This window comes from Hippocampus comes, unplaced genomic scaffold (genome assembly GCF_001891065.2).
Source record: "Hippocampus comes isolate QL1 unplaced genomic scaffold, H_comes_QL1_v1.1 scaffold159, whole genome shotgun sequence".
NCBI classification, from domain to species: Eukaryota; Metazoa; Chordata; class Actinopteri; order Syngnathiformes; family Syngnathidae; genus Hippocampus; species Hippocampus comes.
In genome coordinates, this window is record NW_017805742.1 from 853,064 (window position 1) to 989,681 (window position 136,618).

Genomic DNA, 136,618 nt, shown 5'->3' on the forward strand with positions numbered 1-136,618 from the left:
ATTTTAACCCAAAAAAAACGACCATGTATAGTAAGGCGTTTTTAGCGGAAAAAAACGACCATGTATAGTAAGGCGTTTTTAGCCGAAAAAAACGATCTTGTATAGTAAGGCGTTTTAACTAAAAAAAAAACGACCACGTATTGTAAGGCGTTTTTAGCCGAAAAAAACGACCATGTATAGAAAGGCATTTTAACCTGAAAAAAACGACCATGTATAGTAAGGCAAAAACGACCATGTATAGTAAGGCGTTTTTATACGAAAAAAAACGACCATGTATAGTAAGGCAAAAACGACCATGTATAGTAAGGCGTTTTTATACGAAAAAAAACGACCATGTATAGTAAGGCAAAAACGACCATGTATAGTAAGGCGTTTTTATACGAAAAAAAACGACCATGTATAGTAAGGCAAAAACGACCATGTATAGTAAGGCGTTTTTATACGAAAAAAAACGACCATGTATAGTAAGGCAAAAACGACCATGTATAGTAAGGCGTTTTTAGCGCACTTGAATGCACCATTTGACTCCTCTCGCCTTCCTTACACGAGGAAGTGATGCTTTCTCGGGTAGACGAGGAAGTGATGCTTCCTCGTGTTGCTTTCCATTGTGAGCAGACGTGTTCACTAAACATTTTTATTTTAAAAAGAGTATGGTTTCGGTTCTTGAGCAATTCGGCTTTCGAACAGCCTTCTGGAACGGATTATGGATGAAAACCGAGGTTTGACTGTATATGCATTGCAACTGATCCCACTGACTGTACAAAGGCACAAAACCTTTAGTAATTGGTCTTGAAAAATATAGTAATGCACTTTTAAGATGAAACGAGATTCATAAAGAAAGGAATTTTTAAACCATTTACACGAGCATATAAAATCTAAATGTAATCCCTGCCTACACCTTACAAACTAAGGAGAGTGCTATAATATGTGTAAAGAATAAAGTAGTATTCACATGCCCTTGATAGCGTCTGCTGTGTTGGGTCTGTCTCAGTGACAGACTGAGGGTGCCGTTGTCTTCTTCTCTGATCAAAACAATGTTGTCTTTTCCTCTGATCAAAACAGTATGTCCCCCTAGCGTATAATCCATGAATTGCACTTTATTAAAAATATTCATTCCGCGTCTTTTATGCATGTTTTCACTTTTAAATGATCCTGCGGGCCTGATCAAACCTCCTTGCGGGCCGCGGGCCGTATGTTTGACACCCCTGTTCTTGGCGATCGGGAATAAAGTGCAAATAAAACACCCATTACGCACACTACCAAAACGTGCAAGCCAACTTTATTCATTGTTTCAAGATGCTTTGTTGATCAGGGCAACTCCGCTGGAATAGTTGAGACGTAAGTCTCGTCTGGATGCTTGCGGGGTGCTCTCTGCTGGTCCCAACGGGGCCGGGGGCTGAAGAACCTGCAAAACCCAAAGGATCACGGTGGAATCAAACAAGTCAATTCCTTGGTCTGTCTGTGTCAGACACGTGAAAAAGAGAGAGCGGCATAGAGAGGGAGGGAGGGATATATATATATATATATATATATATATAGCTACAGCTACGATTGGTTCAGATGGAGAAAAAAAAATGCATTTGCATACCAGGCCAGTAAAGAGAGAGAGAGAGAGAGAGAGAGAGGAAAATGACAGAGCCGGCTCTCATCGTTCACTTCAAAGAAACGGCTCTTTGTACCGGCTCGTTCGCGACCGACACATCACTCGTGCGTACTTGTTTACGAGCACGCTCTGGGTTAGTGCACATTCTTTGTCATGAGACGTTCTTTGAGAGTGACAGTCACCGCGTGAGGACACGCATGCGAATGTTCGCTTCGTTGCCAGTTAGGGAAGTGGATCGTGTTTGTGTGCCTGTATTTGTGAGTGCCTGTGCGTGCGTGTGTGTTCTTGTCTTTCTGTCTTAGTGTTGTATAACCTCGAACGCTAACATTTCCCCCATTTGATATACAGCGTTGCCTCTATATACGAGTGCCATGATGTCATTTGTTTTTCGAGATAGAAGCTGTCACTTGCCCAATTTTTTTTTATGGGGATGCGAAGAAAATTCAATGCACTTCAAACCTCCGCCACTAGGCGGCTAAAGCACACTTCACAACATCCAGGCACCAAACATTCACATTGGTTTCTTTGCAATGGGAGGCCAGTTGGTCGTCAAGGAGAGACTATGGCGATACGAATGACACTCGTATGTCAAGGCACTGATGTAAATGCATTTTGTTTTTATGTGTGTGTGGGCGCGGCGGTCAAGCACACGCAATGTGTGTGTGACAGCGTGTACAAAGTTGAGTGCACATTCACACATTCTTGACGACATGAGCTGTCGCGGAGCTGAATTTGTGTTTTTCTTCCGAGTGTGGCACATACGATATATTGCCTGTGTTTTTTGGCCTGTATTTCTCTCATAGGGTGGGGCCAATGGGGTGGTGGCCCAGGACATACACCTGAACGAGGGGGTCAGTCACTTCCCCCACCCCCATCCGATAAATTTGCTGGAAACAAAACAGACCACAATTATTTGCAAATATTTTCAATCTATATGAATACACTACAAAACGGATATTATTTCATGTTCAACCTGGAAGTGTCACAAAAAGCCATTCCCTTGATCGGCATTCATTTTATTATTATTTTTTAAACGCACGTTTCAATCAAACTTAATTGGTTTTGCGCGCCCTGTGCGTGTCTGTGAACTGTGATGTTCCTTTTGTTCCCACTTTGGCCTCTTAGAGGCAGTGTGGTGCACATATGCATATAACACACCGATAGTACATTGGTTAAATGACTGAAAGACACAGACGGAGAAGAAGAAATCAGCCAGTTTGGTGCAAGAAAGCACGAAGATTATGTTTAGGTCGAAGGCGTCTCTGAAAGTAATCATAAAATAAAATGAAGATGGAAACAGAGACAAAGAGGAGTGCTTCATTGAAGGGGAGGAGTGACTGTAAACAATGAAAAAAACAATGAACTACTCTCTGCTAATACTGTAATTACTCTTTGGTTCAGTGATGACAAAGCATTCATGAATCTCTTACTGCCTTCTTAAGAAAAAGTCAAGTTTCATCTAAAGTGCTCCGGCATTTGTGCTAAAAATGCGGCCGACCATCCTGGCAGTCAGTTTTGCCTTTTCTTCGCAAACGCCAATATGCTCATAAACGTAAATATTGTTGATTAGTTTTGATCAGATCAGGACAATAGTCCTACATTAGTAGTCATCAGAAGTCAGATTTGCAGGGCTACGACGTCGGAGTGAAATTAACGTGATTGTCATCTAATGTAAATTCACGACTGTCTGTTCGGGCAGGGCACTTTACAATGAAACCTGGAACTCGTGCGATTAATCGCGATTAATTTTTTAAATCGTCGGACACCCCAAGTTCAAACGGATGAACGTTGTAGATGTTTTTGTGTATGTCTTGCAAATCATTGTATTCTGTTTTTATTGACGCTTTAACAACGCCCCAACTTCACTGTCTGTTGTGTCAATTGTGGTGTGGCAAAATTTATGCCAGAGAGCGGTAAATCAATTGTGCAATTGAACACCCATTCTTTTCATCATCGGTCTGTGTAACTGAGTTTGTTGGTGTGTGTTCTGGTCTTTTTGTTTTTGTGTGGCTCGACAGTACAGTACCTGTGTGTGTGTGTGTGTGTGTGTGTGTGTGTGTGTGTGTGTGTGTGTGTGTGTGTGTGTGTGTGTGTGTGTGTGTGTGTGTGTGATAGAAATACATTGAGAGCATTGGTGCACACAAATTCTTGTCCCGCATGAGTTTGTTTGAGACCCTGAGGTTTTGTGCGAGTGCTCTTATCCTCTTCTCTTTGTGTGACTTCTTGCCTTTTACCATGCGGGCAAAAAAAAATGCAGACATGCTAGGATAAGCTTCTTTTCACCTTATTAGAATGTATGCATATGTTTTTGCATGGGTGTGTGTGAGTATGTGTGTATATGTGTGTGTCTGTTAGGCATGCACACACACACGGTTTCCATTACTGGGACCGGCGTGGTTCCCTCGGCCCGACCACAAGCCTCCTGTCTCCACTGAGGCTCCACCCAGCTCCGCCACAGACTTCCCAGAAAAGAACAGCGTCTAATTAAAAAAAAAAAAAAAATACACACACACATACACAACTTTAATTACATTCATCCCTCTCTCATACATGTATACATGCGCATGTACAGTAAATCTATATCAAAAAGTGTAGACAAACAATTCCGTGTGCACCAAAGCCTGCACTTTTCACCTTGCTGAGCGGCGCATCGTCTCCTGTGATCGTCCACCGCATCCCTCAAATATTCTGTTTGACCAAAGCAGATTCGAAATGGTGCAAGAAGCAAACATGAGCATGCGCGTGTAATCAAGTGATTTGCATTGTGGCGAATGGTATCATAGAGTGATGGGCAGCAAAGATGGAGAAAGTAGACTCTTGAGGAATGGAACCGACACACAAGTTGCGTGTTAAGCTTTATCGATGAAAAAAAATGTTTCACAAAACAATTCGCAAATGATTCAAAATATAATATTTAAAACATCAAATGTGATTTTTTTTTTTGTTCCCCAATTAAAAAACAAATTCGAACAAAAAGATACATAACATAAATGAACAAATACACACAAAAAAAAAACCAAAATGAAAATAAATTGCAGCCAGCCATCTTTTTCCACTCCCAGGAAATGCGCAATCGCATCAAAAGTAAACAAGCTCAGCTCAAATTCCAATTTGCTTCAAGTGAGAGGGATTTATAAAATAAACCCAAGTATTTGTATACACATGCAATCTCCTTTTTGGTTTTGTCCTCACATTCATCGCTCACCTCCTCGTCAATGTGCAGGAGGGGCTCCAGGCACAGTGCGCGCCGTTGTCCTCCCTCCCAGGTGTTCTCACTCTCAGCCACGAAGGAGGTCTGCCGGTCTCGTTGCGCTTAATGAAATTCCCCCCGGATGACGCTGCCGTGACCCCGTGTGACCTTTTGAAAGGAGAAAAAAATCCGATGACAAAGACGATAAACAAATTGAAAAGTGTTGAGCCCGTTTTGTGCCACTCTTCAAATTGTGCCTCGCTTCAGTGGGGCAAATTGGCAATTGGGAAATGTTGTATGCGCTCGCACTCGTCTAAACACAGCATTCAGATTAAGATTGCGTTTGTGGAATCTAAAACTGATAAATCCACCTGTTTATTTTTATTTTATTTTTATTATTTTTGAATCCATCTAGGGGGCGGCTATTTCGCCTCGTACGGCCAAATTGCTGTCGACTGGAAATGACATCACAGTGCGGAAGGGTTCACTTTGAGAATGTCACATGACCAAGCCCGACAGACAGGTGAGTCGTGATTGGTTGTTAGCTGAGCCTTAAGTTCTGTGATGTCATTTTTAGTCAATGTGAAAACATTGTGATGCAACTCCCAAGAAAAGTGGCCAAGAAAGTGCCCTCCCCACATGCCCACACCCCACACCACCACATACACACACAGACACACTTTATATTTTTTAATTTATATTTGGATATGTCATTATCTACATTTTTACATTTCTGTCTAATATTTGTACCCAATTTTTTTTTAATGTCGGAAAATATTTTGTTTGTGTATTCAGCAATATATTTGTAATATTTTTGACTAGTACTTTTTTTATTGTAATATGTTTGTATTGTTTGGATTTGTGTATTTTGTTTAAAAAAATAAAAATAAAAAGAGCAGTAAAGCCACAGAAATCTTTCTTTTTCTTTTTCTTTTTTTTTTATGTTTGACTCTGCAACATGTGAACCGCTTTTCTATTCTTATTTTTTGTTTTTCCACTAGGAAAGTTTTGTATCTTGTCAACATTGCTGGCCACAAATTAATGTGAGTCGTATGTGTGTGTTTGTAGCTCCGATTCTAAGCTAAGAAAGTACAGACAAACACAGCCAGAGAGGATTTAACCTTTACTGCATGTGTCTCATTCAATCACATCACAAAGAGTTGGAAGGCGGCCGCACGAGTGAACAAAGGATGACAAATGACAAAAAGACCCCAATGTGCGTGCGTGTGTGTCTGTCACACCGCCTTTGAGTGACCCCAAAAAAATGGCGGGTGAGGTCACGCAGTTCATTAGCGTCTCAACAAATGAGCTTGGGCCCGTGGAGGCTTTGAGAGGATGAGACAAGTGTCTGACGACGACTTGGACGCGCTCCTTCCGCCAGATGAAGGGCAAGGCCGCGCCAGGACGCGCAGCCACGGGAATGTTTGGAAAGCCGATGAGGTGTCGGGGTACGCGGTCACATTTGATACCCGACCCATCTTAACTTTCACGCTCATCTCAACATGTCACCAGAAAAACATCATCCATGGATGTTCTGGTCGCAGATTGAAGTAGCACTTTGTAATATTTGGAAACAGATGGAAAATTTCCATCACTGATAGTTTACTTGCCTGATATTGTAATTGGTATATTGGAATGAAACCACAATAGGGTCATGGCATAGATTTGTGGGAGGGGCTAAAAAAAAAAAAAAAAAACTTGTGAATTTAGCGAATTTCCTCAAGGCTTTTTGTTTCCTCTGTGTTTTTCATCTTTGAATTTTTATTTCCTGTCCAGTGAGCCAGCACACTCACGGACACGTGACATGAACATTTTGCATGCATGTGTGTCGCACACTTTGGTCATCTTTTTTTTTTTTTCCCCCCCATCACAAACAAAAGCTGCAGCACATTAACGCTTGAACGTCCACCAATCCGATTAGCTTCCCGCTAATACTTTTCTTCTGTTTTGTTCTTCTTCTGGTCCCCATCTTGTTTGAACCGCTTCAAGAGGCGGATATTCTGCAGAGATCATTCGCATTCCTACATGTGCCACTGAAGGATATATGATGACAGCAAAAACACTAAAGAATGAATGTCTGTGTGTGCGTGTACGTACGCAGAAGCTGTATCGTGATCGATTTCTCTGGGGGGGGGAAATCCCTAAATAAAAATAAATTCACCGTTTCATGATGCTGTCGGCATTGTTGGGAAACATGATATTGCTTTGTTACTTTATTCCAATACTAGATATCGATTATCATCTAATCGCGGTATCATAATTGTCACAAAATGTGCTGATATTCTTTGATGGATTTCTTCTAGAATATTGATTGATGACAATGGCTGTATCATGATACTATCTCGATTGTTATCCAGTCAGTTGTCTTATATTTTGGGGGAAATGTCGCTATAATATCATATATTTTTCTTCCCTTTGTATTTAGTCTCGTACAATTCCGTATCATGATACCAGTGGCCCCCCCACCTGGTCTGGAGGAAACGTTCTTGCTTTCCTCCCCCTTTTGTGTGTGTGTGTATGTGTGTGCTCTGATGTAGTCCAATAAAAAGTATGTTGGTGTAAGTGGATCCAAAGTGCTGCTTTAAGACTTTTCCAGACTCGGCCACAGCGTCGTGCCAGCGGTCCATTTGATGTGGACCACTGCTGCCAATTGAAGGATTCCTCTTTTTGCCTTTCCGTCCTCAGGATCAAAGCTAATCTATTTGACTGGGGCCTGCTGTCGCCACGACAACCAAGATCACAGACAGGAAGCTTCACGGATGCTTGTCATCAACAATGACACCACTCTGCAGCCGCGGACCCTCCGAGAACAAGCGCCCACCCCCCTCACACACACACACACCCGCCACCATGTTAGTGTGCATGTGGGCGGTGGGGGTAGTGGGGGGGGGGGTTAATTCCACAAAGTACACCTTCTTCCGGTCTTTGCATGTGTGTGCGTGTGTGTGTTCTGCTTGACAAGGCATGTGTGTGTATGTGGTCCATCTGGATGTCGCCAAGTTTTTTTTTTTTAATATGTTCAGTCAAACACAAGGGAAAAAGTTGTTTTAGTCAAACCTGAATCATCACTATTCTTCAACTTTTTTCAAAATGTAGTCAAAGTCTCCTGTAATTAGTGTCTCCTCAAAGCGAAGCATTTTTATTGCTGTAGTAACTTGCCGATGCTGGCGTGGTAGAGCGATATTTGGGAGGGAAAAAAAAATCACAATACAATTTTTTGGGGGACAAATTAGATGTAAAGTGGTTGTCGAAAGAAAACCGTGATGCACTATCACAATATGCTTCTTGTTTATCTCAGTCGTAACAGGACACAGCAATTACAGGCTAGTTGATATAGAAGAAAAGCTTGTTATACAGTAATTTCTATTCAGGGTGATTGTATCACGATACAGTTCTAATCGATGGATCTAAAAATCAAAAGTGTCCTAATGCAGCATGTAAATTGCTGTAGTGTAAGTAAACCCCAATACAGTATTATCACAATGTGGTTCAAGTGATACCACTGGTATCATGATACTGCAATCATTGGTGTATTGAAAGAAAATCACAACACATTTGTTGTTGTTTTATACAATGGAAAACAGTATAAAAGAAAGCTCTTACCTTGTCATCTTGATTTGTGCTGTAATCGACCTGTTATAATCACAATAATTTTCCAATGTTAATCATAGTACCAGCATAAAATAATAACCAATTAAAAGAAAATAACAATATGAAAATACATTTCGAATGATACCGATAGTATCATGATACGACGATAACTGATAAAGAAAAAAATTAATCCGGTATTGTTGCATATTTTTCAGACGATAGATAGAATATCATTCGACAGCGATTGATTGATGTATTGAGAGGAAGCAATGGTCGCGGCATTGCAATGTGTTCCCAGCGATATCAATAGTATTGCAAGAATTGAAGTTTGCTATTTTTCCATTGATACAGGAATTTCTTGATTTATTGTTATACATTGCTATCGACAATAGAATCACGATACAGGTGCATCAGTTCAACGATGACATGTTTCAAGGCTGACAGATAAAATGTATGGTGTCCCAGAAGGGTCATGAATAATGGTTGGGCATCGTTTAAAAGAGAACCTGAACTTTACTTCTGGGTCCCTTTGATTCTCGATGCCCACATATGAGGTTGGGAATGTTGGTGGTCAGACAAAGCAGCATTGTGCCCATGTGCTATCTCAGTAAGTATGTGTGGCGTTAGTGTACGGGCGGTCAACCAGGATGGGGAGAAAAAAAACAAAACAAAACTTCCAAGTCGCCATTTGTTATTTTTATTTGTTATAAGTGTCCAAATGCAGACAACGACAAAAAAAACACATGAAAGGAAGAAGTTTTAAATAGTTGTTGTTGACTGTAATGACTTTTCCATTGTTGCCCCCATTGTGCGTAATGTGTGTAATTAGCAGCGCGGCAATAAAACATTGCTGTCGCTGTGAGCAGAACTAAAATAACACAAAATCTTTTTATATATATATAAATATAAAAACCATTTCGACAGCCTGCGGTGGCTAAGTGGAGGGGGTGGGGGGGCCACAGCTTGAAGAAATGAGGCCAGACAAGTGCTGCTGTCGCAAAACCTGCTGGGAAATGTAGTTCAAGGCATGTGAGTACCTGACTCGCATGTATGTGTTTTCATAAAAATCAAAGACAATTCCGTCTTCAGTGAACTAAATGTTTCTAAAGGCAGTTACTCCTTCGGTGAACACGACGTACATAAGCTAGCATACGTTTTGGTCAACAAGGACTGTCTCTCAGGTGAAACTTTCGGACGTGTTTTCATAGTTCAGTACTTGTTTTTGTCAACATCATTGAGAAATTGCTCTTCGGTGTTTTCAGAGATATCGAAGACAACAAATCTAAGAAACCCAAGAAACTATTCAGTATTCATTGAGCGAATTGGAATCTACTATAAGTTTCTATTACATTTAAGCTAATGAATACGTTTTAGCGTACATCAAAGACATCCTAGATTTCAAGGAACCTTACATACTTTTTCATAAACTTTTAGAAGAATTTTACATTTGAACCGAGCAAATGTGCTGTACCAGTTTTTTTATTTAAAACAAACAAAAAAAAAATTTGCATCTTCAGTCGTTTCAAGAAGTCGTTCTCTAGCGTGATTTGGGGGACGTATGTCAAACTCTGGGGAACTCTCAAGAAAAAAAAAAGTTTCCAATGTGTACACGAGGGCTGTAAAGATACACTCCGTCGGAATGGGGGGAATTGTGTGACTTCATGCATTTTTCCATTTCCAAGTGTCGATGCGAAGAAGAACATCAAGGAGACATCAGCGACACATCTGTTTCTTGTTTTCTCAAGTTGGATTTCCCTCCGCCAAACCTTCCATCTTCCTTGATGACTTGATTGTTTACCTGCTCCTAAAACACGTTTGTCCCCTAATCCTTTCTCCTCTTTTCTCTCTTTTTTTTTTCCTTTTCTTTTTTGGGTGGACTTTTTCCTGACTTTTCCACGAGGCACAAAGCAGCCTGTAGATCATCTGGTTCCTTTTGCGCCTGCGGTTGCAACAGTGAGAAGGCCACATCAAAGCTGGCTGTCAGAGAGCCCGCAGAAGACGACGACGATGACGAAGAAATCGAAGAGGGGGAGGGAAAAATCTGGGACAAATTCTGGTGCCTCACACACACACACACACACACACACACACACACACACACACACACTCGTAATGTGTCTGCATTGGTGGAAACTCTGGAAGAAAGGATGGCTCCCATGTTTGGGCTTGGCATCGACAGATTTGGGGTGACAGTTTGAATGTCGTCGAAGACAAAAAAAAAAAGAAACATTCAAGATTCTGAATTGTCTTTCACATTCTAAAAATATAGATAAAATATTAAAAAAATGTCCCCGAGATGTGAGCTGAGCCATAGGGGTGGCCAGAGAGTGACCATGGGTGGCCAGGGTCCAACCTGGCCACCATGTAGCTCAGCCCCTGGGTTTAGGCATGTAAAAATAATGCATTTCCTTTTTTTTTTTTTTTTGCCTGTTATTGAAACATTCATACGCTTAGCATTTCGCTACGATAGCTTTTTCATCGACCAGAATCCTGTGTGAGTGGTTAGCTCCAGCAGCAGCAGCCAATATCGATCCAGATTTCAAAACACAACATTGTCTTTGATTTTTTTTTAAATAAAAACAAAATAATAATGATTACATTTTTGTTTAAGATTAAAAATCTTTTCTGCACCATCAAAAATATACTTTTCGTTGTTTGATTTGAATCATGTGATATATAATTTGAAATTAGAATTGTATCATTTTATATGGAGCAGGTTTATGTGTAAATAAATAAAACCAATGATAGCTATTATATCTATTGTAATAAATTAAAATGAACGAAAATTTAAAATTGAGCAAAATAAAATACATCTCAAAAACTCACATGAACACGTGTTTAAATAAAAAATATATAAAAAATAAAATAAAATTGTAAAAATGTAGAGCGGTATAAAATTTTATTATTTTTTATAAAACATTTTTAAAAAGTTAAAAGTTACAGATAAAAAATATATATACTTAATTATATGCAATTAACTGCAAAATGTTAAGATTAAAATGCATATATATATATATATATATATATATATATATATATATATATATATAATTTTTTTTTTTTTTCTTGCATCATAGATGCTACTGTATGTGACTATACGGTATTGAGAGAGGAAAATGAAAGCCTCAGCGGAGGTAATGACAGAGTTGCGGGGGTGCATGAAAAGGACGCACACGCAAACATCAAGAGAGGCATGAAGATCAAATGTTTTCGGGGGCGTGCTGGTATGTTTTGACCTTCGAGCAATTTAGCTGTTTGTCAAGTTCAAAAAAAAAAAAAAAAGACAAGTAGAAGAAGAAGCGTGAGCGTACCTGCCGCTCAGCGCTGCTCTTTATGTTGTGCCGGGACACGTTGGGAGCCGTGTTAAAAGCCCGCCTGTTATATGAAGAACAGATGAAAGCGATGCGGGCCCCAGCGAGATGTTTCGTCACTTCCAAAAGCTGCCAAGAATTGTTTCTCCTCATGATAGAATAAACATATGCAAGATGTGCTGTTATTTTATTGTTTTTTAACACGCCTCGTTTCCTGATGAAAAAGAGGCAACTGCGACTCAAACTTGTCCTTGAAGTTTCAAAACGTGTGTTTACAAAAAAGTGTCTTTGATGTCAAAGAAAACATGAACCCTCAATTGTCTTTTGTCAATTTTGTCAATGTTTACCAGAAAGTGTGAAGTTCATTGAAGACACTTGAATCGTCTTCAAAATGGACGGAAGAAACGTGTGTCAGGCTCACCGAAGTTTAAATTGTCGGATGATTACACAATATGAACTTCATCAAGGACTTTGAAAATATTTTTGATGTTTGCGATCAAGAATGTTGCTCTCAAACTCTCAATTAGCTTTGTTGTAAACATTAAATCTGTGGTGAAAATGTGAGGGCCATTGAAGACTAAATCGTCTTCAAAATTTATGGAAAAGGGCACATTGGGTCTTTGATGTTTACAAAATGTTCGGGTCATAAAATATTTGGAAAATTATTTTTGATTTTGATTTAAGAATACATTGTCTTCGTTACGTGAAAGCTAAATTTAGCTTATTGAAGGCTCAACGGTCTTTAGTCTTTAGGAATGCATGTTAGGGATCAATGAAAACTTTTAATTTGTTTCGATGTTTAAAAGGAAACATATGCAACAAAGGTTTATGAAAACGATGCTAGTTTGAAGAAATAGTCTCAGGTTTTGATGAAAACGTATGCTAGGTTTGTTATATGCTACGTTGTACATTGAAGACTGATGTTTACATAGAAAGGATATGGTGGCTTCACGCAAGTTTACGAAAAGCCTCACCAAATGCTTTTCATGAAAAAGTATGCTAGCTTAGTTGTATGTTAGCCCAGCTGACTTCGCACAGTTTTCGGGGTACATCCTGAACTGGTTGCCAGCCCATCGCATCTTCGGTTCCTTTCATTGTCTTCTCAATCGTCTTTGATGTTGATGTAGTGCCACCAAAGACTCTAAATCATAAATTTGCTGTGTTTGTTCTCAATTGAAAACAGCGTCAACGCTCGCTAAGATGGCGGTTGTCTTTCCCACTCCCGCGCGCGTTGCAATCTGCCGAGCAGGTTTCGCAGACTCGGATTTGCTCCGATTGCTCCCACGTGTTTTCCGGCGGGTTCTCGCAGGATGGCATAGCGTCAGCTAGCGTGTTGGCCGCGTTGCAGCGGCCCGACACGGAAGGAGCCGAGGCCACCAAAGCCACAAGAATCCCGACTGTGTCGCCGCAGTCCGGTCCAGGCTTCTTTTAGATACCTCAAAGAGTTGCGCTGTGTCATGGATTTCTATGAATGCGAAGGACTTGACATCCTCTACTGTGTGTCCTTGACCGCTTGGAACGTTTAAGCTGCACCTAACATGTTTGGAGTGTGGGGACGGGGGGGGAGGCTGCTCGCAACTTTGATCACATTGTCGCCTGCAGCTTATTTCACTCACAGTTACCGCAAAATGATTCCATCTTAGCTTTATGGCTGGATCAAATTTGTCTTTGATGAAGCTAACATATATTTTGTTTACGTTAAAGTCTGAGCTGTATTGATGTTGGTGGGAACAAAAAACATGTGCTTATTTGCTTTTTCAAAGGCGAGATTTTGGGGGATTTTTGTAAAAAAGAAAAAAAAAATCTTTCAAAATTGTCTTTGATGTTCACAAAAAATTGTCCTGAAAGACACAATTGCATTTAACCTTTTCATGCACTGATAATGATAATCTGTAACCTGATACATAACATGATAAGCCATCCACTGTAGTGACCGTTGTCCCTGAAAGAGTTAATGTTCACCTAAACAAAAAAAAACATATATATATATATATATATATATATATATATATATTGAAAACTCAAAGGTTTGTCTCAGCTATGAAAAAAAAAAACATTGGACTTTGGCATTTTTTAAAATTTCATGAATCATTTAATCACCAAACTTTGTTACTGGTCTATTGTTTTTTTGGGGGGGTGGGCGGGGGGGTTCCAAACTATGTTCACTTGTTTTTTTGTTTGCTGGCTGATTTGTTTTTGCTTGCTTTTAATATGCTCCAACGTGTCTTTGATGTCTACCAAAACATTGATTCAATTTAATTCACTGAGCCGAATTCTCTGCCCAAAGCGACGTCGTTCCACCATCCCGTGTTGATGTGATTAATACAAAACAGCAACATGGAAAAAAGGCTGATAAACTGTTTCCCCCAGAGAAGATGGCACCCCCCACCCCTCCCAGAAAAAAAAATGCCCTGAGTGTCATCTTCATGCATTTTCTTCTAGCGCACTTACCGCCCCCTCCCAGCTTCCATTCTCCCATCATTCCCGCCCACTTGTGCACTTTTGTCAGGGCCAATTCATCACGGGATGACACGCTGGCTGTTTTATTCCGCAAACGAGAGGAGTCCTCATTGCACATGGGACACATGTTTACCCCATGAAAAGTTTTGGCTTAGGCCACGCCATCCGTCTCTCTCTCTCTCTCTCTCTCTCTCTCTCTCTCTCTCTCTCTCTCTCTCTCTCTCTCTCTCTCGCTCTCTCTCTCTCTCTCATCCTATCTGGATCTCATTTAGCCTCGGCAGATGGGGGCCATGTTGAACTCGGAAAGATGGCCGTGCCTTTTCACTGTCACACTTTGGCTAAAGAGTTTCTTTTCCCTTTGCAGGAAGAAGGAACAAACGTGGATGGCGTGTTGGACAGAATGAGGGTCAAGTGGTGTACCAAACCACCGTCATCAGTCAGTGTGTGGGTTATTTTTTTGGTTTTGTTTTGGTTTTCTACCGTTTTCTTTCATGTTTAGGAAAACGTGGATGTTTGTACGACTCAAGACTCTAAAAGGTCTTTTAAAAGTATTTACCGTATTTTCCGCACTATAAGGCGCACCGAAAAGCATTCAGTTTTCTCAAATGCCGACAGTGCGCCTCATAATTCAATGCGCCTTATATATGGTTCGACATTCTGTTTTCTTAGACGAAGAATTGGAAATGTCCTGTAAAGCGCTTTGTTACAGCTGCCGTGGTTATGAAAGTGCGATATGAATAAAGCTGTATTGTATTATATTGTTATTCCTTTAATGTAACTCCATCTAGTGGATGCATAATGCAACTGCAGCCGCTATTTTAGCTTCTATTCTTTATATGATGTGCCCTATATCTGAAAACAGTTTTAAAATAGGCCATTCGTTGAAGCTGCGCCTTATACTCCGAAGCACCTCGTAGTGCGGAAAATACGGGAAGCTTTATGTAAGTCTAGTGGAAAAACGAAATTGTTTTGGATGTATACAAAACCTGTTCAATTTTAAATTGTTCAGATGTTTATGGATTCAGATGGTTCATTGAAAACGCAAAATTGTCTTTGATGTTTCGGGAACCACAAATGTTTGGTTCAAATTTTTTGGTAATGTGTACAGAAAAACAGGTCTAATGTAGAAGCTAAAGTGTCTTCTGTTTCCAAAAAGGTGTACCTTAAGTTCAATGAAGTCTCCTGCATCTAAACAATTATTACTTTAATTCATTGTTTATTACTTTAATTCAAGGCGCTACATTTTCTTTGATGTTAACAAAAGCTTGCATGTTTAAATCACTGAAGCCTAGAAATTGTTTTGGTGTTTTGATTTCATATTTGGAAACAATTTGTTCATTTAAGACGCTAAAAGGTCTTTGATGTTTGCCAAATGCGTATGTGAGGTTCACTGTAAAACTTCAATCGTCTTTGACCTTTATTAAAGCAAGAAAGTTATGTTATTGATTTTTACAAAAGAACGTATGGTTTGGCCGCGGAGCTTGTCTGGTGGGAAAGGAACAAATGTGCAGACTCGGGCTCAAGTGGTGTTCACAACTGTGAAAATCACTTTAGTGTTGTTGTGGGTTGTCTTTTTCTGACAGTTGCGTAATGTCAAAATGTAGCCAAAGCACAGCCTTTGTTTGCGCAAACACATTTTGAGGTCAGATAGCGAAGTGGCATGCAAAACAAAGGATTGCTTTGCGTGGTGCGCCTCAAGGCTTTGTCCTGGGGCCCAGGGGGTCTTAACCCATGACAGCAATTTAAAAGCTGGAATAAATCAACTTGAGTTTCGTCTTGAGAAACGAATAAATCATTTTTATGGATTTTTTTTTTTTTGCGAGCAAAAGTTCAGTCTTGTCATGAAAAAAACAAAAGTTGTAATTTTGGAAAGAAAATTTGTGGTTTTTTCCAGCTTAAATTTGTGATTTTTAAAAAAAATTTTTTAGCAGAGTCAAGTAAAAAGCTGTAATTTCATGAGACTACGTTGGTATTATTTAGGAGAAAATATTTTATGAGTATAAAAATCTAATCTTGTAACAGTAAAAGTTGTTTGTTTTCGGAAAAACACTTGAAATTTTAAGACAGGTTAAAATTTTACAACTGGTGTCGGTTTGAAAAAAAGTGTCATCGAGTACCATTAGACAGTACATTGCATGTCGGTTTGACAGTGGTGACAGTTTAACCCAGGGACAGATCATTTTTTGAAGTTGAGTGAAATGATCTGTTTGTCATTTCTGGCCTGGTGGGCCTTTCGCAATAAACACTTGAAAGAATGCATTTAGCCATCCTGACCTTTTTTTTTTTTTTTTTGCTGTGCGCGCTTGGTCACTCCCTCCTCATTTGGGCCATTCTTTTGCCGATGACACAAACGTCCTCGGGGAGCCATCACCAGACGCAAACACAAAACAGACAGCTCATACACGGACGGACGCTATTTACCGCCATTGGTTTTCTGAAGTGTTTGTGAGCCCATATGGGGATGATATCTTTTACACATTGATGTCAGTTTTTGATGCACTGAGGGATCGAAGGTCTCAGCCATTCGGTGTTGGTCTTCCCCTCCATCAACAGAGGGGTACCAACACTTTTGTCCACATGGGTTCACTGAAGATGAGTGTCAAGTGTCAGCTGACGCCATAGCCCCACCTTGCCGGCGATCTTTTTTGAACAAGGTGATGGAAGCGACAATTTTACAGGGGATGGAAGAATAAAGTATTTCGTGACCTTCCCGAGTTATCGTGGTGACCTGATAGTAAAATTAAGCTTTTTTTTTTTCCTTTCCGCCGCACAAAGAGGGTGCAGTGATGCTGTGACTGTGCAGGGGTCAACACACAAGAACAAGGCTCCCACTCTGGTCACGTCATGAATGCCCCTTCCGGCCTCCTTGCAAATCCCATCAGGGTGTTTGTCCGCATCCCGTTTTTTTCCGGGGGATCTGAAAGAGGAGGAAGAAGGGGTGGTGGAGGATTGAGTCACTGTGCCGGAGAAAGAGCACAGAGCGTGGAGCGGAGCGTCTTAAGCCTCCAAAGAGTGCAGACTCATTATTAGGGAAGATTATTTGATCAGCTTGAGGGAACTTTTTATTTGTATTTGCTTGAAATCCTTATTTCAAAGTAGGCTTAGGGTTTGAAAGTAGGGTTAAGATTTCAAAGTAGGGGTATGGTTTCAAATTAGGGTTAGCATTTCAAAGGAGGGTATCCAAGGATGGGTTCAAAGTCGGGTTAGGGTTTCAAGTAGTGTGAGGATTTAAAAGTAGGGTTGGGGTTTTTGTCCTGTCTGTCTTGATTGTGTTCCTACGGAGCCCCTAAGGGGACATGGAAGAAAACAAAATACTGCGTTCCCTCGCAAAGATTGCATTCCCTCGCAAAGAATGTGAGATATAGCAATCATTTTACTTTTTGTAAGGAGGCGCTTTTGTTTAAATGCACGATTTTGTACTTCCGGGTCAGCTTGGCTCATGTCCGCTTCACTCTCATGCACGGCTGATTGAGAGACGACCGTACTTCGGAAAGGAGAGAATCATGGAGGTGAATCGAGAACAGATTTAATGTCTTTGTATTTCAAACCAATTATCGAAGTAAAATTCAATGAAAGTCGCCAACGGGTGAAAACACGGCATGTTTGTTGTTTTCAGTTACCCGGAAGTACACTAAAGCCATGAAGAAAAGTTTGCGATATCTTGCAATCTTTGCGATGGATGCAAAATTTTTCCCTCGCAAATATTGCGAGATCTCGCAATCTGTTTTTTTTTTTAATGGCTTTGATGTACTTCCGGGTCATCGTTAAGGTAACTGAAAACAACAAACATGGCTTGTTTTCACCCGTTGGCGAGTTTTATTGACTTTTACTTTGATAACCGGCTTGAAATACAAAGTTTTCCAAGTAGAGGCCCAAAGTCATGTTACAGTTACGTTTTTGATGTTGTCAGGCTTTCATAGCAGGGTTCTGGTTTCAAAGTACGGTCAGACTTTAGAACGGTTGTGTTCGTTCATTCTCTCTGCAGTGCGATCTGCCTTCCTGTATTTTCCTTATGTTAAAAAACAAAAATATATATATATATATATATATATATATATATATATATATTTTTTTTTTAATACTAGGGGGAGGAGATAAAATGATTTCCAACTCATGAGTTGTTCGTAGCAATTTGCATCCAATTGACATTTTCACGTGGAGGACACACCCACGACCTCAAGCCTTTCCACGCCCACCCACGAGAAATGCTGCCAGGCTGCAGCTCAACATGCTCTCTCTTCCAGTCCAACAGTGAAGAGTTTGCTCAACTCAGCAGTTCCCTCTCGCCGTACGACACGCGGGATTTTATTTGATTTATTTCATGTCAAAAAGTAGCATCCATGTTGTCATCCAGCGCCACCATCTTGTTCGTTCTCGAAACCATCATGTGATGATAATTTTTCCCTTACTTTTTTTTTTTTGTTTTTGGTTTTTTTAACTTCACCTGAAAAAGCAGCAAACTCGGACGGGGCTTGTTGAAAAAAAAAAAACAGAAAGCAGTTCAAGTGTTTGACAAAGTTGCAGCTTTTGGAGCCGCAATGGACCCGGTTTTCCTACTCATCATTTCCTCCTGTTTCGGTAAGCAACTCGACGTACGTTGGCGTGTGCGCGCGCGTTTTGATCAGGAATTTGGGGTCACAAGATAAAATAAAGCACGTCCTCATCTTCATAACATACGAAGTGACATACAGCTACAAATAGCTAGAGAGAGAGAGAGAGAGAGAGAGAGAGAGAGAGAGAGAGAGAGAGAGAGAGAGCGAGAGAGAGAGATTAGATGTATTATTTACTAATATACTTTGTTTTACATGCAAATTTAGCTACAAATGGATCTCCACCAAAGCCTAATTTGGAACATTTTCTTCTCTATTTTTTTTTTATTTTAAAGAAAATCTTGTAAGAATGCATGGATCAATATTCTTCAAGAAAAGAAAACCCATGGGTTTATGAGAATAAAGTTGGATTAAAAAAAGGGAGGCAGGGGGCAGCTATATTTCAAGGAAATGTCAAGTAAAGTTATCTTATTTATTTTAATTAAGAAAATAATTGCAATCCTATCACAACAAACCTGTCGTCTGGGCTCAGCAACCTGGTGCTCGCTAGCACAAGGGTCACCCCAAGGGCCACATGAGCAGCCTGCAGACCCGTTAAAATCGCGTACAAGTGATGGGACATTGTGAATGCCTAGGAATGGTGTACAAGTTATCATTTGAAAATGTAATCACTCACAGAGATTTAGAGGAATGGGACTCTTGTGTTCTTGACAGAGTGCTGACTTGACATAAAGTGTAATTATTTGTTTGATACTTTTTTGAATCATTTTTGATGTGTCTTCTACAAACATAAGCTGGCTAATGGAGGTCATAATGACTTGATTTGTTGTCAAGCAGATATGAGATTTTGTATCTGTTTTGAAAGAACTGAGCACCTGTTGGTATGCCAGCCTCAAACAAGTTCATTTATTTGTGTGTGAGGAGGGGGCTGGGGGGGTTGCTAGTGATGTGGGTTGTTTGAAGTAAAAAAAAAAAAAAAAGGGGCCGGGGGGGGGGGGCAGTCTGAACGTGAGCAGCAGAGCATTGTGGGACTTTTCCATTTCAAGATAAAAGACGACTTTGTTGTGGGGGAAGAAACTTGAAGAAGTCAAGTGTCTTCTGCTCGCACTTGCCTTGATGACGGACGAGCGGCCGATGAGACAAGTCGATAATGTGAGGAAGTTCATGTGAAATTGTAGCTTTTCACTTCCCTGAGTCGCCATCAATCACTGTTATTAACACACTTTGATGGGGCAAAGCAGGCCAATTCTGTTTGCTTTGATGCTCAGTGCTGTGATGCCTTCAAGGGCATCGCTTCATGGAAATTGTGTACAAAACAAACTCTGATTAACTTGCTCCACTGATTTAAAAATAGGATTTCTTTTTAAATTAGTGTATAAATGGATTCTGAATGGTCTGGCTCATCGTTCTGGTGTGCTAATTTGATGGCATAGCTGTTATTTTATGGGGTAACAGTCATACTTTTCCAAGAACGGTCGTATTTTCAAAGGGGGGGTTGAAGTTAAGAGAATAAAGTGTTAATTTTACAACACAAAAGTGAGATTTTGAGAGCAGAATTTGATTTTTAAATAAAATTGTCAATTCATTTTCAACAAATCATCATCATTTTCATCGGCTAAAATGTCTTAAAAAAAAGAAAAAGTAAATTGTATCATAAAAAAGCTTTCTGGAGACTGAATGTTAATTTAAGATTGTTAATTTATTTTCAAAAATAGATTTGGGGGGGCTGCACTGTAATTTTAAGAGAATATAGCTGTAAATTTTGAAAAATAAACTACGTTTCAAAAAAAGTATTGTAAGACACTATTTGTATTTTTGTTCTAGTCATAAGGAAATAGTAAACATTTTAAGTCAGAATTTTCAACAAAAACTAGGTTTTGGTGTATTTTACCGGAATAATCAAATTTTCTAAGAGTGAATAATATTCCTTCCAGAAAAAAAAAAAAACTGTTTATGGGACTTTAAAGCAACCATTGCTGCATAAAAAGTGCTGAATAAGAATCAATTTAACAAACACAGTGAAAATGATCAATTAATAACAACAAATTCATAAAAACATTTTCTATCAATTGATAATCAACCAATTTATCAATCAAATAATTTGAGTGTCCAAAAAAAAAAAAAAATCAGACCTCCTTTTTTCCCTAAATCAGTCGACAATGGTTAGCATTAGCTCTGCTAGCACTGTTGTAAACAGACTTTTTTTTTTTTGGATTCCATTATAGTATTTTTACACATGAAACCAATCATATATTTGAATGTTTTGAAGTATACAAGAGGGAATTGTTCAGCCTTTGTCTGGGTTGCAGTGTCTGTGCTTGTCAGGGTCCGCGCTGACGTTACCTCACCAGTGGGCGGTTTGGAGCCAGCTGGCAATGTTGCGTGTGCTTTCTGAGCTGTGGGAGTCTTGTGGGCGCTTTGATTTTTACATTTAGAGAGCTCAGAGCCGCGTTTTACTATTGTCGTTGTTGCTGGGACTCCAGTGACTCCTGTGACCTCTGAAGAATTAAAGCCACCCTCTTTTGATTATTTCCTCTTATTTAATTAAGATTTTTTTATACCGTGAGAACAGCTGATGCCATGTTAAACTTTGATACTCCTTATTCATTGTTATTGCAAACTTGGCGACCGAGTATCGCGATCCAAGGGTAAGTGTGGGAAACGGGGTGTTACCAGAAGATGTAAAAAAAAAAAAAAAAGCCTACGTGGTCTTATTTAGCAATGGCTAGCATGAGTTTTGGAGGTGCCATTAAGTTGACATAAAACCCTTCCAGGACCCTAAAACCAGGCATGACTCATGCTAGCACCTCGCGTCACAACACAAGAACTAACAAAACTTTTCAAGGTGTCATGCTCTCGCCATTAAAATGGAAACATGAATCCATCGAGCATCACATTGGAAGGGTAAACGGGTTGTAATCAGAAAGTGTACTAAAAGTCTAGCTAACATGATATTTTAGTTTCTTAATGCTAACATGTAGCAACCCAGCATAAGGTTATGGCTGGAAACATACGGCGCAACAAGGTTGTCTTCCTAAAGATTCGATTCTCCACTTTATAAAGGGTAAACATGACTTTTGGAGTCAGATAGCTTCTCAAAAGGTTGCCTGGCAAGCCTCAAATCACTTTTAGTTTGGTTACACTCGAAAAAAAAAGGGGAAAAAAAAGCATACAGACCCTTTGATTCCAGTTCACTAGAGTGGCGCAGAGCTCATTCATCATCTTTACTTCTTTTCATTTGTCCCATTTGAGAGCTGCTTCATAGACGCTTGCTTGGAGAGAATGTCAACGTCATGGAGGAACTTGTAAGATTTCTCAATCATGATTCAAAATGTCCTCCATTCCTTGCTGCTGATGGAAATGTTGTTATTCTCATTTTGGAACCTGTAATACTCAAATGACCCCCAAAACCTACAACGAGACCATCACTTCCAACCCTAAAAGAAATCTGAACACTACCCCCTGACCTCTAAACCCAACTGTAACACCACCTTTACCCCCTAAACCAGGGTGTGTCAAACTAATTTTTGTCGCGGGCCACTTCAGAGTTACGTCTTCCCTCAGAGGGCAGTGAAACCGCAAAGATGTTTAATAGATTTTAGCAAGCATCATACAAGTTGACACACATGATTTTCTTTGGAGGGGGCCACATAAAATGACGTGGGTGGTGAGCCGGATCTGGCCCCTGGGCTTTGAGTTTGACACCCGTGCCCTAAACTATAACTCTAAACCTAACCTTAATCTTGAAACCCTAACCCTTAAATTAAACCGAACCTAACATAAAATCCGAACCACAATCGTACCTAGCTCACTAAGACTGCCTTAACCCCAACCCAAAAACGACCGTAATCCCCTAATGTTTAACCAGTAAAGCTAAAAGAAGAACTCAGCCCCCACAATCCTACAACTAATGCCTAACATTCAAATTACGTCAAAGCTAACAGTTAACCCTAACACTTGACTGTAACCTAATATCGAAGCCGTCAAAAACCCGAACCCTATGATCAACCTTAACGCCCAACACCAAAACCTCAAGTGGCCGTAATATGTTCCACTGGGTCGTCTTGGGGCTTCCCACGAGACGAGAGGCCCTAGCCATCAGCTAGCTAGCAAGCTTCCGGGGATCTTCTCGGTCGGCAGATGGGTGGTGTGGTCATACACTTCCTCATTTGGAAATTTAAATAAGGAGACCGAGCTGCCCTGTAAATGGTGGCATCCAGAGAACGTGCAGTTTCCGGGTTTAGAATTAGCTAGTTACCTCCACACTGTAAAAATTGACCTCGACATAAAAATTAAGTAACTCACAATTGTGCTTGGTAACTTCGACACTGATGCGAATAAAGGTTTAAGTTGTTATGTTGTCGGGCAGGGACCACTCATGATGGACACCCCCCCCCCCCACTAAATAAATAAATCAGGAAAACTAAAATGGCGGAAACCAGTTTAGTGTTATGTCGCCACAATTTTACATGACATACCTTTCAGTGTTAGCGCCTGTTTTCAGCAATCATCTTCAAACATGTAAAATGTATTGAGAAAGGAACGCCTGATTTCACTTGACAGGGTCTTTAAATGCTAATCCAATCCCTTAACCTAAAACTCACCTTCACTGCTAACATGCTACCCTTTAAGTAACCCTAACATATTCCTAGCCCTCCCTAACTGTAAAATTACCCTAACTCCCAAATCTGTAACCTAAAATGTATAACTGGCTCTTGACTATCCCCTAAGTCCCCCAAACTCTAATCCTTAACCCTCACCTTGGAACTAAACTGAACCTGAATTAGTTGAAACCCTAACCATAGGTTCCAATTCTTGCTCTAAACTCAACCGGTGGTCCTGGACCGGTTCTAATATTGAAATCCAACCCTCTGTGCCAAAAAGTTGGGTAGGTAAACATAAGCCTGACCCCGGTGCTCCAAGCCCCTGGTAAGGCCCGGGATTTGTACCTGGGAAAGATGCTTCATGCCCCTACACCCCCATCCTCCATGACTTGGAATTTGGAGTTTGGAGTTCCCATTTTCTCTTCTAAATAGCTGAAAAGCGGTACAGTGGAATTTGCATTCATTTCCTATGGAAATGACCCTACCCCTAAAACTAACCAGTCCAAAAAAGAATCTCTAACCCCGTTGTTATTTTTGTTGGTCGTGCAGGTTTGTCAGCATGTTTCTCCGCGGAAGAGCGGTCGCGTCACCTCTCCTTGGAGAAAATCTACGGCCGCTCTGTGAAGGACTCCCACATGTGCCACCACATGTTGAAGCACCTTCACGACGGGGCCCGCATCACAGTGCAGATGCCCCCAAACGTGGAGGGTCACTGGGTGTCCACTAGGTCAGTCTCCCTCTGATCTTCCGCGGGTCTCCCGGTTCTTCCGCCAGTGAACGTTTGTTCCCTTTCAGCTGCGAGGTGAGACCCGGTCCGGAGTTCCTGACACGCTCCTACCGCTTCTACGCCAACAACACCTTCCAGGCACACCAGTTCTACTATGAGGACAACCACTGCACCAAGCCCACCTACACGCTGCTGGTACGGGGACGCCTGCGCCTGCGCCAGGCCTCCTGGATCATCCGGGGTGGCACCGAGGCCGAGTACCACCTCCACCGGGTCCAGATCATGTCCCACGGTGTGGCAGTGGCCGAGGAGCTGAGCCAGAGGCTGAACCGGAGTTGCAGGGGAGCCGTGAGGGGACCCTGGGAGCCCGATGTTCCCTACGAGTTGTGGAGCGAGGAGGGCGGCTACAACTGCTCCAGGGAGCTCAACTTCGCCATGCACGAACTGCAGCTGCTGCGGGTGGAGAAGCAGTACATGCACCACAACCCGGACCACCTGGTGGAGGAGCTCTTCCTCGGGGACATCCACACGGAACCCACGCAGAGGCTCTACTACAAGCCCTCCAGCTACCAGACGCCCCTGCAAAACGCCAAGGTCAGTTCTGTTCGCGTCATTTTCGTGTTGCTTTTTTCGCAACTTTTTGGCAATTGTTTTCTTCTTTGCGCTGTCTTGATTCGTTCATATTTTGGGCGGTTTTGCTCTTCATGTTTCCAGACTGTGTTTGAGGTTTTGTGACTGTTTTTGAAGTTATTTCCTGAATTTTCTTCCCATGCTGTTTTTGATGTTACAACCCCCCAAAAAGAAGGGCAACATCAAAATTTAAGTGGCTGAAAATGGAAGGACCGAAGATCAAAAATGAAATCCTTCTCCCCAACGAAGCAAAACTATAAAATTTTAAGCCATGACTAGAAAATTTTGTCACATTGTTTTTGTATTTCCTGTTTCCTACTGTTTTACTTAAGTTTCTTTCCATTTTTTGTCATTTTTTACTCGCCATTACCTTCTTTTTTTTTTGTGATTTCATTTTGAATGTTGCCTTTATTATTCGCCTTACCTGAATACACAGGCGATTTTGTTTTGATGTTTCCTTCATTTGACTGAATATTTTTGTGTTCCCTTTATTTTTGAGATTTGTTCATCATGTTTCCTTGATTTATTTATTCTGATGTTCCCAAGATTTTTTTTCAAACTTTCATAGACCCCTATTTGCGTTTTGAGAAATTTTTTTTTCATGCCAATACCTTAATTTTGGGGACTTTTGTTTTAGATTTTGCTTTAATTTTTATGAGACTTAATTTTTTTTATGCTAACTTCATGTGACACTTTTTTTTAATTGTTTTCTTATTTCTTTGATATACTTTGCATTTAGCTTTTTTTTTTTTTTTTTTTTTAATGTTGCTTGAACGCTTCTTAGCTTGCAACGTCTGCATAGCTAAACACGATTTTCAGGCTTCGCAAAGGTTTATTTATCGAGAAGCGCACTCAACAACATTGTCTCCCCTTCAAATATGGCGGGAATCCCCCCGCCCCCCCAAGAGGCAGAGCCCTGCCAAGATCCACTGTGGTCTTGCGACCATTTTATTTGAGACGTTGAAACATTAAATAAAAAAAATAATTAAAAAAAACATGACCACAAAGCGATGCTGAAATGGTTGCTTTGTTCTCTTGGACAAATATGAAATACATGGTGGTTGTTTGCATTGCAACAATATTTGTGAACATTCCTCCTTGTTTTCAAGAACAACAAAAATTGCTTTCGGCCTCCTTAGGGAAACATCCATTTTTTTTCCCATCCCTCAATACAAACAAAACGCGCATTCCGAGTGGAACGATTTATCTTGTCTTGGAAAAATATGCCGCAGTCAGGCAAAATGTTGGCGTTCAAGTCAACACGTTGCCAAATAACTTGAGTGGTCCTTTGAGATACGACTTGAATTTGTTCTGTGACCATGCTCGTAACTCCTAACGATTGCATAGCAAATGATCTCTCCCCATTGAAATGAAGGAAATCCAATGATCTGTTCCAGCCTCCCTGAAAAATCAACAAAAATTTAAAAATGTATATTCTAAAAGGGAAGATAATACTATTGTACTTTATTCAAACATTCAGTATTTACAAAGTATTTTAAGAATCCAACTGTTTGATCATCAGAACCATTATGGCTCCTTTTGGTGTTCCGGAGGGTTGTATACTAGTGATGTAGACGTAAACGAGTAAAACTTAACTACTGGAAGTGACTGCAGAGGATAAAAAATATATTGTCAACCCCCATGCATCTTGCGTCCTGGGTTTGCGAGTCACAATTTTTCGACTTTTTTTTTTTCACGCCACATTTTCAGAAATCATTTTTGTTCTGCCGGCAGTTTATTTTGGTTGTATTTACACTGCCGGCCACGAGAGGGTGGCACACTCTTGTTTTACACTATAAATCGGAGCGGAAACAGGAAGTAGGCCTATTTCAAGATCAGCCTACTTTTTCCTGAAGTTTCAATCTCTCTTCAATCCTGCTTTTTACGCTTACAGAAAGTGACAGCTGCAGTTTGACTGTATAATGTACACCTTTGGGCATGATTATTGTATTGATTTATATTGGGAGATGATAAGTTTGTTAGTTTGGGGGATCGTGTACTGTACGATATTTTTGTTTTATTTATTACTATTGCTCTCTCAATATAAGCATTTACATGTGTTTGTACTGTTTTAAAGGGGACAAATGGTTTGTTTACAGAGTGATCGTGTACTGTACAATATTTTTGTTTTATTTATTACTATTGCTCTCGCAATATAAGCATTTACATGTGTTTGTACTGTTTTAAAAGTGTGGTGAAATAGTTTTTGGGAGGGTGGGGGGAATGGGGTCGTAAATGTTATAAAAACATGCCAAGGGTAGTTTTTATAGCATTTATATCTCCCTCTCGCACAAGCTCTCTATTCCCGGTATTAAACCTCAAACAAAGATGATTGACTTATTATTGCCCTGTAAGTGTGAAAAGCATTATTAGTGCATTTAAGATGGAATTCCAAGGTTTGATGTATTGTCATTGCAGAACCACGCGCACGGCTGCATCGCCTGTCGCATCATCTACCGCTCGGACGAGTTTCACCCGCCCATTCTGCCGCCGCGCGCCGACCTGGCGGTGGGCCTGTACGGCCAGTGGGTGAGCCAGCGGTGCGAAGTGCGCCCGGAGGTGCTCTTCCTCACCCGCCACTTCCTGTTCCATGATAACAACCACACGTGGGAGGGCTACTACTACCACTTCTCCGACCCCGTGTGCAAGCATCCCACCTTCACCATCTACGCCCGCGGACGCTACTCACGCGGCCTGCACTCCACGCGCGTCATGGGCGGCACCGACTTTGTCTTCAAAGGTGACATATTCTACCTTGTGCACGATTAAAAACAATTTGGTCCCCCAAACAAATCCAATTTGGGTCAATAAGGGACCAACATGGGTCAGTTTGGAAGATGGTAGCCCTGAGGTTATCTCGCCGTATCCTCTCTCCCGCAGTGAACCACATGAGAGTGACGCCGATGGACTTCGCCACCACCTCGCTGCTCAACGTGTTCAGCGGCAACGACTGCGGCGCCGAGCGGTCATGGCAGCTGGGCGTGGAGCAGGACGTGACGGCCACCAACGGATGCGTGGCCCTGGGGATCCGCCTGCCGCACACAGAGTACGAGCTGTTCCGCATGGAGCGCGACGCCAATGGCCGCTATCTGCTCTTCAATGGCCAGCGGCCGAGCGACGGATCCAGCCCAGACCACCCGGACAAGCGAGCTACGTCCTACCAGCTGCCCCTGGTGCGCTGCTCAACCAGCAGCCAGGTGGCGGGACGCGACCCCGGAGGGGACGATACATCCCTGCGGCTCAGTAATGGCGGCGGGGACCGCCACCGAGCCGGTGTTGCGGCGGTGCTCTTAGCGATCATTGTCAAAGGATTGTCGCTTTAAGCCCCCGATAAAGACTTGGGAAAAGCAACAAAAGTCGCCTTTGGGGGATCATTTTTGGAACCCAAAGAAGTACAATAGTGTCGATTGTGCCGAAAGGGCCACAAAATGGCCCCCGAGTGGGTGTGCATTGCTGACTGAAGGAGAGAAAAAGAGCCAGGAGCGAGACTTATCCCAACAAAAAAAACTGCACTTTAGGCGGAAAGACCCAAAGACGGACTGTACATATCCATATTTGTACAGATATGGGGCAGGGGGCCATTTTCCTATCAGGGGCCATGTACTCTTTTCACGTGTGTTTACATACATTCCTCATTGGAAATATACCCGATGCATACTGTATATGCTCCACTACAAAACAAAAGTAATTGTCCACAGCCCCGCGAGACCTAATCGATCTGTGCGGCCCGGTGGTGAAGTGCCACTGCTGTCGTGGGCTCATGTGTCGGATGTTGCCCACCCTGGGCTTCACTCTCCATAAAGATCCGACATTTATTTTGTACTGTCAAGAAACACAAATGTCACATTTTATGTTCAGTCATACATAAAAACATGACCACAATTGCACTTACTGTAGCTTGTATGTTATCGAGACAGCAGGGTAATGAAATTACTGTAATGAGATGGTGTGTTTTTTAATCAATGGACCCATGCAACAGTTATCCATTAAATTAGATTTTCATTTCATTTTTCTGTTATTTTTCAACCAATCATGTTTTCCGGGTTTGGTAATGTGACCGAGCCCCTATAGGCATTGTGATGTCGTTTTTAGTCGACAGCAAGCGGCAAAACAGGCGCACCCTGAGATGGATATCAAACACACCTCAGACTTGAGGATAATCAGGATATGGGAAAGTCTGGCATGTGATATTCTTGTTTGGGAAGATGCAAAAATTGCAACAAATATCTTGATTGTCTGTGTTGTCCTGACCTTAGATTTAAAAAGGGGGAGAAGTTGTACCCACTGCTTCAAGTAATATAATTAATGACATCTAAACTGCCTGCGCTTAAAATTTAGTCCAGCAGATGGCAGCAACCATGGAAGACGGATACCACAGAAGTCTTAGGAGTCCAAACCATGAGTAAATTATGTGACTGTTTTTATTTACAGGATGAGGTCTGTTTTACATTTTCTTTGGCATTTTTGGTGATAAGTGCCAATGTTGGCAGGGAGGAACGTGTGACGGTTAACCCCAAACGATGAATTGGATGTTATGACATGGGTGTCTCTTATTACGCACACAAATTGATTCTAATTATGCCAAGGCTAACAATACGCTCCGTTAACGCACAGCAATACGCTTCCGCACTGATGCTTCAGGATTATAGTTCAAGGAGGAATCGACTCATATGGAAAGCACCACTTTTTTTTTCTCCATTTTATTTTCAATGTTTAATATCATAGAACATCATTTAAGAATGGAGACCCATTTCAGTCAATGTTTGCCTCAGATGGGAATAGAAGATTTGTATGATAATATAAAGTCTGCATTGATGGGTAAAGAATAGACAAAATGTACAAGGAGGAAGGAGGCACCTTGAGCCCCAACTGGACGTGAACATTCCAAGAAGTAGAAGCAAGAAAGAAGTGATCCAGTGAAGGTGATGTAAGTTCTTCCGTCTTTCTTTTAAAAAGAATTTCATTAAAACAAGTGAGCCCACACCGATTAAAAGCAACAAAAGAGAGAGGGGTGGTTATGATTCACTTCCATGTGGACTGACAGAACTGTCACAAGACTTGAAGCCTTCCAAAAAAAAAAAAAAATCAGTCTTCACCTTTGCTTTCTGGATGCGTGCGCGCTTAACCGTGTGGGGGGAGAAGGAGGGGGTGAAAAGGGAAAAAGGCAACCCCTTTATTGTACACGCGTGTTGGCCCGGATGCCCACGCTATCGGTGATATGGCAGACGTCAACACAAACACTTGGTTCGAGGGAAGGAGGGGCGCGGAGACGCCGCCGCCAACTCGTGAGTCTACAAGATGAACTTCCCTAGGAAGAAGCCGATGAAGATGGCCGCAATGACCACCAGGAGGGAGGGCAGCGAAGCTGCTGAGGGGGCGCTCACGTGATCTGAGCGCGCCATCTTCCTCATGCGAGCGCCGTCGTCCTGGCGGAGACAAGCAAAGTGGCTTGGACTGGAAGGCAATGACCAGATTTATTTTTGCGCAAAAATGTGACTTCAATTTCAAATCGCTTAACTGACAAATGACGAGATTACACTGGAACACAAGCCATTCACAGCTTGTTACAAATATTTGTGTTTTTGGTGGATAGTAAAATCCCTTTTTTTTTTTAAAGAACAGCTGCATATTTTTGGCATCTTTCTATCATGTCCTAAGATACCCTAAAATCAGCCAAGCCCTGGTTGGCACCACACCAGCGAGAACGCACTTTAATCGTCACTGCGAGGGGACGGTGGGGGTGTCTCACCTTTAAATGCCGGTTCTCCTCGGCCATTTTGCTCATCTCAGACTGCAACCGCTTGCACTTCTCCAGCAACTTCTTCATCTCGTTGTCATCCAATGATGAGGCAGAAGCGCTGGCCAAGACGGCGGGGGTTGGTGCTGCTGCTGCGGCGGCGGCGGTGGCGGCAGCTGAGGGCAGGTCGGCCTTGGCGGAGTTCATCACCGGAGCAGATTTGCTCGAGTCCGAGTCATTCTGAAAACAGGGAAGGAAACAATGAGTAGGGTCAAGTTTGGGGCGGCGTTTACAGTCAGCAGGTACAAACAGCCATATTCAAGCAATTCAAATGCCTTGGAAGAGTTCATTCCTTTAAAATAAATAAATACATTCAGAGGGTGAATTATATATTTTGGGAGTTTTTGTTAATCAAATAGAAATATTGCACCGTGCCTCGTGAACTACGAGCACACAGACTCCCTTTAGTGTTCCGCCAAAGAATCACCGCTTATGTACAGTTCAGTTGTATTTCACTTTTTAATACAATGTTTCCACATGTACACCTTGAAAAGCACCAGCACCGAATAATTGGAGATGCCTATTACACGTTCCCCACCAGAAGCCGTCCTCTTATCTTGAAAATCATGGGGAAAGGAATAGCCTCTTTCTCACCATCTTATCATTTTCAGAAGGCAACTCGAAGATGCATCTTAACTTGGAATCCATGAGGTCATCGGGTTTTGCGTCTTTCCACTGGCAGCGGCGGGAGAGAAAGAAAGCAGAGTGGGCAACGTTATCCATCGTCACATTTCCTGCCTATCCTGCGATGTGAACGCACACTTCTGAAAAAATCTAAAAGATTTTGGCACATTTACACAAACATGTCACATGGAATGCATTCACAGAAACACGACAAACAAGCTGATCTCATACAACATCATCAGAAGAGTCCGGTGTGGTAACACATAACTGGGATATTGCTTCCCTCTGGTGGCAGAGAGGGCACACTTGAACCGTCACACGTCATGCATGTTCCTCACCATAGAGTCCATGTCAGAGACGTTGGGTGGAGCGTAGATTGTCTGCACCATGAATTTGTGTTTGCTCTTCTCATTGGGGTCGTAGTCAAAGGGCTGTAGCATAACTGAGGAAGGGACGGCAAAGCAGGGTCAACACAGTTAGGGTGAACCCGTCCGTCTATTGGGCCGGAGATCATATTAAAACTCATTCAGTACCAGCCAATTCTAGACCAAGTCTGAAAAGACGTTTAAAAACGTCTTTGGGAGTGAATTAGTTAATAGTGGATATCTTATGGAAAAGTGTTTTTTTTGTTGTTGTTTCCCCCCCCCTAATGGGCTCGTGTTTGTTTTCTGTGGATAAAGCGCAGATACCCGAGCTGACCTACGCCAAACAAACCGTAGCACTCGGCAGAAAACGCGCAAGCTTCACTCACCAGAGATGTTGACGGCGGCTCCCGCTTCGATGACGCCGCTGTTGGGCCGTACGCAATACCGGCGCGGCGCCGTCGTCTTGACTTTGAAGCACACTCTTCTATCGGAGGGGTTCTTCAGCTTGAGGTTGGTAGTGACAACATCTGTGAACGGACCTGGCGGAGGACATGATGACAAACCGTGGAGTTACAACCACAGAGCGTTTTGACTGATTTGTATAGTTTCAACTAAGGCTAGCGGTTCAAAAAAAAAAAAAAAAAAGTCTACCACAGAATTTCGTCAAAGCAATAATAATTTGTCAAACATATTGTTATACGACATATATTGAATGTTTTATGAAATGACTACAAAGTGGAGCAAAAAAAATATCCAGCACCTCGTGGACTTAAATCCGAGCCCGCACATACTAGGACAAGGTCAAGGTCACCGTGTATTTGATAGAAAAAGAGATATGTTCGAAGATATGTTAGTGACAGCCATCGTTTCAATACTAAATCACAGAGTGGAAATTCTGTATTTCTAAATATGCTCCTTATACTTCAAGGGGAGAGGGGGAAAAAAAAAAAGGTTGGCAAAGAGTTCAAAAAGAACTTCAAGAGATCGTTTGAACAGTAGTAGCGCAACTCGATTAAGCCGATGTGATTACAAGGAATAATTGAATCGAGGCTTTGCTGGATGGAGCTCGTGTGAACGTCCTGCCATCAGACAAGACGGAAATTAAAGCGTCCGACTGACTTCAATGGACTAAGCGGGATTAAAGGCGCCCCTCGATTGGGACCACCTACATGACTCGAGACGGTTCGAGAGTCCTTTCGCGGTGACACACGTTCCGATAATAAGAGTTGACGTTGATGGATTTACAAATCGACCGACTAAGTCGCCGCACGTTAGTCAGCCAAGTTATTGGACATAATAATCAGCCACGGTACCAGGCAATGTAAATCTGCTTTGCCGCAGGACATTTGAATCGGCGACGCTAACAGGCATGAGAATCAGCATGCGACCGCCCGTCACAAATCAGCTGTGCTGTCAGATATGAGAAATTACGCTTATGGTGAGTTCACACAGGACGGGAATCGGAACTATCGCTGTGACGTAATTACATTTAAGTCAAGGCAAATACGTGGCGGGTGACACCGGCGTTTGTGGGTCTCTGAACCTTTTCATAACTCCCGCAAACAATAGCGAGCGGAGACGTTTGAGTGTCTGTTGAATATATTTATGTTATTTGCTTACAGCCATGGCGGCTCGGCGGGCCAGTGGTTCGCACGTCCGCCTCACAGTGCAGAAGTATAGGGTTCAATTCCGGCTCCAACTGCCTTCCTGTGTGGAGTTTGTATGTACTCCCAGTGCATGGGTGGGTTTTCTCCGGGTGCTCCAGTTTCCTCCCACATTGCAAAATCATGCATGGCAGGCTGATTGAACACACCTGTGATTGGCTGGCCACCGGTTCAGGATGTCCCCCGCCTACTGCCCAAAGACAGCTGGGATAGGCTCTAGTACCCCCCCACTACCCTTGTGAGGACCAACCGGATCAGAAAACGGATGGATGGATGGATGGATGCTCACAGCCATCAGTTGTACATGACTGTGAACCAAAGCCAAAGTTTCATCATAACCATCGCTCACACCGATGATACCAACACACTGCTTTTCTGCCAGAGGAGCATGTGGTGCAAATCGAAATTTCTCCAAATGAGTGAGTGGGTACTTGTGGTCTGATAAAAAGATCCAGGGGTACATGATTTTCAGATTCCAAGACTCCTGGATTACATTAACAAATCAGCTCAAAAAAACAACTTGTGATGCTCGAGTGCCGTACTTTGTATCGGCCAGTATCATAACGCGTGCCGGATTTGAGAGTAGATTACATTTAAAGTTGGAAAGCAAAAGCGAGCATCATGAGACGGCCTTTTCTCCGCGGCGAGCTTGCGCTGATTGAGCTGTTTTTCACCATGTCATGCCTCATTAAGGCTAAATACAGCTGACAGAGTTAGGACCCTAATGGGAGGCAAGCTCGGTCACAAGATGACCCAGACCAAATACTGATCCTCGCGTGGATACGTAACCGCATCCGACCACAGACTTTCACGAATGAGCCTTTTATTTCCGCACTTGGACCACAAGGAAAGCCAATTGGAACAGCCAGTAGCAAAACTGTTTCCACCATGCAAAAGCATAGCGGACGCTAATGTCCGATAGCCTAGCTGATGCTAATGTCTTGTAGCATCGTCGATACTACTGACGGTAAGCATACTGGATTCTAAAGTCCCATAGCATCCACATTTGTTCTTCCTTTTTTTGTGTGTCATTTGATGCGCTTGAGTTTGTCGATTCATATTTTTTGACAGAGAGGAACACGACGCGCGTGTTGGCTTTTCTCACTCGGGGGGGGAAAAAAAAAACGTGAATTCGGTGTTTGTGCATGTCAGGTTGTAAGGTATTAAAGGCTGTGCATTAAGCTTGGCGAATGTTGACAAAAGGCTACATTCACACTGGCTGCTCAGAAAGATAAGACGACAGGCATGACCCGCTTGCAGAACACAAGCATGGCAGTGTTGTGGCACATGCATGCGCGCGCGAGCACAGGTGCGTCACCAGGACATTCCTGCAAACCGGTACGACCTCGTCAATCACGCTGTCTGTTGAGGACAACGGGAGCTCTGAAATAAACCCAGAAATTTGTGGCCATTGGCAATGATATGAATCACCCGACCCTAATCAAGCAGACACGATAGATAACTCCTAGTTTCAAAAACTAAAATATCTAACCTGATTAGTACAAAAAAAAAAAAAAAATCATCAATACGTTTTTTTAGAATAATTAAAGCATGTCGAGACGTTACATCGTTGTTCCATTTAAAAAAATTTCAAGCGCATGATGCTTTTTGATGTCTTGTGCTTGCCTGTTAGCCCAAACGCACGCATTGAGAGCCCGTTCAACGTTCCCTTGGACGTTTCCTGTAAAACAGACCATGTCCCAGAGGAGACTGGACAGCAAGCAATTGGGTTGCTGCAGCCATGTGGAGACTGTGGAGTACAAAACTGGGACAAAGCAGAGGTCACCCAAAAAAAAAAAAAAGAAAAAGCCAATGAAGCCCTTTACACACTGCTCTCGCTCAGTGTAAAAGTCGCGCGGCAACATGACGACAACGATAACGGCGACCCAGTTGCCAGCGTGTCCTTATTTGGAAGTGCTGATGTAGCAGTCCACCGAGAAGTAAAAACAGAGATTTTGCCATTAGGTAGGCTGTAGCTCGACAAGAAGCATCTTTCATCGCAGCATGAGAGAGCCCTGACTGTTCTCGTTTTGGGAAGGAGGAGGAGAAGATGAGCAGCAATTGAAAAAGTCGTGGCTTGGCGGGAACTTGGATAGTTGAATTGTGCTGTGATAATCGATGGGGTTCTAAATTAAACCTTTTTGGGAGGCGGCGGCCCCACTAGAACTGATCCTGGTTCTGTATTCCCCATCATACAATACGATATGTTTCAAATTTAAGATTTTTAATATTGTATTATTTAGACTTATTGAGAAAGAAAATAGTACTTCTGTGTGGGTGACTTTTTTCATTTTTTTTCTGTTCAATATAAAATCTAATTTAATATTTAACATTTGATAGTTCCTGGGTTTTATATCGCGTTCAAGCCTTTCCTTATGGAACAAATAAAAAATGTGCGTAGCACCGTCATGTCAAGTCAAATGTATTTATATAGAAAAGCCTGAAAGGGTTTTACATGCCCACAGCTGAAAAATATTGATGACTGCAAATATAGAATTTTTTTTTTTTTTTTTTTTACAGAAACATATCATTGATTGTATTGTATTGTATTTATTTATTTATGAAATTTGTACTGGCCTGGTCAGGCCAGCGCCGGTGAACTTCGGGTAGCCCGACACGGTCGCATAGCGGAAGCGGGCCACCGTAGTAGAACCCTGATTGACGGTCCTACTGCGGAGTATTACACCGGGCAACACTGCAGCAAAGTGGAAAAGAGTTAACGGCAAGAAGTGCCCACTGGAAAAGGACTAGTATAGAAAGTCCATTCCAAAAAAAAAAAAATACACAGTGAGCACAACTCAAGGCAGCATGGAAATGACTCCAACATAAATACGCACATGGAACACCCACACAGCCTCTCGTCTTTTACCTAACCCCGAGCTGACACCTTGGCTCATCTTGTTGCATGCCAGCCAAGTTTGGGTCCCCCGGGCCTGGTTGTGGTCTAAAAATAGCAGGGAGAAAAAAAAAACAACAGGGCTGCCCTCTTCTATCTAACTAGAAGAATCTCAGATGGCTGAGGACATGTGATAAGAAAGTTCGTTATTCGTTGGTCTGTTGAAAAGTATGAGCATTATTCAAGAGTGAAAAAAATAGTCTGTGTTTTGCTTCATTAATTCAATCAGATGGGTTCGATCACATAATCTGACGTTTGGATGAATTACGTCAATTGGGCTTATTTATTAAATCTGACCGGAGAACATTGACGCCGTATGGCAGACTGCTAATCATTAAGTACTAATTGTAGGCTCAATTCAAGGACACGAAATATTTTTGGGAGGATCAACCTGAGTCACATTTAAGTCTGTGTCCAAAACAAAGTGACCAATAGCTTGCAGCCATTCTGACATTTGACTCTTAAATCATGTTTTGGACTCAAACATGCTACATTTTGACTTCAGTGGGAAACACGGTGTTGGATTTACAGTTGTCGAAACCAGTGCAACTTTTATCGCGATCAAGGTAGGAACAATTTTCGGAGGATTTGCAATTAAGGTGTTACAGAAAGAACACAAAATCACAGTGTCACCTCGAGCTTGCTTGAGTTATTTTGAAATCCAAACTGTCATTTGAGTTCTTTTTTTTTTTGCCAGGACTTGAGAGGAAAAATTTGAGACAAGAACTTCATGGTCGCAGTAAGCTTCACAGCAAGCAGTATTTTGGCAGAACATGAGCAATTCTTCCAAAAAAAAAAAAAGACTTCAAAGCTGTTTATTGCCCCGCCCAATTGAAGTTTACTGTTGAACTAAACGTAAAAACAAAGAATTACATGTGTATTTAAAATGACTACATTTTTTTTTCCATAGGAAAGTCCACTACCTTAATGCTAACCCTTGATGCAAACCGCCATCAACGGGCTAATAAAACTAGCCTCAATTTTGTGGAAATGATTCACCTTTAAACAACTTGTATTTGAACAGAAGCAGGAGCATAACATGCTGTCGGAGCAGACAACAGTTTGCATCTATTCTTTATCCTCTGCAACAATCAAGTAATATTGCAGCTTATTGGGCAGTTGTGCAGATCTTTGTGCATCTCATGTATATCCGCATTACACTGTGCCCCGGTGGCGACGCACACGTCAACGCACAATTCATGTATGAAACAATGATTTAAAGCCAATTTAAATCTTTATATCCTATTTAATTGTGGTGTTAGGTATGTTCTCAAACATAGCACCCACGATAACTTGAAATGTCAATAATGTTTTTTATAACACACGCTGTTACCACAGAACCAACAAAGACAACAATCACCACTGTTTAGGCTTTGCTCACATTTATATATATAGTATTTTTTTTATAAATCAATGATAAACATATATTTCACTTTTGTCCGAAGTCACAGCCAAAAAGATTCTTATTCTTATTATTTTACTTTTTTTTTTTTTTAAAGCAAGTTTGTCTTAAAACATTCACGCCGTCAATACATTAACTTGCTAGTTATTGGGGATACACAGAGTTTTATTACTAAGAATAAGGTAATAGTATTAGGTCATTTAATCTACTGCCCACACCACTCTTCTCATAAATAATGTTCAATGTGCGCTATTTAAGTTGTGACACCTAAGTGACACCCGACTTTCTATCGACGATATCAACTCAACTTTACACAAAAACGTTCCCCTCCAAATGGCTACTTTTTCCGACACAAAAATCGGCACTTCTCCAAAACCCGTCAAAATTCTTCGTGCGCTGTACTAAGGTTGAAAAAGGCCATTGTAACCAGACTGTGCATTTTGACAGACTGTTATTTTAGGGTCATCTCGTCACATTGCCGAAAATATTGATATTCAATCCAATGGAGAACAATTATTTACAATACGAGTGTTTTCAGTCATGAGCATGGTCGCAGAACAAATTAACCTTGTAAGACACCACTTAACACAATTTGGCTCGAATCGATGTGGTTTTTTTCACCTAATAGTTTGTCATGTTGTTAAGAAACATTTGCAAATAAAAGGGGGTTTACAAATGTGAAGAACTAAACATAGCTTTCATATTTTGGTGGGGACATTTTCCTGAACCCATGCGCAGGCTCTATACCAAATTCAGCCCATCCTGTAGACTTGGGCCCCCTGTCTCCTTATCTTAAGTCAACAGTCTCAAACTTGGGTCTTAAACTGGACAGTGATTTTAAACTTGACCGGCAAATTGGTGCCGTTGTTCAATCCAGCTTCTTTCATCTGAAGCAGCTGGCCCAAGTAAAACCTCTACTTTCTCATGAGCACTTTGAGACAGTAATTCATGCCTTCGTCACATCCCGGCTGGATTACTGTAATGCACTTCACTTTGGAGTCAGACAATCCTCCATTAAGCATCTCCAGCTGGTCCAGAATGCTGCTGCTCGCCTCTTGACTGGTACTCGTAAGAGGGAGCACATAACTCCTACTCTGGCATCCCTTCACTGGCTCCAGATACATTTTAGAGTTCTTTTTAAGATCCTATTATTTGTTTTCAAATCGTTACCTCTCTGAGCTCATCCGCCCCTACACACCTGCCCGGCACCCCAGGTCTGCGGACCAGACATTGTTAGAAGTACCAAGAACTAAGCGGAGGCTCAGAGGGGATCGAGCCTTTTCCGTTGCTGGTCCCTCTCTTTGGAATGAGCTCCCACTGAACATTCGGCAAGTCCCCTCGATGCCAATCTTTAAAACTCGTCTCAAAACTCATTTGTATTCTATGGCATTTGACACGGCATGACTCAGACTTGATCTTAGTCTTACTGTTTGGTGCTTTCTACTGTCTTTATAGTGCTCGATAAATACAGTTGAGTTGAGTAAACGACAGATTATATTAATTGTATAGGTTGACAACGTTCCCTGCAAGCTCATTACTAGTACACATTCATCAGCATAACAAGCAACAGTTGTAACCAACAAATGTTACAAGTGGGGGTTGGGAGACGGGGTTTGTTTGGAGGGAAGTTGAAAAAGGGGTCGTTTTAGACAAGCTAACACTTGGGCTGGCCTGCCTAGCCAACGATTAAATGACACATCACTGAAAGCTAGCCAGGTGCAGCTACACAGCACTGCCTGGCACCCGAATGTTTTTCCACACTATCCTAAAGCTGGGTGGTTTTACACAATTTCACAAAAGTGAGTTGCATAATGATAATTCGCCAAGTTAGATTTTTTTCTACAACTGTCAGTCTCTGAAATTGCTTGCTGTGACAAAGTGTACAATTCCCATTGCACACATTCAGTCATTCCCTAACCATTCAAACTTGAATGAGAGCGCTTGTGGCCATGCTAACATTGCTAACACGTTCACTTCCAGCGACGTCAGCCTGCCCCGGCATCACACCGCCACCTTTGGCCGCCAGCGTGGCCTCGAGGCCCGGCTCGCCCGCGTCACCGGAGCGCGAGGAGGAAGTGGCGGCCCGTCCAGTCCGCGGCTAACTTAAAATGGCGCTGAACGTTCGCTAGCACGCAGCCTACGACGAGCCGCTGGAGTGAGTGTAAAAAATTACATTTGGAGCCCCAACAACACGTCGTCACGAACCACCGGGACGTTTGTCACGCAACAGGCACATTGCGGCGCACCTTACCTTTAAATTTGAGGTCGGAAGGAGGCTCGAGAACGAGTACCTGGTCCAACTTTGACATTTTAGCTAAAGAGGAGGGGGCGCGTGAGTGGGAACGGGTCACTACGACTATTGCAAAGCTCTGCTACTCTCTCTCTCTCTCTCTCTCTCCCCCACTCTCTCTCTCTCTCTCTCTGTCTCTCTCCCTCTCTCTGTCAGTCCACTGAGCACAACGCCGACGTGCGCGAGCTTGTGGCTACTAATACTAGAGCGCGCGCGCACGACAACCGCTACTGGTGCGTACGTACGTGCGTGCTTACGTACCTATGCGGCCCCAGCAGATGTGGTTAAGGGCGCAGTAATTGTGTTAAACCCGAGGAGGAATAAAATGAGAATGAGTTCAAATTGTCAACACAACCAGAGCCCTCTTTAATTCAGCTTACATGACTTTTGACTGACTATAACCCTAACAAATTTGCTTCAATTTGACCTAATTATTGTCTACATTTTAGACTATAATTACACTTGCGTGAGCTGCTTTATTTTAGACTAGACGTAAAATAAAGTGGATCATAAAAGTCTCCCTTAAAACTAAAAACTATGGAGTGGACACCCCCCCCCCGCCCCCATTCTCACGGTTTGGCACCCACTGTTTTCTCATAAAATTTACTTTTTTCTCATAAAATAACTTTAGTTTCATAAATTGACAATTATATTCTCAAACAATTAGGTATTTCTCTTAAAATTATTACCTTTTATCTTAGATTATTTTTTTTTGTCTTTCAAAAACAATCATGCCTATTACGTGATGATAATCATAGACGAGGAAATGAAAGTAAAACACCTTCCAGGTCACTCACAGTAACATATCTGTCGTGCATCTTCTAAATTTTATAGTTTTTGAAAAATGTTTCACTTGCCAAGACTTTTTACATAAAAAAGACGACAACAATTTTGCATAGGCCTCATCTGTGCAGGTTTTCAAGATAGCTGAACAAAAATGTCCTCCCTTGGCCCTAACTTCATGGTAATGGGTTAAGTCAATTGAACATAATCCTGTTTGCAAAGGACCAAACTGTGATAAAATAAAATGCAAGAGTATAACATTGTATAATTACCATTTTATTACAGTACACTGATTAGATGCTGAAACAAGTTAGAGGAATACAAGAAATCTCTACGTCCTTTGAGAAATCAGATGATTCATGCAGAAAAGGCACTTTTGGGAACATCAACAAATTTGACATCCAGTATGTTTCACATGATCGCTTCATGGCATATTAACAATGAGTCCAGCATGGATGAGATAAAGTGTTGATGCGGAGGAAAACTTGCTTAAAAAACACGCTGTAACCCTTGTGCTGCAATTTCTACGATGTTTGTAACACATGGGTTACCCCATATGTTACAATTTCTACAATTTTTGTAGATTTTTGCGTATTGTCATCTTTAAATCAAAGACACAGCATAAAAAGTGTGTGATATGAAATATTCCAATTCATGTTTTATTTATATAGATTTACATTTATGTTTTGGTCATAGCACAATACCGCTTTTATTGTCCATAGAGGGCAAAAATACAAAGAAAAAAATATGAACTATATGTGTATGTATAGCACTGATGCCACTGAACATGTCGAGTGGTTGAAAGTGAAATAAATATTCAGGAATAATATATTTAGATAAATATTTAGATCGACTGCAGCACATGGGTTAAAGAGTGGAGTCATGTAAAAAAATCTTGACCATAATGTGTTCAATGTGCACTCATCGAAAAGCAGAATTCTGATTAATATTGCGTTTGTGGAATATGTTTTCAGCATAGAAATCCATCTCAAGGGTGGCCATTTTGCCACTTGCTGTCGACTGAAAATGACATCACAGTGCCTCAGGCTTGGGCACTGTGATGTCATTTTCAGTCGACAGCAAGTATCGCAGTACAAGGCAAAATGGCCAGCCCTTGGTGGATTTTAATGCTTAATTCATATTCCACAAACACAATATTAATAAGAATACCTATTCTGGATTTGTGATGACACAATAAAACACATGGCACTAGTTACTTCACTTCCCCTTCAAAAATATATTTTGTGTTTGTTAGTCCATTGTATGTAAACACTTTCTTACATGCTTAAGAGTTTTTTAAAAAAAGTAAAAAGAAACCCTTTTTGGGTAAAAATAAAAAATAATACATGGAAAACACATGTTGTATTCCCTGTAGTGAAACCACAGAACATAAAATAGCAGAACCTCCAAAGTGGGACCACACTTCAGCTCAGAGAACATTCAAAGGATGAGCTTAGCTAATGAGCGCTTGCTTTTACTTCTTTTTCATTTTATTAAACAGCTATTAACTTCCTTTTACACTTGTATGACAGATAAGACGCGAAAAGCTGATTACTGCTTGTGCAGGTGAGGCGAGTTTCTTCACACAAAAACGAAACGCCAATATAATACTGAGCAACGATGACATCGAATTAAGTTCCATTTTCTGTTCTATGGTTATCATGGGCATGATATAAAGAAACACAGCCGACAGCAAACAGCACCCTGAAAATTGTGATTTTAATTGTCGTAAAATTACACCCTCGTTGTTGTGAGGTTAATTTTTTTTCCTTGAGAAAGTCAACAAGAATTCTCCTAACAAGGCAACTTTTTTTTTAGAATATGACAAATTATTCAGAGTAAAATTGTTACTTTTTTTCTTGTAAAATTCAGATATAATTCTTGCCAATTTCTAACTTTATTCACACAAAATTTTCTTCTTACATGTAAAGTAAAAAAAAAAAATCATAACATTCTGAATTAATTCTCATAGAATTCAATATTTTTGTGCCATAAAAATAAAATATAAAAATACATTAGATTTAGGAAAGATTAGGAAATTATCGGATTAACATGACGTCTTTTTTTCTTGTAGTTTCAGATTATATTCACACGAAATTATGACATTTCCACATAAAATTAGGGCTTTCTTCATACCAAATTGACACTTTTTGGTCATAAAATTACAACTTTTTTCATCATAAAATTACTTCATGACCAAATGATTTGCAACTTTTTCTTCACAAAACTAGCATGTGTGAAAATTATAACCATAGAACCAAAAGGGAACCTAATGCGTTGGGAGAAAAAAAAAAGGAATCCGCAACTGGCAACTTCAAAATACCTTCCTGTTCCCTCTTTGCGAAAAGGTGAATGTTTTTACTCTTGATATGATGTTTCCACAATGGAGGTTCCGCTGTAGTTCATTCAGCATGTAAACAATTGCAATAAAGGGGAGAGTACTGTAAGCATTACAGTTGCCTCTTACACAAGTGCATACGTGTGTGTCTGCTACACAACTGCAGGTGCATTAAAATTGTATGTTTGATGTGCCACTGAAGAGCCCGTAGTGCATTGAAGGTAATGGCAGCAGACGGGCGAGCAATGCTCTGCAATGCAGCACCAGAGGGCGACATCTGGTTTGCTTTTTTTTTTTGGGGGGGGGGTCTTTTCTGTGATCATTTGAGGTTACGCCACATGTTTGAATATTAAGGCCACACTGAAAAGGAGAAAGAATTGCAAAAATGACCACAAGTTGTAATTCTGTACAATCTTTTGATGCTTGTTAAACTTTAACCTGACAAGACAACCTGCAACTTGGCAAACAGCCAACTGGCAAACAGTCTCAGGTGGATAAGCACTATTTAAAAAAATAAAAATAAAAACACCCGAATGAATGCAATAATCGTTGCAATAATATGACTTTTAACATTCTAGTAATATTGCAAGGTTTTTTTGTTGTTGATTTTTTTTCCCAACATGATGCTTTTTGGTAATTACTTTTCACCTTTTCCTCGGATATTCCAGCTGTTGTCCGGTAAACTGCAATTATTTTTCTCCCATATTAAGACTTTTTCTTGTAAAAATCATAAATTTGACTATTATATTTTCGTACTACAACTTTTAAAATTGTAATGTTTACAACTTTAGTTGTCTTACCAATTAATTCTAGTAAGGTTACAACATACATCTTGTAAAATTGTATTTTTGCTCCGCTATATACAGGATTTTCTTGCATTGCAGTATTAGAATGTAATGTAATGTTTTTTTCACGTAAAAATCTCATCTCGAAGAACAATGTTGGGTTTTTTTCCTCATAATGTTAGAACTTTATTCTTGTAGAACAATACCTTTCTCATAATATGACAACTTCTTCCCTGTAAAATAAAAATTATAAAATAACTTTTTCTTTTAATATTATGACTAGTCAATTTTTAGGGAACTTTTTTTTTTACTTTATTATCGCAATATTATAAAATGTATCGGGAATATAAAAACTTTTTTTTCCTTTTCATAGTGGCCCTAATACTTTTTAAGACATGAGGCACTAAGCACAATGACGTTCTGCATTGCGGCTTGTGACCTTGACAGTTTGTTGCTGTACTAGCAGCACCTCCTGGTGGACGCAGCAGGCTGTCGGGTCAGTTTGAACGACTCCGTACTTTCCACGTCGGGGTTGTCCAGCGGTGGGATCTGTTTGCCTGAAATAAAAAGATGTGAAAACGGTGCCACGTTGTATTTGGAAGCACAGAAAGTGCTCGTGTTTTCACTTGCGATATGGTTTATGTTAAACCTGTAATACAACACGTACTGATGGGCACACAACAGGGGTGTGCATCCCTCCGATAAAAGATAATTCGTTAAATATCTCGACACATGGGGTACGATACGATTCGAGAGCGGGACATTTTCATGTGGAACGATTCGATTTGCTACAGCGGGATTACGATTTGATTTGCTATAGTACGGCTGTAGCTTTTGTCATTTTTAATAATATGTAAAAACATGTAAAAGCTCTTCAATTAAGTCCAAAGTATTCATCCATGCACCAAATCCAAACGGTTTATCCACACATGGGTCGGTCAGGGACGTGCTGGAGCCTATCGAAGCAGTTGTTTCATTTGAACCGTTTTTCCGATAAATATCAGTCTTCGAATGAAATGGCATGAAACCTACTGATCTTCTGGAAGAGTTCCTCCACATTGACGGCATTCCTGGCGCTGGTCTCGATGAAGATGGCGGCGATGGATTCGGCGAACTCCTTGGCCTCCTTCATGGGGACTTCCCTACAATGTCACGTATGAGATCGATCGATGAGGGTCTTTTTTATGGACATGCAATAGTACTCTAACTTCTGAGTTTAAATTGTTCTGAGATTATGCTCAAAACTGAAAACACTCATAAATCATATCATCTTTCGGCATTGAAATGAATGCACAGGATAAATAATATATGTCTGTGAGTATCATTTGCTCTGTCTGCACATGTTGATACCATTTGTGTTGAAGTGTTATTCAAAGATTTCAAACGACTGTGGCATTTGTGACATTTTGCATGGCACGTTAGCATTAAGTTAGCGGACTTTTGTGAGACAGTTAATGCGATTTGGTGAATTAAAAGTGTCATTCACTTTTGTTTTTTTTACAGTAAAATTTCAAATAGCCTTGAAGTAAGGCCTTGTCTGTCCTGTGTTTTTCAAGAATTGTTCACTGCCAAACTTTTTATGTTTGCTACATTATGGTACCAGTTTAGTAGTCCAACAGCAATGACTAACCCACCTGATGTCTCCTAGGTCATTCTTGTTCCCTGCAATGGCGACAACGATGTCCTCGGGCCCGTGTTCTTTTAGCTCTTTCACCCACTTCTTCAATGTCTGGAAAGAGTCCTGCACACACAGTTGGCTGAAAATTACCAGGTCAGCTTAATTCCCTCCATTCTGTGGTAATGCAGTTGCACAGAGCTGTGATAGGGGAAAAAAGGGCGGAAAATAGTTGTCGGATGCCCTTGTGGTTTGCAAGTCTGCCACAGAGTTCTGACGTTTGGTGTCTGACCTCGGCTTTGACCTTGAGACCGTGTGAGTTTTTCTGTTTTCTTTGTTGTTATCATTATTATTGCTGTGCTCAATGAGAGGCTTACCAGTTTAGTGATGTCATAGACGATGACAGCAGCAGCCGATCCTCTGTAGTACATTGGAGCTAATGAGTGGAACTACAAAGGGGGAAGAAAAAAGGCTTCCATTAACTTGACTGAAATTTTATGAGAATGCGTCGTAACTAGACTCAAGTGGGCTTTCCTGCCATGACCCGACAGACAGCTCGTGACGACTAGAAACCATGACGCTTCTTGTGATGAAACGAACTTCGGTGAAGACCGTTTCAAAGCCTCGGCAATGCACTTTATTAAGAAAAGCTGTCAACAGAGAAATGCTTGCAAATTACACTGGTCTCAAAAACATGACTCACGTGCATTCAGCAAGACCTTCTGTGCTGACCTGAACACTACCTGAAGCACTGCCCTACATGTACAACTTCATAGCTAGTACTTGTTCCATGAAATTGTACTCATTTACTTGTATTTGTTATTTTGAAGATTTCGCAGCAATTCTGATGGCTGCACTGCCTCCAGTATGTACAGCTTCACCTCGTCACAGATTTTTAGGGTGAACCTATCTCCCGCCCAAAAAACACACTTATTAGCTGTTTTTGTGCTCATCTTATGGCATCTCGGTACCAAATAAACATTATTATACACTTATAGTACATAATACGACTGTACACGAATTGGCGGTGATTTGATTTGGGATTTCAGTGGCCGTGGAAAAGCAATCGGTGAATGTGAGGCTTTGTAAAGTGCTTTGGGCGCCATTTGGTGTATACGATTTTGATCAAACTGGATTTTTCTTTTGATGGACGACGACCTCTTTTTTTTTCTTTTTTCAGAAAAGTACAAAAAGAACCCATTCGATTCCATTTGGATGTCATTCATGACTGTGAAGTGGGATTTTGGGGGCAAAAGACAAAAGTAGTCCTTTGGCGAAATCTTGCCGCATCTTTCAGCAATTCTAATTCTGCGCTTTGTCATTAACCTCCACAATTAGCGAGGGTTCACTGTGTTCAATATTTTCCCTGTGGTCGAATGTGAATGTGACTCCAGGCTCGCGGTGTCCTTGTGATCTTCAACATGAAGGCAGATCATGGCGTTTCACGGCAGACACCGCATCGGTCACAAGAGAACAAGATACATGATGGGGGCATGTGAACAACAACTAAAAAAGGACATCAAGAGTAGTAGTAGGTCACCCGCTCCTGTCCCGCCGTGTCCCAGATCAGAAATTTGTGCAGCTCACTCCCGGACGGCACGGTCTTGGTCAGGAATGAGGCTCTAGGGAGAAACATGAAGCATTAGCCACAGCATAAAACTTCACTGAGCAGTAAACTTTATTTAGCATTCATGACAGTGTGAAACTTCACGCAGCATTAGCGTCAGTCTGAAACTTCCCATAGCATTAAGGACGGTCGAAAGATTCCTTTAATATTAGCCACAGTGGAGCATGTCACTTGGGATTAGCGACAGTCTATAACATCCTTTAGCATTAGCAACACTAAAACATTCACTTTGCATGAGCAACAATATGAAACTGTACGTGGCATTAAACGTCCCTGGGCATTAGTGATGGTCGAAAACGTTAATGAGCATTTGCGACGGAGCAAAACGTTTCTAGTATTACTAATGGTCAAAAACATCACTTAGCAATAGCATGGTTAAAATTTTGACTCAGTTTTATATTTCTCACAGCCTCACTTAGCATTTAGCAACAGGCTAAACATTCACTCTGTATTAACTTCACTCAGGATTGGACTTCAGTTAGAATTAGCAAAACCAGATTCTCTATTGGTAATATCACACAAAAACGTTCCCACAAGTGAAAAAAAACGTTCAATTTCTCTAGCTATTCCAACAAGACTGAGCATTTTGGCAGACTGTCATATCGGGGACATCTTTTCACATTGGTTTACATTAAATTTAGCTTACAATTAGACTTAACTTAGCATTAGCCGCAGTCAAAACCTCCGCATCAATTTCTTTTTACACTTGTGTGATGGTTAACAATATTAAACTTTAACCTGTGCAGTTAAAAATGATTAATGGTGTGAACATATTGAATTTGGAATACATTATTTCAGCTATTTCCATAATTCCAAATGTATTTTACAAGCTGCCCTGCTATTGCTGTTTTCTTGACTGTGGTCTCACCCTATCGTGGGGCTGATGTTGTGGTCAAAGTGATCCTGGACGAAACGACATACAATGCTGGATTTGCCCACACCAGTGTCCTGCACACACATACGTACACATATGCACATTGGCAGTCAGCAAGGGCAATGATTCATTCAGAAAAATCTTTTCGATCCCAATCATGCAAGACAATGAGAAATGCAAAATCATAGAGCACCATTATGCATCCCAATATTTTACAATAATGTATTTACACGGATGACTCCACCTGCTAAACTTTACCAGCATGAAACTTCACTTAGCAGCATGTAAATTTACTTATTTGAAAATATTAACATTTATGTTGAGAATGCTAAATAATTTTACAATAAATATGAAAATAGTGAAATGTATTTCAAGAAAATTATTTAAGTTTAATTCTTACATTTAAACGTATTGTATTAATTTAAAGGGTTTTACTCAGTCAAATTTAAATTCCATTTTTTAGTATAACTTTTTTTAATATTAAAAAGCATTAGGTGAAAAAATTATTTGGAATGCACATTAGGACCATTTTCAATATTTAATAATTTAATCTTAATATACAGTATTATTTTGTGACTCGCTGTGGTGACCGTTGAAGGGACAAGCCGAAAGTCACAAAAAGTAATTCAAAACATTTTATTTAATTAACTTAAAATGCAGAGTAAATGTTGTACTTTTCGTGTGTTTCGAAACAAAAGGCGAACAATTGCCCAATACTGTACTGTAAATGTACGGAGTTCAGAAAAATATACATATCATATTCTGAGAACGGTCAGCTCTCTCATGAAGTGACAGTTAAATGTCGAGTCGGTGCGATTACGTCATAGAACGTCAGAACGTAACCAAAATGTTCCCGAATTGTCAGCTGCTCCTGATGAGGTTTGTTTTTTGGGTCAACAGTTTGCCATCAAAGGGGTACAACGGGTTTCACTATTTTCATGAAAAAAAAAAGTCAACAGTTCAGATCGCTAGTTAGTACGGGGTCTCGTGAAGTCCAACACATAAAGTTAGATTAAACAAATAACAAACAAAAGTATTTACAGCGAAAGAATTTCCCCAAAATGGAGGGAGATAAAATAGGTGTCACTTACCCCTAAAAGACAAACTTTGAGCTCCCTTATCGCCATGGTGGGTCGCCAAAATGACTTAAATCATTGTACAGTATATCAGTGTTCCATTACTGTCTTTGTCTCGTCATACTTGAAAATTGTTCTTTTTTTTCAGCGGCAGTCCCCGACTCTACGTAGGAGAGAAAAACCCAGCCCCGGACTGTCTGACTTGCTGACCATCAGCAAGAACATCCCGCACCAAAATGTGATGCACATCCTGTGACGGATTCCAAAATAAAGAACTAAATGGCGAAAGAAGCGTACATAATGACACAAGTTTAAACCGAAGAGATCCTGTTTTTAACTGCGAAGAGCATATGAATTCATTTTGTTTGTCAGCTCGCAAATTGCTATAAAAACGTTACTAGTATATACGCGCACACATTATTTTCAATATGAATAATTTCATTTTGCTAACTTCCTGTATGGGGTTTTTGTGACTACACGTCACTTTGCATAACTGCATGTCTGAAACGGGCAGAGGACAAAAAAAAATGTAATTTTTGGGGGGTGGGCTCAGTAATAGTTAATATCATCCCTCGTTTGTCTTATTTTGTATTTCTTTTTCCCTTACCATAAATAACTACTGTTCTTTCGAGATGAATAAAACTGGTCAAAAGATTTTTACCAATGTTTTAAATCTGAGATGCAAGTAAATTTTCAAGATTTTTTTTGTTGTTGCAGATTCTGAATCTGCCCTAATTTTTTCTCGAGCAAATCAGGTTTTCATAGTAATAATATTATAGTACTATACTATAGTAGTAATATATTTAGTAATATTTAATTCTGAATGGAAACAAAAGAAAAAATGTTTTGGCCGTGTTGTGCGTAAAGCAAACAAGTCACTAAAAATGCATGCTTTTCCTTATTCCTCACAGCATATAAATGTTTCAGTCACAGCGTTATTTAATAACACAGATCATGAGACAAGAAGCAAGCATACAAGTCAATTAATGCATGTATAAAATAATTTACACGGAGAGGGGGAAAAAAATGAAAATATGAAATGTCACACCCGAGCCTCCAACAAATTGCCAGAACATAACAGGAGAGTGTTATAAAATACAGAGCAAAATATATGAGAAATCATCATGACAATTCCCATGGAGATGATTGCACGGTAACATTTCTTCCAGCCATTTGTTACCTACAATATATTTCTACAAACATTTCAATCCACGTATATCTTCAATGTAAATATTTAGAGCTATCATATGTATTCAAAGAGCTTTTGTTTTGTTTAATCAGTCTTCATTTTGGCACAGTGTATTGTTGACATATGAATTTATGAAAATATATGACAGACTAACATGTTTATTATTATTATATGTGAGGAGTATTTGTGGACTTCTTGGTTTCGTTAATTTTCAAGAGTTGCCCATAGGACTACATCCAACGAGTGTTTCTAAATCTTTAAGAATTTAGTCAATGTATTGTAAGATGAACAAATGACCCCCCCCACCAAAAAAAAAAATCTGTATCAAAAACAAGTTTCACCAGCTGACGTCATATTCAAGGAATTTACGAGGGCTTTCGAGATGTGTAATTATTTAGTCAATATGTTGACCCAAAATGAAGCAATGATCAAAATACTACCAACCAGGTCAAGCAACAAACATCATTAACTCAAATCAATTTTCTGCAAACTTCATCAACTCATGCATAATTAAAAGCCATGACAAGAACCTCCCATACCTGTAGTTATTTAGTCAATAAGTAAGATGAAGCACTGACAAACAATCTTTTTTTTATACTTGTAATTTGCGACTAAGCAGGTCCAAAATAAATTGACAACAAACCTCATCAACTCACACGTCATTTAAAAGGCTTATTCAAGGACTCAGATTTGTAGTTTGTCAATATGCTGCCTCATGATGAAATAATGACGTAAAAGAAGACTTTTTTTTTTTAAATGTCAACATTTACCGCTACCTCAATCAGTTCGGGACAAACCTCATTGACTCACACATCGTACAAAAGGCCACAGCAAGGACTTTCCAGATTTGTAATTATTTGGTCAATATGTCACTGTAAGATGAAGCAATGATGTACAAACTATGGTATTTGTATTTTTTTTTTTTTTAGGTAAGGGAACACTCTTCTTCCAACTTTGCCTCACATGTTGCCATCCCGCCGATCTTTGCTGGGTGACGGCTTGGGAGGGTCCTTCACTGTCTTTCCGGGGGGTGCCACAACGCAGGCAGCAGCGGTGGTACCGGTGCTGCTGTCGGCAACCTTGGCTTGCTCCTCGCCACCGCCTCGGGCTTCCGGGCTGGGTTGCGTGGGTGCGGCTTGCTCAGCTACTGTTGGTGTCGGCAGCGGCGGCGGCGGCGCAGCAAGCTCATGCTGCAGCTTGTGGCTCTGTAGGAGGCGCAGCTGGACGCGCAGCTCCAAGATGGCCTCCTGCTCCTCGTGGATGGCCTGGTTCAGGTGGGTGTTCTTGTTCTGTGACGCAAAAGTCGGTCGGTAACCGTGGCAACAACGGTCATCTCATGAGATTCCAACCCAGTGAGCATCTAAGTTCCTTGCATTATTTTAAGCGCTTGTCTTCTTTCAGGACGCGAATGAGATACAATACAAAACAATACATCCTGAGATGGAGCCCATGTGTTTTTAAATAAGGACAACAACATTCCACTATACTGTACATAATAAAATCATCTAGTAATACCATAATTAAGTACAATGTAAACAATTAAACACTTTTGTGCATCATAATTAAATAACTGGGTTTGTCTGGTGTGCACAACTTGGTCACCAGGGAGCAGAATACTACAGTTATGCAGACCTACAAAAAAAATTTAAAAAAAGTTTCACAACTACTGTAACTGAAGCTACAGTAAAAGTCGTTATTTTTCAGAGGATAAAGAATATATACCTTTGAAAATATTTTTAATCACTTTTTTTCATGTCACTATTAACAAAAATAAATGAAACAATTATTTGATGAGATAAATTGATTTAAAAAAAGGCGTTAACCCTTTACGCGCACACTTGACTGAAGCATCATAACATTTGATGACATTTCACACAACAACGGCTTGAACTCGCTTGCTGTTGACTTTTGAGGCAATTACTCTTTACCTCCAGCTCCTCGTTTTGCTTCTGAAGGTCCTCCAGGATCATCTGTAGCTCCTCCTCGTCCTCACTTTCGCTCTCACTCTCCGAAGAATACTCCTCGGTCTCGCTGCGGCCCTGCTGGCGACTGGGGAGGAAGATTAGGGCTTTAGTTAGTACTAAAGCGTAAATTACGGCCACTGTCTTACCTCTGGATATCTGCGATCTCCGCCCGTAGCCTCTCGATCTCCTCCTTCTCTGCGGCAATCTGTCGGCGCAATACTTGCTCCAGAGAGATTAACTCCTCTTGTTCTGTCAGGATCTCATTTTCCTAACCAGACATAAGGAAGCAAATGTCATAAATAAATGTGATGAAATCAACATGTCCTTGCTTTTTTAATATACAGTATCATGTACAACGTTTACAGTTCTCTCATATTTTGATTTACTTTATTATGTTTTATTTATTATTAAAGTTATCTTTGATTTTGTTTCGAATACCTTTGATGTGCTGTGTTGTCCCTTTTCAGTTCACCTCAAAAACGTGCTTGTTCAATCATTAACAATGTATCGTCAAAGAAAGCAAGCCCTTTTCATCACCGAAGATCGGTGACCTATTTTTTTTTTAAATAACACGTACACAGGGGTCGATTAAAAGTATAGATTTTTGCAAAAATATTAAATTGACCAAATTATGACAAATAAAGTATCAGGCTAACACTTGCGATATATACAACCAGTGCTGGTTTATGAACTGTATGTAAGGTGGCGAGGCACTCACCTGTGCCAGTAAAAGGTTAACCACTTCCTCCTCATTCTCCGTCATCTCTTCTTTGGAAACGTCTTCCTTGGACAGGCTGGCGATTTCCTGGGCGATCTTAGTTTCGCACTCCTAAATCATCACAACAACAACAACAACAACAAAAAAAGAGTCACCATCATAACGCCAACCTCGTTCAACGAAGGAGGGCGTGGCATTTGAAAATGAACGCCTCTTACTTGTCGCTTGGCCTCCCTCAGCTTACGCTTGAGAGCTGTGAGGATTCTCTGGACCTCCCAAAGACGCTCCTCTTTGGACAAGTCCTTTACGCCAGCCTGCAGGTCCCTGTGCAGGCAGTTGAGCAGGAACTCCTACACAAATACATCAGTCGGGACAAGATGCTAAAAAAAAAAAAAAACCAACAACAATAGAGGAGGGTCTCAAATGTTTGTTTGGGTTTTTTTTATGGCAAGGAGACTATTTTATCCAAGACGAGATTGTGTGTAGCATGAAAATGGACTACAGAGGCAAAGTGGAGACAGTAGAGTAGTGCATTTTTTTTTCTTTTCTAGTAACAAGTCTTCAAAATTTAACAGAGGCTAATTTTGGTTTGAAGTCTCTTTTTCAGATTTATTTTAGTTTTTTAAATCAAGAGAAAATTATATTACCTTGCTGACAGTTTCGCCTGTCACTTCAGCTTCACCACTTCTTAGTGTGACATGACATTACGAAGTGGTGACAGCTCTGACGACGGCTGGAGTGACAGACGAAACTGTCAGCGAGGGAAGATAATTTTCTCTTTACAGGGGGAAAAAAACCCGACTTATTGCATTCAAGAGTTTCTCGCCATAGACGCCCAAAAGACAAAGGAGACTAATTTTCCTCAAAAGGAAATGGAGGTCAGCAAGAAAATGGGCCTGTGCAGCAAAATGGAAACCGTAGAGTGCAGCGTATATTTTTGTCACATCCAGCCTTGTGTCCCCTCTAACCTTAAAAGGGGAATTTTCATTCAAGAGGAGACTAACGGCAGCAACACAACAGACGACAAACATTTATCTTCTCACCTGTCGCCTAATCTCCTCTTTGATGCTATCCTGAGTCTCAGGCAGCGCCGGCATGGTGGCCATGTTGGACCAGCGGAGCGGGCGCACCACCTGCCTCAGGGCTACATCACCGAACAGCTCCTTCACGTGCGTGAAAAACATGTAGAGGACCCGGTTTCCGATCTGAAATAATGGTGAGAAGGTCAAAGTTTATTGACTAAACACAAGGTGGGAGAAGCCCTCTATTATGGGGGCGTTTTGGATTACGCACCCAAAAATTAGTTCACACCTATTAGAAATAACTCAACAAATATTTTGTTCCCCAATTGAACTTAATTCATCACGTCTCAACAATCAACTACCATTAGCAGGGGCCCATGAAGACTACTTAGAGGAGTAACTTTGCTGTCCACACATGCACTTTTGTGATCTATAATATTAAACAGGGTTTATTTTATTTTGTAGTTTCGTGTAAAATATGATTAAAGAAATTAAAAATGTGTCAAAATTGCAAACTTTGTAAATTGGGAAAAAGTGGAGCAGCCCAATAGATATCCCACATCAGAATAAATGCTCTAAAGTAGGCCGGAGCTTCAAAGATAAACAGACCTAATTTATGGCAACGGAAAAAGGGACCTGTATGGTGGGGTTGAGGACGATGGAGATGTTTTGGATGTTCATCTTGGTGTCGGCCTCCTTGGCGATGACATGATCCATGTGCGTGACCAGCCAGCCCAGCAGGAGGCGGCTCTCGGGCGGCGCCTCGGCCAGCAGCCGCTGGAACTCGCTCACCTTGTCGGCCTCCGCCTGCCGACCGCACGCGTCCTCGAAGCGCTGTCCCAGGTCCCGGCCCAGCAGGTTGTCGGGCAGCTCGCGCAAGTACTGCTTGAGCAGGCTGGCCACCGTGTGAGGGTCGTACTCCTCCAGGCACGGGCACTCCTCCCGGTCATATGCCGCTTTCAGCTCGTCCACTTTGGACTTCATACCTGACAGAGACACGAAAGATCATTCATTCTAGTTTTTTTGTTATTGTTTTTTTTGGGGGGGTCTCTTCTCTCTGTGCTCCCTTTTTTTTCTCTCTTGCCATCCTTCTCCAAAACAATAAAAATTTGGCTTCTTACACTCATTTGCTATTGCTGTTTGTTTCTTCTTCTCTCTGTCTGTCTCAATAGAAACTAAATACCAGTATATGTACTTAATAGTGTTGTGTTGTTGTTGCTTTTTGTTCCGTCTTTTAACGCTATCTATCCCCCTCGAAAAACCACAAATTAACAGTGACTTGTGGTTGTCCCCTGCCCGTGCTTTTATTTGACTTTCCTCTCTCTATCTGTCCCCGATCATTCACATTGGCACATGTTAATGTTGCTTCCTGTAGTCTTCCTCTCCGCCTGTCACCTCTAAAACTAAGAAAGTGTTGTTATGGCTATTTTTTTTTTCCTCCATCGGTCCCGTTTGAAAACCCAGATTAGGAAGTGTTGCTTTTGTTTATTCTCTCACTTCTCCCTGGCTGTCCTCTCTTACAAGGGTATATACCGTACAGTACAGTCAAGCATCTTTATAACCATTTTCATGGTGTGAAGCATACCTGAGACGCGATAGATGCCTTCGCACTTCATGCCGTAGTTCTCGATGTAGTCCACACACTCCCTGAAGATTGCGGGCAGCTGGATGCCATCATATAACGCAGTCCGCTTCACCGCCTCCGCTAGGGGGGCACCGAAGATGGGCCTGAAGGCGGGCATCTCTGCTGGCAATGTCTCCACGTCAACGGCAGGGGCGGTACCAGTGGCAGGCTTCTTCTTTTTCTTCTTCTCTTTCCACTGTTTCACCACATCGGCAGCTGTCAGGTCCTTGGACTTCTTGTCTTTTGCCTCTTTGGGGCCCTTCTCCTTCACCTTGAAGTCCTTCTCCTTCTTCTTGGAGAAGCTGGGCTTCTTGAACACGTGGATGCCTTTTGAGCGCTTCATCTTGGACGGGCTCTCCGCCTCGTCTGCCGAGCTGTCCTCCTGGAAGGCGGCATATCCTTCCGCTGGGTCGAGAGAGGGAGAGCAAAAGGGAGGGAGAGTTCTGGTTAGTTGTTCTACATGAGAAACAGGAAGGGAGGCGGGAGAAACAGGGGGTGCTTGGAAAAAAAAGAGGTCAGCCACGAATGTGGCACAACTCCCTTGTGCTTCAACCGCCCTAATTTTAAATCATTTAAAGTCTTAAAAAAAGGCAGTTAGTGCTCACTTATGCCACCAGGTATTGAAAACAAAAGGTTGGTGAGTAAAAAAGTCCTTTAATATAATGCAATATTATAATAAATCATATAATATGTCAAATATATTCTTGAGGCGACCGCACCCCACGCGCTTCCCACCCCCCACCAGCTTTTTCTTTGGCTTCTTTTATGAAGCCAAAGAAAAAGGGAACCGGAAATGGAAATAAGGAAAAGTGGGATGAAAATTTAAAAACAGGCAATAGAAACAGCATCCATCCATCCATTTAGTTCATCCATATTAAGTACCACTTACTGCGCTTCTCCTTCTTCTTAAACTTGTTCTTCTTCTTGCTGTGCTCTTTGTCCTCATCTGACACGTACGCATCTGGCGCCTCATGGTGGAGGCCATCGTGCGGTGGCGATGGGTCACCGGTGCGGTACAACCCTGGAAACTTGGTGGGGCTTATCTCCTCGGAGCTAGGGGTGCGCGCCACGCCACCCGGATGCTCAGCCCGACGCTGCTCGGCGGGGCTGCTGCTGGGTGGCAGGAAGCACTCGGTCATGATAGCTGGGTCGCGCCGATCACGCCCTTGCCGCCATCACAACTGTGAAAAAGTTATCCATGAGTCATAAACTCTAATCTGCTTTTAGGACAACGGCGGGCGCCTCGGGCGGGAGGTATCGGAACATTTTAGAATTGATTATTCTCCCGATTATCACATTACATAACAGAGTAATCAGATGAAAAATTATTTCACATTCTGAAAAACAATAACGGGTGGTCAACTGTTTAGCACAGTCCAGAGGTCCAGGGTTCATTTTGAGTCTTAGACATTGGCATGAATGTACTTATTACAGGTTTGTTTTCTTTTCCTTTCTTGAATAAAATGATTGAAAGTGCACTGGTGGTAATTTTTGTTTATTTCCTAAAAAAAAATGTTCTCATAACAAAGTCCTTAAAATTAAAAGTACACCTTAATTCTTTTAGGATTAGATCTTGTAAATTGTCTGCATCTTCATAACATCATCGCTTTTTGTCTTACAAGTTTTACTTGACATTCTTGACACTTAAATCTCTAAATTACTACTTGCAGTAAAGCCTTCTTTGCGTGTGATGATAACTTTTCCCTCAAATACAAATCCAACTTCATTCTGCAGAAAAAAAATTAACTTTTCCACCCAAGATTAATAAATGAACAATCAATAAAGGTACAGCTTTACAAGACTTTTGATATATTAATTCAAATTCCTTTGACACTTGCAAAGTGAATTATGATCTTATTTACACCAGTGTAACTCTGTCAAACAATTAAAATAGAAAAAAAAAACTGAACGTATGTAAGCGAGTCATGAGCTAATGTTTACGAACCTGTCTTTGGAGGTAGAATCTCCCCAGAATAAAATGCAGTTTTAATCATGTATAGTCACCTTAAAGATGCTAATCCTTCACTACACCACTCGACGTAAGTAATAAAGGCCAGTGGCTTGTAAGATCGTGTTTTCTCGGGGATTTTACAGGTTCGGCGTAAAATATAAGCGAGTCGAAGCAGGTTATTGTCAGGAAAGTGTTTTAAAAAGGACATGCTAAGCATTGAATGAAGGGGCCCGTGTGTGCTAACGATACTCCAGCTTTGCGAGCCGTTAGCTTTTTTCCACTTTTCTTAAAAAAAATGTAGACGTTCAACAACGTTTTATTTAAAATGCTATAGGAATGTGTGAAGTATTTTAAGTGATAAACTTTACCAAGTGCGGTCAAGTCCACAGCCTCGTAGTTTCCGGTTGTCTCGGGTCGTGAAATAAATAAAGCCGTCTGCGCCTGCGCAGTGGAACAAGTGCACGCCGGGAAACCAAGCGTTTCCTTCCTTAATAATGATACCAGTAATCATATATACAGAAACAAGTGATAGTCATATGAAGCGTTTTCTCCTCAACTTTGTTTTTATCATTTTATTGACATTTGCCACCAGGTGGCTCAAAACCCGCTTGACATTTTGATCAAGGATGTAGAAAATGTGGATACATTCTATGAGGTGTTTTACAGTACAGCACGAGTACACAAGCTACAAAGTTGAATATTGGATAGGTGCTTAAGAAAGAAAGGAATACAGAAAAGTAGTTCCAAACAAAGAAAGGATTCAAAATAAATGGTTTTGAGGGACAGCGCTAATGGAGGAAGGAAGGAAGTCAAAAGGGAGGGTGGTAAGGAGGACTAGAGGTCAGGAAGAAGAAAAAGGTCTGGAGTGGAAGACGAAAGGAAAGGAGAAAAGCAGGTTTAAATGACAGGAGGAAGGACATATGAATCAAAAAACAGGTCTGAGGGAAGGAAGACAAGAAAGAACGAGAGAACTGAAGAATGGAAAAGATGCCAGGGGAAAGAGGTCAGAAAGAAAGGAGCTTTCACTGAAGGAATGATTGAAGGAAAGATGCAAGAATAAAAAGCAATTTAGGGAAGGAAGGAAGGTCAAGATGTAAGAGACAAAAATATTCCATGAAAAATTGGACTGTGATAAAAAGGACAAAAAAAAAAATGTTTACACCTACTTTTGCCCCACTCTGTTTTGAATGTCAATTAAACATGCTGCCTTAAAAAAATTGCCTGAGCATTATTTTGTCTTCAAAAAGAGACTTTGGAGAGCAAATTAAAATATGAGAGCACTGTATTTGCAGTTTAGAACAGAGTAACTCCGAACAGCATGTCGGATATCCAAAATGGATCATGGGGACCATTTTTCATCATGATACTGTGTTGGATCAATGTGCATAGTCTTCATTAGCTGACAGTCAGATCCGGTCCAGGTGTGATCTTGCGAGCCGTCGAGTTTCACTGCATGTTAATGGCGTCTAGTGGTCGATTCATCACCAGCGTCACTTCTAATTCCTCTCTTTCGCTAAAAAACTGAGCCTTACCCTCCTGGTGGTGGACCGGGTGCGGGAGGTGGAGGCCAAGTCGACTACAACATTAAGACACAAAATGTGCAGGTTAATGTTAGATTAGAAACCAAAATGCTTGAGACTTTTTGTGGGTCCACTCATGATAGACATTGTTATAAACATGTTATAACAACGTAACATGTTTTAAATTAAATCTGATCCGAGGCGAAGTCTGACAGAAGTGTGTCATGAGCATTACAAGAGGTAATCAAAGGTATTAATAATGTTTCTTACTATTTTGGTGTCCGAAGATCAAGGAACTTTTCTTTCAAGTCCAGAGTCACGTCCGTCACTTTGCTGTCCGGGAGTTTGATTTTCACCTGGTTGTAGAAATATCCATCATCAACATTTTGGACTGTTGTGCTTTATGTGGGCCACACATATGTCTTGTGTTTATTTATTGTAGTGGAGTCTGAGCTTTCAAATGCTCTTGTGACCTGTAGAGCGAGGCACACATACATACCGACAGTTGGGACAAATTTGAACATTCTTCCCTCCCTTTGTGGTCAAAGTCAACAGGGAAGGTCTGATTATGGAATTGTGTCTCTGAAACAATTTCTGAGCAATTTTACTGTGGCGTGGAGTGAAGCGTTGATTTATTTTTATTTATTTATTGACATGACAGTGCTTCCAAGTAGTGTGGCCATCACTTAAAAACTGGAGCTTTTCTAATAGCCTCATTGCCAAGTCATGAAGTTAGGAGGCAGTAAAATTAGCCTCACTGTTACAGCGCAAAATTCTGAAACGAGTTGCTCTCATTTTGGGAAATAGGCAGATAATTTATTGGTTGTGGAATTTTCCACTAGGACAGAAACCTCATTACCAGCATTGCCTCACAGCACATGGAGGAAGGGTCCTTTCTGCTCAAGCCCAAAAAGAGATCCTCTGTGCCGACACTTTGCTTGAGGATGATTTCATATCTGTGCATAGTCACAGGGGGGAGAAAGCACTTTATATTTCACGTCGTAAGGCTTGATTAGTGACTTCCAAATAGGGGAACACGTCTCATTTAGCAGTAAAACATGACTACTGTAAATCCATATGTTGCTGTGTGAACGTACTGAGGCTGCGGCCGTGGGTCAGTGACATCATCGTATTGCGGGCCGTCGGTCACCTCCTCTTCGCTCCACACCTCTTTGCTGTTCTTTTTCGCGTAAACTGATGACTCTAAAATGCACACACAACTTGTTAAATGCATTATTCGTTTTTTTCTTGATGAGAAATAAGTTAGTACTGTACCTTCTTTCTCTTTTTTGGTCGGTGGCCCTATATGTCCGGGGCCCATCTTTGCATAAGGAGACACATCCTGGAAATATTTTGAATGAGAAAAAGACTTCAAGAACCAGGAAAAAAAATAATTGAACACTGACATGGGAAAATATACTCACTTGATAATCTTCATCATTTTCCTCTTCTTGTTGAGAGGAAAGCAAGGCAGACAGTGCCTTAATGTTCTGAACGGATGAAACGTCAAGATATTCCATTTTTTTTCTCAATTGAAGAAATTATATCACGATTATTCTACTTTTGTAAAGTATCTTCCAGCAGAAAGCAGCGTGCCACTGTTGTATCCTCGAGACGTCGTTGTTACCATGGGCACAATTACGTCACATGACTAAGCGCTACAAAACGTCAACTCGTAACGTGACGTTTAAAGCGACACTCCGTACAACAGTCAATAGGAAATTCACGTTTCTATAAAAATAGCTATAATTACCGAGATATTTTTGTGCCATATGACGAAACCAATTTCTGGATGAAATACATACTACAAAACCTAAATGAGGTTTGTTGTTTTGAGGTTGTGGAGATAGTCGAACGTGTTCGCCTTGGGGAAGGATGTTCCTCCCGAGTCGCCGTATTGGCCATTCATGGCTACCAGGGATCATGTTGAAGGTGACAGGTAGACTCATGGCCGGAGCCTTCACCTTGTGGCCGGCCACTGTCTACGCCGCGGCGGGTGACGGAAAGAAACCCACGCCTGCAAAGCTGAAACGGGAAGACCTGTCGCTGTACGCCCCGCCGCGACAAGAGAAAGCCGTCTCCGAGGAGCCGAAAGCCGGGCAACTGGAGCGTAGTGTTGCCACGCTGCGGAAGTTTGCGGAGCCGTACGCTGCCTGGTGTCGGACCACCTACGACCGCATCGAACCTAAAGTGCAAAGCGCGGCGCAGCTGGCGGGCAACTCCTGGGCGTTTCTCAAAAACCCGCCGGGGGACTTCTACGCGCGTGCCGGTATCATTGGCTGTACCGGCGTGCTGGGGCTGCTTCTGGCCAGACGCTCGCGGGTAAAGAGGGTCATTTATCCGGCGGGTCTCATGGCCACCAGCGCCTCCCTCTACTACCCAGATCGTGCTGCGACCGTCGCCAGGTCCGCCGGCGACACCTTATACGAGGGGGCCGTGAACGGCTACGCCGCCATGGAAAGGATCCTGAAACCGCAAAGCAAAAAGGCCGAGCCGGGCGTCGACTCTCCGGGGAAACGTTGAGGGTCACCAAAGCAGGAAGACAACAGCAGCTCCAACAACTGGGTGCTCTTATTTATGCCTACATTTTGTACGAAGATAACTCAGGCTGGACAATTAGAATGTATATTTTATGCAGAGAATTATTACAAAAATAATAAACAGTCAAACGTTTCACAGACTACGGTGTTACTCAAAAAACATTCAACAATTCGTGGGACAAATGATCAATGTCAACATCTCGAATACAATACTCCAATGATAACATCCCATTCATTAAAGTAGTACTGCAGTAAAATGAAAATGTTTTTAAGAGTACAGTACACTGACCAACTTTAGATTTTATTTCAAATGTATCAATTATCACTGTAGTATCAATATTGCAAACTAACAATACAGTCCAAATTAAAACCAAATATGTACAGTACTCGAGCACCTTCAAATCAGTTGTCACTTCAGCATGATATTGAGATCATGGTGTCATTGATTCCCATCGTGACTACATTTATACCAGGTTTTACAGATAAATTGTGTTGCTATCCGTTTGTTTCCTGGAGTACTGTATCACAAATGTGCCTAGAAAGTCAAATCAGTGATCAAATGACACCACAAGCTGCTTCAAGGAGGGGATGGACTCTGGGAATATGTAGCTTTTATTCATCTCAGAAAAGGGCAACTTGTAACCAAAAATTAAATAGCGCCTCAGAGCAGCACCAGCTTCTCGTTAAGGGCGATCTGTGCTTGGGTGAGGTTGGACAGGTACGTCACCATCAAGAGGTCCTGTCAAGAAACATTTGACATGGCATTAATTGACGTGTGGTTAATCCAATTCGGAGAGAAAACATGACCCATTAATCAACCGTGACAAGAAAGACAAACATACGTTGATGTTGGAGTTGATCATATTCTCAAAGTCCTCCGCTGAGATGGTCGGTACCTTGTTGACCAGGTCCATCAGGAAGCGGCCCACGCTGTTGTCTGCCGTCACCTTGCCAGACTGAGACGGATAAAGAGGTCACATTTAGCACGATGCTTGCTAATATGGAATACTAGGAAGTGCATTGTGAGATACAGTGAGGGCATAGTACATTCAAACAACACTACAAAATGGCAACCTTGTTTTATAGGGCACTACGTAGTGGATCGGGAGAGATTCCAAACACAGCCCAGGTTAACGTTCTCAAAGTACAAGATGCAGGCGATTGATAAAATGTCTGTAGAGACTCACCAGCACATCCTCGATGTATGCTAGCACGGTGGTCAGCATGTCCTGAACGCGTGCAGCAGAGCCGGCCACCTGGGAGAGGTCCGACGTCAGGCCCTTGGCGCGACTAGTAGTGAGGCGTGTCCTCTGCAAAAGGTCCACTTAAAAAGCAAACAAAAAACAATATATAAAGACAACATCGTGAAGGCAAATTTTTATTCACAGAACATTAAAGAGGTGCATTCAAGGAAAACATGCAGAGATCTTGCAAGGTAAGATGCATGTCTTACAAAGTTAAATGCAACTTAGTCATTAGATATATTAGAGACTGGGAAGACGAAAAAAAAAAAATTACTGTCAGTTGTTCCCTGACTACTTGGTGGAAACGCTGACACTGAAGAGTGTTTCTTTCCTTACCTCCTATCCTCTCTGTGTCATAGTAGACGTATTTGACTGTGAGTGGAGTAAACATCACGCCGACCGTCTTCCCGGGCACGCCCATCTGTGCACTGTGTAAGAGATGAGGTGTTAGGAAGTGGTCGTTGGCATAAAATGCGCGACGAAATAAAGACGGTGAGACAGACCTGACGTAGGCACGAATGTTCATCTTGCCGCTCTGCAGGGCTGTGTCAGCGGTCAGGTGGATGGGGTTGGTTGCCTCGCGGCTGTAGTACTCGTGGATGAGCACAGAGTGCTCAGTGATATCGAAGCCTGTGGCGTACCAGCCGATGATGACCTCGCTGGGCGAGACACGCTTGTGTAGCTCGTACATGTTTTTGGCAAACTCCATGTCAACGGCGACCTGTGGGAGGACAAGGAATATCAAGTCACACAACTGTCCATGAGCAAAGAGTCTCATCAAAGACCGTACATCAGCGATCTAGAGGTTGCTGCTGCTTAAAATTCCCTCTTGGCTGGCAACCAGTTTAGGGTGGACCCCGCCTACTACTACTCGAAGACAGCTGGGATAGGTTCCAGCGAGTCCGCGACTCTTTCTCTTAGCTTGAGTTGTTCTCAAAAGTGCTCTTCAAAATGGAGTTGAGTGCTGTCTTTTTTAAAATAAACTACGGCGACAACAATAAAGAGTAAAGAGACATGAACAACGCACCTCGTCTTCAGACTCATTGTGGGGCACAGAGAAGCAGTTGGTCACCTCGATCGAGTGCTTGTCGATGGTACCTGGAGGGGGACAACACACCTTCAAATAACACGTAAACGTATCAACTAGTTACATTTAGCCACAGTACACCTACTACTCACATTACAAACACATCGCAAACGTTACAATCCACTTTGATCGTCCAATATTACCTAATCTTAACAGAGTGATATTTACGAGTACATGACAGTACCAGATGTTTGGTTCTAGTGATGTACTAGTGAGACGAGTAACACGCACGCGTTAGCAGCAGACATGCTAAAACCAGCGAACGCGCCAACGATCGGACGAAGTGACAAAATGGGCTATTCACCAACATAATGGCTTCTTACCCAACAGGGTGCCAATCACGCGACTCGCTCCCTCATTTCGTCGCTCGTACGAGTCGCAAATGGAGGCGAGGACGACGGGATGAACCTTCACAACCGGCCCGAAAACCGACATATTGGAAAAGAAGGAAAGGAGTGACTTCTTCGTCCCCAGCTTCGACGAACAGTCTCGTATTTTAGCCACATTAGCTTTTTACCGCCCACTGCTGATTCGGAGTGTGCATGACACGAGAAAATAGGTGCAATTAGAATACATTACTTTTTGAATATAAATGGAATATATTGAGAGTATTTGGTGTCTCCTATTTTTTCTTGTATTGGTGTTCCTCATGCTGTGTCTAGTGAGTGTCAGTGTATACCGTAAATTTACACACAGCTTTTTTTTTAACTTTAAAGAGGCTTAAGCGCATAGTTTTGAACACGTAAATGGGTCAGATGTACATTATTCAAAAGAAATAATGCCAAAGGATGCAATTACAGCACCATTCATCAAGGCAATGCAAGGCTTGGTGAGAGGGGCTGGGCTGACGACACCTGCCCGCCTCCATCGCATCCACGCACGGCGGAAGACTCCCCCACCTCACAGCCACAGCGACACGCTAGCCTCGGAAAGGCGGACGCGTAAGGTCCATTTTCGGGGTTGAGGGATTTTCTTTTGTCCTCAAGGTCCCGGAGGATCGACCGGATCGATGGCGAATATGGACGGACGCGTCGAACCACCGTTCCACACGACGAATACTTATCTTCTTCGGCAAATGAGGTTAAACTAATCAGGTGCGATATTTCGTTATTTGAATGTACAGCCACTTTTGTTGACCAAATGCGAACCGTTGCTTGGGTACATAAACCCTGTTCACAGATTGTGTCAAATTTGTGATCGTACGTCATTGTGATTTTCTCCATCAGTTTCACGATGGACCCACGCCAAAATAAATCATTCGACTTATGCAAATAGACTCGTTATTATTTGTAATAATAATAAAATATATATATTTTTAAACGGCAGGCCTGCTGCGCGCATTATGCAAGACACCTGAGACGGCCTGCTGTGATAGCAATGCACAGTGAAAATAGCACACACGCACATAAACTATAAGTCTCTCTCTCTCTCTCTCTCTCTCTCTCTGCCTCCCTATCTTACTTACCCCTCTCTCTCTCTCTCTTTTTCTCTCACTCTCTCTCACACACACACAAACACACACACACACACACACACACACACACACACACGCTCGCACTCACAAACACACGCTCACACAATTCAAAACATGCAAAATATGCTGACCACAATGGGTTATGCAAATGCAACCCCCAATACAGAACAATTTCGAATTCTGTTTCAAAAAAAAAAAAAGTTCGCCTCAAAAATCAACCAAAATTTGGACTTCCGACTGGCATTATGTGTGACTTCAGAAAATTGCATGCAATGGAAGTGCAGCAGAGGACCGGACATGGCGAAAAGTGTCATCATAAGCACAAAATGAGAAAACAATTCTTTAATGTTATAATACAAAGATGTATACACTTGGTGCGGGATGTAGATTTTTTTCCCTCCACTTAAAAAATGACAAGCAGTTTTTGTCATTTATAATGAGCATTATAACTGTTTTATGTCTTTCCCGTGTCACCAGAATACATCTCAAAAGAGTTTAACGCTCAGCAATTCAGTTCAAATTTTTCTCAGTCTTAGTACATGTTTTTAGCAGTTCAAGCATAGTCAACTGCATTTGTCCATGTACAGCACTTTGTATGCAGCGATGGCTGTTTGAAAGTGCTCTATAAATTCAGTTGAGTTGAGAAGCAAATAATTATTTGGCCTTGGCGATGGTCTACTGTCACCTGAGTAGTTTTGCTCATACTGTATGTGTATTTGTTTTGAGATGGATAAATCAGTCATTGTGTCACAACAATAGTCTGACTTGCTTGTTTTCCTTCTCATGTTTCAGCAAACAAATGGTAGTACAACAAATATCCAGTGGACCGAGTTCGCCAAAGTGACATTTCAATAACACGCGCACACACACACACACACACACACACACACACACACACACACACACACACACACACACACACAGTCAAGTGATGGCTGTGGAGAACTCTGTCCTGACCCCGCGTCCGGACTCGCTCTCACTGCCGGTGGACCACAAGCCAGAAGGGGAGCAGGAGGCGGTCACCGAGGCCCCGATGACCCCTGCGGACGGCCGTGGTGTCTTCAACGTGTCCGAGGAGCTGGGTCACGTCGTCACCACCGAGGCGGTCAAGGTGAACCGGTCGTTCCAATCAAAGATGGCCGAGCGGGAGGCCACAGTCAATCAGACCAGGAAGAAAACCCAAGGGCCAGAGAAGGAGAGAGGGCGATTCGGATGGGGTGAGTGATTTCATGGTGACAGTGTGAAGACAATCTATGATGCCGTTTGTCTTGATATTTTTGCACCAGCTCGCACTCGCCGCAAGAGGCAACGCTACGTGGAGAAGAACGGCCGCTGCAACGTGCAGCACGGCAACATGCGGGAGACGTATCGCTATCTGACAGATATTTTCACCACTCTGGTGGACCTCAACTGGCGCTGCTCACTTTTCGTCTTTGTCATGGCGTACGCCGTCACGTGGCTCTTCTTCGGCGCTATCTGGTACCTCATCGCCTACTGCAGGTTGGTGTTGCCCTTGATCCATTTGTTTCATTGGCATTTGTCACAAGGTTTCAATGTTTTGTTTTTTTCAAATTCATTCATTTTGGTTCAAAAAAACAATTCCTATGTTTAAGATACTGAGATTGGCTGGTGACAAGTCATCTGAAAAAGGCTTCCGCGATAGCGCTATACAAAATGTATGGATGGAAGGATGTTTAAATTGACCATCGGATGTTTAAAATGGAGAATTTGCATGATAAAAATTTAAATTGTCAATTCAAAATGAGCCCTTTTACTTTTAAAACTAAATTTATATTTAAAATAATACTTTTTACATTTAAAATGAAACATTTAAAAAAATATGTTTTACCTTCAAGTTAGTTTAATCTGTTTCAAATGATTTTTTTTTTGTTATTCAAAATTAAATGTATGACGAAAATTACATGCATTTTTATCATGAAAATTCTGTTTAAAATGAAAATATTTGCACTTACAATGAAAATCTTTGCACTTAAATGAAAATGACAAAGTTAAAAATGACAGTATATGTAATAATGTTTAAGATGAAAATATTTATTAAGAAATAATCACATTCAACATTTGTTTTACTTTTTGTAATGACCATTTTTTTTATAATCACCGCGATATTAAAATGTGATATTTCAAATGACCATTTTCACATTGAGAACATTTTTGTTTAAAATCAAACTTCGGTGATTCTCAATTATACATTTAGATTAATTCTTTTTTTTTTTTAATTCCTACATTTGAAATGTTCGTGTTCCATTCATTCATAACTGCGCTGCATCATAGTGAAAGGTGTAAGCAATGTTTTGACTCATCTCATTTAGCTAAACAATGTGGCAAACCTGCTCTTTAGTTATGATATAATGCTATAAATAACCCAAAATTAATATCACTTTACTAATGACACCTTGCCAACAATATTTATAACGTTTTATTTTCTGCTGCCGTGTTCAAAATGCGAATCGGCACACCATTTATCTTCAACACAATTAGGTAATTATTTAGCGAGCATTAGCAGCGGCGTACGTCAAGCAAAGCTGCTCTGTACTCGCCTGGTGCCGTCTTGTTTATCGCCAAACACGACTAATGGAGCGCCCAATCTGACACTTGGCGCGACATCAATACAACACAAGCGCATATATATTAATTGAACCATCACGCGGGCTGCGTCACCTCCTCTGAACCGCCCGGCGACAAGTCCTCAGATGGGTTTCTGCTGCGAAGGCTGAAAAGAAAAAGAAGAAGCAGTCGCCGCATAATGGCCACATGGCACTTTCTGCAGAAGCGACTCTCAAATTAGCTAAAGGGGTTCACCTCGTAAAATCCTGACCTTATCGTATCAATGGATCACCGGTGCCAGCAGCGGCACAGAGCCGCTACCGTTGCGCTTCCTTGCTATCGACGGCGTTTCATATAAAAGACACGGATGCTATAAATGAACACCACTTTAATGGATTATCTTCCTCGGTTATTAAGAGACATTAGCTCCTGTCACACAAAGTGTTTTGTCCCAGTGGTGTTGGCTTATGACGGCAAAATGGCGAGAGACACGTTCAAATCATGTCAGCAGTAGTGTGTGTCCATCTCATGCTGTTAGCATTCTTTTACGCTGTGTTCGAAAAGACACAAAAGCTCTGTTGACTTTAGATCAGGAGCTGCGAAAAGCTTCACTTGTGGGCAGGTTAAATTTGAGTTTGATGTTCATGAACGGGACAAGCACAGAATGGTTAATGGTGGACTGTTACTGTCGCGCCCTGGTCAGTTCTCTCGTCACTTTTCTGTGTGAAGTATAGTAGCTACAAGGAATGGTGGCGGATGAAGTTGGCAAACCAGCTAACCAACTCATTTTCCAACATTTGAGGTCAGGGTATCTTTATAAGTCCATTTGATACTACCCGTCAAAACCGTATCTTTCTGTTTTCGCGACTTAGTGTGAAAGGTACTGACACAGAAGGGTGGGGTTGAATTTCTGTCATTGTGGTCTTAAAGTTTTATGTGTCTCACTGTGCTATTTTAGAAACTTGCCTTGGGACTACGGCTGAAAATTAGCATTTATGCTAAGTCCGGCACATTTACACTGTTTATTGTCATGTTGATAATGTGCACCGTCCCAAAAAATAACTACCGGTAACTAAATAAATAGATAAATACATTTAGTATGCCAATTTTCGGGTTTCTGAGGTGTGTCAATAAAATAAAATCAATCTGTAATTTTTACAAATTGACATTGCAGTTGTGTGTCATCCATACATTTCAAATCAGCCTTTTTGAATCGGATTTGCTGCCATTATCATCCTCAGGGGCGATCTGGACCACCTTGAGGACGAGACGTGGACACCGTGCGTCAACAATGTCAATGGCTTCATTTCGGCCTTCCTCTTCTCCATCGAGACGGAGACCACCATTGGCTACGGCCACCGCGTCATCACTGACCAGTGTCCCGTCGGCACCATGCTGCTGCTGCTGCAGGCCATTCTGGGATCAATGGTCAACGCTTTCATGGTGAGCATGTGTTTTTGCATCTTAATGTAGAGTAGACGTACCGTCATTCAGGTTGGTGTTATTTTGGAGTGATTTCAAACAGTTTTAGTGTGGCTGACCAATATCAATTTTTTTTCACAATTGTAATTGTCAAGCTGTAGGTAATCTGCCTAGCAACAAGCACCCAATCAAAGTCTGACTTGACCAGGTGATGAAAACTAGCATGTGGTGTCGGCGCAGGTGGGCTGCATGTTCGTGAAGATCTCACAGCCCAACAAGCGGGCCGAGACGCTGGTGTTTTCTAAGAATGCCGTCATTTCTCTGCGGGACGACAAGCTGTGCCTGATGTTCCGGGTGGGCGACCTGCGTAGCTCACACATTGTGGGCGCCAACATGCGGGCCAAGCTCATCAAATCCAAGCAGACGCAGGAGGGTAAGACTGCCAACCAATGTTTCCTTCAATTTTCCTGAGCATCTCATGGACCACAGTGAGCAACATCAGATATGCACTTGGCGGCCAAAGCAGTCTCATACGTGTCCAAAATCTGTGATTTAAAAAAAAAAAAAAAAAGTGGAGTGTGTTGGTCTTTTAGGACATTATGAAATCAATTCTTGTTTGTTATAATGTTGTGGCGAGCTGTGAATTTCACACTTTTACCCTCTGCGTCCCTTCTTTGAAGGCGAGTTCATCCCCTTGGACCAGACGGACATAAGCGTGGGCTTCGAGACAGGCGACGACCGCCTCTTCCTGGTATCGCCGCTGGTAATCTCGCATGAGATCGACGCCCGCTCTCCTTTCTGGGACATGTCGCAGGCGCAGCTGGAGAAGGAGGACTTTGAGATCGTGGTTATCCTGGAAGGAATGGTGGAGGCAACAGGTGAGATTATGAAAGAAATTTCAACCTTCTTATTTTGTGAAGAGGCACGGTGGACAAGTGTTTGGCCAGTCTGCCTCACAGCTCTGAGGCTTGAGGGCTCAAATCTCTGCTTATTTGGTTATTTGTAACATCACGATAAAATATCCATCTATCCATTTTCAATCTGCTTATCCTCACGAGGGTCGTGGGCGTGCTGGAGCCTATCCCAGCTGTTTTTTGGTAGTAGGCGGTGTACATCCTGAACTGGTTGCCAGCCAATCGCAGGGCAGACACACACAAACAACCCTCCGTGTTCCCAAATCACACCTTTGGACAATTTGGAGTGTTCCGTTAACCTGCCATGCATGTTTTTGGAATGTGGGAGGAAACCGGAGTACCCGGAGAAAACCCACCCATGCACTGGGAGTACATGCAAACTCCACACAGGAAGGCCGGAGCTGGAATCGAACCCTGCACCTCTGCACTGTGAATCTGACGCGCTAACCAGTCGACCACGGGGCCGCCCCAATTGTTCTTTCATCCACTTACATACGTAATAAAAAAAGTATTGTGGTCATTTTAATTCAAAGTGGTATAAAAACTGCACAAGATGTGGCTTAGCAAAGCTCTTTATATTATTGCCTTGCGGCAAAATGGCCCCAGAGGAGGATGATAAAAGTTTCGAGCTATTCTTTGACGCTACGGGGGTGAAGTTGGCTATTGATTTCCTTGCTCAGCAACTTCCGACGAAGGTTTTTCAGTCGTAACTCTGCCGCAGAGAATAATCATAATAAGGGCTCATCATTCGTCACCCGTTGCATCACTCAAATTATTCTGTCTTGGTTTGCGGCGCAAAGCGATTCTGAGTAACGCGTGTGATGTCCGCTGCCTGTGTGCAAGGCATGACCTGCCAAGCCCGGAGCTCCTACTTGGCTGAGGAGGTGCAATGGGGGCACCGCTTCAGTCCCATGATGTCGCTGGCTGAGGGCTTCTTCGATGTTGACTACGGTGCTTTCCATCACACCTTTGAGGTAACGTCTCACCTGGTTATGATTCAATATTGTTCTAATTGTTATGACAGCCATCCGACCCATATATAGTGTCAGATGGCTGACTGTAACATGTCAGAAGGGCTACTGTAATCCCTGACATAGACACCAAAAAAAAAAAAAAAAAGCGATGACTTTTGCGGCGACGATGTTTTACACCTTTGAATGTAAGTCATTTCATTGACGATGTACAACTAATTGGTACCCTTTCATCCCACTCCAGGTGGACACGCCCTCCTGTTCGGCACGAGAACTCTCATTGGCTGCCGCTAGGCTGGACGCTCACCTCTACTGGTCCATCTCCAGCCGGCTAGACGAGGAGCCCACCCTCGTCCAGCAGGCCGCCACGGAGCCGCAGGCGGCGCCGCCCGACAGCGGCAAAGGCGAGGCGCCCACCTTCATCGTTGGCGAGATGACCGACAACAGCGTTCCACCGCCGGCGCTCGGCGAGCCAAACGGCAGCATCCAGTCAGCGTGCGAGGCTTAGATGACAGAATGTGCACAAAGACATTCGGACGATTTGTTTAGATCTCCACAAGAAGACATTTTGTTTCTTTTTGTCTTTCTAGACAGCATACATGGACTTTTCTCTTTTTAAACCACCCTGGCCTTTTATCACGGTTTCAATGAGGCAGGATATTGTACATTGGCCAGATTTGCTCACATTTGATTAGCCTGTAGATAGTTTAGGAAGTGTTTGCACATGTTAAAAAGAATTATGTGCTACAAGCAACTCTGAACATTAACACCTATGCTCTAGCAAGGGCGCTGTTCTCTGTGTGATGTCACACAGGCGATGGTGGTACTTTTATTAATCAGGGGAAAACCAAATATGTAATTAAGTGAATTTGCTTTGCTCTGCTAGCATTTTCCCAGGCTACTGGAGGGCGCTGTTTGTTCAAGACATTCCTAACACAGCGGGACATCAGAACACATAAAGCTGTTTCTGGTGTCGTATATAATGCAGGGATATTTTTTTTCTTTGGTCTCAGCCATGGGCGTATTCAGACTCTTTTAAGGGGTGCTTGGATTGGTCATTTTAGTGTGATACAGTGGCCATTAAGGGACAAAACCGTTTGTAACTACAAATGCTGACTTTTTGTTTTATTTTTTGAGGCACATTCTGATGAAATTTGTGATTGACCTTGGGGAGGAACTCACAGCACAAGTCACACCCTAACTTCCTGCTACCCGCTGCTGTCTATTAACGTGGTGTTTTTACTTGATGCTTTTAATAACAACAGGAGTCTATATCATATACTAATATGTCACTTCGAATAAAGTCTACTCCAGAGTAAGTGCCTTCTTGAATATATCTGTCAAGATTGATGTTGGTGCCAGACAGGAGAAGTCAGCAGATTGGGTTACTAGGCAGAATCACAGCCTGCGCAGTACCTCAGTTTGACCGCTAGAGGAAGACAAATATCCCCAACGCTGGAATCTGATCTTGGCTGCCACGCTGCCTTATTGGTGCTGTTTTTAGGAGATGGGGAACCCATCAGCTGTCTCCTAGGCAACCAGGGCTGGGGACAAGACAGTGTGGAGCTGTGTGTGTATTTCTATGTAAGTGTGTGTGCGTGTTTGGAAGCAGACGTCCAAAAGGGTTCATGGACTAAGGGGAGGTCATTAAGAAGTGATGTTTGATGAGATGTGGTGGCATTGTTTTTCACCACAGTGACCTTCACATGCTAAGTGACCTTGACATCGACGTAGAGCTATGGAGGGATGACTTAAAAAAAGACAATAGCAGTCATCTGTGACCCATTCAGTCCCAAAATAGAACAGGAGGAGGCAAAGCGGGTGACTTCGAGGTTTACGAGGGTCTAAGTCTACAGTCACAGTGATATAAAATCTCTGCCCTCTCCTGTTCAAATGCCAGGTTGATGTGATATAAAAATGACACAAATTTTAAATCATTTTCAAACTCTTCCCAGTATTAACATGATCTTCAACTTGTACAACTCAGTCATGAAAACATCTTTTTTTTTTTTTTTTAGAGGGCAGTTTCAAAGCAAACAACTGAGATGATGAGATTGAACAAACGTGGACACGCTCTCATACCTGCGGAAGTGGCTTTGCATAGAATTAACCAATCACATTCAAACTCATTTTAAATAGAAATCAGCAAACAAGTGCCACTCTCCTGGCTTCCAAATGAGTTCTGTGCATCTTTTTAATCTTAACACAACACAAGAAGACAAGACGCAATCTGCACTCATCAAGAAAGGGTGAATCCTGCACATACAGGTAAGTCATCCTGGCAAGGGGATTCCCCCATCTGCGGCCCCTTCATAAGGTTTCTCAAAATTTCCCCAGATGGGATTTTTTTGTTTTTGCTTGCTCTTCTGGGGGTTAACATCAGGGGATGTCATTTATATTTGTCAACTGTGAGACTTATCCATGATTAAAGGCTACATAAATTAATTTGACTGAATTATTGCCCCTTTTTTGTAAGCCCGTTGAGGATTTTAAAAAGTGGCATGTGTGATGTTTATAATTAACAGCAAGGTTTGAGTCTAAAATTTGGCATTTTTTTTTGGTTTACTTTTATGTGGGTTAATGTATTTTTGACACCGATTCTCTCGCACATCTGGTTTATGATAGTTTAATTTTTTGTTTTACATTATTATGTTATTGTTATGAATATTATGAAAACCTGATGTGCCAATGAAAAAATGTGGGCATATTCAGAATATGCACACAAACCAAAAAAAAAAACTAGAAAGATCTAGAAAGACGTCTCTGATTCAAGAGAAAAAATGTAAAAACTTGTTGAGCAGTGTCATTAAACTTTTGAGTTAACTGCTCCAACCACATTGGACATTGAGCGTGGCAAGTTACAGCAGTGTTTTCAAAACTTTATGAGGCCCACTTGGAACAAGGCTCAGTTAGGACTACACTAGCCTTACTGATGAAGTACTGAACTGATGAAGCCTTCTGGGACAAGAGGTGAAACGTCTTCTACGACAACCGGATGAGTCCAGTTGCGATCGATTAAATACTATGAGATTGGAATGACCTGGTTGAATGAAAAGACTCACAAGCATGTTGCTGTGTGAAATTGGCTCTGGGGTTCCATTGTCATGACAATTTTCAATACAAATACTTGGAGCGAAGTTTCACCGCATTCGCCGCCTACTACGTATGGCGTTAAAAAAAGCTTAACAATTTCACATCGCCCAGCTGCCAAGAATGTCTTCTTCCTTTTGAAATTGACTTGTGCCAATTCACTGATAAGAACTCTGGAATTCAGCCAAAATGGCCGCTTCCACCAAAATGGCCGACTTCCTGTTGAATTTTGGACATACGAGCGACTTGAGAGTTTTTCAAGCGTCCTGACGTTATTGACGTGTCCACCTAATTTCGTGACATCACTCACAGGGGCGAATAGTGGAAAACTTTGGAAGGGACCTCCAAAAAGCAGACGTTGGTGCTCGAGCCCAAACAATACTCTTGTTGTTAGAAAGCAAAGTTGAAAAGAGAGTTTGGAAGGAATCATTTGTGCAGGCAGCGAGCGAAGAGGGGCGGCAGCCCACCCCACCCTACCTCCACCCCCCCTCCAGCCTTCCTCCCTCCCTGCGTGTGTCTCGGGGAGCCCATGCAGTCCAAGGCAGCCAGCAACCGGCGCGTCCTCCCCGCCTACCAATCGGCATGCTCGGCTCGGGCTCCGCGCTCTGTGAGCAAGCCGAACCGCAGCGAGCGGCCACGCACGCACGCACGCACGCACGCATCTCGCCAGGTATGTTTCAACACGAAAACGACATTTTCATTTCTTTCATGTATGCGTTCTACCAGAGCAACGTGCATCCCGGCTGCATGGTTTCTAGGGAGGGGTTGCTATGCATGCTTGTGCGCGTGTGAACGCGCGTGAGCGTCGGTAAACACTCCCAGTTTAGCGCATCTGCAACTTGCGCGTTTTGGCTTTAATTCTTATGAATCCTCTCCTCATTATTTTTGGTGGTGTTTTTTTTTTCCTCCTCCCGTTCGCGGGGCGGGGTTGGGTCGCAGCATGGCCGCATGTGCAAGTTGGAGTGCAGGTGCATGCAGCTGTCTCCAGGCAGGTATGATGATAGGGCTCATGATGTTGCCATATTGCGGTGTCCCCCTCCCATAGCATAGCATAGTAGCATATAGCATGGCATGGCATGCAGCCGTGAGGCGTGGTGCACGTTAACCATGTATTATTGAAGGCTGTTTGCTATGATACATGTTTCACCTGCATGATTCATTCATGGCAGGAGGATGAGCAGGCATTCACGAACTGAGAGTGTGTGTGCATATGTGATGGTGTGTGGGTTGCTAGGTAAAGATCCAGGTACACTCCCCATGCTGTGATACATGTGTATGTACATTATTTGGGACATGTGGAGTGTTAATTTATGCACATCAGAAGTGAATCTTATGTGAGCTCCTGCGTGAACAACTTTGAGATAGTGGCAAATGTTAACATGTACACACTTTTAGTCTGAATAAGTTTGCACATGCTTTTTTTTTCTTTCTTTCTTTCTTTTTTATCCGCCCTTGTGGAAGCAAACAGCAATACCTTGGCTGTTGCTATGCGAATTAGAGGGACTTTGAAGTCATGACCTTGTGTAAGTTGACTGGTGGTGCATTCAGTGAGCCTCACTTCCCAAAAGTAGTCATGCACTTAATAAAAAGTCAAGTGGTGCTGTATTCATTGCCCCTCGGTTCCAAGAATAAGTCATATGGTGCATTTACTTGCTGTAGAGCATATACTGAATCAGTGCATTCGCTCCCCGACAGTTACAGTGAATAAGTTGAATGGCGGTGGTGCAAGTTGAATGGCCCCTCTGTTCCAGGAATAATATTGTATATAAAGTAGCAACAATGCAAATGATTTCAAATGCTATCTTATTGTACCATAACGTAACACATCGAGTTGTATCATATTTTATCACAATGTGATGTAACTGATCATATCCCATCCAATCATGGCTTCATATGACATCATATCGTAACGGACCATATTGTCATACCGTAAGTGGTATCTTATCATCATGTATCACGTAGCATTGTATCACATCATATCACATCATATTGTACTTGTATCACATTTTAGTGCATCTATTGCTGTAATCGATTGTATTTTAACACATCATATCTGAGCATATGCATTGTATGCACGGTGTTGTGCTGTATTGTATCGTGTCATATCATAACCTATCGTACTATATTATGCTGTATGCTGTCGTATCATAATATATCTTATCCCATCATATGTCATCATGCATGATATCATGATCTATTGTAATGTATTCCACCCTATACAAAACTGTACTGTATCTTATTGCCTCCCATCATATCATATTGCAATATATCATCATTTGTCATATTGGATTATGCCATACCATGTCATACACTCTTGAAACATTTGGGCAAAAAAAGAACTCAATATTGGTCAAAAAGGGATGTACACCACATTTGGGGTAAGTCATTTAAACCCCAAAAGTTGGGTCGAATGAGTAATCTACTTTGAGGTGTAAAGGACGATTAAAGATTGATATATCGCATGTTTTAGCATGAACAACATGGATCGTATCGCTGAAATCAACAAGTGGTTGGTCGGTGCAGCATATCAGCTGTGGTGCCTGAGCCTCTGGAAATGATTTGGAACCAGAAGCACGGAAACTTACTAATATGGAAATCTATGACAAATGTAACAAAAGCACTATTGCTAGGAAGACCCATCTGATAAAGCATTCATTAATACAGACTGACAAATAGACGAGGACGGAGTAAGTGACCAAGCATGTGCTTCTAACTACGGCTACAAACAAAAAAATAATAATCTGAAGTCGTTCCACCGTGAGTCTACAAGCAATGCTTAAAGTCACATTTAAACATTCTTAACTGCCATGCAAGTGTAAAAGTGCGTGTGGAGAAATGCTTTTCATCCATTTTATGTTTGTTTTTCTCTAGATGGAGCATCAACAGAAAAAAAATACACATAAAGTCCCCCCTGCCCCAAAGGCAAAACACTCATACAATCTATCCTTTGGTAAAGTCCAAAGTTTATGCGTTTTTATGGCTTATATTTGTTTTAGCATGAACAGCATGGATCGTATCGCTGAAATCAACAAGTGGTTGGTCGGTGCAGCATATCAGCTGTGGTGCCTGAGCCTCTGGAAATGATTTGGAACCAGAAGCACGGAAACTTACTAATATGGAAATCTATGACAAATGTAACAAAAGCACTATTGCTAGGAAGACCCATCTGATAAAGCATTCATTAATACAGACTGACAAATAGACGAGGACGGAGTAAGTGACCAAGCATGTGCTTCTAACTACGGCTACAAACAAAAAAATAATAATCTGAAGTCGTTCCACCGTGAGTCTACAAGCAATGCTTAAAGTCACATTTAAACATTCTTAACTGCCATGCAAGTGTAAAAGTGCGTGTGGAGAAATGCTTTTCATCCATTTTATGTTTGTTTTTCTCTAGATGGAGCATCAACAGAAAAAAAATACACATAAAGTCCCCCCTGCCCCAAAGGCAAAACACTCATACAATCTATCCTTTGGTAAAGTCCAAAGTTTATGCGTTTTTATGGCTTATATTTCCCTAAATTGTATGACATCAGCGTCTGATGCTTCTAGTGCAGTTTGTACATGTAAAGAATCGCTTCAATGCGGAGTGAACAGCAAAGTCTCCTTGGATTTTCCAAAATAGAATATTGCTAAAGTAAAAAAAAAAAAAAAAAAAAATCATAATAGTAGTAAACTTAAGGTCACCTTGAAGGAGCTTGTATCAATTTGTCATTTTTATGACATCATGACTCATTGTTGAAGTGAAAGTCCGAAGAAAAGGACCAAAATGTTCATACTCGATATATAAATTGAAGAAAATGTCAAAACAGGATAATACGTGAGAAGGATTTTATCCATCCATCCATTTTCTAATCCTCTTTATCCTCATGAGGGTCACGGGTCCCAGCTGCCTTCGGGCAGTAGGCGGGGGACACCCTGAACTGGTTGCCAGCCAGTTGCAGAAAGATTTTAGGAATGTCTCAAGTCATTAATTATCAAAATTGGGTTCATATAACTCATTTTGTGATCATCCAATAATGTTTTTTTTTTTTTTTTTGTGTGTGATGGGCTAGTACCCAATTGTTACCTAATTTATACATCATCTTCTAATTTATTGTATTTTAATAGTGTGTTGATGTGTTGAAATGTAGCATAGAAGCAATCGCATCAAATCACACAGTATTGCCTTTCATCACATGGTAATGTATCGAAATGTTGTATGACGCATCCCAAGAATTTGTAGCCTATTGCACAGTATCTCATCACACTTAATATAGTGTATAGCAATATCTCATAATATATTGCAACAAACAGCCCGGTGGTCCAGTGGTTAGCGCGTCGACCTCACAGTACAGAGGTACCGGGTTCAATTCCAGCTCCGGCTTCCCTGTGTGGAGTTTGCATGCTCTCCCCGGGCCGGCGTGGGTTTTCTCCGGGTACTCTGGTGTCCTCCCACGTTCCAAAAACATGCATGGCAGGCTGATTGAACACTCCAAATTGTCCCTAGGTTTGAGTGTGAGCGCGGATGGTTGTTCATCTCTGTGTATCTGGCGATTGGCTGGCAACCGGTTCAGGGTGTCCACCGCCTACTGCCCGAAGACGGCTGGAATAGGCTCCAGCACCCCCAGCGACCCGTGTGAGGATAAGTGGATCGGAAAATGGATGGATGGATATTGCAACAAATCCCAACGTATCATTTCGTATCGCGTCGCAATAACGTTGTAGCAAATATCGCCATGTATTGAATTGTCACATCATGCATTACATGAAGTCTCATTGGAATGCACCGCATCACGTTGCATGTGTCGTATCATGTTGTATCGGAATGAATCGTATCAGAATGAATCACGTCTGAATTGAAATTGATCGTGTCGCATGGTGACGTGGTTAATGTGTTATACCGTTATTTCTGTTTTTGTTTTGGGGTCACCTTCCCCCAAAAGTGATGGCCTCTGCTGAGCAGCGCAGCGCATAAGGCAAATACCGACCTTTGCGCCCCCCCCTCCCCGGACGTGCGCCGCCATGTACAGCGTGGAGGACCTGCTCATCTCGCACGGATACAAGCTACCCAGGAGCGGCCCGCCGTCGGCCACAGCTTATGACAAACGGCCTGCCGACTGCCAGCGTGAGCTCCTGCTGGACAACCGGGCGGGCCGGGCAACGGCGGGGGCAACGCTCAACGGCTATGAGGCGGAGCGTGGCGGGGCCTCGGCGGGCGGCAGCGGCTTATACAGCAGCAGGCCGGCGCCCCTCAAGGGTTATATGGACAATGAGGGCGACAGGAGGAGGAAGGAGGCCTTCCTCGGTATCCTAGGTGACGCTCAGGCTTTGGGTGATTCTCTGGCTACAGACAGCGGGTGAGTGCTTCTCCCCACTTTTTTTTTTCTACACCTTTTCCTTTCCTTTCGTCAGCATGCAAAAGCTGCACTGCAGGTCCCCCCAACTCCCACCGCGCACCCGCCTTCCTGCAGCAGCACAGCTGACATATCTCAGGCCGGCCTTCTGACAAAAGCTTGATGCATTTGTGTGCGCAGAGCTAGCATCAACCCGGTTGGTGACAGATGAAAACAACAGCAGAGTGAAAATGGAGGTCGGGGGGTGAATTGAACTTGCGTCAAGGCACAGCACAGTGTCACTCCACTGTAAACACTGGCACACCGAATCCCATCCAGCACGTGCTCTGTGATGTCAGCATGTTGCTGGGCAAGTGTGCGCGGCTCCCCCCTCAGCCATACACTAGCATATGCTGCTCGTGACTCACACGCGCACGTACAGCGCGGGTCACACATGGCATGTTCATTCATTTGTCGCGGTTATTTGACACGTGTTGAATAGTTTTTAATAGATAGTGATAAAAAATAAATAAATAAATTAAAAAAAAACACCTCCAATAATGATTAACCCTTTGTAGAAAACATTAAAGTGCTCGGGTATTCAATAGTTTAATCCAAGAAATAATTTCAGAATATACAAAAATATCTTTTGTTGATTTAATGTTCCTTAATAATAAATGTATTTTACTTTTTAAAGTAATTTTAAGATTAAAAAAAAGACTATTTTTAATTTATGACCTACAGAGTATCACACAACAGGTTTCCCTAATACTGACATAGTTTCCATTGCATATTCCAAACAGCTTCCAAAAGGGAACATTATTATCTGTCATTAGGTGGGTGTACCTAATGAAGTGGCCAGATGAGGTCTTGATTGTCTTAATTTCCCCAGTTTGACTCAAACGTTGCAACTATTGCCTCGTACGATATCTTATTGTATTATATAATGTATTATGATATTGCATGGCGTCCTATCTGATCAAGATATGTCATAATGTATCACGATTTATCGGACCGTACCGTATCAAATTGTTTTCACAGTGTCTCACAATATATCGTGTCGCATAGTTTCTCACTGTACTGTGAATGAATTGTAATGGATCACAAAGTATTGTCATGTTTCGTATATCAAAAAAAAGACTATTTTTAATTTATAACCTACAGAGTATCACACAACAGGTTTCCATAATACTGACATAGTTTCCATTGCATTTTCCAAACAGCTTCCAAATGATCCGCTCAAAAGGGAACATTATTATCTGACATTAGGTGGGTATACCTAATGAAGTGGCCAGATGAGGTCTTGATTGTCTTAATTTCCCCAGTTTGACTCAAACGTTGCAACTATTGCCTCGTACGATATCTTATTGTATTATATAATGTATTATGATATTGCATGGCGTCCTATCTGATCAAGATATGTCATAATGTATCACGATTTATCGGACCGTACCGTATCAAATTGTTTTCACAGTGTCTCACAATATATCGTGTCGCATAGTTTCTCACTGTACTGTGAATGAATTGTAATGGATCACAAAGTATTGTCATGTTTCGTAATGTATAAACAATGTATCTTAATGTATCATATGTATATATCGTCATATATCGCAATGAATCATGTGGTAGTGTGTATTTCAATGTATGGGAATATATTGTGATATATCACAATGTATTGCATCATGATCTATCGTATCATAACATATCAGATCATATTGCATCGAATTGTAATCAATGACGACGCTTCACACTCCCTTATATGCATATACTTGATTTCTTTTTTTTTTGGTTTCTGCAGCTGTAACAGAGCGCTTCACAGAACAGTTAACATAAAATAACAAAATAAGAACTGCTTGAAACAACAAGGCGTATGCAGGAATAGTGGTTATGGTGTATCCAAATGTTTGTGATATGTTGATGGGTTACGTTTATCCAGATTTGCACGACTGAAGCCTTATTTTTCAACGACAGCCCTTTAAGTAAAGGTCAGCACAATTAAAAATGCCGTTCATATTGCACAAACATCACAATTTGCGTCATTAAGGGACGCCGGAGCTGTGGCTGACCTCAACACTTTGTTGGAAAAGCCATTGCATGCGCGCGTGCACACACACGCACACACACACACACACGCACACACACACGCATAGTATAGTAAGTCTCTCATGTAAAGCAAATCAATGTGTGGTGGAAAGCTATCAGTTACATGTTAGCGTATTGGCTCGGTTTGATTTATCTGATGATTATTTTCGACATGATGACAAGGGAAGAATATTCCGATAACAGTTCGTTCTGACCCATCCGCAGATTTAGATTAGGCTGACAAGAATGGTTGGGGGGATAATGTCAACATTTGAAATTCCCGACAACAAAGGCGTAACAGAGACTGGGCGGTGACTATGCACTAAAAGGGAATAGCCTGCAGCTTCGATGAATGCTTCTAGAAGAACTCTTCTAGTATTTTTTCTTTTTGTTTCCTTGCAGTTTCTATGATGTCCCAAGTTTGACCTACTCCGAGCCGCTAAGCCACGATGAGAGGGATATTTCTTACTGGCGGAGACGAGGACAAGACTTTAGCATTCTCCTGGACTATGCTGATGGCAGGGAGCTAAGGGCCTCTGCTGGAGCATGGAGACCACAGGCCCTCATCGCGGCCGAGGAACTCAGGGCGGAGAGGCAAGCGCAACAACTGTGGGAGGAAATTTCCTGGCTGCGGGACCAAGATGCACCCGGTCAGCTGAGGGTGACTGGGGAGCGTAAGTGTCAGAGCCTTGGCACTGAGGAGTGGAGGCCCGCCGTGGGCCTGGGCAGGCAGTTGTCTGATGGGGACGGGGAAAGGTGGGCTTTAGAGCAGTATCACCTGAGGACGCCTGAAGGATTTTTTCACCCGAGAACAAAAGCTAAGTCTCAGTCTCTCCCAAGAGTTTTGTCACCTGACGGACTAAACAGCAGAGAGCTTATTCCATCCAGACCAAGCCAACCAGATAGACCGCAAAGGCTAAGCAGCACTCTTTTCTCCGGGCCCTATAGTCGGTATATTTATAGCAGCGCGATTGGCAAGGACCGGTGGGGTAGGAATGCTGGGCCAAGCAGTCATGTTGCACTTTTACCAAAGCCTAGGTTCAGTAGGCCTTTGAAGCCGCCATCGTATGAGATTCACCAGCAAATTAGGGGTAGCGCAGAAATGCTTGCGATAGACCAGGGTCTCAAGCTAAAAGACAGGCCTATCTTTTATTCTAGGGGCGGGGAGCTGCGGCATGACTATTTTGCACAACACTCACTCTCTGGAATGGAGCCCCCGGGCTACATCCCGCCCCCGTCTTATAAAAGAGTCCTACCCCCAAGAGCTGTGTCAATCAATCGTAACGAAATGCTAAACCTGCGGTGGCGCTCAGACTCCCTGCAGCCCAGCTCAGACCCCGGGAGATGGCTAACACGGCACATGGGTGATTCATGGCTGGAACACTATGGAGATCGTGGGGCGTCCTATCGAAAACAGATACCCTCTGGACACAAAGAGCAACTGAGTCAAGTTCGTCAAGTACCAGCTGAAGACACAAGAGCAAATCAAATCTCAGGAGGGTCCGGTGGAAATTCTCTGACCGACTCAGACAAGATCCGGAACATTAACAAAGAGAATCCATCCGCTAAGAATTTAGGACAATCTACATGTGATAGTGCCTTTCCTCCCCAACAGGGGCAATCCCTCAATGCTGGTCGCAAGACGACCCTAACTGAAAATGATAGCAGTACTCGATGGGGCAACAGAGGATTGAACAAAAAAAGTGACAGTGTAGGTCCTGAACAAAATCGTAGTCAGTTTTTCCCCTCGTCTATTCTGGGTAAACCACCACCACCCCCGTGCAAGCCGTCTGAACAGGTTGTCTCTGAAACTGTACCAGAAGTAAAGAAAGTCGAACAGCCCGAACCACCGGAGAAAGATAAGTCCAAGAATCTCAAAAAGAGACTCAGCGAGACCATCTTTTGTTTGGTTTCTGTTCCGGTCACCCCACAGTTAACTGGTACAACCCGTGATCAGAATAACAATAATGAGAAGTCACCAGACCCAGCCGATAGTCCCAGTGACAACAAAACAGGCCATTTAACGAACCAAAGTCTCCAAAGCACATCTTCAGCCGAGGCAGAGCTGCAAGCATTAACTGGTAGCATTGCGAGCAGCAAGACGAGTAGCCGAGCAAGCAGCAAAATGTTCAAAAAGTTGCCCTGCAGACCCCCTAAAATCAACCATTACAAAGAGCTGAAGTTGTCAGGATCTTGGCCCGCAAACCAATACCGTGACCAGGAGACGCAAACTAGCCCTGAGGCCGAAAAACCTGACCCTGAAAACAAGGAAGCACAAGAGGACCCTATTCCTGCTGCCACCGAAGCCCCTGCAAATGGTGGCGGTGTGGGGGGAACTACCTTCACTTTCCCTATCAAGGGAGTGAAGAGTCTAAAACTTTCAAGCAACAGCGCCTTCTCCCTGACCACCACTTTCTCCAACCAGCTGAACAAGAGCACAGCTCAGCAGCCAGCAGTGCCGCCCTCAGGAAATGTGGAGAGCAAACCAGCAGCGAACAGCGGGCAGGAGGTGTTCAAGGTTCCAGAGTTCTTGCTGAAACCGATCGTCAGCCAGCGACCATGGGATGCTGTCAAAGAGCTGGAGGCAATCCAAAAAGAAGTCCAGGATCAACAGCAGCATCAGAAACAGAGCAGCAAACAGCCAAGCGTTGACAAATGCATCGAAGACCTCAACGAGGCCTACAAAGATATCTTGGAGCTCGGCGCTGCCAGCAATAAAGTCCCAGATGGGTCCGTTGAAATCCCTGAGCGTATCAAAATCCGGCTGACGTCCCAGCCTCTCAACAAACCCAGCAGCCTTAGGCGCAGTGCAGTCAGCTGGTCTGTTGATCCCGAATACAGGGAAGTCAAGAGCGCCTTCTCTAGGCCTGCCACAAAGTCGGTCACATTCAGCAAACAGCTAAGGGAAGAACTTCCTGTGCCCCCTCGGGAGTCAGGCTTTCGAGAATACAGGGTTGTTCCTCATCTTCCACGTAGACGTAGCACCGACGGCAGGACCGTGAAACTGGACCTCCCGGACGAACCCATTGAGACGCCACTGTGCGACTTCAGCCCAACGACCAAAAGTGCGGCGGCGGAGGTGCCATGGGCGGACCGACAACCCATGCAGGACGCCTCCACTCTCACGAGCCCTCCTGACTATGAAGACATATGCCAGACTTTGCGGCACTCTCGGGATTCAAACGATCCTAATGACCCGGTGGGTCCTCAAGATCTCGATTCAGAGGAGGAGTGTCCTATTTGCAAAAGGGAGCTGGAGAACCAATTGAGACAGGGCCCGCTGCCTCCTCTCCATGAGGAGAACAGCTCGGATAGCTCGGTCAATCCAAATGGAAGTCCACCACAGCGTGCTGCAGTTGAAAGTCCGTCTGAGAATGCGAGGAATCAAGAACTGCAGAACTCAAATCCCGACCAGACGGGGTTTGATTTGAGCACGAATGCAGGGAAAAAGGATTCATCAACACAAGACAATTTGGGAGAGGTTGCAGAAACTGTAGATGGATCTACGGATGAGGTAGCAGACTCAGAGGAACGGAGTCAAACTGAGTTGGTGGAGTCAGCACAGAAAGAAGTCACTAAGGAGGAAACGGCCGAATGTGTCAAGGCTGACTCTGGACTAGGGCAAGAGGGACAAACCGACATGGCTTCGGATGACAAGCAGGAGCAAGAGAGGAAGCTAGTTGCGCTCGCGGAACATAGACTTGTTCTATGGACCCATCCAGGGCGAGATCACACCGGGTTGCCAGAGTTCCCACCAGAGAGACTGCCACTTTCAGTCGTGCCAAAGCTCGACCGCAGGCTGTCTCTGAGCTTGGAAGGGGAACGGCGGGGCAATGCGCCACCTGACCGATTTGAAGCTCTGCAGAATAAGCTAGCCATTTCTCCTGGCCAAGGGGCCGCGGAACGCCTGGGCAGGATGAGGGAGGTGGACGTGATGTATCGCGTGAGACGCCTCAGCATCAGGAGCACTGACTCTGGGGAGGGAGAGGGGGAGGGCAAGGACTCCCGGGATCCCTCCGGCGCTTCGCAGAGAGGTGGGGAGAGCAAAGATGAAGAAGTGGCTGGATCCTGCCAGTTATTGGACGAAAGTGCGAGGCACGGTGACAAGTCGACTTTCAGGTAAGATTAGGACATTAGAAATAAAGTTAGGAGTTGTGTCACGAGTTGTGGCGTAGTGGTTCAGTCGCCTGATTTTGGTCCAGGGAGCATGGGTTCAATTCCCACTCAGTGTGAATAGTTGCCTACTGTATATGTGTCTTGTGAAGTGGACTATCCAAAATAACAGTGTACCAGGATACTTTATGACAATGGATTTTTTTCAGATTTCAAAATTAACTTACTTCAAACTCTACGACATTAGACATCGATGTACAGGAGGTCCTCAATTTTGCTGCTTCCGTTGTAAACTGAGGACCCTCTGTATATTTTGGGAGCGGCTGAATTCGGATACTCTCTGACACCCTGATACTCCACAGTCTTGAATGAATAGAATCTCACCCCAAAATGTCACACCCCAATTTTTCTTTTGGACCTTTTTTACCCCCCGAAAACAAAGTGTGGTGAACTCTGAGGTAACGACTCCTCTTTTTACACCGTAGAACGCTGTGATAGCTGGAGACAGCGGCGATGGCGTGGAAAAAGACAGCGTCCATCGTGTCCCCATCTCAAGGTTTTAGCGCTCCACACAACACTGTGAACTGGCTGCCTAATTTAGAATGCCTTCATCTTCATCTCTTGACACTGAAATGGCCTTCTTGTCCGACGAGAGCATTGTGTAAACACCCTCACCCTCGGCTTGACTTCTAAGAGTGCTGTTCCACTGCCAAAAGGGAGGTGCCCCCCCCCCCCACACACACACACACACACTACCCAACCCAGCCTACCCCCGATAACCAACTTCTTCAACCTCCCCCCAGTCTTCTCCCGATGCTTTTCTCATTGGCAGACATTATGCAACTCATCCATGCATACGACGACAGTGAATACACTCGAGAATCTGCGCATTACGAATGTAAGCATTAATTTGAGGGTCTTGCTATTATTTGCTGTACCAAAATAAAGTCACTACTGCAGCGGTGGCGCCACCGCTCATTGCGACTGTGTTTGGCTCGAGAACTGTTTTTGATTTCCTGTCATGGCTCGGCCTTTCTTTACCTCTGTGACATTATGCCCTCGCCAACCCGCCCGCTCAGTCCATGGCATGCCGGTTGCTTTGCTCTTAAGTGAAGTCTGACTGGATCCGTGCAGCTCCCGCCGCGTAGGTACCTTCAGGAAGCAATAAAGATTGACAGCAACTCTATCACAACAATGATGATAAAAAGATCAAACAGAACACATAAAAAAAAAGAAAGCGAGATAGAGCAATATTGTTATACAAATAAGCTGAGCGGTGTCGTGGAGCTACCTGTCGGAAGCGTTGTCTTGTGATCATTCTACAGGGACATTGGTGTCAGGGTATTTGGGCTGCTGCTTTACGTCATCATATAGATCTATGTACAGCGCTTGACATGTTCATTAGACCACCGCCATCTATTGGATGAGTGGAGTTGACTTATTAGATTTTTGTGGTTTAAGTCATCAAACTTTGCTTTCAGCTCTGCCTACACGCAATTATAAAAACTCAATTCTTGGCATTTTTTAAAAGAAATCTGCCCAGTTTACAAGATTCCGATTTGCCAAAATCTGTAGGTGACATTTGTTTGTAAGCAACCCCGGAAATGGCACGCATGCCCTGGAAATGATGGCTTCAAAACAAAATGACTAACTTCCTGTGTCTTTTTAGGTATGGCTTCTTGAGACTTTTTTGTTGGTCGACACGTGATAGACATTAGTATTAAATCTTATGTAGCTAAGGGAAACTGGTTTGAGGGGCTGGATTTTCAAATTACTCCAGAGGTTCCACCCAAATGAATCTAACATAGCCACTTCGAAGAAAAATGACAGACTTTCTGGGTCTTTCGGGCATGGCTTCTTTTTTTTGGGTTTACTTGTGAAAGACATTGGTATTAAATGATAACTGATTTTGTGGGTTGGGGCAGGGCTCAAAATAGTTCAGGAGTTGCTATCAAACTGATCAAAATGATCTTAAAATGGCCACTATAGACCAAAGTGTCAGACTTCCTGTGTCGATTGAGGCAAGGCTAATTGTGATTTTTTTTTTTCTCTTGATAGACATTGCTATTAAATTTCCCACGGCGAAAGGAAACTGGCTTGAGGGGAGGTGGGGGGAAAGCTGATTTTCAAGGAAGTCCAGGGCCCGTGACCTAAACTTTTTACTAAAATGGCCACTCTCAACCAAAATGGCAGATTTCATGTGTGTTTTCAGGCATGGTTTTGTGATGCTTTTTTGTGGGTCTACTCATGGTACACATTGCTTTTAAATTCAATGTTGCTAAGGGAAACTTGCTTTGGGAGCTGATTTCACAACAGTCTAATGGCCACTGCCAGATGTTAACTTTTACTGAAATGGCCTCTTCAAACTAAAACTATGTGTGTTTTCAGGCATGGCTTTCTGAGACTTTTTGTCAGTCTAGTCATAATAGACAGAGCTGTTAAATTTCATTCCGGAAATTGGCTTTGGAGCTCAATTTTCAAGATATTCAAGGGAAACAAATTGAATGATGACCAATGCTCTTCATTTGGTGGTGGTCTAATGCATTTGTTAAGCATTACATAATCATACATTTCACCGAGTATTTATTTTTCCTTTCATCAGCTTTCAAATGTGTTTGCATAGTGTACAAAAAAAATTAATATATACAAAGTATATATATTTTAAATATTTTAAGAGGTATTTTGTATTTTCGCCTTCAAGTTTTTTTTTTCTCCACCCGTGTGTCTGTAGATTATAAACATACAGAGAGCGTCCCTAATTTTCTAGTGTGCTAATGGAAAAGTTTTGTTTGGTGGCGTTTGTCGCGTCGTCTCCGCCGTGTTTCGTTAGTGTTGCGTTGTCGTCGTCTCGTCTTCCAGCTTGCACTCGCCCGGCTCATTTGCTGGTGATCCCGAGGGAAAAAAAAAAAACATAAATAGTTTCTTGGTTTTCGAAACTCGTGTGAAGGCTGAGAGATTAGCAAACATTCTGCTGCTAATGTGCACAATATCTCTGTCCAATGAAATACAAGTATCCCCCAAAAACATCACGTCCAGTCACTTCGGTTGTTTTCCGCATAACATTTAAAATCATTCTTAATATTTGTGCTTTGCTCTCAGCATTCATGCGTGATTTCCAGGGGGGTTCTGGGATGGGGTATCGCAATTCTTGGGTGGTTGTACTTGAATGCTACAATGCAATGCTGCAACTAAAACACAAATGCGCAAAAATATCTTTGAATTTTCAATAAAAACAGGGTTTTTAGATAAGACTTTTTAAATAGAGAATGGAAAAAAAAGACTCTTAAAAAATATATATCGCGATAGTCGTGAAAATGTGTTTGAAAAGTTGTGTGTGTTTTTGCATTATCCAGCATTGCATTGTAACAAGTCAACAACGAATGTGCGCAAATTATTTGTCATGAATGAACATAATTGTTATGTAGCCTTTTTACTCTTGTAGCATTTTAGCGGTTGTGTCTCAGCATCTCTTGTAAATTTTCGACGTCGCCTTATTAAAAAACATACAAAGAAGTATAAGGGCCACATAGATTTTTTTTTTTGCAGTGAAGTCATAATTATTCGAGAAAAAAAGTTGCATATTTTTGAGAATGAAGTTGTGAAATTTTTCTCGAAAATAAAAGAAATTTCTTCTCGAAATTGTCATTTTTATCTGGAAGTGCATTCTTTTCTTCCTCGCAAGATTACATTTTTTTTCTTTAAATTCTATGACTGCCCTTAAAACTATTTTTAAAACTTTAAAAATAAAAATCTATGCCTTTATTCTTTGGAAATATTCAGATTTTGTCATGAAGACAAATGGCTTCAAAATGTGAGGTTTTTTTTCCTCCCCAAAATAAATAATGTTTTCCTGAAAGTATAGGACATTTTTCTTGAAAATACACAACTTTTTGATCTTGAAAATCTATAATTTCCTCAATGTGTACAACTTTTTTCTTGAAAATATATATTTTCTTCTCAAATATAAGCAATTTCTCTCTAACTATATTACTCTGTTCTTGAGAACAGTCACACAGTGAGTTTTTTCTCGCATTTTTTTTCATGTTAAAAACACTATATAGCCTTTTTGTCAAAAATACTATACAAGATTTCTTCAATCATTACTAAGTGAAGACTTTTTTTTCTCATGATAATCTACAAGTATTTTAAAATGATCAAGCTATCTAAATAATACAAGATGTCTTCTCGAAAATATACTCCTTTTTTCTCAAGAAGACATTTCTTTTAATTGAACTACAGTTTGTGCTTCAGAACAATATTTGGCTTTTTTTCATGGAAATATCCAATTTCTTGAAAATCTACAACTTTCTTAACTTTTTTCTAAAAATATATACATTTTTCCCAAAAATATTTTTGCTTTATTCTTGAAGGCAAAATACTTTTTATTTCTTGAAACTAAACTATTTTTTGTAATGTCTGACATAGTCTTGAAAATATCATTTTTTTTCTCTTGAACATATTAGACTTTTGTAAATCTCAAAACTACTATCATTTTTTTTTCTAAAATATGACTCTTCTCAAAAATGCACAACTTTTTTTTTTCGAAAACATGAAAACCCTTAAAATACGGTAAACAACTTTTTTCCCCTCAAAAATACATGACTTCATTATTTCACTCGTGAAATTCCAACTTGAAAGTCATAATGTAATCATTTCTTTTTTGGAGTGTGGCCTAAATATTCCTTGTCAAAAACAAGCATTGCATTCCACTGCAGCCAAATATCTTCTCCGAGTCTACGCAACACTGTTGTCACAGGTCATTTGGCAGTGTTACTTGTGAGCGACGGGCCCACCAGCCGGGGGCACTGTAGCAAAACGAGCATAGTTTGTGTTGTTTTTTTTTTTTTTTGCCGAACGAGCGAGCCACTCGTTCCTTTGAAAGTTACGCAAACTATCCCGGACCACAGGAACAGCCCCCATGATTGGCATATGAGCGCTACTTGAACGTCAAAACAATAAAAGAGTCTCGTTGGACTTTTTTTTTTCTACGACAGGTTGATGTGCAACGTGAGCAGTGATTATGCACACTTGTAATATTTTCTATTTTCATAAGAGATTTAAGTGCTTTTTTTCTACATCTTTTTTTTTCTTCCTTGCATGGAGTGCAAGTGAGCGGGATGAGGGGAGGGGGGGGAAACAAATGTTTTCTTTTTCAGTACAGTATAGTATATTTGCATTTGGTACTCTCGGTAGTAAAAATGACATTTAAAAAAAGGATTAAAAAAAACACGCGATGACAGGCAAAACGTGTGGGTGTTTCGTAGGTTAATTTACGAGACTATGCCAAGTATTTAAAAGCTATTTTTAGAGTAACATAAAAGAAAAAAAACGTGGGAGAAGTCCTTCATTGTTTCCTTTCGACATGCCTTTGATCTTTGTATCTACATATAGCAGGAAAATCCATAGAGTCATGATGATTGTGCTACTGTTGTATGATACTGCAGTCCCATTCGCAAATAAACTCTTTGCATGAAACTGCCTCTTTTCTCATCAATCGGGCTTTGATGTGGGCGAACTGCTTTTCACAGGCCCAGAGCAGACCGTGCCAAAGAACACCAAAGTAAAATGGCGGGGATGTCATCACATAGCATCCAAAATCTTTTTTTTTTTAAACATCTTTATCTCCCCCCAATATTTTTTCTTGAAAATATCGAATTTTTAGAAAACTAAATATAAAAAGAAAGTTTTTTTTTCTGAAAAATATGCACATGCCTTCTTTTACATTTTTTCCGATTCTGTCCAAACTCGTCGCTCAGGGGAACAATTCCCTTCTTTTTTTTTTCTTTGTTGAAGCTTTTGTCCGCCACATTAGACCAATTAGCAGGTCTGAACTGTCCAGCCAGGTCCACTCAGATGACGGAGTCCCGCCGCGCCACACTCGAGTGCCATCACAGTGTTAGAGAAGTTGGCACATTTTGCTGGCGTGAATGAGTTGGTGGTGGCGGCCACGCTTGGAGTGCAGCCATCTTCTCTCTCCTCTCAAATGGCCCGTTAGGAAGTCGTCCATCAGGTTAAAGAAAAATCCAATGATGACTAGAATTAATTTCATACATTTAATTGGATCTCATTTCAATTTATTTCAATGTGAAGATGTGTTGGTTGTTTGAAGCTAGTAGTGCCTGTCAATAAAGGACAATGTAAGGATACTACAAGTTACATTTTTTATTTTGATGACGTTTAATATTTAATCGCTATGTCATTATACTGATACAGCCGTACAAGGTACTTTTTCCTATATATTTTGATTACTTAAAATATAAAAATATAACAAATAAAATATTTTTGATCGATAGATATAAACTAAGAGCATTAAGTAGTGTGAGTTCTTATCACCTTAAGATGGCGCCAAAGGACGAACAGGAAACTCCATAGCCAATTAATTCAGCGGACTCGATTTATTTATAGGGTCAACTAATAGCCTGCAGTTACGTTCAGAGTTCGCAAGCGCATTCACATGTTGCATTTTCATGCATCTTGAATTGCCTTCTGCTCGAATAATGTGCATGTTTACAATCACTGTGTGTGCCTTTAATGCCACGATTGACTCCCCTGTTGCAATCCTAACAATGTGCTTCAGATTTGGTTTAATCCCTCCTGTTAGGTTTATCCCCCCCCCCCCCCCCCCCCCCCCAGTGCGGTTTACAAGGAGGGTGGACCTGCCCCCGCTGGTGTCGGGACCCTCAGGCGGGCTCGCAGCTGATTGGACGGGGGTCCGACCGGGCTCCGCCCGGCTATTTATGGCAGACGCCTGTCCAGGCATGGGCCCATACATGGTGGGCCCCGAGGTTGGGTTACCCAGCACGCCGAGTGACCCTCCCCGCCGGCGGGTCACCTCTCACACTCGCTCCAGTCCCGGGTGAATATTACCACACCTTATGGAAGTGTGGAATATTTAGGGATTCATTTCTGCAGCTGTATCTGTGTTTGTTTGTTTTTTTGTGTCGTTTTGGATTTTGGGGGGTTTACCTGCTCACACCAGCAGCTTCCGCAGCACTTGAACGTGGGAGTAGTGAGCCCTGATCTCGGCCTGCAGGATACACGTGAGTCCAGTAACAGTCGGTCCTTCCTTCCTATGATGATATTTGTGGACAAAAGCGCCATCAGAAAGAATTAGAATGTAGCAGATGTAAACCCACGTCATGAATTTATGTTTTGCTCGACAATGGTTTCCAATGGTTTAGGACTTGATTCTTGAAAATAAAAATAAGACTTTACTTATTGAAACGATCTTTTTTTTTTCCATGAGAAAAAAACGTAACTTTATTCCAAATAAAAAGAGCGCCCCCTGCCAAAAAAAATAAAATAAAAAAAAAATAAATAAAATGCAACCTTATTTTTGAAAATAAATGTATTTCTTAAAAATAGGATATATTCCCCTCAAGAATGTACTTATTTCTTTCTTAAAATAAGCCTACCATTTTTTTCATAAAATGTCTTTTGTTTTTAAAACTTTACGACATTCTTTGCAAAAATGTGCAGTTCTTTCGAGAAACTGTCTAAGCTTAAAATTATATATTTATTGTTTATTTTATATACTTAAAAATAATACGTATATATTTCAAATACAACCTTTTTTCAAAAGAATGCCAATTTTTTTTTTTTTTTATAAATCCAGCTCGCTTTTGTTGAAAATATCTTATTTTGTCCTCAAAAAGAGACAACTAAATTCTGGAAATGACTCTGTATGACCTCAAGTTTAATGCTTGTATTTGAATAAGTTGTCATTATCATCATCATCATCATCATGACATCATGACATGCGGATGTCACACGTGGTTCCCACACAGCTGTTGGCAAGCTGCCTTGTGCGACAAACCGTGTTGTTTGTGGTGCAAGTTGCGTGTTGCGCGGCAGGCTGGACCACGCCAGCACCTGCTTGGCCCATCAGGACACACATGACCACATGGTTACACACACACACACACACACACACACACACACGCACACACACACACACACACACACACACACACACACACACACACACAGGGTATCAGTGTTTTAATATGGTCACCATAACTCTTAATCGTGAAACAGACAGAACAGAACAAATACAAAGCGCGTGAATGATAGGAGCAACACAAAGACCGGGGCATTTTGTAGGTATAACAAATGTGAATCGCATTTTTATGTAACTATAATAGCGTCCTCCTGAAACGCGCCACTATAAGGCAACACAGAACACATTTAAAGTTCATGTAAATATTGAATTCAGCATATAACTAAATCAAAAGTCGCCTGCCGCATATTGCGCATATGTTTTTTACTCATTTTGCCAGCTTATGGTTTGCACTGGGGGAAAAAAAAACCTTTAAATTACGAGCATGTGTTTTGCACTCAAACACATATTTTGTCCATATTTCAAATCACATTTTTGTAATAATAGCTGGTTAAGAAGTGCGTGGTTCTACGTGCCACCCCAGTAGCACTGATGAAAATGTGTGGCCCCCTTGATTATTTTAGTTGCCCATTATTTGCATTAGAATTGAGAATATTTTGTTCATTGGAAAATTTACTCCTCTAAGTTTGCACAATTTCATTATAGTAAATATTGTATTTTTATTTGATACGGTTCATTGTTTATTTGTTGTGTAGTATAAAATTTCATTTCTGTTTTGATGTCACGTTTTCAAAAAACGAAAAGATTTGAGCTGTTTATTTGTTGTGTAGTAAAAAATTTCATTTCAGTTTTGATTTCACGTTTTGATAAAACGAAAAGATTTGAGCTGTTATTTACAAAGTACAAAGTATGCAAAACTTTTTTTTTTTTTTTTGCCCTGAGCTAGGACTCTAAGGCCCATTGGACGCTAGGCAGCACATCTGGCCTCCACCATGATGGTGGTGTTGATGATGATGATGATGATGATGATGATGATGATGTAAGTGAGGAAGAGGAGAATTAGGTAACTACGCTTAGATACCTGATACTTTACCTTGAGATATAACATGTCACTCCATAGATCATCGCACGTAAAGACTTATCATAACAATATGATTTGCGCAATCCCACATAACAGGCACAACCACAGACGAACATTCAAAAAGCGTATAAAAAGTAAGGTAGGGAGCTTGGGATGGGGGGTGAGGTGGGTGACACAAGGCTGGCTGCCGTCTTGTAAACACAAGCCTCTGCTGGTGGACAGGATGACCTCCTTGCAGCAGCCACTCACAACACATGTTGCCTTATTAGGGGACAGCCGCCTGGGACAAGTGTGCGTGCGTGTGTGTCCGTATGTCTGCTTGTTTGAAAGGGTGAGAAAAAACATCAGTGTGATTTGACACCCGGCTACTTTTTGTACTTCAACTCACACACAATATACATGAAAGTTTTGCGTACATGCAAAATACAGTATACTGTACATACAAAAATTTGGGGGGGGGGGGGTTCAGACGTACTCTATTTAAATACTGAAAATAATCGAGCTAATGTTTATTATTAATATTACTATTATGAGGGTGGCACGGTTAGCACGTCTGCCCCGCAGTACAGAGAGGTCCACGGTTTGATTCCAGGCTCTGACCTTCCTGTGTGGAGTTTGCATGTTCTCCCCATGTCTGCGTCGGTTTTCTCTGGGCACTCTGATTTCCTCCCACATTCCAAAAACATGCACCAGCACACCTGTGACCCTTCTGAAGATAAGCGGATCAGATCAGATAATGGATGGATGGTTTTGCTGAACATTTTCAACAAAACGTTGATTTTTTTTTCATGACTGCTACTACTACTACTACTACTACTAGTACTATGAATAATAATAATGATATTAATCATAACAATAATAGTATATTTGGATACCTCTATCAATAACATCAATAATTATTTTCATAAAAAGCTGAATAATTGTCATTTTTCAGACCTCCGACACATTAAAATACAACACTTGAAATCAGAAAAATAAAGAGTAATGAGTTATAGCAACTAGCAAAAAGTCAGTGAAAGCCTAGAAGTAAACACCTCTTCTCACACAATCCTAGACGGGATTACAGCACAAATGTGTTAGCTTGCTAATGCTAATTGACACGCATGAAGCTTCACCTTCAGTCGGTGGCCCGGGAAGCACCATACACACGACCCGAATATCCCCGCCTTTGCTGGCACATAGCGTCCAATCCCCTGTCCTGTTGTTTTGATCATCGCGGCTAATTTCTGACTGTAATCTGATTAGGCCGCTGAGCAGCTTTGGCGTCCCGCTGCGCTGTCGTTCTCCGACTCGGGTGACATTGTGAACAGGCTGCGTGGTGTCATTGCCGGGTGGTGGTGGTGGCGGTGGTGCTTCCACCGCTTGAGTGCCAGTTTGCGACCGCTCTTCTCCTGCTGCGCGTTATCCACGGTGCTAAACATGTTCCGAAACCCTTGGATATCTGGTTACCATGTCAACAATGTCCAGTACTGCGGCTCAGGTAAGGCCTGTTGGCAGAGATGGGGACTTTACCCATATTTGCGTCCTCCGTCCGCGACCTGGGTACCCTTCCGTCATCGTTCCTCATACAACATTTACTTTACATACACAAAGACAAAGTACCCCGACACCGCAGCCGTATTGGATGTGGCAAAGTGAAGTAAATTGTCAATATGCTTTCCCCTTGGAGATGTATCATCAAGCAAAATATTCCATCCATCCATTTTCTAATCTTCTTATCCTCACAAGGGTTTGGGTGTGCTGGAGCGTATCCCAGCTGTCTTCGGGCAGTAGGTGAGGTACACCTTGAATGGTTGCCAGCCAATCGCAGGGCACACTTCGATGAACTCACACAATTTAGAGTAAACAATTAACGTAAGGTATATGTTTTTGTAATGTGGGAGGAAATTGGAGTACCCAGAGAAAAACCACGCAGGCATGGAGAGAACATGCAAACTCCACACGGGAGGGCCGAAGCCGGAATCGAACGCTGCACCTGTGCATTGTGAGGCCGATGTGCTAACCAGTCGACTGTGACCCAATGGTTTCCAATTTTGACCTGCATTAATCTTGCAAGTCGGGCCACACAAGTCAGAACTCACTGATTGTATTTTTCCTCCCCGCAAGACTACTTTTCTGCATCGAATATTAATAGAAAACCTAAGTCGTCACTGGCTAAGTTTTTTTCTGGCCCCAGCAACTCTGAGCCTCTTAGCCCGGTTGGCAGCATGCGGGTGTTTCCGAGGAAAACTGAACTGACTTGACGTGCACGGGGCTTTCCAAACGGGTCGCGTACACATTGCACAAGTCTTGAATACAAAAAGTATACACATGATCAGTTTTGACAGCCAGAGATCATATGATTCTTTTTTTTTTTTAATCTGCTTGTGTCCTGTTGAAGGTTCAGTGGGGCCAAAAAATAGACGGACATTTGTTCTATTGGTGTCTGGAGCGGTAACTGAATCTGTCTGCGACAAAAAAAGGAACCTACTTCACAACAGACTGCTGTGCTTGTTGTGAGAGTTGCTGTGAACTGCATGGAGAGCGACTGACATGATCATCAACCCCCCCCCCCCCAAAAAACCAAAAAAACAAACATAGAGCATTATTCTCAAAAAGCAATTGTTTCTTATGACTTCTGTCTTATAATCAATGCGCTAAATCCTTACTAAGCAAGCGCACCAACTGTTATTTGATCCTCCATCTTGACAGTTTGCGTCATGTCACGTTGCAACGTGACCCGCGAGGAATGTCAACTTGCACCCATTTGATTGACACCCATGTCATTGTCAACATGGTTTTCATCTTCAAAAGGGAAACATACTTGTTAATGACAAAAATCTATAAATGTTTGATTTAAACGTTGCGTTGTGTCGATATTTCAAACCAAGAGGTGCTGGCAATCTACTAATTTTAATAGTTTAGTTCATCTAGAATGCGAACGTAACACAGACATTAAAATTGATTTTGGAAGTCTTCAAAAACACCATGTCTAGATTATTCTTTTTTTAAGACAAGTCATCAATCACGCTCTGCCCACACACAATGACAATCCGGCATCGCCTATCTGTCGAGCACAAAGGTTCAAATTTAATAAGACAAGTTTATCTTTGAACTGACCGCTGAAAAAGGCCAAAATGGACCTACGATGACAACATCAAACAAAAATGGCAGACTTCCTGTGTCTTTTCACATGTGGCTTCTTGAGATTTTATAGTGGGCCCATTCATGACAGACATTGCTCTAATGTTACATTTTGATAAGGGAAAATAGCTTTTCAAACATCCCACTGGGCACTAGCGACTCAATTTCAAATGCTAGCGCTGTTATGTGGTCACTGGTCTTGACTGAGACTTGTGTCCTAGCAGGATTTGGATCCGAAGCTGTGGGCAAACTTTGCTCCTCAACATCATTGCCAAACGAAGCCTTAAGGTAAGAAACATCAGCTGGGGCAAGGAAAGAAAGTAGGCCTCATGTAAGTAGAAAACATTTGTGTTTTGTTTTAACGTGTGAATGACATTTTTCAAGCTAACAACAGCAAAACGTCATTTTACTTCTAATACAAGTTCATGGTAAAAGTTTGGAGACTGTTGATTCAAATGACTATGCGGCCGACCACATAGCATAATGTTAGCATTTTAGTTAACAAGCTAAGAATCGCTGACCATTTTCTTCATACCGCATGCTTGGTCATCAAGACAAGAGATGCAGTATGTCAGCATAGACAGCTTTATGTTGTCATGCCGGTCAGCATTAAATGCTGCTGATGAACAGTAAATTCCCAGACACATATTAAAAAAATATCCATAGCATTCGAATCATGATTCCCCTAAGCCTCTTTTGCATCATGTTTATAATGACTCCTGCGGTTCTTTAAGTAAACACAGTGAAGAGGAAATGCAGTGTTGTGAAAAAGTATTTGCCCTCTTCCTGATTTCTGTGTTCTTTCTATATGTATCACCAATTTTAATATCAAAACAGACACAAACACAAAATGTAGTTTCTAAATGCCAATTTAATTTATTAAGGCACACACACAAAAAAAAAATCCAATCCTGCTTGACCATATTTTTCACTGTATAATATCAAAAAGATGCTAAAAGAGGCTTGTTGTTATTGTTGTTGTTTGTCTTTGTCCTTTTTAACATCACTGTATGTGTCCAAATTTGAAAATAGCTTTGTATGATCAAAATAGTTAACAAAAATATTGTGCCAGGCTGATAGAGAATGTCAAGGCTCAATGACCGCGTTCTTGAGTTGAATTGTGGCGGTGTGATACTTTCACCTCGCGTCACCCTTTAAGACAAGAGTCATTTACCATCAACTCCTTAATCTGCTGATTGTGCATTCATTTTTTTTCAAGTCAGTTTTCCTTCTTTTATTTGTATTCTCATTTTTTGACATTTAGTTTTCAGAGTGATTTCTCTTTGCACGACAAGGCCGCCCTGGTCAAGAGCATTTCAGATACAGATGCCAAACTGCTGGTGGTACTTCCCAAGGGTGCGCATTGGTTTCTTTGTTTGTTTGTTTGTTTTTTAGTGCTGTGCATTTTTTTTTAAACGGTACTATAACATTTAGTTTCAGAATTGAAGAAATACTTCGAGGGAGCTGTTCCAGCAGATTTCGAGATGAACAGGTATGGACTCCTTAAGCGGGGTATACATAAACTGGGAATTTAAACTGAAATTTTAAAAATGTGAAAGACCTCACTCATAACAAGAAAATAATCCGGGTGTACTCAAAATAACCAGCACACCACACCAAACATATAACCAAGTCTTGTCTTTGAAGCCAAATGTCTGTCATATTACCAAAAGTGATCCGGGAGAGAACGTGTATTGGCACAAGACGAAGAATCGTAGTAGAAAAAAAACTGTGGCCTTGTTATTTTTATTGCGGCGAATGACTGGTGAGACATGTTGCACAAGCACTCAACACAACCAGTTGCTCTTCTAGTTGTGCTGAGCAAAAAGTCGTTCAGTATCAATTCACAATCTTCCTTTGGTTCATCCCAGTGCAGTTCAGATCACCAACATCAGGATTTGCTATAAATATTGGAACAAGTTAAACATTTGTTGATTGTTGACCTGATTAATAAGATATTTCTTACAGACGTGACTATATGGCATTTGTTACTAGTTACTTAGTGTACAGTATTTGGAAGTAAAAGAAAATGCTCAAATTCAGCATGACTCTTTGCCTATGATTTCAGGAAGGAGAGGATGGCCCGCCGTCTGGAAGGGATTGAAAGTGACGCTCCGCCAGTCCTGCTGCCTGGCGGTTTGGTTGCTAACAGAATGCTGGAAGAGGACCCACATCGGTACACGAGGGCCTCGGACCCCTGCGATCCTTGTGTGATGAGTGAGTTGACACAGGACCTTGCTGTACTCTGTTAACTGAAATATCCGAAAGATTTGCTTATTCTCGACCGCAGTGAGGCGCCTCAGTCGAGAGGAGCTGGACGCACCCCAGAAGCCTGTGACATCTCCACAGTGCCAGTCCAGAGCTGGAGTCAGCCGCACTGAGGCAATGTTGGTGTATGTCGACCCTGTGACGTTATCTACCTCGTCGACACCAGCGTCCACACCCTCAGACGCAGCCGATCTGAGATCCAAGGCCGAGCGCATCGCCCGCTACAAAGCCGAGAGACGGAAGCAGCTCTCAGAGCGGTACGGCATCCTTCTCGACCAGGAAGCGGACATTGATTATGCATCTCGCTACCGTGTGCGACTCGACCAAGATTCCGCTGCCGACAGACACTCAGCTGGAAGACGAGATAGACCAGAAACAGAACCAACAGAAGATGAAACTGGTGGCCCGTACCGCTCTGGTGTGGGCAGAGTTTACATGAGGACTCACCCAGACCTTGCATCCGCAATTCCACCAGGCCCAATCAGCACAAACCAAGCTTCAGCCCCTACGCAAGATAGCAGATTCTTAGAACAGGAAAGAGCCATGAACATCGAAAACTACCGGAGAGGCGGCGCTGAAGAATGCACATCTGGAATCAGGGCCCAGGAGCACCATGTGCCTCTGCCCCAACATCATCATAATCAGCAACAGCAGCAGCAGCAGCAAAATCCCACTCACCACCACCACATAGATGCAACACATAAAGAGCAGAGTCCCAATTCCAGCAGGGAGTCCAGCGTCACAGCGGTGCCCGGGTCTCCTCGCACTGCCCGCCGGGCCTCACTGCCATCAACCCGCTACGGTATCTCACCTGGGGATTTGTTCATTGAGCAGCAGGCACAAAGCATTCTCAACAGGCAGGGGTGAGTTCATAAAAAGTTGCCTTGATTTTGTTCTGGTCTCAAGGCCGAGGGCTCTTTCCGCGTGCTTGGGGTTTTGATGAACCGAGTAAAAACCACATGTCTCAAACATGGTTTTCAAAACCTTTTATTGAAGAACTGAAATAATGATCTCAGCTTTCTCACAAATCTACTTTCTCGGTATGAAAGCTGAGACTATTTAGTTGATTAACTGTGCATTCTATCATCTCGTGGAAGAGCATTTAATTGTTTTGCCTGTCATTTAACGTCACGGGCGTCGATATAGGTGATCATAGATTATTTGTACCAAATAAATGATCTTTTTTTTGACCAATTAAATGAAATTAGATAATGTCCCGCTACACACCTGTTGATCTCTGCTGACACACTAATGTGCAGGGGTTGGGAATCATTGATTTCGACAGTTAGATGCATCACTAAACCCTATGTCTGTAATAAATAGTTTCAGCCAGCTTTCAATGCCGAAGTAAGCCTCGCTGCCAAAGTGTTGCCTCTGTAACCCTCTGATTCTGACCAGACTTTACCAGAAGACATAACTAGCTTGACCAAACAGTTGACGATCAAGACAAGAAGTATCGGTGACAGTTTGACATTGTCCGTAACCTTGCTGTCCTGTCAAAGAGCGACTGTACTCATAACACAGACACTCATCAGCTGGTCGTCAAGGTAGGAAGTAGCAAGGAATCATCTGAACATTAACTTTGACTGATTGTACCACACATAATCACTTTAGACGGTTTGAATCCAATGACTCGTTCCTAACAGTCCTTACCTTTATGGGTTTTTTTTTGCCATGGGTAGCGTCTGTGTCAAATTAATCCACCAATGGAGCGCTTGTGAGAACATTAAAAAAAAATCATTTTGCAGTTCACCTACCTTACACCAGGATTGAATTTCTTGACTGGCTAATTCCTTTGAGCGTGTTTTGTTTTTCATGCTTACTGACTCCCCTTGTACATTCCTTTGCCTAAGAATCAGAGGCAGTACACAGAGGCCTCCTGAGTGGAGAACAGACAGACATCACAGTACCAGACACCGAACTCAGGAGAACCCGCTTGCACACGGCCCGGAACCCGGACAGTATAGAACTATTCCTCAGCCTCGCCCCAGTCCAGGTCACTCTCATTCTACTCATGACTACCAACCTTCCATTGACTACCAAAACCTCCCCATGTCCACCGGCCAACTCCACAGTCCCCCAGAGATCGGGGGATCACGAAGGCGAGTGAGCGCTGACCAAATTCACGCAGCACACAAGGAGGCAAGGCTGGAGGCAAGGTTGGAGACCCAGCAAGCCTCCAAAGAAGAAGTCCACACGGAAGGTCTGTTGAAGAGCCGGAAAGCGGTGTTGCCATCCGAAATCCGTAAGCGAGAAAAGACGGCAGATGATCCTCACAGAGATCCAAACAAAAATGTGGAGAGTCATACGAACAGCCCGGAACAGATGATACTTAGTCAAGAATTTGAGGAAGCCTGTCATTCACCCAGAGAGCGAAGACGGGAAAGGAACACAGAGAAGATACGAGAACGAAGGAGGCATCGTTTCTCGGGTCATGAGACTCAAGAGGACAGAGTGTTAAGACTAGTGCACACGGAGAATGCCTCGGAAACGTTCAACCATCCAGAGTCACTCATGCTTCAGACAGAAATCAGAAGGGGTGCTGAGGAAGATCTTCCACAACAGTATCAGTACAACTCCTCAAGGAAGCCTCAGGAGTTCAAAGGAGAACACCAGACACGACAAGAAGCTCATCTGATGAGAGTGGAAGAGGCCCGGCGGTATGAAGTCTCAGAGCCTCAAAGGCAGCAAGAATTGCAGAGGAGCGACTCAGCTATTTATCTTCAGAAGGGTTCTTCTTTACCTCAGGCCAAGCACAGAAGCACAGAAGCAGGTGGAGGGCCCAAACCCAAAACACGAATCCGCTCTATGTCAGACATTGGTATCAGCGAGGATTCTGTCATGTACCGGAGGCAGAGGGCTACCGCCACCCGCGAGACCTCCTCCAGGCCTGTGCCTTTATCAGGGGCGGCTAATGGCGAGATGGGAACCTTGGACACTCGAGTATCAGTGGCCCAGCTGCGACACTCTTACCTGGAGAACGCCAACAGAAAGCCTGACTTGTACGTTCGCTGGCATGGGCTCTGTCGTGTTCGGTTGCATGACTAACTCGGCAATAGGATGCTACTCCAATCCATAACACATCAAACAAGAGCAGTTAAATGCAGACCTCCACCAAGGCTAACGTTTGGGATGCTGATAGGAGGCCCGAGGCCCCAGGCATAAACTCAACATGATTTGTGTCTGAACAGTAGACTGAACTTCAAATCAGGATCCAAACTTGGTTTCAGAATGGACCTTCTAACACTGCATTCACATGGACAAATAAACCAATTAACTTTTGCGGCAGAGGCAATGTGATGGTCATACTTTGAAACCCAAACATCAAATTCTAACCTTAGTTTGGAAGCTTAATTTGAAACCGTAACCATTCTTTGAAACCCTAACCCAGACGGGAAGCCCTAAATTCAAACACTAACCCATGTTTGAAGACTCAACCCAGGCTTGAAACACTAATCATGTGAAATTTTCTTACTGCATGCTAATTGTGGCTAACTGCTACACGCCATTGTTACATTTGCACCCTCAGCTGAACTTGCACTCTGCCTCATTCTTTGTCAATCAAAGCGAGAGTACCCATTTCTCAGCGATGGAAGTAGAGCTTGCAGCGAGTGGCATGGATCCCCGGGGGGACCGAGCTGCTCGGAGGCCCCGCCGCTACATCACACCGGGGGACGGCCGCATGTCTGAAAGGAGTCGGACTCAACCAATCACATCTGCGGAACGTTTGGAGACTGACAGGTGCGAGAAGGCAGTCCTCACAGAATACTCTGAGAAGTTAACATTCTGATTGGATGTTGAAAAGCTATCATGGTTTGTTTGTTTTTTTTTACACAGGTCCTATCTTAGTCCAGCACTGGTGCAAGATGTTGAAGGTGATTTCTAATCTGACCATTCATGTACATGCTGCAAACCCTAACCCTTGTTTGAAACCTTTGTAACTAGAATCTTGGCTTCCATGTGAAACATTAACCCTTATTCAAAATCTGAAACCTTGGTTGAAACCCTAACCCTGACTTCAAACCCTAAAGTTTTACGCTTCCGCTTCGTAGTGGATGAAGAAAAACTGGACGAGCGAGCCAAGAATCATGGTTTGTTTGTTTTTTTTTACACAGGTCCTATCTTAGTCCAGCACTGGTGCAAGATGTTGAAGGTGATTTCTAATCTGACCATTCATGTACATGCTGCAAACCCTAACCCTTGTTTGAAACCTTTGTAATCATAATCTTGGCTTCCATGTGAAACATTAACCCTTATTCAAAATCCGAAACCTTGGTTGAAACCCCAACCCTGACTTCAAACCCTAAAGTTTTACTCTTCCGCTTCATAGTGGATGAAGAAAAACTGGACGAGCGAGCCAAGATGAGTGTGGCGGCCAAGAGGTCCCTTTTCAGGGTAAATGACTTCCACTTGTCTGCACACATCTTCATGTCATGTTGCGTCCGCAAGTCAAAATTTTGTCTCTCTCGTCAGGAGTTGGAAAAGACTTTGGAGGGTGGTGTTCCCAAGCCTCGCTCTCGAAATGCTGCCGTGGAACGCCGTCTACGCAGGGTCCAGGATCGCTCGCACACTCAGCCCGTCACCGGCAAGGAAGTGGTCGACGCTTGCAGGTACAAACACATCCATCCACATTTGGGCACTATGTAGAACCTTTATTTTTCAAAGTTTAAAAGCTCTTTTTTTCAATTCGACATCTAACCTGAAAAAATATATGCGGATACTGTCTGTTTTTCTTTTCTGTTGTTTTCAGATAATTTAGCATTTTTACTGTTCTGTGCCCAGTCATTTTTTTCCCTTCTCAGAACACAATATATATGCAAGTTAATAAAAGAAGGTGATTGAAAAATTCACTTTTACATTTCAGAGTATGTACCTTTTTACTTTTAATGAATGTTTTGAATCTGCACGTCTATCTCTGCCAGCCTTAAGTACAGAGTGTGTTGATTTTGCATCAGCTGTTGTTTTCTTAATTTGAGTTTTTTTTTTTTTTTAACCCCCTCTTCTAAGTGAACCTTCCACATCATCACACACTGTGGGAAGCCACACCAGCCCCAGCGCCAGCACCGCCAGTTCAGCTGTTGTCAGCGCCACTGTGACGACCACCAGGTAACACAATACAACGAGAATGATCCAATGAAAATGCAAGAAAACAGGCGGCTACATCCCATTATTCATTACAGTACTAAAAAAAAACATGGCCTCATCAACGATAATAATAAAAATACTTTTATTGAGTTGATATTTTTTGAAATGAGGAAGACTGCACACAGATGTCACTCCGTTGTCCCTTGGTGGTGACTATGCTGATATGCTGTCCCAACACATGAGCGCCTTGCTGCACCTTATAGGGGAAAGAAGCTGCTGTTTACACAGTAACTCACCAATGATGATCCCCAGCATTCCCGCTTCCTGCGTTCTTTGCATTCTTACAAGGTTCAGATGTCAGAAGTTGGGCACCATAAACAAACAAACAAACAAACACGAATCTTTCACGACCCATTTCACACACTTCTTAACAAGTGATTTGCAGTGCAACTTTATACGACGTAAATCCTGGGCAACTGGATGATGTCCACTAGGACACTCGGTTCTTGGTATTCCGGTATTTGTATTTGAAACCCTAACCTATTTTGTTAGTGTAACCCAGGCTTGAGACCGCCTTCAAAAATTACTAGAATGTACGTTGACAACCTTTAAAAACATCAACAGAAGATTTAAAAAAAAAGTTTGATGTATTTTTCAGTAAATTAATTATGAAGAATATAAAGTTTCTTTAAAAAAATTGATTCCATTTGTGTGTATCTTAACGGCTACATTTAAGTTTCACAATGTTTACTTTGAACTCTGGTCTCCACTAACTGTCCCAAGTCTACAGATCTCAGAGCCTACAGGGTTTATGTTAAATCCGATTTTTTTTTTGACGTATTCAGGACCATTTAATGATTTGTAGAAAAGTCTCAGAATTTTGAAAATCTATTCTACAGCTAATTGGGAGTAAGTGTAAAGCCTTCAGGCCTGCAGTATTATGTTCTGATCTCTTTGTTGTGGTCAGAACCCGAGCTGCAATATTTTGAATGAGCTGCCGCTGTTTGATTTTTTTAGGAATTGTGCTTTTGTTTTTGTGTGAAGCACATTGAGTTACCTCGTGTATGAAATGTGCAATATAAATACATTTGCCTGGCCTTAACACTTGGACCCTGTCCTCAGAATCCAAGCAGCTCCAGCCCCCCAGGAGACGGTCCAGGTGACCCAAGAGGACGAGATCCCTGAAGTGGAGGGAGACCACCTATCCACGCTCAGCTTGGCCGAGAAGATGGCCCTCTTCAACCGGCTCGCCCATCCGGCGGACGATGTGTCGCCGAAGAGTGACACCGCCCGCCAGCGTCGCACTCTTGCCCGCTTTCAGACGCAGCCCATTACCCAGAGCGAAGTGGAATGGGTACATTCTCTCTACATTAAATACACTATTCGCAAAAAGTTAAGGATACTGGAAATTCTTGAATGAAGTAAAATTCATTTCACCTGTCAAGATTACAATGCATTTAAATTTTTTCTTTTAAATACAGATTATAATGTCAAATTATTCCATGAATAAGATGGTGTCCTCACAGGTGACTGAGCCTCCAGTTGGCTCCTCAGTCGACATTATTGAGTCAAGCAGGAAGAACACACATTTTCCTCTTGACTTTTTCACTTCTTGTGGGTCCCTATCATTTTATCCAAACTCCACTTTTCATATATTTTCGGTGTCTCAAAACTTTGTTCCGTTTTTTTACTTCATGCAGGTTTCCCAATATTCTTTTGACCTAACACAAAAAATTACATCATACATTTGCCTTTATACTTTTGTCCAAACTCTACTTTTTGTTGCCTGCCCCTGTCCCAATACTTTTGACACTTCACTTTTTAGTTCTTGTAGGTGTCCCAATACTTTTGTCCAAACAGCATCCCTTCACTTATTGTCGGTGTCACAATACTTTTGTTCAAACTCCACTTTTTACTCCTTGTATGTTTTCCAATTATTTTTTCAAACTTCCATGTTATTACTTCTTGCAGGTGTTCCAATACTTTTGGTCATATATATGAGTTATGATTTTTTTTTTTCTTCCCTATAGTTAAAACAGGGCAGTCAAGTCAAACTAGAGCCCCTCCCCGCCTCCGTTGTCCGCTCTGTGGCAGCTGCCCCCTCTCATGCCTCCATTACCATGGTAACCGTGACGCCCGCATGCAGCAGCAGCAACATCGCCCACGAGGGGGGCACTATCACCCAACAACAGACCCCTACCACGACTGCAGACTACCAGGAGAGGGCATCGCGGTACTTCTCAATTACCCAAAGCAAGGGGGACCCAGGCCACCCCAAGCTCCGCCCCAATAGCTCTGAACAACAACTGGGGGGACTCCCTTCTCCCGCCCCTTCTTCCGGCACTCTTCGCCGGCATCAGGCGGAGGCGGAGGAGCACGACAAGGAGGAGGCGCATCCCAGCCGTAGAGCCTTCGGCGATACCCAGGAGAAGAACGCAGAGGGGGGAAGAGGACAAGAAGGAAGAAGCCACCACCTGGGAGAAGAGGCAGCAGGAGATGGTGGCAGCGTCAGCCAAGAAAGACTCTCAGGTAGGAGACTAGTTTGGTGACTGAACAAAAGGGAAGCCGAGAAAGGGCGGTGGACCCTCCTCATTACCCTCATTGTGCTCCCACACATCATTGCTCGCTGAGCTTGCCTCAGCAAGGTGGGGGGTAAAGGAGCCGGAGGGACAGTTGTATTTATTTGGGACGCATCTCATTAATATTCGGCTGTACCGCGTGGATCCCTTTGTCCCCAAAGAGATGGAGCTAGCAACACGTTTCATCCTTAAGGCGGCCAGTTGCGGTCAGTCGGATTACACCAACTGGTTATGCAAGGACACAATAGAGATGTAAAACCCGAGTTATCTCGGCTTTGTTTTACAAATCGAATACCATTAGAAGGGGAATCAGTCACACTTGAATAGGTTTTACTGGATCAGACTAACCTCCACCAAGGAAGATCAGCACCATAACAGATGAAATTTTAGCTTTGAGAAATCACGCATCAATTAACTGTCACTGATGGTGTAGCAACGTGTCAGCCAGTTCTTTGTATGTGTCATGCCATTTACGAGCCAATAGTCCAGGATATCCCATCCTTTTAGTGTTCGGAGTTAGGGTTCGACCCAAGCACTAAACAACGTGACATGACCAAACATAACTTCATCCCTACTGACCGCCAGAGGCAGTGCTGAATGTTCCCATCACGCATGTGCAGTCCGATTTCTGTATACAAAATAGTCATCTGTGACCCTTGGATGACCCTGGACGGGTGTAAATTACGGTGTCACCAAAGGTTTGTTTCCTACGGAATCTCACTTTACATGAAAATTCCAAGTGGCAGAACACTGTGGCAGTCATTCGGGGTTTGTAAGAACCCCACTGCCAAGCCATATCGGCACAGTTAATACAGTTTATACGCTATATTGTGTTTTACAATAATACTTAACTATATTCATAATTTACTGGCTGAAAAGTGATACATGACGAGTCTCTGCACAAGTGCAGTTAATGATTGATCATTGGCAGTAGTTTCTCAAGTATCGACACATTTTGTATTTCTTGCGTGTCTTTTTTTTCCAATTATAATACAGCTACAGCAGCCGGGGATTTAATAGTTAGGGTTACGCATTAGGGTTAGGGTTCATAATTTGGGTTTTGTTTAAGGGTTTGGGCTTTGGGTTAGCTAGCCTTCTTCCCAGAAGCAGCCTAGCAGCACCTAGGAGTCTTTGGGTTCTGGGGAAGAGGGATAAAAACTCATGTCATAGTTTTCGAGTTTGGTATCAGGGGTAGAGTTAGGCATTTGGTGTGGTATTACAACTAAAGCCACATATTTTATGTATTAATCTTTCAGATCTGCGGGATTGCACAGTGTCACCGAGACCTTTGATAAGCACAGTGTCTTCCACGACATTTCAAGTCTCAAGCGCCCAGCAGACCCATCCTGTCATTCAGCCTCCCCCGACTCCACCCAAATCCTTCCTGCCGCAAACCCACGCAGAGCCACCGAAGCCCCACTTATACGTACAGCCATCCCAATCCCCTCCGACGTATCCAAAACCATTCACTCAGCCCCAGCAGAGCCAGGCCAAAATTCAGGAACTCCTCTCCAAGCCTTACCTTCAACCGGACTCTCAGCCCCTACCCAAACTCCAAGTGCCTCCGCCAACGCCGCCAAAACCACAGGGTTTCCCCCACCCGCTGGTCAAGTCTCAGTCGTTGCCGCTGGAGCACAGCCACAGCGACGACTACAGCAGGCTTAGTGGCCAGTCGGTTAATCGACTGTCCCCAACGGGTTCCGCGGACCGGCTGCCTTACGGCATGTCCAGCAAACAAATGTCCATCAAGGAGAGGTGAGTATCCAGATGACGTAGGTCAAAATACATCGATTGTCGTCAAAAGGACGAAACGCTATAGCGACCACTAACGCGACAAAAAACAAAGAAAAATATTAGAGGCATCAGGGATTCGAGTAAAGGCGTGTGGAGTTAGATTTATTGCATATTGTTTCAAAAAATGGCATTCCTGGGTTGTGTTAGGATTTGACAGGTTAGGATTAAGCGTAAGGTAGAAGGCTCGAGTGTTATTTTTAGGTGTTAAGGTTACGGTTTGGTTTAAAATGTATTTAGTGTTAGGCTGAATTTCCGATGTTGCTGTCTGTGACCGTTCAAGAAACAGTTGAAAATGACTGAATCAGACACTTGAGCTCCATTAGATTTTATGCATCCACAAACTCACTCAGGAGATGTGATGACACACTTTCTCTTCTATCAGCTTTCCTCGTTCAGTCGTGCTTGATGTGACCTGAATTATCACCCTTGAGTGATTGCTATTTTCATGAACTACACGAGTAGTAGTAGTAGAAATACCGTGGATATAAAAAGTCTACGCACCCATATTCAAATGCCAATTTTTTTTTTTTTTTATTAAAAAAAATACACCAAGATAAATAATTTCAAAGCCGGGAAAGGCTGCAAGAACATCTGAACTTTATTTGGGGCGATTCACGGGCACATCATACTCAAGTGCTAAGTTCACACAAAGTTTCAATGAAGTCAAAGTTGTTTTTACTACCAGTTACGTCTTGTGATTCATCAAGAGTTACGGTAATGTTCCTTTTATGCAGTAGCACTTCCTGAGATTTTGGTTCTATCAGCTGTTGGTGCGATCACCCTCTGCCGGTTTGGAGTGCATCCTGAATGTGCTCAATGGATTGTGGTTTGGCATATGGTCGCCCCCTGATGGTCTGGAGGCCAATTGATTGACACTTGTCTATGTTTTTCTTACACATACATTGTTTTTGACACAGGCATTTGACGTAACAATGACCATCATCTACCATCATAGTCTCTTTTTTTTTTTTTTTTTTTTACGTCCCAAAAGCCAAACATTTGAACAATGAGTGTGTAGACTTATCCACAGAATTTTCATGGAGGGCGAGTGAGAATAAACACGGCCCTGATGGAAGCGTAACGTAATGGCTTTTGATGTTTTTGAGGCACCACCCTTGACAGGTAATGATTCAAAAGTATTTGTGCATTTGCGTCAGAGTGGCCCTGCTGAAGAAGAGCGGCGAGGAGGACTGGAGGAACCGGATCAACAAAAAACAGGAAGTGGCAAATGTGGCATCCACCGAGGCGCCCCGGCAACAAGAGGCTGAGCCAACGCATCAGAAGGTGTGACGTCAACACGCCGCGACAACACACATCTCCCATCACGCACTTGCCACATGCATTTCATGTTGTCTGCCATTTTGAATTGGTCACATGATAAACCCAATGGACAAGACCACCCTCTCCAAATATCGCCCCCTCTCTTACCATCCCTTGTGTCCTCCCTGAACCCCCACCCTCACCCCCCCCTCCCATCAGGAGGAAGAGATGGTCATCCATGACCACTCGGGAGGGTGCGTGTCAGATCAGCTTTGGGTAAGGCCCTCATTTCAGCCGATCACCTTCAAAGGGGCGGCCGTGTCATTCAGTCACGTTTGCAGCTTGATTGCACCTCCTTTGCTTGCTGTTCGGAGCACTGGCATGACTTTTTTGGGAATAGAGGCCAATACAATTTTGAAAACTCAAGGAGCAGGGCCGCTCCTTGTTGCTGTACTATGCTATAGTAATAATTTATTGCACTGAATTGCAACTATGTTACGTGGATTGTTGCTTGAGTTCTCTAAGATCCAACAACTATGAGACAGTGAAGGTGAATGAGTGTCATTTGTAATTGGGTCAAAGAGTCAGTGGGTGGCACTTTGCGGCATGAAGGGTTGAGCAAAATATCAATTGTATGTTTTTTTTTTTTTAGTGGGGGTGGTGGGGGTGGCTTTGTGTAATTTGAGGACCCATAACAGTGTCAAGACCCGATACACGAAAAGACTCCAGAAGATTTCTACTTTCCAATTAGCTTAGGCATGAAACTTCTCACATTTCTGACGTACGTGCTCGTGCATTCTTTCCCTTCCTCCTTCCTCTTCCCTTTCACTCATCCTTCCACCTCTCCATCCTCAGGAACCTGTCTTCTCCTCCACTTTCTCTCCTCCTTTCTCCCTTGGACAAAAGTGTCAGTACATTGAGCATCACGCTCAGGTAAGCAGGGTGGCGGCTTTGATTTGCCTCGCTTGGTATCCAACCTTTTTTTCAAATTATTTATTTATTTTGGTGGAGTTGAGATCCTGGAGAAACGATTTTTTTTTTGTTGTCATGCTTGAGTGAATCAGATTTTCCGCTTGGTTCGATGCCGTTCCTGTGATTGTTCTTAACAGGGGAGGTGACATACTTGTTTAGGGATTAGAGTTAACCAAATCCCACCAAAGCTAAATGTGAGCCTCGCAGACGTCGACAAACGTTATCCTATGTTTTCAGGCTCAGCCGGCCAGAAAGGAGGACAAGGGAGCCCAGATGACCATTGAGGAGAGGAAACAGATGATCTCAATGCGAGAGGATGCCTGGAAGAGCAAGGGCAAGGGTGCGGCCAACGATTCCGGCCAGTACACGGTGGCAGCGCGCATGGTGAAGAAAGGTCCGCAGAAAATTAGGTTTTGCTTTGGAGAATTTGTGAAGCGGAATGTATCCCACTTACATGGGTTATATTTTGCCCACCCCATTCTATGCTGAAAAACAATATGCTTTTCATCACGTTGTTTGGATGAGGGCCGACCTGGTCAAATGTTTTTAAAAACAATGTGCTTTTCATCATATTGTTTGGATGAGGGCCGACCTGGTCAAATGTTTTTTGGTTTTTTGTTTTTGGGCAGGCCTGGCTGCCTCCTCCTCGGTCATGGGGCCGATCCTTTCCCCCGTCTCCACCAAGCTCAAGGGCAGCGGCACCACACTGGTGAAACCTCAGGAGGGTGCGTTTGAATGTTGTCACACATCATATTCACTAAAGAGCATTTGTGTTCGGTTAGATGACTTTAATTGGCATCTGGTCATTCTATGTAGGCATTGAAGCCAGAGCAGACATGGAGTCAGATAAAAAGCTGGACAAGTTGGAGACCTTCTTGGGACGCCTCAACAGCAAAGGTACATTTTTTTTTTGTTTGGCAGCGGTCATTTTTAGCTGTCCATAATATTCCGGCTTCTCGTGTCCATAGTGTCCGAACTGCAGGAGAGCACTCTGACAGTCACAGAGAAGGCGGTTAAGGAAGTGATGAAGCTGGACGACGAGATCTTCTCTAACTTCTACCGCCGCGTGGCTGAATTGCCAAACATACCCTCGCGTATCGAGCTCGGCGAGGACTTCGACGCCATTTTCGGCTCACAGCAGGGCTCTGGCAGGCTGACGTCGGCTATGGTGCAGCACAAGCGCTCTGTGCGTCCATCCAGGAACGTGCAGGCCTCCCGCAATCCCGTCAAGATGCTGGCCGCCCGCCAGGACATACGACACGAGTACACCGAGCAGAGGCTCAATGTGGCTCAGCTGGAAAGTAAGAGGATGTCCTCCGACAAGAGTGAGTGCATGGAAGACACACTCCTGACATTACAACATTATTATCTTTTAACTTCTCAAATTACTACTAGTTAGTTTGTCAATCTGAGTCAGTCAGTTACTTACTAAAGTGGTTTAGTTAAATTAGATTATCTGAGATATGAAATTAGATTTGACCTTAGATAAAAACAAAAAAAAAAAACAAAAAAAAACCCGCTGTTTGTCATTCTGCTTGAAAGTGGTCCTCCTCTATGTTGCAGCGATTAAAAGATCAGAATATTCCGATGCAGCTCTGGCAGGTTTGTCCAGTAAGGAGAACTACAGCACTGTGAGTTTGCGCAGCGTCAACGTAGCGGACACGCCCACATCTAACAACAGCGCTGTCCCGTACAAAAACCTCATGCTTCTACACATCAAAGGTAGTAAGTTTCTTACCCAAGGTACCCACCCAGTGCTCTTGTCTCATCTACGATATTCTCTTTCAGGCCGTCGCCACGTTCAGACCAGACTAGTCGAGCCGAGAGCATCGTCACTGAACAGCGGGGATTGTTTCCTGCTCGTGACACCCGAGCACTGCTTTGTGTGGATAGGAGAGTTCTCTAATGTCATTGAGAGGGCCAAGGTGATCTCTAGTTCTACATTACGTGATTACGTCTAATTCATCATTACTATAAGCCCCTTCCTGAATATGGATGGATGTTTTTTTTTGTTTTTTTTTTAGGCTATGGATCTGGCAATGTACATCCAAACAAAGAAAGACTTGGGCTGCAGGGCAACTAAGGTACAGATCATCGAGGAAGGCGCCCAAATGCAGAGTCCAGATTCACAAGAGTTTTGGACCATTCTCGGAGGACAGACTCCTTACCAACGTAAGAAATGATCCAAATTTTATCTATGAATGGAAAAAAGGTTGACACACTTCCTGTCTCGGCGATTAGCTGCTGGTCCGCCAGAGGAGGACGACCGCTTTGAGAACGCCATCGTGGAGACCAACTGCATCTTTCGCCTGGTCGCTGACAAATTGATGCCTGATGATGATGAATGGGGGAAGGTCCCTCGCTGCTCCTTGCTGTCATCGAACGAGGTCAGCGGCGGTGCGCCAAAAACACTCTGGACATCACTTTTCAGAAAGATGTCCACCCCTAGTGTTGGTATACCATGGTTACGCTTTAATATGTTGAAGTTTCACTGTGGCTCACGGTCTGCGCACCAGGTGGTGGTGTTGGACTTCGGCAGCGAGGTGTACGTGTGGCACGGCAAAGAAGTGACGCTGGCCCAGAGGAAGGTGGCCTTTCAGTTGGCCAAACACCTCTGGAATGGTACCTTTGACTACACCTGCTGCGACATCAACCCCCTGGACCCCGGAAGCTGCAACACCCTAATACCAAGGTATGAACCCTGGATTACTGGTCGGAGCTTTGAAGTCTCTGGCGAAGGACACATTTGTAATTGATGTAAAGGATACCAACTACCCAAGCTGCAACACCTTAATACCAAGGTATGAACCCTGGATTATAGTTTTGAAATCTCTGGCGAAGGACACAGGTGTAATTGATGTAAAGGATACCAACTACCCAAGCTGAAGTGGTTCGCCTTGAACAACCACTTCCTTGTCAATACGGTAATCATCTGCCGCAGGAAGGGCCAAGGCCGTCCCGAATGGGCGATATTCGGCAGGCTCACCGAGTACAATGAGACCATCTTATTCAAGGAGAAGTTTGGGGACTGGTCCGAAGTGAAGCCGCCACTGTCACCGACAGAAGTGAGCGATCAGCTATCAGAACAACAGGTTTGCATCAAATACTGATTGACTGTACCGGTCAGGTTTAGAAACCACAACTCGGAGTCGAAGTGATTGATTTTTAGCCTTATTTACCACTGGGCCGTTTTTCCAGAAGTCCACAAAGCGGGAGTGCCGGCCGTATGACGCCAGCCTGATGCTGCCGCTCCTCCAGTCATCTGCCACCACTATCTTGGATGGCGTGAATGTGGGCCGAGGCTATGGATCAGTGGAGACAGAGGACCACATGAGGACTCAAGAGATCAGCACCCTTTCGGTGGATGTGTGGCACATCCTGGAGTTCGACTACAGCCGCCTACCACGCCAGAGCATCGGCCAGTTCCACGAAGGTGACGCCTACGTGGTCAAATGGAAGTACATGGTCAGCACGTCAGGTATGTCCTGCCTTTCACTCTGGGTTCTGTTTCCACGCAGTGGATGATTTTTAACGGCTTGGTTTTGCTTCAGTGGGACGCAGAAATAACCCAGAGGTGAGGAGCACTGGACCAGGACGGGAGAAATGTTGCTATTTCTTCTGGCAAGGCCGACACTCCACTGTTAGCGAGAAAGGAACGTCGGCATTGATGACGGTTGAGCTGGATGCGGAGAGAGGGGCTCAGGTAGAAATACAGGGAATCTTTTTTCCTTTTTACATCACTTGTTGCTAGGTAGAGTTCATACGGTTTGTGATTAGCCTTTTGGTCCATTAAAAAAAATGGAATGTGCTGGCCACACCCATGCACTGTTTCAACATCAACAACAATTCAGTCTTTTTTTTTTCTGGTCATGACACTTGTTGCCGGACAGAGTTCATCGAGGGTTGTGACTGGTTCATCAGTCCATAAATAATATTTACATGCCCAATCAGTACGCGTTGTTGTGCTGAAACGTATTTGTCATGTTCACTGTGTTCTCTGTAATGGACGGTCAGGATTGTCATTTGCTCTGATGCGCCAATTTTTTTATGGATCTCTGTGTAAAACTAGTGTCTGTATGAGATGCTATTTTGCCTGCACAAAGTGGGGCACACAGGCAACCTGGCAATTTCCAAGTTCCGAGGTAGTATCCGAGCCGTATCCGAGCCGTATCAGAGCTGCGGCAACATCTGTGTGGAAGCGACTGCCGGGACAGAGGTGTCCCATTTAACGTCTGCCGCTTTTTTCTGGCCTATTGATCAAATTGGTCAAATGCAATTGTTCCCTTTGCTGGGTTTTGTATAAAATGCACAGTCGTACTGTAAATAGATTGTATTGGTTTTATCTAGAAGTTCTCTGTAGATGAAGTGGATCTTCACACCCGTGATGCAACATTTTTTTTAGGATCTGAGTGTGGAAAATGTGTTCTTTGTTCTGATCAGGTGCAAGTGCAGCAGGGCAAAGAGCCTCCGTGTTTCCTGCAGTGTTTCAATGGTGGAATGATCGTCCACGCCGGAAAGCGGGAAGAAGAGGAGGAGAATATCCAAAGTAAATGCGTATTTTTAGTTCATGATTCATGCCTATCGATTTGTGGCATTCACTGGCTTTTTTTAAGGCGAATGGCGTCTGTACTGCGTGCGTGGTGAGGTGCTGGCAGAGGGCCACCTGCTAGAAGTGGCGTGCCCGCGTATTTTTAGTTCATGATTCATGCCTATTGATTTGTGGCATTCACTGGCTTTTTTTTTTAGGCGAATGGCGTCTGTACTGCGTGCGTGGTGAGGTGCTGGCAGAGGGCCACCTGCTAGAAGTGGCGTGCCTCTGCAGCAGCCTGCGCTCTCTACCGTCCATGATCCTGCTCAGTGTCGACAAGGCAGCTATCTACCTGTGGCACGGCTGCAAGACACAGGTGCACACCCGCAGTGTGGCCAGCACGGCGGCGCTCAAGATCAAAGAACAGTAAGGGGGGGTTTTTTTGTTTATTTTTTGTGTTTCTTTTAATTGTGTGATATGAACACACCATCTTTATGAATTGATTTTTAAATGTAAAACAGATGTACGTTTTTGCAAATAAAATACTATTAATTTAATACACAAATGCTCACAAATATTAAAGAAACATTTACTGAAATAATCCAAATACTATTAAAAAATGTCCTTAAATAATTGCAAAATAATACTTTAATTAAAATAAAAATACACTTCAGTTTTAATGAATACAATTTCTATTCTTTTTGAGTTTCACCTGTCAATGGAAAAATTATGTTCATTTAATGATTAAAGTCATCAGGTAATAGATGTCAAATTCAGTCAAATAAATACAAATGTCCCTAAATAAATAAAAATGCCATTTCCTGGATACAAATGTCATTGAATAAATGCAAATCTTATTTAAAAAATTTAAATAAATGCAAATATTATTGAATAAATACAAATGTCAATACAGATAAATTCATTAATACATCAATAAATACATTGAAACAGAAGCAAAATGTCCTTAAAAATAAAACTTCAATTAAATAAATAAATACAAATGATATTCTATCAATTAAGGTGTGAAGAAAGAGAGAGAGAGAGAGAGAGAGAGAGAGAGAGAGAGAGAGAGAGAGAGAGAGAGAGAGAGAGAGAGAGGATGATTAAATAGGTACAATATAGTATCAAAATACTTTTGGGACATGTTTCCCTTCAGGTGTCCTCTTGAAGCAGGACTCCACAACAGCAGTAAGGTGACCATTCATGAGTGCGACGAGGGCGTGGAGCCGCCGGGCTTCTGGGAGGCTTTGGGACACAAGGACAGGAAGGCCTACGATTGCATGTTGCAAGGTGACAAATGTCCACCTCACACAGCTGTATTCTCATGATACATAGTACTGTATTAATTTTGAGCTTTTGTCCTTAAAAGGGTAATTTGGTGTTTACAATCCCATACAAGGTCATGTTTCACACCTCAGACCAACACAAGGCAACATGCTTCAGTATCAGAATTCCCAAAACAATGATATTGGGACAACTCTGTAAGGAGAAAAAGTAAAGACAATGTGAACTTAGGACAAAAGTTTTGTGACACATGCAGCTTTAAAAAAAAAAAGTGAAATTTGACAAAAGTATTTGTACACAGGAAATGAACATGTGGAGTTCAGTAACAAGGAAATATGTCTTCCTGCAGACCCTGGAAAATTCAACTTCACTCCACGGCTCTTCCAATTGACCAGCACATCAGGAGAGTTTGTGGCGACCGAGTTCTTCCACCCGTCCCGTGCGCCGGACCTTGTCAGTTCGCTGCCCTTCCTGCAGGAGGAGCTCTACAACGTGGTGCAACCAGGTGAGGCTCGTCTCAAAGCTATTTTTCTCCTTCTTTAGTTCAAGGTTTAGACTCAAAAGAATACTGGACTGTGTGGCTTTCCCAGCGTTGTTCCTGGTGGACAACTTCCACGAGGTCTATTTGTGGCAAGGCTGGTGGCCACAGGACAGCGAGAGCAGTGGATCAGCTCGCATGCGCTGGGATGTGGACAGGAAGTGCGCCATGGAGACGGTGCTACAGTACTGCAAGGGTAACCTTACCGCCCCCCCCTCCCCTTCAGCCCAATACTATTAAACCCATTGCTATAGTTTAGTTAGTTGAGTTTAGTTTAGCTTAGCATGGCCTTTTTTTTATATCACATCAAGTAATAAAGCAGTTTACTTATTACCACAAGGGCAACCAAGGTTTACCATTCAACAATATGTGAAACAGACACCCCATAGAAGCTACGAGTATCCAAAACTTATTCGGTGGGGGCTGTGGGGGAAAAAAACAACATACAATTAATATTTAACGGGAAAATCTGAAATAAATAGAACATTGATCACAGTTAGTGGGTTCAAACAGATACCTTGACAATAATTCAGTTTTTAAGTTTCCTCCTGACGACCTATATCCCATGATAAACTTCCAGTGGATTTCAATGGCAGTCTGTTGTGTTTTTTGCAGAGAAGAGTGACCGGAAACCTCAGAAGTCATACCTGATACACGCTGGACTGGAACCACTCACCTTCACCAACATGTTTCCTAGCTGGGAGCACCGGGAGGATGTCGCCGAGATCTCAGAGAGGGTAATGTCACGTTTGGTGGCAGTCCTAGCTTGAATGGCGCCCTATATGAGACCCCCCCCCTATTGGATCCCCCAGGACCCTACAGCAAACAAGTAAATTGTTGTGTAAAGTGTGATCAGCAAACATGACATGGCTGATGTAATACACTACAATACAATAAAATATATCCTGATTTATATAGCGCTTTCACAACAGCTACAACTGTGACTAATCGATCAGTGATTCTCAACTGTTGGGTCGGGAACCTAAAGTGGGTTGACTGGTTGTAAAAAATTACAGGTGTCTATCGTTTACAACAGTACCGACATTTCAATGTAACAGATGAATACCGTACATTTTGGACCAAAGAGCTTCTCCTTAAAAAGCAATTGTTGTGGCTGCAGGAAGCAGAGGTGTGCAACCAGATCATCCTGGTCGAGGACGTGCTGGCCCGGCTCAGTCAGAACACGTTCCCGCTGGACCAGCTGAGGGCCCGGCCGCTCCCGGAGGGTGTGGACCCACTACGCCTGGAGATCTATTTGTCAGACCGTGACTTCGAGGTCAGGGAAATAGACGTTAATGTTGCTTTTAATGAAAAATGGGGCAAACCCCATATGGTTGCCAACAATACTCTATATCAGTAATGTTAGACAAACTTCACAGATCTCACCAGCTAGCCAATGAGCTAGCAGGCTTGTGTGGCGTCACCTCTTTCCTTGGAAATTTAGAGAACGACACAGAGGGAGCCGTTCAGGAAATTATTGCATCCAAGAAAGATAAATTTTCGGACTGAAGGCATAGCTAGCTAACTCTTTGCTGTAGCAGTAGAAATGGGCCTAGTCATAATCACTCAGTAACTTGCCCGAGATAACTACTAATGCTCATAAAGCCGTTCAAGTTCTTATCTTGTTCTTTCTGATGTCACGCCGATGTCACTCCGATGTCACTCCCAATTAGAATTTTTTAACATTTGAGTCGTATTGCTGTTTTGGCTCACACCCTCCTGCTACGCCATAACACAACATTCCATGGTCCCGTCTCCTCAGCACATAAACATTAGATGTGGACGTCGACATCACAATTTGGTAAAATTATTCAGAAAGATTTGTTCACAGACAGGTTTTGAGACACAGAGGCAGAAAAACAAATAATGTTCTTATTATTTATTATTAAAGACTCACATTTCCATAATATGTCCCCTTTAACTCCCACTTTTCAGAGCAAGTACTAGATGTGTTGAGGTAAGATTACCCTTTAAACTCTCATACTGCCGAATCACATTTTCTGTGCACGACGACCACCCTTGAAAAATAAGAACTGAACCAGAGGAAGTGTGGTGGGTTGCATTGTGATTGTCTGCAGCTATGGATTTCCTCGCATTCTTTGCGCTATCGTCCTCCCAAGTGTCATAAAAACACATGCGTGTCACTCTTTTTCTTCCTGATGTTCACTTTCCTCCAGATTAATAAATGAATGCATCACTCTCACAGTGTACAACGTGAAGCATGACCAATGATTCAAATGAATGATGAATAGCAGCTAGCCACACATGTTGGTGCATGTCACATAGCGCAAGAATTCTCACACTTTTCTGAAACGGCACCTAAGTGTTAAAAATGATTCAGCCATTCTAAAAATAGCAACACCAAAGAAATGTCATGACAGTCACAATCACTGTGTGCATATTACTAATGTCTTGAAAGGTAAAATGAAGCTCACATTTTTATTATAATATGTTGTATGGTGCCCCTCTAGTCTAAACACGTTATTCTAATTCATATTGAGTTTGTGAAATGCAAATTCAGCAGCAAAATCCACTCGTTTTTATCCATCTCACATGGGCGGCCATTTTATCACTTGCTGTCGACTGAAAATGACATCAGAGTTCAGCTAAGACCAGTCACGGCACATGACCTAACTCAAAAAACAGGATAGCTGATTGGTTGTTACCTGACAGCACAATGGAATGTTTGCCTCAGATCTGAGGTTCGGAGTTTCAATTTTGGCTCTGGCCATCCTGTGTGCTTTACCCTCTGTCCTTGTGTGCGTTTTCTCGATGTAATTCATCCATCCCACCTTTCGCAAACACACATATTCCCTTCACCAAAGTGTCCGTGGGTGTCAATATGAGCATTAATGCTTGTTTGTCTTTTATACCCTTGCCGATTGGCTGGAGACCAGTCCAGCGTGTAGCCTGCCTCTTGCCCAAAGTCGGCCGGGATAGTTTACTCATAACCCGAATGAGGACAAGCACTACTGAAAAACAAAGGATTGGTTGGATGGTTTTTATTTGACAGGGGTGCTGTTAAATGGATTTATGATTACCGATTGATTGTTTTAATTGTGCGTTACAGTTGCTGTTTTGATTTTCACTTTGCTATGCACTTTTATTAACTGGCGCGTGCGTGTGTACTTTGCAGGAGGCTCTGGAGATGAAGAGGGACAAATATGAACGTCTGCCAGGGTGGAAACAGGTCAATTTGAAGAAGGCCAAAGGACTGTTTTAAGCAGGTTTCATTAAAGATGGAACAAGAAAAGCACAAAAAGGGGGAAAGAGAAAGATGGAAATTTACAGGGAAACGGCATGAAGACTTGAAAGGCACTTCCTGTTTTGTGTCGGAAAATCGCAACACCAAATGTGTTGGTTTTTGTGGAGCTGACACCACGTTACGCAAGTGTGCAGATTTGGCATCATCGTTACAATGTAAATGTTTGATTTAAAATCATGTATAGTGCCTTTGCTTAATTTTCTTGTGTACAGTTTATATAAAGACGGTGGCATAAAGCATAGAAAATCCAAAATGGAGTCATTTTGTGTGTCCTACTTCATAAATGAAAGCACTTTTGAGCCCACTTTAACTGATTGAGATTTTTTTTTTTTTGAACAAAAGTATGTTGTTTCCATGGAATGAATGAATGAATAAATAAATGACAATAGAGTGAATAGAATTTGAAAAAACAATCTGTAAATATGTGAATCTGTGGATGCTGGGCCACGAGTATACTACTGTACAGGGGTACACTATATTGATTACACTTTTAACCCCTCTTTGATTGAGGATGCATTCTTTGTAATATTGTCTGTCCCCCCAAAAAAGCTGTCAGTTCCATGAAATAAAAATAATAGCATTTTATTGCACCATTATTTTTATTATTATTATTATTAATAATAATAATAATAGTAGTAGTAAGAAACTTAATTACACCCGACGGAAGTACGCCACTCCAACCCAGGAAGTTATTTTCGCCGCCCCCCCCCCCCCCGTGTGGGCGGCAGCAGGAGTCACATGACGCTGATAACCACATAAAATGAGCCGTCACTGGCCCACCGGTCCCTCTCCTCCTTGTTTGGCCGCAGTTGAGGACAACTGTTGGGTTGGCCGAATTGTCAACACTTTTCACACGGTATGTCCAAGTTTTACTCTCTTTCTTCAACTAGCCTTTTATTGTTCGTTGTTAACTTGTGGTGCGTTTATTGAGTTATTTCCGTGTTGAATTGTTGGCGAGCTTCCTGCCTTGGCAGCTCACCTCGTGGTTCTTGTGCCACTCCTAACAAGATGGCAGCTTGAGCTCAAGTGATGCATTTCAACTTTAGACTGTACGTTTCGAGTTATGGAACGGCTCCTTAGTGAAGTCTTTGAGCGTGGGGTACAGTGCCGCTCATTTTATCCAGCGCAATTTTTGTAAGGCGCCACCTGCTCTAGCGCTCGTTTGGGTCCTCGTCAAACAAAATGTCGTCTTTTAACCCCGTGGGTCAAGCCTAAAATGATGAGTTGCATGTGAGTCCGTGTTTCAGCTGAGTCTGATGATTATTCTTCACTGCACTGACGTGTTTGACCCCACACCACGTGGAGAGGTGTGGTACTTGTTTTTAAATGATTGGTTGAACGGTTTCTAATGCAAAGAAAAATCCATTCTTTATTTTTAGGTTCTCTGCAGTGACCTTGATACCAAGGTGGGTCTTGAACTGCCCTTTGCACACTATTAACGTATGGATCAACATTACAGCTTTTACATGCAGGTTTTTTTTTGTTTCTTTTTAGGTGATGTTCCCGAGATGTATTCTGCTGCTCCAGAACGTTGAGTAGAGTTTAAATACATTTTGAAAGTTTAAGTGCCACCTACAGCGATGATATTTAGTCAACACCTCAAGAGAGTTTTACAAATACATACCATACAAGTGTAATTGTGTGGCAGTAGATGCTATACACTGAAACGATGCGGGGGGAGTAGGGCTTATAGAGAATCTAAATTTTGAAATAAGGCGCTCATAAATTATGGACTCTTGCATGTTTTGGGGTGAAGGGGTTTTAAAAAGTCTAAATTGACTTTCTTGAGATTAGAACTTCAATTTTGTAACCTCCCCACTTTTCACTGTTCATCTCGTGTACTAAAACATTAATATGAAATGTGTTAGTGGCAATTTCTTTTTGACAGGTGGTAAGTTTAGGGTGAATGTGGCATTCCTCATCCCAATGTTTCCCCTCAATCATGCATAGTCTTGTCCAATCTGACTGGAGTTTTGTGTACACGCCTCAAACTTGTCTAATAAAATGATTTTGTTGAAATGTGTGTAGTTTGATTTGTGAACTGTTGCACATGACTCTTCCAGTCAGGCTAACTGTCGAAAAATGGTTACTTGAAAAGCACATTTATCATGTCATTAGGTACACTACCTGAGAGAAGTGTTCAAACTCTAAAACGGCTGTTACAAACAAAACATTTCTGCTTCCAGTGTCGGGCATCATGTCACAACGTCCATTACAAATAGAATTAGGTGCATTTCATCAAACAGCATTTTGGTTAACTTGAACCAAATATCTACAATTCTATAAACTGGAACAAATTTATATTCTGTATTTCTAATTGTGTACATTAACTGGAGTAATTCAACCAATTAAGTGAAATTGGGTAACTTCCCTCGGTACGCCCCTGGCTCTCACGTGACAAGTTGTAAATGACTGAACAAAATGGTCAGTTTGGTTATCGTTACAAAAGTCTGCATGTCCCACATGCGTTTTTATTTGTGTGCTCTCCGTTCAAGCACGTCAGTTCCTTCAGCGCTCGTCATTGTCCATTTTGTGCCGACGACGAGGCTGCGCCGGAGTCCACGTTGCTGAGCGTCACGTCCTTGTTCCGCTTGGTCCCTGTCTGGTCCAGTGACGTCCCCTCGAAGAGACGCGCCATGAAGCCTAAGCCGTTCTTCCTGATGTACGATTTGCCAGCGAAGGTGTACAGGACTGGGTTGGCGCAGCTGCTGATGAAGGCCAGGGCCGACGTCACGGCACGACTCGTCTGGTAGATGTGCTCCAGACTACGGGGAGACGCAGCAGCTTGGGTCAGGAGGTCAAAGGTAAGCAGCATACTTGGTCGGAAGCTAACATGTTCAGGAAAGGAGTGTCTTAATCTGAGATGTTGAAGACTGCAAATTGTATTCAAGGTTCAAATTAGGTTTGTTGATTTTATTTATTTATTTTTTTGTTTTGAGGGTCAGGTTAGCCGAGACAACTTTGTCCAAGACAAATTGAGAAAATGGTTTATGAAACATGTCAGGTATGTTTGTGGAAAACTGACGTTCGCAAAAATCATGCTTTCGATTTCTTCACCCAAACCAACAGAAGCGATTTGCTTTACGGTTTCATGCAGTCAAATTTTTTTGGTTTGTTTCAACTCACATTTCTCGTCTGCGTGAGCCCTCCGAGTACCATTCAGCCGCCACCTTGGACCAGACCAAAACACAGTGTTTGTTGAAAAGAATGGACCATTAAGCTTTGAGGATCATGACGTAAAAGCTATCAGGCAAACCTGTATCATGTTGATGACGTGGTACGGCAACCAGAAGAGACAGAACATCACCACAATGGCCAGGATAAGATTTTCACTGCGGACCTTCCGGCGGAACTTGGTCTCTCTTAGGCGCTTTAGAATAAGCACGTAGCAAGTGATGATGATGGCGTAAGGCAGGACGAAGCCCGCCACTGTCTCTAAGGAGTACTGGAACCTCACCTGCACACAGTGATGTTCATTTTTTTTAATGCCATAGATCTGATCGTATGTTTGACTGGGATTGGTTTTCGTACACATCACAAAAGTACGGCCACTGTACGTTTATCATTGGCCCGCCGCATATTCTAAGAAAACCAAATTGGCCTGCGTCACCGGATTAGTGTGTCAAATTTTTTGAAAAAGCTCCGGCCTCCCTGTGTGGAGTTTGCATGTTCTCTGCAGGCCTGCGTGGGTTTTCTCCGGGTACTCCGGTTTCCTCCCACATTCCAAAAACATGCATGGCAGGCTGATTGAACACTCTAAATTGTCCCTAGGTGTGAGTGTGAGCACGCATGGTTGTTTGTCTCTGTGTGCCCTGCGATGGGCTGGCAACCGGTTCAGGGCCCCCCCCGCCCCACACCTACTGCCCGAAGACGGCTGGGATAGGCTCCAGCACCCCCCTGCCACCCTTGTGAGACTAAAGCGGAACGGACGATGGATGGATGTTCATTGAAGATAAAATTGCCTTCCATATTAAAAATTGAAGATAAAATCTTATCTGTTCTGCCCGTCGGAAAAGTCACACTTTTTAATGTTTACAAAATAACATTGACCATTTTCAACTTTGGCTACGGGTGCTTACGTAACGAGGCAGCGTGTGGTTGGGCACGCACACGTGTCGTGTCTTGTTCCGGTCGTCTTTGTCTTCCCGTACATCCCGGAACACCAGCGAGGGCAACGCGGTGACGGCCACCAACAGCCACATGCCCAGAATGACGCGGCGCACCAGCTTCCTGCTGAGCCTGGCCGCCGTCTTGCGTGGCAGCACTACCACCACCAGCCGGTGCACGCTCATCAGCGTGATGAGGAAGATGGAGGCGTACATGTTGACATTGCAGAGGTAGAAGAGGCCCTTGCACATGGCCGTCCCGAAAACCCACGTCTGCTTGGCCAGGTAGACTATGAAGAAGATGGTGAGGGCCATGAGGAAGCCGTCGGCGCACGCCAGGTTGAGGATGAGCAGCGTGGTGACAGAGTGGCGGCGGGCGCGAGCGAGGATGCTCCACACGATGAAGAGGTTGCCGGGTACGCCCAGCAGGAAGACCAGACTCAAGATGAGGGCACCCACCGTGGTGGTGTAGTCATTGCTCACCACGCTGTCGTCTTCGGGGTTGTTGTTGCGCACGATGACATCGCTCAGATTGTTCATGCTGGACGGAGAGGAGAAAGAGCATAGGGATGGCCTTATTTTTGTGAACGAAAACCAATTTCACAGCAAGGAGGTTCTTGACTAGTTCCTGTCTTGGTTCTTGACATTTGTATTGTTGTTTGTGATTCTCTTTTCAACTTTGTTCTTGACTTTTTTGATATGCAGGCTCCTGAGTTGATTTTTGTTAATTACTGTGTTTTGTTTATTTTAGATTGTTTTTGTCCGTTTTTGGGACTGCTTCTTCACTCTGCTCGTTTCATGTCGCTTTTGTTGTGGTTTTTGACTTGGTTCTTAAAATGGTTGTTGACATGGTTCAAGGCTGATTTTAAATATTTTTTTTGATTGGTGACTTTTTTTTTAACTTGATTTTTGACTTTTTTTGTGTGTGTTTAAAATTGTTTTTGACAGAGCTGGAACATATTGGTTCCACCTGCTGTTAACTTGGTTTTGAGCATCTCAATTTTTGACTTGATTTGTGATTGTTTGGTTTTTTTTGTTTTGTTTTGTTTTTTGCCTGTCATTGACTTGGTTTTTAATTGGTACTCACCAATAAAGTGGTTCTCTTTGAGGTTCTTGGCTGTGTCAGTTTTTTTTCCTTTGGTTCTTTGCATAGTTTTCACTTGATTCTTGGCTGCGTCACAACTTTGTTCTGGATTTTTTTTTGGGGGGGGGGGGGGGATGTGTTGTTCCAAGCAGGTTTTAGGCATCGTTTTGACAGTGTTTTCATGTAATTACTAATGTGGTCCTTCACTTTATTTTATTAATTTAAATACAGTTTCTTCCCTTGGTTTTTAAGTTGTCTTGACCCGGAGAGCTGTGCTTTACCAAGCGCTATTCTAGTTTTATCATAACTAGCGTGATTAGAGATTTTGTCTCTTATTTTACATAAACCACCAACCTGACGTCGTCTCACAAATATTCACGCAAGGATCTGAAGCCAACCGCTTTCACTCTGCATGCTAAAACACGCAGCCCCGAAAATTTCACTTAAAGCGCCTGTTGCTACTTTGACTGCATTTCACCTCCAGTGAGGCTTTAAAATGCAAACAGTAAATTTGGGGTCACAATAGATTAAGAGAGTTTTTGGAAATCACCACACAAAGTCTAAAAACAGTCATGTGAAGATCAAAACCAAAATTCGACAACACGACAAAGTGAAAATGCGTATAATTTTTTTCAATAAAAAACTATTATAGATTCTAATAAATAATTGATAACTAGCATAATTTACTTATTGCAACAAATCTAAGTAAAAATGGCCTTTGTAATACGTGTCTGCTCACCTGGTTTTATCTGATCATGTATAACAGCTTCAAGCTTTCCTTTTTAAGAAGGTGTGAGATAATAGCTCGTCTTTTTTTCAGAAAAAGTACTTATAATCAGCAACCTCTCCTTTATCAATACCAATGCCCCCAAAATGGGCCGTCATTTATGGTTAGGTAAACAGAAATGAAAAGCTAGTCAGAGAAGCCGGCACCGTTGAAAGAGATCCGAACGAGGCATATGTTGAGAATCACTGACCTTTCAAGGATGCAAATTGTCCAAATGAAAATATTCCACTTGTCCTGCTCCGTCTGTTGCCTTGAGTGACTTACCGTGTCACGGCGCTCCATCCTAACGTGAATCACACCCTACACTTGCGCGCACATACATGCTGTGACATGCACACAGGTGTGTGCACTTCCCTTTTCCTATGAAAATTTTACTTTTTACTCATGGAAGTGTTGTTCTCGTTCAGTGAATCAAGCCATTGTATGACTGAGGCCCTTATATATATAGTGATGTTGAAAGTACAATTTATAAGCGTTCAACTTTTGCGGTGGTGACGTAATCCAAATTTGTAAATTCGAAGGCGCCGTATTCCATCACTCACCAAGAGAAACGCAATCGTACAGCCATAATGACGATATTTGTATGAAAACACTTTTAGACAATAAAGATCAAACAATTAAATGAAAAACATGAATTCAGCTATTTGCATTGTTTTTAATCTGTCTTCCGTTGTTCGCTGCAAAATTCTTCTATTTGTGTTTTTGTGCTCATCCTTAAACGCCCTAAAATGCCCCAAGATTGTGTCAAAGTTCTCTAAATACACTGTACAACTCCAAATATCTATGTTCAAGTGATACATAAACACACTAAACAGGAGGTCCTCCATTTACAGCAAAGTTCCAGCCGTACGACGGCAATGTACTTACACGTTGGTGCGTCTTCCACGACGGTAACGCAAAATAAAATCACCCCACAAAACTCCCTCAGTTTTGGTTGGAATATGATGAAAATGTGTGTCTATCATGAAAGACTGTATGAAAAAGTCTCAAGAAACCAGGCTCGAAATTAAACAGGAAGCCAGACATTTTGGTTTGAAGCAGCCACTTGGTTGAATTCCAGGGCTGTGACACACCCCCACTTGGGAATTGGCCTAGATGAGCCCAACAGGAAGTAGGTAAAGTTTGTTCATTTTGAGGACACGCCATTCAAAAAGACAGTCATTTGCTACTTCCATTAGTATTAAGTGGATGATTCATTTTTTTTTTTTAAAGGGGATCATATTTCTGATGACATCTACTGTATACGTGTGTTATGTACACTAGTGTGACACATTGACATTTTACTGCCTGAAGGGAACAAATGTGCTCACTTTTGACATCTACTGTATACGTGCGTGATGTACACTAGTGTGACACATTGAAATTTTACTGCCTGAAGGGAACAAATGTGCTCACTTTGCTTCCTGTTGCACATGCCCCCCCCCCCCCACACACACACACACACACTCACAAAGTATTACATAATAGTGAGCACATTATGCACACATTCACCTGTTGGAACAAGCCTGGAATTTAGCTTTTCCCTAAGGTAGCCACAATACTGTAATTTTGAATCAAAACATAAACTCCACGTTGTTTCTTAGATAATTTATTTGCCAAAAACATTGCTTTCCCTTTATGTGCGTGTCTGTGTGTGTCCATATGTATATCTGTATATTCACATAAGAAATATATTCCTGGCAATGGAACAGGTTGAAGTGGAGCAGGATGTCGTGGTATATAGCGAGTGCGTAGTGAAAGGAATGATGCTGAACGACGACCTCATCAGTGTGGCTCCTCGTCCGTTTGTAAGGCGTCCTGGTAAGACTGCAAGTCCTGCCCAATGTACTCCGACACTGTAGATCAAGAATGACAACAAAAAAAAGTGGTCGTGAATTGATGTCATGTTGTGGTTCGTAAAATGTCTTACAAAGGACGAGTGGGCCAGACTAAAACTCAGTCTGAGATTGAATTTGAGAACAAAGATTATTTTGTCTGGGTAAATGACTGTTTGACTGTTACTCTCTCTGGTGCATCAATTTTGTAAAAACTATGTGAAATGGGCTACTGTCACTAAAATCAAATATATTTAGCTAGCATGAATAATTGAGTGTCTCTCAGTCTATTTAGTTTAAAAACCTCTCAATTACCTTCCTCAAATGTGATGGGATGCATGGTGGCGGAGCTGGTGAACTCCAGAGCACCCTCCTGAATCTTGGCATCTTTCTCGTCCCTGTGACCCATCCCCAGAGCCCTTCCTGAGTGGTCCCAGCTGTCATAATGGGAGTAAGGCACTGAACACAGGTCCTGGTAGGCGCTCTGGTTGGTTGGAGGCGAGGGACACATCTCCTGAGAGTAAGCGGAGTACTGCGGGTATGGTGGGGTGGGAACAGGAGGCAGAGGGGATGAGGAGATTGGGCTGCCGGCCGGGAAAGGGCTAAGAGAGGAAGAGTGGGAGGGAGAGGGTGAGGACGATAGGTAAGGCGAGTCTAGCCAGGGGGAAGGGGACGGTGGCTGTTGACTGCGGAGGTACAATGGCGGGAGGAGCTCAGTGAAACCCAGCTCCAGGTTCTCAAAACTGGGATGAGGTTCAGACATGTTGGGGCCAATCCCACCAGGCTCCTCTGTCGCAGTGTCGGCGCCGTATTCCTCCTGGTAAACCAGGCTAGTACATGGAGGCGAGTAGGTGGATGGGTAGGGGGACAGGTTAAACCCCAGGCCTGTCTGCTCTTCGGCCGCGGCGTTGCACCTCACGTTCATTCTGGACTGACCCCCAACCGAAGAACACACCACCCCTGCATCCAGAGGCAGCGCTTGAGGAAGGGACAGGAGTGGGTCCTCTTCCTTGAACATGACTGCAGGAAAAACAACGATAATTGATGCACCTGTACTATCATAACATTTTATGACGTTGATACTAACTGGGGACATATTTAAAGCAATGAGTGCTGCTCCTTTTCCTCTTGCCGTTGGAGACGTAAAGACTGACTGACACCGGACGAGTGATGGACAGGTCGCAGTAGGGCGGCACCCTCATGCGAAGCAAACACTAAAGGAAGAAGCAACATGTTGAAACAAGTAAAATGAGAATTCATCCAACCTTCCACTTATCAAAGGTTGGTCACAGAGGCGGCCGCCTCAGCATAGAAGCTCAGACTACCTCTCCCAAACCACTTCATCCAGCTCTATCGGGGGAATTGCAATGGCTTTCCTAGGCTGACAAAAAGACAGTGGCTCTACTCTGAGCCTCTCTTGGGTGAGTGAACTTTTCACCCAAAAGGAGAGGCCGACACCCTGCAGAGTAAACTTATTTATGCCTGCATCCATAATTTTGTTCTTTTGGTCTCTACCCACAGTTTAACATACAGATGAGGTGAATGAAGTGTAACCTCCACAAGATCTACCTCGTTGCTGTTGTCACGGTCCACGTGGGCTTCCTCTTCCCACTGAAGTTTACCATCTGATATTTTGGAAGACAGAACAGGAACAAAATCTTACCAAAATAATTGTCAGTCGAACAGATGGAAAACTTTCCATCATTCAGTGGAATACTAAAAACAACAATGGAAACAATGACTGCTCACCCGTGCTTCTCTCCATGAAAACAACTCTAGAGAGAGCCATGAAGTTGGTGCCGCTCAACAGGAGCTCCTCGCCGCCCTCTACTGAACAGGAAGTGAAGCTGACTGACTCGATGACAGGCAGCTCCTGTGCTGACCGCTGGGCTGCGGCGGACACGATACAAAATCAGGCTTATGTGTTTCACCTCTGGCAGTCACCTGGGAGCGACCACTCACAGCATTCGATGGGCAGTGAGGCCACCTGCAGGGCCAGGACCCGACCAGGTGGGACAGCAGGGGGTGCCAGAGGGAGGTGGGTGCGGAAGACCAAGCGGACACGTGTGTTCTTCCTTCCGACATCTGTTTCGCCCTTCCTCAATTCAATGTCCGAGTTCCTCAGCTTGAGAATCCCGGCGCAGTCGATGCTGCAGAGTTTAATGACGTGACTGTCAGCCACATCATCTTTCAAACAGAATCTCGGTCTACTTACAGTGCAGTCATGTGGTTCTCAGGGTTGAGGGGGATGTCCAGTACTTTTGTTCCCGCCAGGATATTCTCATGACTGGTTGTGCCCACCATTTTTCCTGTCACCCTGAAAGAAGGAAAAAAAACCTTTGAGGGAATTAACCAATGCCCATTCCTGTTCTGGACATCTCTATTTAGTTTTTGGTGATCTACAAATCAGAAGACTTAGGAGATCAGATCATTTCGGACGGCTTCGTAGTACCTGTGTATCTGATAAAAGGGGTGTGGCCTGATGGAGCGATCGTCTGCGGTTCCCACGAAAACCTGGAGAGAAAGTGGTTTCCTCTCATTGTATCCGAACAACTGCAGAGAGACAAGGTGAGAAATTAGGCCAAAACTAAGATGAGATGAGCTGATGATTCACATATTATGTGCTGAAAACTGTCCCAATTGTAAAAAAATCTTTTGGGGGTGTCTGTATTGGTGCATGGTGTCCAGGGGCAAAGCCCTGAAAGAAAAATGACCGTACTTTGAGCCCCATTTTTATAATGTCAATGGGTGTGGGTGGGTTAATAACATGATTAAAGTTAGTTTGACCAATTGTTTTATTTCAGAAGTGTGTATCAAACCGGAACCCCTTTGTATTTATCTGTATTTATCAGTACCCAAGAAGTACAGTTCCACTCAGTCTCAAAAAAGTTGGTCACCTCTACTCTAGAGGGAGACAAAGTCAAAGTTTACAACACTGTTTCAATCCACAATAGGCCCTTTCAGTCATCAACCCTTATTATCATTTCCACTTTGCCCTCCTTAAGGCGCCCCTCATAATGTCACCTTGACAACCGGATGTCCGGTCGGAGTGGCCTTGACAGCTCCTCTGCTCCCCTCGGTCTCATAGTGGGCTCGGTGGTGTGGCCGGGGTTGTACCTCGATGCGCAGTTCGTACTGGTCAAATTGGGACGGTAGGGGCCAGTCAAGTGGTGGCAGGGCATTGGACCTGCATGCATTTAAGGGTACACATGTAAAGTCGCCTCAGATCTCAGATTCTTACACCCCTTAAGGCGGCTTCATCTTAAACTGTGGTTTCAGTGAAATATGGCCCCCAGGTGAAGGGTTTTCCCTTGACGACTGCCTACCTGAAGAGAGGACTGTGGGCATTAGCTCGGGTCCGGCCCCAGGCCAAGGCAGGGGGAACCGAGAGATAGTCCATACTCATTGAGGGGGGCTCTCTCCTAGTCTGCAGGCTCTCTGTCTGCTGTTGCCCAGGGGCCTGTTCCTGATCCCTTGGAGACAACTGTGGGGAATAAGAAGTTGTAATGAGGAGTCTCCTTGGCGGAATCAAAAGGCATTTGGGATTATTGTTCAAAAACACAGACGGTGTGCCCCCCAGATTTAAGTTTCAGGTGAGAAAGATGCCTTGAGGTTTATTAAAGGAGTCAGATGGTTTAAGGGTTGAGTTCAGTTCAGTGTTTGGGTTGGTATTTGGAGAATTAGGAGTTAAATCGGTTAAAGGTTTTGGGTTGTGATTGGGTTCGTGACAGGGGTTAGGCTTTTAAAATCAGTGTTTCGGGCTGGGGTAGGCCAAGGATTTTGATTTCTAGTAGGGGTAAAGTTTAGGGTTCATGACTGGCATAGTTTGGGTTGAACTGGGGTTAGGGTAAGAATATCTCCATTTATTTAATCGTGTGGCCAGTAGTACCTGCTCCATAGATGTCTTCCTCGTTTTCTGTGGAACACTGAGCTCACAGCTGCCAGGCGAAGCTTGTGACAGAAGACTGTAGTCTCCCCCCTCTAGGACGCCCCTCTGCAGCTCCTCGGAGTAACTCCCCCTACGAGACGAGCAAGGGGACGCGAGGGGCGAGTTCCTCCGCTTCTTTCTGCCCGGCGAAGTCGGCCGGGAGGACGGCGAGAGCTCGAAATGGAGCGTGGCCTCACTGAGCTCCTCTTCTTCTACCAGCAGGGAGTCGCAACTGGAGGCCGGACTCAGCCAGCCGCGGGACGAGGGGCTGGAGGCAGGGCTGGGGCTGAGCGAGCCGGGGCACCTTTCTCGGTAGGCGAAGGGGTCCAGCAGAGGAAGATAGAGGCGCTCGGGGTCCCATCGACTGCCGCTGTCTAGGTCCCAGGAAAGAGCGGGTGCTGGCTCATCTTCAGGCGAGATGGTGGTGATCTGGATGCTGGGACACTCCACCACGCGGGACTCTGAAACCTGACAGGTAATGTCTTTCACTTGTTCGTTTTGATGTATTGAACTTTTGCTAAGTTTTCTTACCTGAACGGAGCGTGCCGGCAGGCTCTCATAAGTCCCGCTGAATTCTCTGGCCGGGGCTCTCCGTGGAGGCGGGGAATGCATCCCGGCCCGCTGATTGGCCAAAGGTGGCGGGCTGGGGATGCTGACTGGGGAGCGCTCCTCCGCATGAGAGGTGGCACAGTGGCCGTCTGTAACTGATTATTGAAGAGGGACATCAGAAAGCTCAGTACAAATTGCATAGAAATAGGGAACATTTTTTATGGATAAAATAAGAATTTAAAGTGCTTTTTGTGTTCATTTTGTGCGGGGACGGTTATGGTATGTATATATTTTTTCCCCATGTTCAACCAGACTGTAACGACTGCATTCAGCAATGTCCCACATGAGAAAGCCTCATTATATGTCCATTGAATGTTGTAAACATCATTCTGTGGCAAGTGTATCCTCTTCCATCATCATTAGCCATGCATCAATTTGACTTGGTTTGCTGGAAGCTAATTGTTGCCATATGAGCAACTCACGCAATGTTAGCATCTTTAGCATGGCCTTTTCAGTTTAATTGTGCATTTTGTACATTTTAAAGCCATCCGTGACCGAGTGTTCACGTATTAGCCAAAGAATATGATAGAAAACAAAACACAGGTAGATATGCATCATTTTGAGACAGTGTAATTGTGCTGCAGTGACAACGGGCTGAAGTTACCATGCTAATCAACTAACGGCTAACTTCCCTCAGTTTAAAGTAAATGTTTTCATGTTTTCATTTAAAGTGTGCCAGTCCATAACGCTTACAAATTAGCTGAAATATTCAGCAAAATTTGAAATAACAGGACATTTTTTGGCGCTGTATTCATGTGTTGAAATTAGCATGTTAACCAAATAGCCGCGGTCATTTTAGTCCATAAGGATCACCGATCTGTGCTGCAATTAGCATGCCAACAGTTAACTAATGTCACGTTATCTGTCTACTTGTATCTATCTCTACGAAGAAAAAAAATGTAGATCAAAACAAAATGTTTTCTTACTTTGAAACCTTTTCAAATGTTTGCACTAGCGTGTTGCTTAAATTAGCACCTACTGCATCTAGCCTTCGGAAGGAATTTTAGAAAATGTTTGTACAACTGACATCTCTGGTTTAATATAATTTTTGGAAAGTATACCTCTGATCATTTTGAGGCAAACACAGAGCACCCAATTTGCTTATCTTAGCATGTATGTTTCGATGTAAACAGAGCATCTCGCATACGTTTTCAATTCAACTGCTTTGCCAAAAAAAATGAACAAGAGGTGAAAACTAAATTGTTGCTCAATCCTTTCCTAGTTCCACCCTTTCACTTAAGTGTATATCCATTGAATGGAAATCATTAAATACTTCAAAAAAGACCCAAACTGCCTGCCCATGTCAAATTTAAGTTTATCAGATAAGCATAAATGTCCCATAAATAATAAGACCTTCTCATAATCCCACATAGTCATATGGAAAGCATTTATTCAATAGCCGCTACACGCACACACGCACACACACACAAACACAGAGCACCAATTGGGGGAGGGGGGGGTCTAGAAATGTTCAAATGTACATTTCACTTGCACGACACTACCGCTAATTGTCTTCTGCTAATGGTGATTAATCACACCATGACTTTCTGTCTTTTTGATTTGCTTTCTTTTTTCTTTTCTTTTTTTTTTTCCAAATCAATTAAGGTGGGGAAAAAGAAAAATGTTTCCTGGCAATAAAAATATTTCCAAGTCATTAAAGCTGCTGCACTGCTGGAATGCTGCAGGTTAAAAAAAAGTTTTTTTTGTTTTTTTTAAGCGCAAAATATGTGACATTATACCAGCGCTTCTAAAGTGTTTGGACCAGCAGAGAAGATCTTGAAGACACTAAATGCTTGCCGCTGCTTTAAAGTAAACAGATTAATGGCATGCCCATTCATTTTGATGCGAAAAGATGATTTAAGTCTTTTAACAAGCATTGTCACACAATGAATCAAACTCATATCTCGAGTAGAGCTGGGCAATATGACAATACCTGGATATATCGCGAAGACAATAGATAACAGTTTATCGCGTCACCTGCCTGGGGCAAAACCTTCAATCATCACTCTTATGCCGCACCCTATGCTACCAGGTGGAAAACTGAACAGCAGTGCAGGCAAGTGATTCGCAATACATTGTCACCATACTTGACAAACATTGGGTGCAAAATGAAATCTAAGAGTCATTGAAGATTAATAAATAATGGGGTGGGTGAATGAAAATAACAAATACTATTATGTTGGGAAAGAGTAAACTAACAACAACAAAACCATAATTTTGTATAGCTATTTAGAAAAAATACCCTCACGCGAGCCTGGGTACACACACCTTCAAACTATGCGAGCATTGCAGGTTTTATTTTGTGCCTCATCAAAACACAAACACATGGCGGCGGATTAGCTACACTTGTTACAAGTATCTTTCTCACGAAAGCATGACCAGAATTAAAAGTGCTTGGGTGGGTGAGTACACCTCACAGAGGTCTCGCTAGAACCGCGTCGAGGCGAAACGTATCCAACTTTGAGCAGCAAAAGAGCAGGCAAATTTTATAAATGTCTGGAGAAAACATTAAAACAAAATGATGCCACACACACACAGCTAAACAGGAAATGTTATGGTGTCCCGTATATCAACCAGGAGGATTGGCCGAGAAAATACTATTGAGGATAAGCGATTGAAAAAAAATATCTATATTGAATGCATATAATATTACAAATGAGATTTGTTTTCACAATACATTCCTGAGTTTTGATTTTGACTCTTTTAGATCTCCACGTGAAATGTTCGCAAAATTACATTGCAGTATTACTCAACTTTTTGTTTTATTTTTTCACCAATTTTCGCCAAACATTTATTTATTTTTTATTATGTCTCTTATTTAGATTGATATCAACATTTGTGCAAAACTATACTTTGATACTTTGCTTCTGTATAGCTTTGATAAAACAGCAACGCTGGACGCATTCCTCATTTGATTCAGGTCTGCTTAATGTCACTTCAAAATGAAGTCAGTAAAGGTAAGCAGTCATAGTCTGTTGTGTGTGTGCGAGTGTGTGTGTGTGTTGTGTGTGCATATATGTGTGTGTGTGTGTGTGTGTGTGTGTGTGTGTGTATATATATATATAT

General features: G+C 42.6%; 12 protein-coding genes and 3 long non-coding RNA genes across 27 annotated transcripts in view; 8 read left to right on the forward strand and 7 right to left on the reverse strand.

Moving 5' to 3' along the window:
• Positions 1–5,212: 5,212 nt before the first annotated feature.
• On the forward strand, positions 5,213–8,570 carry LOC109524054 (uncharacterized). The gene is made up of 2 exons (XR_002169898.1): positions 5,213–5,316; positions 7,479–8,570. It is a non-coding gene; the product is annotated as an uncharacterized LOC109524054 (long non-coding RNA).
• A 9,766-nt stretch (positions 8,571–18,336) lies between these two features.
• LOC109524149 (protein APCDD1) lies at positions 18,337–28,173 on the forward strand. Its single transcript, XM_019883794.1, has 5 exons — positions 18,337–18,733; positions 23,859–24,036; positions 24,105–24,630; positions 27,085–27,406; positions 27,547–28,173. The coding sequence occupies exons 1-5, from the start codon at positions 18,694–18,696 to the stop codon at positions 27,987–27,989; spliced, it is 1,509 nt and encodes a 502-aa protein (XP_019739353.1). The 5' UTR covers positions 18,337–18,693; the 3' UTR covers positions 27,990–28,173.
• A 1,177-nt stretch (positions 28,174–29,350) lies between these two features.
• vapal (VAMP (vesicle-associated membrane protein)-associated protein A, like) lies at positions 29,351–39,890 on the reverse strand. 2 transcript variants are annotated; one of them, XM_019883795.1, is made up of 6 exons: positions 39,666–39,890; positions 31,839–31,991; positions 31,426–31,529; positions 31,058–31,138; positions 30,416–30,643; positions 29,351–30,092 (listed from the first exon to the last, which is right to left on the reverse strand). In XM_019883795.1, exons 1-6 carry the CDS (start codon positions 39,721–39,723, stop codon positions 29,958–29,960), a joined length of 759 nt encoding a protein of 252 aa, XP_019739354.1. In that variant the 5' UTR covers positions 39,724–39,890; the 3' UTR covers positions 29,351–29,957. The 2 variants fall into 2 exon arrangements, with proteins under 2 accessions (XP_019739354.1, XP_019739355.1); XM_019883796.1 differs by lacking the exon at positions 39,666–39,890 and adding an exon at positions 34,743–35,599.
• Positions 39,891–43,974: 4,084 nt separating this feature from the next.
• rab31 (RAB31, member RAS oncogene family) lies at positions 43,975–49,053 on the reverse strand. The gene is made up of 7 exons (XM_019883738.1): positions 48,818–49,053; positions 47,721–47,800; positions 46,766–46,847; positions 45,603–45,674; positions 45,245–45,351; positions 44,643–44,752; positions 43,975–44,167 (listed from the first exon to the last, which is right to left on the reverse strand). The coding sequence occupies exons 1-7, from the start codon at positions 48,851–48,853 to the stop codon at positions 44,070–44,072; spliced, it is 585 nt and encodes a 194-aa protein (XP_019739297.1). The 5' UTR covers positions 48,854–49,053; the 3' UTR covers positions 43,975–44,069.
• Positions 49,054–49,723: 670 nt separating this feature from the next.
• ralbp1 (ralA binding protein 1) lies at positions 49,724–57,735 on the reverse strand. The gene is made up of 10 exons (XM_019883734.1): positions 57,639–57,735; positions 56,209–56,500; positions 55,281–55,724; positions 54,332–54,681; positions 53,717–53,878; positions 52,892–53,023; positions 52,674–52,784; positions 52,102–52,223; positions 51,920–52,040; positions 49,724–51,280 (listed from the first exon to the last, which is right to left on the reverse strand). Exons 2-10 carry the CDS (start codon positions 56,456–56,458, stop codon positions 50,951–50,953), a joined length of 2,022 nt encoding a protein of 673 aa, XP_019739293.1. The 5' UTR covers positions 56,459–56,500; positions 57,639–57,735; the 3' UTR covers positions 49,724–50,950.
• Positions 57,736–57,826: 91 nt separating this feature from the next.
• dnaaf6 (dynein axonemal assembly factor 6) lies at positions 57,827–60,408 on the reverse strand. Its single transcript, XM_019883740.1, has 7 exons — positions 60,215–60,408; positions 60,066–60,132; positions 59,888–59,993; positions 59,650–59,746; positions 59,061–59,146; positions 58,682–58,846; positions 57,827–58,529 (listed from the first exon to the last, which is right to left on the reverse strand). The coding sequence occupies exons 1-6, from the start codon at positions 60,308–60,310 to the stop codon at positions 58,717–58,719; spliced, it is 582 nt and encodes a 193-aa protein (XP_019739299.1). The 5' UTR covers positions 60,311–60,408; the 3' UTR covers positions 57,827–58,529; positions 58,682–58,716.
• Positions 60,409–60,555: 147 nt separating this feature from the next.
• On the forward strand, positions 60,556–61,463 carry LOC109524117 (MICOS complex subunit MIC26-like). Its single transcript, XM_019883737.1, has one exon. The coding sequence runs from the start codon at positions 60,666–60,668 to the stop codon at positions 61,311–61,313; it is 648 nt and encodes a 215-aa protein (XP_019739296.1). The 5' UTR covers positions 60,556–60,665; the 3' UTR covers positions 61,314–61,463.
• A 147-nt stretch (positions 61,464–61,610) lies between these two features.
• eif3f (eukaryotic translation initiation factor 3, subunit F) lies at positions 61,611–64,123 on the reverse strand. Its single transcript, XM_019883736.1, has 7 exons — positions 63,985–64,123; positions 63,602–63,672; positions 63,078–63,295; positions 62,911–63,002; positions 62,518–62,654; positions 62,173–62,286; positions 61,611–62,069 (listed from the first exon to the last, which is right to left on the reverse strand). The coding sequence occupies exons 1-7, from the start codon at positions 64,094–64,096 to the stop codon at positions 61,992–61,994; spliced, it is 822 nt and encodes a 273-aa protein (XP_019739295.1). The 5' UTR covers positions 64,097–64,123; the 3' UTR covers positions 61,611–61,991.
• Positions 64,124–64,470: 347 nt separating this feature from the next.
• On the forward strand, positions 64,471–72,326 carry kcnj9 (potassium inwardly rectifying channel subfamily J member 9). The gene is made up of 8 exons (XM_019883735.1): positions 64,471–64,755; positions 65,928–66,352; positions 66,422–66,635; positions 68,942–69,143; positions 69,363–69,555; positions 69,803–70,000; positions 70,880–71,010; positions 71,252–72,326. Exons 2-8 carry the CDS (start codon positions 66,067–66,069, stop codon positions 71,513–71,515), a joined length of 1,488 nt encoding a protein of 495 aa, XP_019739294.1. The 5' UTR covers positions 64,471–64,755; positions 65,928–66,066; the 3' UTR covers positions 71,516–72,326.
• Positions 72,327–74,645: 2,319 nt separating this feature from the next.
• Positions 74,646–86,674, forward strand: jcadb (junctional cadherin 5 associated b). The gene is made up of 4 exons (XM_019883733.1): positions 74,646–74,767; positions 79,023–79,436; positions 81,897–85,613; positions 86,093–86,674. The coding sequence occupies exons 2-4, from the start codon at positions 79,102–79,104 to the stop codon at positions 86,100–86,102; spliced, it is 4,062 nt and encodes a 1,353-aa protein (XP_019739292.1). The 5' UTR covers positions 74,646–74,767; positions 79,023–79,101; the 3' UTR covers positions 86,103–86,674.
• A 5,657-nt stretch (positions 86,675–92,331) lies between these two features.
• svilb (supervillin b) lies at positions 92,332–121,760 on the forward strand. Of its 9 annotated transcripts, none has more exons than XM_019883721.1 (39): positions 92,332–92,463; positions 92,590–92,647; positions 97,876–97,982; positions 98,916–99,007; positions 99,086–99,143; positions 99,720–99,867; positions 99,938–100,782; positions 101,773–102,921; positions 103,487–103,660; positions 103,757–103,794; positions 104,250–104,314; positions 104,393–104,529; positions 104,927–105,025; positions 106,127–106,358; positions 107,035–107,533; positions 108,840–109,338; positions 110,535–110,661; positions 110,857–110,913; positions 111,493–111,570; positions 111,847–112,003; positions 112,239–112,334; positions 112,426–112,506; positions 112,578–112,934; positions 113,173–113,331; positions 113,398–113,534; positions 113,634–113,781; positions 113,851–113,996; positions 114,126–114,301; positions 114,551–114,701; positions 114,808–115,087; positions 115,161–115,312; positions 116,050–116,155; positions 116,356–116,563; positions 117,294–117,427; positions 117,771–117,926; positions 118,012–118,155; positions 118,575–118,696; positions 119,080–119,235; positions 121,096–121,760. In XM_019883721.1, exons 5-39 carry the CDS (start codon positions 99,136–99,138, stop codon positions 121,180–121,182), a joined length of 7,308 nt encoding a protein of 2,435 aa, XP_019739280.1. In that variant the 5' UTR covers positions 92,332–92,463; positions 92,590–92,647; positions 97,876–97,982; positions 98,916–99,007; positions 99,086–99,135; the 3' UTR covers positions 121,183–121,760. The 9 variants fall into 9 exon arrangements, with proteins under 9 accessions (XP_019739280.1, XP_019739281.1, XP_019739277.1 ...); XM_019883722.1 differs by having other exon boundaries at positions 92,348–92,463; positions 92,587–92,647; XM_019883718.1 differs by lacking the exons at positions 92,332–92,463; positions 92,590–92,647 and adding exons at positions 95,440–96,008; positions 119,895–119,916 and having other exon boundaries at positions 97,876–97,939.
• Positions 121,761–121,972: 212 nt separating this feature from the next.
• LOC109524111 (uncharacterized) lies at positions 121,973–123,239 on the forward strand. The gene is made up of 3 exons (XR_002169908.1): positions 121,973–122,080; positions 122,604–122,630; positions 122,719–123,239. It is a non-coding gene; the product is annotated as an uncharacterized LOC109524111 (long non-coding RNA).
• Positions 123,240–123,378: 139 nt separating this feature from the next.
• LOC109524108 (leukotriene B4 receptor 1-like) lies at positions 123,379–128,201 on the reverse strand. 3 transcript variants are annotated; one of them, XM_019883727.1, is made up of 5 exons: positions 128,069–128,201; positions 125,304–125,871; positions 124,481–124,681; positions 124,351–124,394; positions 123,379–123,989 (listed from the first exon to the last, which is right to left on the reverse strand). In XM_019883727.1, exons 1-5 carry the CDS (start codon positions 128,164–128,166, stop codon positions 123,743–123,745), a joined length of 1,158 nt encoding a protein of 385 aa, XP_019739286.1. In that variant the 5' UTR covers positions 128,167–128,201; the 3' UTR covers positions 123,379–123,742. The 3 variants fall into 3 exon arrangements, with proteins under 3 accessions (XP_019739286.1, XP_019739287.1, XP_019739288.1); XM_019883728.1 differs by lacking the exon at positions 128,069–128,201 and adding an exon at positions 127,392–127,512; XM_019883729.1 differs by lacking the exon at positions 128,069–128,201 and adding an exon at positions 127,154–127,383.
• Positions 128,202–128,773: 572 nt separating this feature from the next.
• nfatc4 (nuclear factor of activated T cells 4) overlaps positions 128,774–136,618 on the reverse strand; it is an 8,790-nt gene continuing 945 nt past the window's right edge. The window contains exons 2-14 of one of the 2 annotated variants that reach the window (XM_019883725.1): positions 134,838–134,846; positions 133,475–133,647; positions 132,905–133,411; positions 132,342–132,499; positions 132,040–132,202; positions 131,468–131,568; positions 131,231–131,332; positions 130,978–131,165; positions 130,765–130,905; positions 130,585–130,640; positions 130,103–130,229; positions 129,331–130,035; positions 128,774–129,036 (exon numbers count right to left, since the gene is read on the reverse strand). In XM_019883725.1, coding sequence (XP_019739284.1) covers positions 128,966–129,036; positions 129,331–130,035; positions 130,103–130,229; positions 130,585–130,640; positions 130,765–130,905; positions 130,978–131,165; positions 131,231–131,332; positions 131,468–131,568; positions 132,040–132,202; positions 132,342–132,499; positions 132,905–133,411; positions 133,475–133,647; positions 134,838–134,846 — 2,501 coding nt within the window. In that variant the 3' untranslated portion in view covers positions 128,774–128,965. The remainder of the gene's footprint in view (positions 129,037–129,330; positions 130,036–130,102; positions 130,230–130,584; positions 130,641–130,764; positions 130,906–130,977; positions 131,166–131,230; positions 131,333–131,467; positions 131,569–132,039; positions 132,203–132,341; positions 132,500–132,904; positions 133,412–133,474; positions 133,648–134,837; positions 134,847–136,618) is intronic. The other variant, XM_019883726.1, reaches the window with a different exon arrangement.
• The window catches only part of LOC109524112 (uncharacterized), a 7,394-nt gene continuing 4,048 nt past the window's right edge, over positions 133,273–136,618 (forward strand). The window contains exon 1 of the long non-coding RNA XR_002169909.1: positions 133,273–133,418. This is a non-coding gene — a long non-coding RNA (uncharacterized LOC109524112). The remainder of the gene's footprint in view (positions 133,419–136,618) is intronic.

Bases quoted from the DNA above. Each gene is read 5' to 3' on its own strand.
- LOC109524149 (XM_019883794.1), top strand. From the start codon at position 18,694: ATGGACCCGGTTTTCCTACTCATCATTTCCTCCTGTTTCG. The intron at 18,734-23,858 runs GTAAGCAACTCG...TTGGTCGTGCAG, and splicing joins CATCATTTCCTCCTGTTTCG to GTTTGTCAGCATGTTTCTCC. The intron at 27,407-27,546 runs GTGACATATTCT...TCTCTCCCGCAG, and splicing joins CACCGACTTTGTCTTCAAAG to TGAACCACATGAGAGTGACG.
- vapal (XM_019883795.1), bottom strand. From the start codon at position 39,723: ATGTCAAAGTTGGACCAGGTACTCGTTCTCGAGCCTCCTTCCGACCTC. The intron at 30,644-31,057 runs GTGAGAAAGAGG...CCCTGTTTTCAG, and splicing joins CTTCTGAAAATGATAAGATG to AATGACTCGGACTCGAGCAA. The intron at 30,093-30,415 runs GTGAGACACCCC...TGTCTCCGCCAG, and splicing joins AGGAGAACCGGCATTTAAAG to GACGACGGCGCTCGCATGAG.
- rab31 (XM_019883738.1), bottom strand. From the start codon at position 48,853: ATGGCGATAAGGGAGCTCAAAGTTTGTCTTTTAGGG. The intron at 45,352-45,602 runs GTAAGCCTCTCA...CTGTGTGTGCAG, and splicing joins TCTATGACATCACTAAACTG to GACTCTTTCCAGACATTGAA. The intron at 44,168-44,642 runs GTAGGTTTCATG...TTTTTATTTCAG, and splicing joins GGAACTCTTCCAGAAGATCA to GCAAACAGATCCCACCGCTG.
- ralbp1 (XM_019883734.1), bottom strand. From the start codon at position 56,458: ATGACCGAGTGCTTCCTGCCACCCAGCAGCAGCCCCGCCGAGCAGCGT. The intron at 53,024-53,716 runs GTGAGAAGATAA...GTATTTGTGTAG, and splicing joins AAGAGGAGATTAGGCGACAG to GAGTTCCTGCTCAACTGCCT. The intron at 52,041-52,101 runs GTAAGACAGTGG...CTTCCTCCCCAG, and splicing joins GAGATCGCAGATATCCAGAG to TCGCCAGCAGGGCCGCAGCG.
- dnaaf6 (XM_019883740.1), bottom strand. From the start codon at position 60,310: ATGGAATATCTTGACGTTTCATCCGTTCAGAACATTAAGGCACTGTCT. The intron at 60,133-60,214 runs GTGAGTATATTT...AAATATTTCCAG, and splicing joins AAAATGATGAAGATTATCAA to GATGTGTCTCCTTATGCAAA. The intron at 59,994-60,065 runs GTACAGTACTAA...TGTGCATTTTAG, and splicing joins GACCAAAAAAGAGAAAGAAG to AGTCATCAGTTTACGCGAAA.
- LOC109524117 (XM_019883737.1), top strand. From the start codon at position 60,666: ATGTTCCTCCCGAGTCGCCGTATTGGCCATTCATGGCTACCAGGGATC.
- eif3f (XM_019883736.1), bottom strand. From the start codon at position 64,096: ATGTCGGTTTTCGGGCCGGTTGTGAAGGTTCATCCCGTCGTCCTCGCC. The intron at 63,673-63,984 runs GTAAGAAGCCAT...GTCCCCCTCCAG, and splicing joins CGTGATTGGCACCCTGTTGG to GTACCATCGACAAGCACTCG. The intron at 62,070-62,172 runs GTATGTTTGTCT...GTTTCTTGACAG, and splicing joins TGATCAACTCCAACATCAAC to GACCTCTTGATGGTGACGTA.
- kcnj9 (XM_019883735.1), top strand. From the start codon at position 66,067: ATGGCTGTGGAGAACTCTGTCCTGACCCCGCGTCCGGACTCGCTCTCA. The intron at 69,556-69,802 runs GTAAGACTGCCA...CCTTCTTTGAAG, and splicing joins ATCCAAGCAGACGCAGGAGG to GCGAGTTCATCCCCTTGGAC. The intron at 70,001-70,879 runs GTGAGATTATGA...CCTGTGTGCAAG, and splicing joins AGGAATGGTGGAGGCAACAG to GCATGACCTGCCAAGCCCGG.
- jcadb (XM_019883733.1), top strand. From the start codon at position 79,102: ATGTACAGCGTGGAGGACCTGCTCATCTCGCACGGATACAAGCTACCC. The intron at 79,437-81,896 runs GTGAGTGCTTCT...GTTTCCTTGCAG, and splicing joins TCTCTGGCTACAGACAGCGG to TTTCTATGATGTCCCAAGTT.
- svilb (XM_019883715.1), top strand. From the start codon at position 95,948: ATGTTCCGAAACCCTTGGATATCTGGTTACCATGTCAACAATGTCCAG. The intron at 112,935-113,172 runs GTGAGTGCATGG...TCTATGTTGCAG, and splicing joins GAGGATGTCCTCCGACAAGA to CGATTAAAAGATCAGAATAT. The intron at 115,313-116,049 runs GTAGAAATACAG...TGTTCTGATCAG, and splicing joins ATGCGGAGAGAGGGGCTCAG to GTGCAAGTGCAGCAGGGCAA.
- LOC109524108 (XM_019883727.1), bottom strand. From the start codon at position 128,166: ATGATAGACACACATTTTCATCATATTCCAACCAAAACTGAGGGAGTT. The intron at 125,872-128,068 runs GTAAGTACATTG...CTCTCCGTCCAG, and splicing joins CGTGGAAGACGCACCAACGT to CATGAACAATCTGAGCGATG. The intron at 124,682-125,303 runs GTAAGCACCCGT...CACTGTGTGCAG, and splicing joins ACCACACGCTGCCTCGTTAC to GTGAGGTTCCAGTACTCCTT.